Source organism: Schistocerca nitens, chromosome 8 (genome assembly GCF_023898315.1).
Source record: "Schistocerca nitens isolate TAMUIC-IGC-003100 chromosome 8, iqSchNite1.1, whole genome shotgun sequence".
NCBI lineage: Eukaryota > Metazoa > Arthropoda > Insecta > Orthoptera > Acrididae > Schistocerca > Schistocerca nitens.
The window spans coordinates 29,072,949-29,217,127 of record NC_064621.1 but is presented as its reverse complement, the minus strand read 5'-3'; the positions used below and the strand labels follow the sequence as shown (position 1 = coordinate 29,217,127).

Below are 144,179 nucleotides of genomic sequence, written 5' to 3'. Positions count from 1 at the left end.
AGAGAATTCGGCGTGATGCCTGCAGTGTTCAATTGAGACTCAAATTCTGTGATAGATCATCAATGTGAGGGTATGAGTATTAACTGAAACGGATTTATCTGCATCGCAAACATGAAACTGCAGTCTCAAGTGATTTTCCGTAGGGGAGCCGCTGGTACGTTGTCTCGCGGAGAGAATTCGGCATGGAGCCTGTAGTGTTCAATCGAGACGCAATTTCAGTGATGGATCATCAATGTGAGGGTGTGAGGATTAAAGTAAACGGATTTATCTGCATCGCAAACATGAAACTGACGTCCCAAGTGATTTTCCGTAGGGGATCCGCCGTCACGTTAGTCTCTCGGAGAGAATTTGGCGTGGAGCCTGTAGTGTTCAATCGATACGCAAATTCAGTGATGGATCATCAATGTGAGGGTGTGAGGATTGAAGTATACGGATTTATCTGCATTGGAAACATGAAATTGCTCTCCCAGGAGATTTACCAAAGCGGAGCCGCTGGCACGTTAGTCTCTCGGAGTGAATTCGGAGTGGTGCCTGTAGTGTTCAATCGCGACGCAATTTCAGTGATGGATCATCAATGTGAGGGTGTGAAGATTAAAGGAAACTGATTTATCTGCATCGGAAACATATAACTGCAGTCCCAAGTGATTTTCCGTCGGGGAGCCGCTGGCACTTTAGTCTCTCGGAGAGAATTCGGCGTGGAGCCTGTAGTGTTCCGTCGAGACGCAATTTCAGTGACGGATCATCAATGTGAGGGTATGAGGAATCCAATTAAACGGATTTATCTGCATCGCAAACATGAAACTGCAGTCCCAAGTGATTTTCCGTAGGGGAGCCGCTGGCACGTTGTCTCTCGGAGAGAATTCGGCGTAGAGCCTGTAGTATTCAATCGAGACGCAATTTCAGTGATGGATCATCAATGTGAGGGTGTGAGGATTAAAGTAAACGGATTTATCTGCATCGCAAACATGAAACTGACGTCCCAAGTGATTTTCCGTAGGGGATCCGCCGTCACGTTAGTCTCTCGTAGAGAATTTGCCGTGGAGTCTGTAGTGTTCAATCGAGACGCAATTTCAGTGATGGATCATCAATGTGAGGGTGTGAGGATTAAAGTATATGGATTTATCTGCATTGGAAACATGAAATTGCTCTCCCAGGAGATTTTCCACAGCGGAGCCGCTGGCACATTATTCTCTCAGAGGGAATTCGGCGTGGAGCCTGTGGTGTTCAATCGCGAGGTAATTTCTGTTTCGCATCATCAATGTGATGGTTTGAGGATTAAACTAAATTGATTTATCTGCATCGGAAACATGAAACTGCTCTCCCAGGAGATTTTCCACAGCGGAGCCGCTGGCACGTTATTAGTCTGTCGGAGAGGATTCGGCGTGGAGCCTGTAGTGTTCCGTCGAGACGCAATTTCAGTGATGGATCATCAATGTGATTATGTGAGGATTAAAGTAAACGGATTTATATGGATCGGAAACATGAAACTGCACTCCTAGGTGATTTTCCGTAGGGGAGCCGCTGGAACATTGTCCCTCGGAGAGAATTCGGCGTGGAGCCTGTAGTGTTCAATCGGGACACAATTTCAGTGATGGATCACCAATGTGAGGGTGTGAGGATTAAAGTAAACGGATTTATCTGCATCGCAAACATGAAACTGTAGTCGTAGGTGATTTTCCGTAGGGGAGCCGCTGGAACATTGTCCCTCGGAGAGAATTCGGCGTAGAGCCTGTAGTGTTCAATCGAGACGCAATTTCCGTGATGGATCATCAATGTGATGGTGTGAGGATTAAAGTAAACTGATTTACCTGCATCGCAAACACGAAACTGCAGTCCCAAGTGATTTTCCGTAGGGGAGCCGCCGGCACGTTAGTCTCTCAGAGAGAATTCGGTGTGGAGCCTTTAGTGTTCAATCGAGACGCAATTTCAGTGATAAATCATCAATGTGAGGGTGTGAGGATTAAAGTAAATGGATTTATCTGCATCGGAAACATGAAATTGCATTCCCAAGTGATTTTCTTTAGAGTAGCCGCTGGCACGTTAGTCTCTCGGAGAGAATTCGGAGTGGTGCCTGTAGTGTTCAATCGCGACGCAATTTCAGTGATGGATCATCAATGTGAGGGTGTGAGGATTAAAGTAAACGGCTCTATCTGCATTGGAAACATATAACTGCAGTCCCAAGTGATTTTCCGTCGGGGAGCCGCTGGCACGTTAGTCTCTCGGAGAGAATTCAGCGTGGAGCCTGTAGTGTTCCGTCGAGACGCAATTTCAGTGATGGATCATCAATGTGAGTGTATGAGGAATTCAAGTAAACGGATTTATCTGCATCGCAAACATGAAACTGCAGTCCCAAGTGATTTTCTGTAGGGGAGGCACCGGCACCTTTGTCTCTCGGAGTAAATTCGGCGTGGAGCATGTGGTGTTCAATCGCGACGTAATTTCTGTTTCGCTTCATGAATGTGAGGGTGTGAGGATTAAAGTAAACGGATTTATCAGCATCAAAAACTTGAAAGTGCTCTCCCAGGAGATTTTCCATAGCGGAGCCGCTGGCACATTAGTATGTCAGAGAGAATACGGCGTGGTGCCTGTAGTGTTCAATCGGGACGCAATTTCAGTGATGGATCATCATTGTGAGGGCTAAAGTATACGGATTTATCTGCATCTTAATCATGAAACTGCAGTCCCAAGTGATTTTCCGTAGGGGAGCCTCTGGTACGTTGTCTCTCGGAGAGAATTCGGCATGGAGCCTGTAGTGTTCAATCGAGACGCAATTTCAGTGATGGATCATCAATGTGAGGGTGTGAGGATTAAAGTAAACGGATTTATCTGCATCGCAAACACGAAACCTTAGTCCCAAGTGATTTTCCGTAGGGGATCCGCCGTCACGTTAGTCTCTCGGAGAGAATTTGGCGTGGAGCCTGTAGTGTTCAATCGATACGCAAATTCAGTGATGGATCATCAATGTGAGGGTGTGAGGATTAAAGTAAACGGATTTATCTGCATTGGAAACATATAACTGCAGTCCCAAGTGATTTTCCGTCGGGGAGCCGCTGGCATGTTAGCCTCTCGGAGAGAATTCGGCGTGGAGCCTGTAGTGTTCCGTCGAGACGCAATTTCAGTGATGGATCATCAATGTGAGGGTATGAGGAATTCAAGTAAACGGATTTATCTCCATCGCAAACATGAAACTGCAGTCCCAAGTGATTTTCCGTAGGGGAGCCGCTGGCACGTTGTCTCTCGGAGAAAATTCGGCGTGGAGCCTGTAGTGTTCAATCGTGACGCAATTTCAGTGATGGAACATCAATGTGAGGGTGTGAGGATTAAAGTAAACGGATTTACCTGCATCGCAAACATGAAACTGCAGTCCCAAGTGATTTTCCGTAGGGGAGCCGCTGGCACGTTTGTCTCTCGGAGAGAATTCGGCGTGGTGCCTGTAGTGTTCAATCGCGACGCAATATCAGTGGTGGATCATCAATGCGAGGGTGTGAGTATTTAAGTATACGGATTTATCTGCATTGGAAACATGAAACTGCAGTCCCAAGTGATTTTCCGTAGGGGAGCCGCTGGCACGTTAGTCTCTCGGAGAGACTTCGGCGTGGAGCCTGTAGTGTGCAATCGCAACGCAATGTCAATGATGGAGCATCAATGTGAGGGTGTGAGGATTAATGTAAAGGGATTTATCTGCATCGGAAACATGAAATTGCACTCCCAAGTGATTTTCTTTAGAGTAGCCGCTGGCACGTTAGTCTCTCGGAGAGAATTCGGAGTGGTGCCTGTAGTGTTCAATCGCGACGCAATTTCAGTCATGGATCATCAATGTGAGGGTGTGAGGATTAAAGTAAACGGATTTATCTGCATTGGAAACATATAACTGCAGTCGCAAGTGATTTTCCGTCGGGGAGCCGCTGGCATGTTAGTCTCTCGGATAGAATTCGGCGTGGAGCCTGTAGTGTTCCGTCGAGACGCAATTTCAGTGATAGATCACCAATGTGAGGGTATGAGGAATTCAAGTAAACGGATTTATCTCCATCCCAAACATGAAACTGCAGTCCCAAGTGATTTTCCGTAGGGGAGCCGCTGGCACGTTGTCTTTCGGAGAAAATTCGGTGTGGAGCCTGTAGTGTTCAATCGAGACGCAATTTCAGTGATGGAACTTCAAAGTGAGGGTATGAGGATTAACGTAAACGGATTTATATGCATCGGAAACATGAAACTGCACTCCCAGGTGATTTTCCGTAGGGAAGCCGCAGGGACATCGTCCCTCGGAGAGAATTCGGCGTGGAGCATGTAGTGTTCAATCGCGACGCAATATCAGTGGTGGATCTTCAATGTGAGGGTGTGAGGATTAAAGTATACGGATTTATCTGCATCGGGAACATGAAACTGCAGTCCCAAGTGATTTTCCGTAGGGGAGCTGCTGGCACGTTGTCTCTCGGAGAAAATTCGGCGTCGATCCTGTAGTGTTCAATCGAGACCCAATTTCAGTGATGGATCATCAATGTGAGGGTGTGAGGATTAAAGTATACGGATTTATCTGCATCGGAAACTTGAAACTACAGTCCCAAGTGTTTTTGTGTAGGGGAGCCGCTGGCACATTAGTCTCTCGGAGAGAATTCGGCGTGGAGCATGTAGTGTTCAATCGCGACGCAATTTCAGTGGTGGATCATCAATGTGAGGGTGTGAGGATTAAAGTATACGGATTTATCTGCATCGGAAACATGAAACTGCAGTCCCAAGTGATTTTGTGTAGGGGGCCGCTGGCACATTAGTCTCTCGGAAAGAATTCGGCGTGGAGCCTCTGGTGTTCAATCGCGACGTAATTTCTGTTGCGCATCATCAATGTGAATCTGTGAGGATTAAAGTAAACGGATTTATCAGCATCAGAAACATGAACCTGCTCTCACAGGCGATTTTCAATAGCGGAGACGATTGCACGTTGGTCTCTCGGAGATAATTCGTCGTGGAACCTGTTCTGTTCAATCGCAACGTAATTTCTGTTTCGCATCATCAATGTGAGGGTGTGAGGATTAAAGTAAACGATTTTATCCTCTTCGAAAACATAAAACTGTTCTCCCAGGAGATGTTCCATAGGGGATCCGCTGGCAAGTTAGTATCGCGGAGAGAATTCGGCGTAGAGGCTTAAGTGTTCAATAGCGACGCAATTTTAGTGATGGATCATGAAGCTGAGGGTGTGAGGATTAAAGTAAACGGATTTTACTTAATGGGAAACATTAAACTGCACTCCCAAGTGATTTTCTGTAAGGGAGCCTCTGGCACGTTAGTCTCTCGGAGAGTATTCGGCGTGGAGCCTGTAGTGTTCAGTCGCGACGCAATTTCAGTGATGGATCATCAATGTGAGGGTGTGAGGATTAAAGTAAACGGCTCTATCTGCATTGGAAACATATAACTGCAGTCCCAAGTGATTTTCCGTCGGGGAGCCGCTGGCACGTTAGTCTCTCGGAGAGAATTCTGCGTGGAGCCTGTAGTGTTCCGTCGAGACGCAATTTCAGTGATGGATCATCAATGTGAGTGTATGAGGAATTCAAGTAAACGGATTTATCTGCATCGCAAACATGAAACTGCAGTCCCAAGTGATTTTCTGTAGGGGAGGCACCGGCACCTTTGTCTCTCGGAGTAAATTCGGCGTGGAGCATGTGGTGTTCAATCGCGACGTAATTTCTGTTTCGCTTCATGAATGTGAGGGTGTGAGGATTAAAGTAAACGGATTTATCAGCATCAAAAACTTGAAAGTGCTCTCCCAGGAGATTTTCCATAGCGGAGCCGCTGGCACATTAGTATGTCAGAGAGAATACGGCGTGGTGCCTGTAGTGTTCAATCGGGACGCAATTTCAGTGATGGATCATCATTGTGAGGGCTAAAGTATACGGATTTATCTGCATCTTAATCATGAAACTGCAGTCCCAAGTGATTTTCCGTAGGGGAGCCTCTGGTACGTTGTCTTTCGGAGAGAATTCGGCATGGAGCCTGTAGTGTTCAATCGAGACGCAATTTCAGTGATGGATCATCAATGTGAGGGTGTGAGGATTAAAGTAAACGGATTTATCTGCATCGCAAACACGAAACCTTAGTCCCAAGTGATTTTCCGTAGGGGATCCGCCGTCACGTTAGTCTCTCGGAGAGAATTTGGCGTGGAGCCTGTAGTGTTCAATCGATACGCAAATTCAGTGATGGATCATCAATGTGAGGGTGTGAGGATTAAAGTATACGGATTTATCTGCATTGGAAACATGAAATTGCTCTCCCAGGAGATTTACCAAAGCGGAGCCGCTGTCACGTTAGTCTCTCGCAGTGAATTCGGCGTGGAGCCTGTAGTGTTCAATCGCGACGCAATTTCAGTGATGGATCGACAATGTGAGGGTGTGTGGATTAAAGTAAACGGATTTATCTGCATTGGAAACATGAAACTGCAGTCCCAAGTGATTTTCCGTAGGGGAGCCGCTGGCACGTTAGTCTCTCTGAGAGAATTCGACGTGGAGCCTGTAGTGTTCCGTCGAGACGCAATTTCAGTGATGGATCATCAATGTGAGGGTATGAGGAATACAAGTAAACGGATTCATCTGCATCGCAAACAATAAACTGCAGTTCTAGGTGATTTTACGTAAGGGAGCCGATGGAACATTGTCCCTCGGAGAGAATTCGGCGTAGAGCCAGTAGTGTTCAATCGAGACACAATTTCAGTGATGGATCACCAACGTGAGGGTGTGAGGATTAAAGTAAACGGATTTATCTGCATCGCAAATATGAAACTGCAGTCATAGGTGAATTTCCGTAATGGAGCCGCTGGAACATTGTCCCTCGGAGAGAATTTGGCGTGGAGCCTGTAGTGTTCAATCGAGATGCAATGTCAGTGATGGATCATCAATGTTAGGGTGTGATGATTAAAGTAAAGGGATTTATCTGCATCGGAAACATGAAATTGCACTCCCAAGTGATTTTCTTTAGAGTAGCCGCTGGCACGTTAGTCTCTCGGAGAGAATTCGGAGTGGTGCCTTTAGTGTTCAATCGCGACACAATTTCAGTGACGGATCATCAATGTGAGGGTGTGAGGATTAAAGTAAACGGATTTATCTGCATTGGAAACATATAACTGCAGTCCCAAGTGATTTTCCGTCGGGGAGCCGCTGGCATGTTAGCCTCTCGGAGAGAATTCGGCGTGGAGCCTGTAGTGTTCCGTCGAGACGCAATTTCAGTGATGGATCATCAATGTGAGGGTATGAGGAATTCAAGTAAACGGATTTATCTCCATCGCAAACATGAAACTGCAGTCCCAAGTGATTTTCCGTAGGGGAGCCGCTGGCACGTTGTCTCTCGGAGAAAATTCGGCGTGGAGCCTGTAGTGTTCAATCGTGACGCAATTTCAGTGATGGAACATCAATGTGAGGGTGTGAGGATTAAAGTAAACGGATTTACCTGCATCGCAAACATGAAACTGCAGTCCCAAGTGATTTTCCGTAGGGGAGCCGCTGGCACGTTTGTCTCTCGGAGAGAATTCGGCGTGGTGCCTGTAGTGTTCAATCGCGACGCAATATCAGTGGTGGATCATCAATGCGAGGGTGTGAGTATTTAAGTATACGGATTTATCTGCATTGGAAACATGAAACTGCAGTCCCAAGTGATTTTCCGTAGGGGAGCCGCTGGCACGTTAGTCTCTCGGAGAGACTTCGGCGTGGAGCCTGTAGTGTGCAATCGCAACGCAATGTCAATGATGGAGCATCAATGTGAGGGTGTGAGGATTAATGTAAAGGGATTTATCTGCATCGGAAACATGAAATTGCACTCCCAAGTGATTTTCTTTAGAGTAGCCGCTGGCACGTTAGTCTCTCGGAGAGAATTCGGAGTGGTGCCTGTAGTGTTCAATCGCGACGCAATATCAGTGATGGATCATCAATGTGAGGGTGTGAGGATTAAAGTAAACGGATTTATCTGCATTGGAAACATATAACTGCAGTCGCAAGTGATTTTCCGTCGGGGAGCCGCTGGCATGTTAGTCTCTCGGATAGAATTCGGCGTGGAGCCTGTAGTGTTCCGTCGAGACGCAATTTCAGTGATAGATCACCAATGTGAGGGTATGAGGAATTCAAGTAAACGGATTTATCTCCATCCCAAACATGAAACTGCAGTCCCAAGTGATTTTCCGTAGGGGAGCCGCTGGCACGTTGTCTTTCGGAGAAAATTCGGTGTGGAGCCTGTAGTGTTCAATCGAGACGCAATTTCAGTGATGGAACTTCAAAGTGAGGGTATGAGGATTAACGTAAACGGATTTATATGCATCGGAAACATGAAACTGCACTCCCAGGTGATTTTCCGTAGGGGAGCCGCAGGGACATCGTCCCTCGGAGAGAATTCGGCGTGGAGCATGTAGTGTTCAATCGCGACGCAATATCAGTGGTGGATCATCAATGTGAGGGTGTGAGGATTAAAGTATACGGATTTATCTGCATCGGGAACATGAAACTGCAGTCCCAAGTGATTTTCCGTAGGGGAGCTGCTGGCACGTTGTCTCTCGGAGAAAATTCGGCGTCGATCCTGTAGTGTTCAATCGAGACCCAATTTCAGTGATGGATCATCAATGTGAGGGTGTGAGGATTAAAGTATACGGATTTATCTGCATCGGAAACTTGAAACTACAGTCCCAAGTGTTTTTGTGTAGGGGAGCCGCTGGCACATTAGTCTCTCGGAGAGAATTCGGCGTGGAGCATGTAGTGTTCAATCGCGACGCAATTTCAGTGGTGGATCATCAATGTGAGGGTGTGAGGATTAAAGTATACGGATTTATCTGCATCGGAAACATGAAACTGCAGTCCCAAGTGATTTTGTGTAGGGGGCCGCTGGCACATTAGTCTCTCGGAAAGAATTCGGCGTGGAGCCTCTGGTGTTCAATCGCGACGTAATTTCTGTTGCGCATCATCAATGTGAATCTGTGAGGATTAAAGTAAACGGATTTATCAGCATCAGAAACATGAACCTGCTCTCACAGGAGATTTTCAATAGCGGAGCCGCTTGCACGTTGGTCTCTCGGAGATAATTCGTCGTGGAACCTGTTCTGTTCAATCGCAACGTAATTTCTGTTTCGCATCATCAATGTGAGGGTGTGAGGATTAAAGTAAACGATTTTATCCTCTTCGAAAACATAAAACTGTTCTCCCAGGAGATGTTCCATAGGGGATCCGCTGGCAAGTTAGTATCGCGGAGAGAATTCGGCGTAGAGGCTTAAGTGTTCAATAGCGACGCAATTTTAGTGATGGATCATGAAGCTGAGGGTGTGAGGATTAAAGTAAACGGATTTTACTTAATGGGAAACATTAAACTGCACTCCCAAGTGATTTTCTGTAAGGGAGCCTCTGGCACGTTAGTCTCTCGGAGAGTATTCGGCGTGGAGCCTGTAGTGTTCAGTCGCGACGCAATTTCAGTGATGGATCATCAATGTGAGGGTGTGAGGATTAAAGTAAACAGATTTATCTGCATCGCAAACATGAAACTGCAGTCACAAGTGAATTATCGTAGGGGAGATGCTGTCATTTTAGTCTCTCGGAGAGAATTTGGCTTGGAGTCTGTAGTGTTCAATCGCTACGCAATTTCAGTGATGGATCATCAATGTGAGGGTGTGAGGATTAAAGTAAACGGATTTATCTGTATCGCAAACATGAAATTGCAGTCCCAAGTGATTTGTCGTAGGGGAGCCGCTGTCATGTTAGTCTCTCTGAGAGAATTCAGCGTGGAGCCTGTAGTGTTCAATCGAAACGCAATTTCAGTGATGGATCATCAATGTGAGGGTGTGAGGATTAAAGTAAACTGATTTATCTGCATCGCAAACATGAAGCTGCAGTCCCAAGTGATTTTCCGTAGGGGAGCCGCTGGCACGTTGTCTCTCGGGGAGAATTCGGCGTGAAGCCTGTGGTGTTCAATCGCGACGTAATTTCTGTTTAGCATCATCAATGTGAGGGTGTGAGGATTAAAGAAAACGATTTTATCCTCATCGAAAACATAAAACTGCTCTCCCAGGAGATGTTCCATAGGGGATCCGCTGGCAAGTTAGTATCGCGGAGAGAATTCGGCGTAGAGCCTTTAGTGTTCAATAGCGACGCAATTTTAGTGATGGATCATGAAGCTGAGGGTGTGAGAATTAAAGTAAACGGATTTTACTTAATCGGAAACATTAAAATGCACTCCCAAGTGATTTTCTGTAGGGGAGGCTCTGGCACGTTAGTCTCTCGGAGAGAATTCGGCGTAGAGCCTGTAGTGTTCAATTGCGACGCAATTTCAATGATGGATCATCAAGGTGAGGGTGTGACGATTAAAGTAAACGGATATCCTAATCGGAAACATGAAAGTGCACTCGGAAGTGATGTTCTGTAGGGGAGCTGCTGTCACGTTAGTCTCTCAGAGAGAAATCGGCGTGGAGCATGTAGTGTTCAATCGCGACGCAATTTCAATGGTGGATCATCAATGTGAGCGTGTGAGGATTAAAGTATACGGATTTATCTGCATCGGAAACTTGAAACTACAGTCCCAAGTGATTTTGTGTAGGGGAGCCGCTGGCACATTAGTCTCTCGGAGAGAATTCGGCGTGGAGCATGTAGTGTTGTTTCGCGACGCAATTTCAGTGGTGGATCATCAATGTGAGGGTGTGAGGATTAAAGTATACGGATTTATCTGATTCGGAAACATGAAACTGCAGTCCCAAGTGATTTTGTGTAGGGGGGCCGCTGGCACATTAGTCTGTAGGAAAGAATTCGGCGTGGAGCCTGTGGTGTTCAATCGCGACGTAATTCCTGTTTCGAATCATCAATGTGAATGTGTGAGGATTAAAGTAAACGGATTTATCAGCATCAGAAACATGAACCTGCTCTCCCAGGAGATTTTCAATAGCGGAGCCGCTTGCACGTTAGTCTCTCGGAGATAATTCGTCGTAGAACCTGTTCTGTTCAATCGCAACGTAATTTCTGTTTCGCATCATCAATGTGAGGGTGTGAGGATTAAAGTAAACTGATTTATCTGCATTGGAAACATGAAACTGCGTTCCGAAGTGATTCTCCGACGTGGAGCCGCTGGCACGTTGTCTATCGGAGAGAATTTCGCGTGGAGCATGTAGTGTTCAATCGAGACGCAATTTCAGTGATGGATCATCAATGTGAGGGTGTGAGGATTAAAGTAAACAGATTTATCGGCATCGCAAACATGAAACTGCAGTCACAAGTGATTTATCGTAGGGGAGATGCTGTCATTTTAGTCTCTCGGAGAGAATTTGGCTTGGAGTCTGTAGTGTTCAATCGCTACGCAATTTCAGTGATGGATCATCAATGTGAGGGTGTGAGGATTAAAGTAAACGGATTTATCTGTATCGCAAACATGAAATTGCAGTCCCAAGTGATTTGTCGTAGGGGAGCCGCTGTCATGTTAGTCTCTCGGAGAGAATTCAGCGTGGAGCCTGTAGTGTTCAATCGAAACGCAATTTCAGTGATGGATCATCAATGTGAGGGTGTGAGGATTAAAGTAAAATGATTTATCTGCATCGCAAACATGAAGCTGCAGTCCCAAGTGATTTTCCGTAGGGGAGCCGCTGGCACGTTGTCTCTCGGAGAGAATTCGGCGTGAAGCCTGTGGTGTTCAATCGCGAGTTAATTTCTGTTTCGCATCATCAATGTGAGGGTGTGAGGATTAAAGTAAACGGATTTATCAGCATCAGAAACTTCAAACTGCTGTCCCAGGAGATTTTCCATAGCGGAGCCGCTGGCACGTTAGTCTCTCGGAGAGAATTTGGCGTGGATCCTGTAGTGTTCAATCGCGACGCAATTTGAATGATGGATCATCAATGTGAGGGTTTGAGAATTAAATTAAACGGATTTATCAGCATCAGAAACATGAAATTGCACTCCCAAGTGATATTCTTTAGGGTAGCCGCTGGCACGTTAGTCTCTCGGAGAGAATTCGGAGTGGAGCCTGTAGTGTTCAATCGCGAAACAATTTCAGTGATGGATCATTAATGTGAGGGTGTGAGGATTAAAGTAAACGGATTTATCTGCATCAGAATCATGAAACTGCTCTCCCAGTGGATTTTCAATAGCGGAACCGCTGGCACGTTTGTATCGCGGAGAGAATTCTTCGTAGAGCCTGTAGTGATCAATCGCGACGCAATTTCAGTTTCGCATCATCATTGTGAGTGTGTGAGGATTAAAGTAAACGGATTTATCTGGATTGGAAACATGAAACTGCATTCCAAAGTGTTTTTCCGTCGTGGAGCCGCTGTCACGTTGTCTATCGGAGAGATTTCGGCGTGGAGCATGTAGTATTCAAACTAGACGCAATTTCAGTGATGGGTCATCAATGTGAGGAAATGAGGAATAATGTACACGGATTTATCTGCATCGCAAACAAGAAACTGCAGTCGGAAGTGGTTTATCGTAGGGGAGCCGCTGTCATTTTAGTCTCTCGGAGAGAATTCGGCGTGGAGCCTGTAGAGTTCAATCGCGACGCAATTTCAGTGATGGATCATCAATGTGAGGGTGTGAGGATTAAAGTAAACGGATTTATCTGCATCGCAAAGTTGAAATTGCAGTCCCAAGTGATTTATGGTAGGGGAACCGCTGTCATGTTAGTCTCTCGGAGAGATTTCATCGTGGAGCCTGTAGTGTTCAATCGAGACGCAATTTCAGTGATGGATCATCAATGTGAGGGTGTGAGGATTGAAGTAAACTGATTTATCTGCATCACAAACATGAAACTGCAGTCCCAGGAGATTTTCCATAGCGGAGCCGCTGCCACATTAGTCTCTCGGAGAGAATTCGGTGTGGAGCCTGTAGTGTTCAATCGTGACGCAATTTCAGTGATGCGTTATCATTGTGAGGGTGTGAGGATTAAATTAAACGGATTTATCTGCATTGGAAACATAAAACTGCTCTCCCAGGAGATGTTCCATAGCGGATCCGCTGGCACGTTAGTATCGCGGAGAGAATTCGGCGTAGAGCCTGTAGTGATCAATCGCGACGCAATTTCAGTGATGAATCATCATTGTGAGGTTGTGAGGATTAAAGAAAACGGATCTATCTGCATCGGAAACATGATACTGCACTCCCAAGTGATTTTCTGTAGGTTAGCCGCTGGCACATTAGTCTCTCGGAGAGAATTCCTCGTGGAGCCTGTGGTGTTCAATCGGAACGTAATTTCTGCTTCGCATCATCAATGTGAAAGTGTGAGGATTAATGAAAACGGATTTATCTGCATCAGAAACATGAAACTGCTCTCCCAGGGGATTTTCAATAGCGGAGCCGTTGGCACATTAGTCTCTCGCAGAGAATTCGGCGTGGAGCATGTAGTGTTCAATCGCGACCCAATTTCAGTGGTAGATCATCAATGTGAGGGTGTGAGGATGAAAGTAAACGGATTTATCTGCATCAGAAACATGAAACTGCTCTCCCAGGAGATTTCCAATAGCGGAGCCGCTGGCACGTTAGTCTCTCGGAAAGAATTCTGCGTGGAGCCTTTAGTGTTCAATCGAGACGGAATTTCAGTGATGGATCATGAATGTGTGGGTGTGAGGATTAAAGTAAACGGTTTTATCTGCATTGGAAAAATTAAACGGTACTCCCAAGTGATTTTCAGTATTGGAGCCGCTGGCACGTTAGTCTCTCGGAGAGAATTCGGCGTGGAGCCTTTAGTGTTCAATCGAGACGCAATTTCAGTGATGAATCATCAATGTTTGGGTGTGAGGATTAAAGTAAACGGATTTATCTGCATCGGAAACACGAAACAGGAGATTTGCCAGGAGATTTTCCATAGCTGAGCCGCTGGCACGTTAGTCTCTCGGAGAGAATTCGGCGTGGAGCCTTTAGTGTTCAATCGTGGCGCAATTTCAGTGGTGGATCATCAATGTGAGGGGGTGAGGATTAAAGTAAATATATTAATCTGCATCGGAAACATGAAACTGCATCCCAGTGATTTTCAATATGGGAGCCGCTGGCAAGTTAGTCTCCCGGAGAGAATTCGGCGTGGAAACTGTGGTGTTCAATCGACAAGCAATTTCAGTGATGGATCATCAATGTGAAGGTGTGAGGATTAAAGTAAACGGATTTATCTGCATCGGAAACATGAAATTGCTCTCCCAGGAGATTTTTCCATACCGGAGCCGCTGGCAAGTTAGTATCGCGGAGAGAATTCGGCGTGTAGCATGTAGTGTTCAATCGCTACGCAATTTCAGTGATGGATCATCAATGTGGGGTGTGAGGATTAAAGTAAACGGATTTATCTTAATCGAAAACATGAAACTGCAGTCCCAAGTGATCTCTGTAGGGGAGCTGCTGGTACGTTAGTCTCTCGGCGAGCATTCGGGGTGGAGCATGTGGTGTTCTATCGCGACACAATTTCAGTGATGGATCATCAATGTGAGGGTGTGAGGATTAAAGTAAACGGATTTATCTTAATCGGAAACATGAAACTGCTCTCCCAAGTGATTTTCTGTAGGGGAGCCGCTGGCACATAAGGCTCTCGGAAAGAATTCAGCGTGGATCCTGTGGTATACAATCGCGACGTAATCTCTGTTTCGGATCATCAATGTCAATGTGTGAGGATTAAAGTAAACGGATTTATATGCATCAGAAACATGAAACTGCAGTCCCTGGAGATTTTCCATAGCGGATCCGCTGGTATATTAGTCTCTCGGAGGGAATTCAGCGTCGAGCATCTAGTGTTCAATCGCGACGAAATTTCAGTGGTGGATCATACATGTTAGCGTGTGAGGATTAAAGTAAACGGATTTATATGCATCAGACACATGAAACTGTTCTCCCAGGAGATTTTCAATAGCGGAGCCGCTGGCACGTTAGTCTCTCGGAGAGAATTCGTCATGCAGCCTGTAGTGTTAAATCGCGACGCAATTTCAGTGATGGATCATCAATGTGATGGTATGAGGATTAAAGTAAACGGATTTATCTGCATCGGAAACATGAAACTGCAGTCCCAAGTGATTTTCCATAGCGGAGCCGCTGGCACACTAGTCTCTCGGAGAGAAATTGGCATGGAGCCTGTGGTGTTTAATTGCGACGTAATTTCTGTTTCGCATCATCAATATGAATGTGTGAGGATTAAAGTAAACGGATTTATATGCATCAGACACATGAAACTGTTCAACCAGGAGATTTTCAATAGCGGGGCCGCTGGCACGTTAGTCTCTCGGAGAGAATTCGTCATGGAGCCTGTAGTGTTCAATCTCGGCGCAATTTCAGTGGTGGATCATCAATGTGAGGGTGTGAGGATTAAAGTAAATGGATTAATCTGCATCGGAAAGATGAAACTGCATCCCAGTGGTTTTCAATAAGGGAGCCGCCGGCACGTTAGTCTCTCGGAGAGAATTTGGCGTGGAGCTTGTGGTACTCAATCGCGACGAAATTTCTGTTTCGCATCAACATTGTGAGGGTGTGAGGATTAAAGTAAACGGATTTCTATGCCTCGGAAACATGAAACTGCACTCCCAATAGATTTTCCATAGCGGAGCCGTATACACATTAGCCTCTCGGAGAGAATTCGGCGTGGAGCTTGTAGTGTTCAGTTGGGACGCAATTTCAGTGGTGGATCATCAATGTGAGGGTGTGAGGATTAAAGTAAATGGATTAATCTGCATCGGAAACATGAAACTGCGTCCCAGTGGTTTTCATTAAGGGAGCCGCTGGCACGTTAGTCTCTCGGAGAGAATTTGGCGTGGAGCCTGTATTGTTCAATCTACACGCAATTTCAGTGATGGATCATCAATGTTAGGGTGTCAGGATTAAAGTAAACTGATTTATCTGCATCGGAAACATGAAATTGCTCTCCCAGGAGATTTTCCATAGCTGAGCCGCTGGCACGTTAGTCTCTCGGAGAGAATTCGGCGTGGAGCCTGTAGTGTTCAATCGCGACGCAATTTCAGTGGTGGATCATCAATGTGAGGGTGTGAGGATTAAAGTAAATGGATTAATCTGCATCGGAAACATGAAACTGCGTCCCAGTGATTTTCAATAAGGGAGCCGCTGGCACGTTAGTCTCTCGGAGAGAATTTGGCGTGGAGCCTGTATTGTTCAATCGACACGCAATTTCAGTGATGGATCATCAATGTGAGGGTGTGAGGATTAAATTAAACGGATTTATCTGCATCAGAAACATAAAACTGCTCTCCCAGGATGTGTTCCATAGCGGATCCGCTGGCACGTTTGTATCGCGGAGAGAATTCGGCGTGGATCCTGTGGTGTTCAATCGCGACGCAATATCTGTTTCGCATCATCAATGTGAATGTGTGAGGATTAAAGTAAACGGATTTATCCGCATCAGAAACATGAAACTGCCTTCCCAGGGGATTTTCAATAGCGGAGCCGCTGGCACGTTAGTCTCTCGGAGAAAATACGGCGTGGAACCTGTAGTGTTCAATCGATACGCAATTTCAATGATGGATGAGGTTTAAAGTAAACGTATTTATCTGCATCGCAAACGTTAAACTGCAGTCGCAATTGATTTTCCGTCGGGGAGCCGCTGGCACGTTAGTCTCTCGGAGACAATTCCGCGTGGGGCCTGATGTGTTCAATCGCGACGTAATTTCTGTTTCGCATCATCAATGTGAGGGTGTGAGGATGAAAGTAAACGGATTTATCTGCATCGGAAACATAAAACTGCACTCCCAAGTGATTTTCTGCGGGGGAGCCGCTGTCACATTAGTCTCTCGGAGAGAATTCGGCGTGGAGCCTGTAGTGTTATATCGCGACGTAATTTCTGTTTCGCATCATCACTGTGAATGTGTGAGGAATAAAGTAAACGGATTTATCTGCATCAGAAACATGAAACTGCTCTCCCAATAGATTTTCCATAGCGGAGCCGCAGGCACATTAGCCTCTCGGAAAGAATTCGGCGTGGAGCTTGTAGTGTTCAATCGGGACGCAATTTCAGTGGTGAATCATCAATGTGGGGGTGTGAGGATAAAAGTATACGGATTTATCTGCATCAGAAACTTGAATCTGTACTCCCAAGTGATTTTCTGTAGGGGAGCTGCTGGCACATTAGTCTCTCGGAGAGAATTCGGCATGGAGCCTGTGGTGTTCAATCGCGACGTAATTTCTGTTTCGTGTCATCAATGTGAATGTGTGAAGATTAAAGTAAACGGATTTATCTGCATCAGAAACATGAAACTGCCCTCCCCGGTCATTTTCAATAGGGGAGCCGCTGGCACGTTAGTCCCTCGGAGAGAATTCGGCGTGGAGCCTGTAGTGTTCAATCGCGACGCAATTTCAGTGATGGATCATCAATGTGAGGGTGTGAGGATTAAAGTAATCTGCTTTATCTGCATCGGAAACATGAAACTGCAGTCCTAAGTGATTTTCCGGAAGGGAGCCGCTGGCACGTTAGTCTCTCGGAGAGAATTCGGCGTGGAGCTTGTGGTGTTCAATCGCGACGTAATTTCTGTTTCGTGTCATCAATGTGAATGTGTGAAGATTAAAGTAAACGGATTTATCTGCATCAGAAACATGAAACTGCCCTCCCCGGTCATTTTCAATAGGGGAGCCGCTGGCACGTTAGTCTCTCGGAGAGAATTCGGAGTGGTGCCTGTAGTGTTCAATCGCGACGCAATTTCAGTGATGGATCATCAATGTGAGGGTGTGAGGATTAAAGTAATCTGCTTTATCTGCATCGGAAACATGAAACTGCAGTCCTAAGTGATTTTCCGGAAGGGAGCCGCTGGCACGTTAGTCTCTCGGTGAGAATTCGGCGTGGAGCTTGTGGTGTTCAATCGCGACGTAATTTCTGTTTCGCATCATCATTGTGAGGGTGTGAGGATTAAAGTAAATGGATTTCTATGCCTGGGAAACACGAAACTGCAGTCCCAGGAGATTTTCCATAGCGGATCCGCTGGTATATTAGTCTCTCGGAGAGAATTCGGCGTCGAGCATCTAGTGTTCAATCGCGACGAAATTTCAGTGGTGGATCATACATGTTAGCGTGTGAGGATTAAAGTAAACGGATTTATATGCATCAGACACATGAAACTGTTCTCCCAGGAGATTTTCAATAGCGGAGCCGCTGGCACGTTAGTCTCTCGGAGAGAATTCGTCATGGAGCCTGTAGTGTTAAATCGCGACGCAATTTCAGTGATGGATCATCAATGTGATGGTATGAGGATTAAAGTAAACGGATTTATCTGCATCGGAAACATGAAACTGCAGTCCCAAGTGATTTTCCATAGCGGAGCCGCTGGCACACTAGTCTCTCGGAGAGAAATTGGCATGGAGCCTGTGGTGTTTAATTGCGACGTAATTTCTGTTTCGCATCATCAATATGAATGTGTGAGGATTAAAGTAAACGGATTTATCTGCGTCAGACACATGAAACTGCTTTCCCAGGGGATTTTCAATAGCGCAGCCGCTGGCACGTTAGTCTCTCGGAGAGAATTCTGCGTGGAGCCTGTAGTGTTCAATCGCGACGCAATTTCAGTGGTGGATCATCAATGTGAGGGTGTGAGGATTAAAGTAAATGGATTAATCTGCATCGGAAACATGAAACTGCGTCCCAGTGATTTTCAATAAGGGAGCCGCTGGCACGTTAGTCTCTCGGAGAGAATTTGGCGTGGAGCCTGTATTGTTCAATCGACACGCAATTTCAGTGATGGATCATCAATGTGAGGGTGTGAGGATTAAATTAAACGGAATTATCTGCATCAGAAACATAAAACTGCTCTCCCAGGATGTGTTCCATAGCGGATCCGCTGGCACGTTTGTATCGCGGAGAGAATTCGGCGTGGATCCTGTGGTGTTCAATCGCGACGCAATATCTGTTTCGCATCATCAATGTGAATGTGTGAGGATTAAAGTAAACGGATTTATCCGCATCAGAAACATGAAACTGCCTTCCCAGGGGATTTTCAATAGCGGAGCCGCTGGCACGTTAGTCTCTCGGAGAAAATACGGCGTGGAACCTGTAGTGTTCAATCGATACGCAATTTCAATGATGGATGAGGTTTAAAGTAAACGTATTTATCTGCATCGCAAACGTTAAACTGCAGTCGCAATTGATTTTCCGTCGGGGAGCCGCTGGCACGTTAGTCTCTCGGAGACAATTCCGCGTGGGGCCTGATGTGTTCAATCGCGACGTAATTTCTGTTTCGCATCATCAATGTGAGGGTGTGAGGATGAAAGTAAACGGATTTATCTGCATCGGAAACATAAAACTGCACTCCCAAGTGATTTTCTGCAGGGGAGCCGCTGTCACATTAGTCTCTCGGAGAGAATTCGGCGTGGAGCCTGTAGTGTTATATCGCGACGTAATTTCTGTTTCGCATCATCACTGTGAATGTGTGAGGAATAAAGTAAACGGATTTATCTGCATCAGAACCATGAAACTGCTCTCCCAATAAATTTTCCATAGCGGAGCCGCAGGCACATTAGCCTCTCGGAAAGAATTCGGCGTGGAGCTTGTAGTGTTCAATCGGGACGCAATTTCAGTGGTGAATCATCAATGTGGGGGTGTGAGGATAAAAGTATACGGATTTATCTGCATCAGAAACTTGAGTCTGCACTCCCAAGTGATTTTCTGTAGGGGAGCTGCTGGCACATAAGTCTCTCGGAGAGAATTCGGCATGGAGCCTGTGGTGTTCAATCGCGACGTAATTTCTGTTTCGTGTCATCAATGTGAATGTGTGAAGATTAAAGTAAACGGATTTATCTGCATCAGAAACATGAAACTGCCCTCCCCGCTCATTTTCAATAGGGGAGCCGCTGTCACGTTAGTCTCTCGGAGAGAATTCGGCGTGGAGCCTGTAGTGTTATATCGCGACGTAATTTTTGTTTCGCATCATCACTGTGAATGTGTGAGGAATAAAGTAAACGGATTTATCTGCATCAGAAACATGAAACTGCTCTCCCAATAGATTTTCCATAGCGGAGCCGCAGGCACATTAGCCTCTCGGAAAGAATTCGGCGTGGAGCTTGTAGTGTTCAATCGGGACGCAATTTCAGTGGTGAATCATCAATGTGGGGGTGTGAGGATAAAAGTATACGGATTTATCTGCATCAGAAACTTGAATCTGCACTCCCAAGTGATTTTCTGTAGGGGAGCTGCTGGCACATTAGTCTCTCGGAGAGAATTCGGCATGGAGCCTGTGGTGTTCAATCGCGACGTAATTTCTGTTTCGTGTCATCAATGTGAATGTGTGACGATTAAAGTAAACGGATTTATCTGCATCAGAAACATGAAACTGCCCTCCCCGGTCATTTTCAATAGGGGAGCCGCTGGCACGTTAGTCTCTCGGAGAGAATTCGGAGTGGTGCCTGTAGTGTTCAATCGCGACGCAATTTCAGTGATGGATCATCAATGTGAGGGTGTGAGGATTAAAGTAATCTGCTTTATCTGCATCGGAAACATGAAACTGCAGTCCTAAGTGATTTTCCGGAAGGGAGCCGCTGGCACGTTAGTCTCTCGGAGAGAATTCGGCGTGGAGCTTGTGGTGTTCAATCGCGACGTAATTTCTGTTTCGCATCATCATTGTGAGGGTGTGAGGCTTAAAGTAAATGGATTTCTATGCCTGGGAAACACGAAACTGCACTCCCAGGAGGTATTCCATAGCGGAGCCGCTGGCACATTAGCCTCTCGGAGAGAAGTCGGCGTGGAGCTTTTAGTGTTCAATCGCGGCGCAAATTCAGTGATTGATCATCAATGTGAGTTTGTGAAGATTAAAGTAAACGTTTTTATCTGCATTGGAAACATTATACGCCACTCCCAAGAGAAATTCAGTATGGGAGCCTCTGGCAAGTTAGTCTCTCGGAGAGAATTCGGCGTGGAGCTTGTGGTGTTCAATCGCGACGTAATTTCTATTTCGCATCATCATTGTGAGGGTGTGAGGATTAAAGTAAACGGATTTCTATGCCTCGGAAACATGAAACTGCACTCCGAGGAGATTTTCCATAGCGAAGCCGTGGCACATTCGCCTCTCGGAGAGAATTCGGCGTGGAGCTTGTAGTGTTCAATCGCGGCGCAAATTCTGTGATGGATCATCAATGTGAGGGTGTGAGGATTGAAGTAAACGGATATATCTGCATCGCAAACAAGAAACTGCAGTCCCAAGTGATTTTCCGTAAGGGAGCCGCTGGCGCGTTAGTCTCTCGGAGAGAATTCGTCGTGGAGCTTGTGGTGTTCAATCGCGACGTAATTTCTGTTTCGCATCGTCATTGTGAGGGTGTGAGGATTAAAGTAAACGGAGTTCTATGCCTCGGAAACATGAAACTGCACTACGAGAAGATTTTCCATAGCGGAGCCGCTGGCACATTAGCCTCTCGGAGAGAATTCGGCGTGGAGCTTGTAGTGTTAAATCGCGAAGCAAATTCAGTGATGGATCATCAATGTGAGGGTGTGAGGATTAAAGTAAACGGTTTTATCTGCATTGGAAACATTAAACGGCTCTCCCAAGTGATTTTCAGTAGGGGAGCCGATGGCACGTTAGTTTCTCGGAGAGAATTCGGCGTGGAGCTAGTGGTGTTCAATCGCGACGTAATTTCTGTTTCGCATCATCATTGTGAGGGTGTGAGGATTAAAGTATACAGATTTATCTGCGTCGGAAACATGAAACTGCAGTCCCAAGTGATTCTCCGTAGGAGAGCCGCTGGCACATTTGTCTCTCGGAAAGAATTCGGCGTTGAACCTGTGTTATTCAGTCGCAAAATAATTTCTGTTCCGCATCATCAATGTGAATGTGTGAGCATTAAAGTAAACGAATTTATCTGCATCAGAAACATGAAACTGCTCTCCCAGGTGATTTTCAATAGCGGAGCCGCTGGCACGTTTGTCTCTCGGAGAGAATTCGGCGTGGAGCCTGTAGTGTTCAATCGAGACGATATTTCAGTGATGGATCATGAATGTGAGGGTGTGAGGATTAAAGTAAACGAATTTATATGCATCGGAAACATGAAATTGCTCTCCCAGTAAATTTTCCATACCGGAGCCTCTAGCACGATTGTCTCTCGGAGAGAATTCGGCGTGCAGCCTGTAGTGTTCAATCGCGACGCAATTTCTGTTTCGCATCATAATTGTGAGGGTGTGAGGATTAAAGTAATCGGATTTATATGCATCAGAAACATGAAACTGCTCTCCCAGGAGATTTTCAATGGCGGAACCGCTGGCACGTTAGTCTCTCGGAAAAAATTCGTCATGGAGCCTGTAGTGTTGAATCGCGACGCAATTTCAGTGATGGATCATCAATGTGAGGGTGTGAGGATTAAAGTAAACGGATTTATCTGCATCACAAACATGAAACTGCACTCCCAATAGATTTTCCATAGCGGAGCCACTGGCACGTTAGTCTCTCGGAGAGAATTCGGCGTGGAGCCTGTAGTGTTCAATCGACACGCAATTTCAGTGATGGATCATGAATGTGAGGGTGTGAGGATTAAAGTAAACGTAATTATCTGCATTGGAAACATGAAACTGCACACCCAGTAATTTTCAATAGGGGAGCCGCTGGCATGTTAGTCTCTCGGAGAGAATTCGGCGTGGAGCCTGTAGTGTTCAATCGACACGCAATCTCAGTGATGGATCAACAATGTGAGGGTGTGAGCGTTAAAGTAAACGGATTTACCTGCATCGGAATCATGAAATTGCTCTCCCAGGAAATTTTCCATAGCGGAGCCGCTGGCACGTTACTCTCTCGGAGAGACTTCGGCGTGGAGCCTGTAGTGTTCAATCGCGACGCAATTTCAGTGGTGGATCATGAATGTGAGGGTGTGAGGATTAAAGTAAACGTAATTATCTGCATTGGAAACCTGAAACCGCACACCCAGTAATTTTCAATAGGGGAGCCGCTGGCATGTTAGTCTCTCGCAGAGAATTCGGCGTGGAGCCTGTAGTGTTCAATCGACACGCAATTTCAGTGATGGATCATCAATGTGAGGGTGTGAGGGTTAAAGTAAACGGATTTACCTGCATCGGAAAAATGAAATTGCTCTCCCAGGAAATTTTCCATAGCGGAGCCGCTGGCACGTTAGTCTCTCGGAGAGACTTCGGCGTTGAGCCTGTAGTGTTCAATCGCGACGCAATTTCAGTGGTGGATCATGAATGTGAGGGTGTGAGGATTAAAGTAAACGTAATTATCTGCATTGGAAACATGAAACTGCACACCCAGTAATTTTCAATAGGGGAGCCGCTGGCATGTTAGTCTCTCGGAGAGAATTCGGCGTGGAGCCTGTAGTGTTCAATCGTCACGCAGTTTCAGTGATGGGTCATCAATGTGAGGGTGTGAGGGTTAAAGTAAACGGATTTATTTGCATCGGAAACTTGAAATAGCTCTCCCAGGAGATTTGCAATAGCGGAGCCGCTGGCACTTTAGTCTCTCGGAGAGAATTCGGCGTGGATCCTGTAGTGTTCAATTGCGACGCAATTTCAGTGATGGATCATCAATGTGAGGGTGTGAGGATTAAATTAAACGGATTTATCTGCATCACAAACATGAAACTGCAGTCCCAAGTGATTTTAGTACGGGAGCCGCTGGCACGTTAGTGTCACGGAGAGAATCCGGCGTGGATCCTGTAGTGTTCAATCGAGACGCAATTTCAATGATGGATCATCAATGTGAGGGTGTGAGGATTAAAGTAAACGTATTTATCTGCATCGCAAACTGATTCCCAAGTGTTTTTCCGTAGGGGAGCTGCTGGCACATTAGTGTCTCGGAGAGAATTCGGCGTGGAGCCTGTGGTGTTCAATCGCGACGCAATTTCTGTTTCGCATCATCAATGTGTGGGTGTGAGGATTAAAGTAAACGTTTTTATGTGCATCGGAAACATGAATCTGCTCTCCCAGGAGATGTTCTATAGCGGATCCGCTGGCGCGTTAATGTCACGGAGAGAATTCGGCTTGGAGCCAGTAGTGTTCAATCGCGACGCAATTTCAGTTATAGATCATCAATGTGAGGGGGTGAGGATTAAAGTAAACGGATTTATCTTAATCGGAAACATGAAACTGTAGTCCCAAGTGATTTTCCGTAGGGGAGCCGCTGGAACATTGTCCCTCGGAGAGAATTCGGCGTGAAGCATGCAGTGTTCAATCACGACGCAATTTCAGTGGTGGCTCATGAATGTGAGGGTGTGAGGATTAAAGTATACGGATTTATCTGCATCGCAAACATGAAACTGCAGTCCCAAGTGATTATCGTAGGGGAGCCGCTGGCACGTTAGCCTCTCGTAGAGAATTCGGCGTGGAGCATGTAGTGTTCAATCGGGACGCAATTTCAGTGGTGGATCATCAATGTGAGGGTGTGAGGAATAAAGTATACCTATTTATCTGCATCGCAAACATGAAAATGCACTCCCAAGTGATTTTCTGTAGGGGAGCCGCTGGCACGTTGTCTCTCGGACAGAATTCGGCGTGGAGCCTGTAGTGTTCAATCGCGACGTAATTTCTGTTTCGCATCATGATTGTGATGGTGTGAAGAGTAAAGTAAACGGATTTAACTGCATCAGAAACATGAAACTGCTCTCCCAGGAGATTTTACATAGTGGAGCCGCTCGCACGTTAGTCGGTCGGAGAGAATTCGGCGTGGAGCCTGTAGTATTCAATCGCGATGCAATTAAAGTGGTGGATCATCAATGTGAGGGTGTGAGGATTAAAGTATACCTATTTATCTGCATCGGAAACATGAAACTGCACTCCCAAGTGATTTTCCGTAGGAGAGCCACTGGCACGTTGTCTCTCGGAGAGAATTCGGGGTGGAGCGTGTAGTGTTCAATCGAGACGCAATTTCAGTGATGGATCATCAATGTGAGGGTGTGAGGATTAAAGTATACGGATTTATCTGCATCGCAAACATGAAACTGCACTCCCAAGTGATTTTCTGTAGGGGAGCCACTGGCACGTTGTCTCTCGGACAGAATTCGGCGTGGAGCCTGTAGTGTTCGATCGCGACGTAATTTCTGTTTCGCATCATGATTGTGATGGTGTGAAGATTAAAGTAAACGGATTTAACTGCATCAGAAACATGAAACTGCTCTCCCAGGAGATTTTCCATAGCGGAGCCGCTCGCACGTTAGTCGGTCGGAGAGAATTCGGCGTGGAGCCTGTAGTATTCAATCGCGATGCAATTAAAGTGGTGGATCATCAATGTGAGGGTGTGAGGATTAAAGTATACCTATTTATCTGCATCGGAAACATGAAACTGCACTCCCAAGTGATTTTCCGTAGGGGAGCCACTGGCACGTTGTCTCTCGGAGAGAATTCGGGGTGGAGCGTGTAGTGTTCAATCGAGACGCAATTTCAGTGATGGATCATCAATGTGAGGGTGTGAGGATTAAAGTAAACGGATTTATCTGCATTGGAAACATGAACTGCACTCCAAAGTGATTTTCTGTAGGGGAGCCGCTCCCACGTTTGTCTGTCGTAGAGAATTCGGCGTGGAGCCTGTGGTGACCAATCGCGACGTAATTTCTGTTTCGCATCGTCAATGTTAGGCTGTGAGGATTAAAGTAAACAGATTAGTCTGCTTCGGAAACATGAAATTTCACTCCCAAGTGATTTTCTTTAGGGTAGCCGCTGAGACGTTAGTCTCTCGGAGAGAATTCGGCGTGAAGCCTTTGGTGTTCAATCGCGGCGTAATTTCTGCTTCGCATCATCAATGTGAGGGTGTGAGGATTAAAGTAAACGGATTTATCTGCATCAGAAACATGAAACTGAACTCCCAGAAGATTTTCCATAGCGGATCCGCGGCACATTAGTCTCTCGGAGAGAATTCGGCGTGTAGCATGTAGTGTTCAATCGCGACGCAATTACAGTGGTGGATCATCAATGTGAGCGTGTGAGGATTAAAGAAAACGGATTTATCTGCATCAGACACATGAAACTGCAGTCCCAAGTGATTTTCCATAGCGGAGCCGCTGGCACATTAGTCTCTCGGAGAGAATTCGGCGTGGAGCCTGTGGTGCTCAATCGCGACGTAATTTCTGTTTCGCATCATCAATGTGAATGTGTGAGGATTAAAGTAAACGGATTTATGTGCATTGCAAACATGAAACTTCAGTCCCAAGTGATTTTCCGTAGGGGAGCCACTGGCACGGTGTCTCTCGGAGAGAATTCGGCGTGGAGCCTGTATTGTTCCATCGAGACGCAATTTGAGTGATGGATCATCAATGTGAGGGTGTGAGGATTAAAGTAAACTGATTTATCTGCATCGGAAACATGAAGCTGCAGTCCCAAGTGATTTTCCGGAAGGGAGCCGCTGGCACGTTAGTCTCTCGGAGAAAATTCGTCGTGGCGCCTGTAGTGTTCAATCGAGACGCAAATTCAGTGATGGATCATCAATGTGAGGGTGTGAGGATTAAAGTAAACGGTTTTATCTGCATTGGAAACATTAAACGGCACACCCAAGTGATTTTCAGTAGGGGAGCCGCTGGCACGTTAGTCTCTCGGAGAGAATTCGGCATGGAGCGTGTAGTGTTCAATCGCGGCGCAAATTCAGTGATGGATCATCAATGTGAAAGTGTGAGGATTAAAATAAACGGTTTTATCTGCATTGGAAACATTAAACGGCACTCCAAAGTGATTTTCAGTAGGGGAGCCGCTGGCACGTTAGTCTCTCGGAGAGAATTCGGCGTGGAGCCTGTGGTGTTCAATCGCGACGTAATTTCTGTTTCGCATCATCAATGTGAATGTGTGAGGATTAAAGTAAACGGATTTATGTGCATTGCAAACATGAAACTTCAGTCTCAAGTGATTTTCCGTAGGGGAGCCACTGGCACGGTGTCTCTCGGAGAGAATTCGGCGTGGAGCCTGTATTGTTCCATCGAGACGCAATTTCAGTGATGGATCATCAATGTGAGGGTGTGAGGATTAAAGTAAACTGCTTTATCTGCATCGGAAACATGAAACTGCAGTCCCAAGTGATTTTCCGGAAGGGAGCCACTGGCACGTTGTCTCTCGGAGAGAATTCGGGGTGGAGCGTGTAGTGTTCAATCGAGACGCAATTTCAGTGATGGATCATCAATGTGAGGGTGTGAGGATTAAAGTATACGGATTTATCTGCATCGCAAACATGAAACTGCACTCCAAAGTGATTTTCAGTAGGGGAGCCGCTGACACGTTAGTCTCTCGGAGAGAATTCGGCGTGGAGCTTGAGGTGTTCAATCGCGACGTAATTTCTGTTTCGCATCATCATTTTCAGGGTGTGAGGATTAAAGTAAACAGATTTCTATGCCTCGGAAACATGAAACTGCACTCCCAATAGATTTTCCATAGCGGAGCCGCTGGCACATTAGCCTCTCCGAGAGAATTCGGCGTGGAGCTTGTAGTGTTCAATCGGGACGCAATTTCAGTGATGGATCATCAATGTTAGGGTGTGAGGATTAAAGTAAACGAATTTATCTGCATCGCAAACATGAAACAGCTCTGCCAGGAGATTATCCATAGCGGAGCCACTGGCACGGTAGCCTCTCGGAGAAAATTTGGCGTGGAGCCTGTAGTGTTCAATCGACACGCAATTTCAGTGATGGCTCAACAATGTGAGGGTGTGAGGGTTAAAGTAAACGGATTTATCTGCATCGGAAAAATGAAATTGCTCTCCCAGGAAATTTTCCATAGCGGAGCCGCTGTCACGTTAGTCTCTCGGAGAGACATCGGCGTGGAGCCTGTAGTGTTCAAACGCGACGCAATGTCAGTGGTGGATCATGAATGTGAGGGTGTGAGGATTAAAGTAAACGTAATTATCTGCATTGGAAACATGAAACTGCACACCCAGTAATTTTCAATAGGGGAGCCGCTGGCACGTTAGTCTCTCGGAGAGAATTCGGCGTGGAGCCTGTAGTGTTCAATCGACACGCAATTTCAGTGATGGATCATCAATGTGGAGGTGTGATGGTTAAAGTAAACGAATTTATCTGCATCGGAAACATGAAATTGCTTTCTCAGTAGATTTTATATACCGGAGCCGCTGGCACGTTAGTCTCTCGGAGAGAATTCGGCGTGGAGCCTGTAGTGTACAATCGCGACGCAATTTCAGTGATGGATCATCAATGTGAGGGTGTGAGGATTAAAGTAAACAGATTTATCTGCGGCAGACACATGAAACTGCTCTCCCAGGAGATTTTCCATAGCGGGGCCGCTGGCACATTAGTCTCTCGGAGGGAATTCGGCGTGGAGCCTGTGGTGTTCAATCGCGACGTAATTTCTGTTTCGCATCATCATTGTGTGGGTGTGAGGATTAAAGTAAACAGATTTCTATGCCTCGGAAACATGAAACTGCACTCCCAATAAATTTTCCATAGCGGAGCCGCTGGCACATTAGCCTCGCGAAGAGAATTCGGCGTGGAGCTTGTAGTGTTCAATCGGGACGCAATTTCAGTGATGGATCATCGATGTTGGGGTGTGAGGATTAAAGTAAACAGATTTAGCTGCATCGGAAACATGAAACTGCAGTACCAAGTGATTTTCCGTAGGGGAGCCGCTGGCACGTTGTCTCTCGGAGAGAATTCGGCGTGGAGCATGTATTGTTCCATCGAGACGCAATTTCTGTGATGGATCATCAATGTGAGGGTGTGAGGATTAAAGTAAACAGATTTATCTGCATCGGAAACATGAAACTGCACTCCCAAGCGATTTTCCGTAGGGGAGCCGCTGGCACATTAGTCTCTCGGAGAGAATTCGGCGTGGAGCTTGTGGTGTTCAATCGCGACGTTATTTCTGTTTCGCATCATCATTTTGAGGGTGTGAGGATTAAAGTAAACAGATTTCTATGCCTCGGAAACATGAAAATGCACTCCCAATAAATTTTCCATAGCGGAGCCGCTGGCACATTAGCGTCTCGGAGAGAATTCGGCGTGGAGCTTGTGGTGTTCAATCGGGACGCAATTTCAGTGATGGATCATCGATGTTGGGGTGTGAGGATTAAAGTTAATGGATTTATCTGCATCGCAAACATGAAACTGCATTCCCAAGTGATTTTCCGTCGGGGAGCTGCTGGCACATTAATGTCTCGGAGAGAATTCGGCGTGGAGCCTGTGGTGTTCAATCGCGACGCAATTTCTGTTTCGCATCATCATTGTGTGGGTGTGAGGATTAAAGTAAACTTATTTATGTGCATCGGAAACATGAAACTGCTCTCCCAGGAGATGTTCTATAGCGGATCCGCTGGCACGTTAATATCACGGAGAGAATTCGGCTTGGAGCCAGTAGTGTTCGATCGCGACGCAATTTCAGTGATGGATCACCAATGTGAGGGTGTGAGGATTAAAGTAAACGGATTTATCTGCATCGCAAACATGAAACTGCAGTCCCAAGTGATATTCTATCGCGGAGCCGCTGGCACGTTGTCTGTCGGAGAGAATTCGGCGTGGAGCCTGTAGTGTTCAATCGAGACGCAATTTCAGTGATGGATAATGAATGTGAGGGTGTGAGGATTAAAGTAAACGGATTTATCTGCTTCGGAAACATGAAATTGCACTCCCAAGTCATTTTCTGTAGGCGAGCCACTGGCTCGTTTGTCTGTCGGAGAGATTTCGGCGTGGAGCCTGTGGTGATCAATCGCGACGTAATTTCTGTTTCGCATCATCAATGTGAGGGTGTCAGGATTAAACTAAACAGATTTATCTGCATCGGAAACATGAAACTGCTCTCCCAGGAGATTTTGCATAGCGGAGCCTCTGGCACGTTAGTCTCTCGGAGAGAATTCGGCGTGGAGCCTGTGGTGTTTAATCACGACGTAATTTTTGTTTCGCATCATCAATGTGAGGGTGTGGGGATTAAAGTAAACGGATTTATCTGCATCGGAAACATGAAACTGCTCTCCCAGGAGATTTTGCATAGCGGAGCCTCTGGCACGTTAGTCTCTCGGAGAGAATTCGGCGTGGAGCCTGTAGTGTTCAATCGCGAAGCAATTTCAGTGATGGATCATCAATGTGAGGGTTTGAGGATTGAAGTAAACGGATTTATCTGCATCGGAAACATGAAATTGCACTCCCAAGTGCTTTTCTTTAGGGTAGTTGCTGGCACGTTAGTCTCTTCTATAGAATTCGGCGTGGAGCCTGTGGTGTTTAATCGCGACGTAATTTCTGTTTCGCATCATCAGTGTGAGGGTTTGAGGATTAAAGTAAACGGATTTATCTGCATCAGAAACATGAAACTGCACACCCAGGAGATTTTCCATAGCGGAGCCGCGCGCACGTTAGTTCTCAGAGAGTATTTAGCGTGGGGCCTGTGGTGTTCAATCGCATTTCTGTTTCGCACCATGATTGTGAGGGTGTGAAGATTAAAGTAAACGGATTTATCTGCATCAGAAACATGAAACTGCTCTCCCAGGAGATTTTCCATAGCGGAGCCGCTCGCACGTTAGTCTCTCGGAGAGAATTCGGCGTGGAGCCTGTAGTATTCAATCGCGACTCAATTTCAGTGGTGGATCATCAATGTGAGGGTGTGAGGATTAAAGTATCCCTATTTATCTGCATCAGAAACATGAAACTGCACTCACAAGTGATTTTCCGTAGGGGAGTCGCTGGCACGTTAGTCTCTCGGAGAGAATTCGGCGTGGAGCCTGTAGTGTTCAATCGAGACGCAATTTCAGTGATGGATCATCAATGTGAGGGTGTGAGGATTAAAGTAAATGGATTTATCTGCATCGCAAACATGAAACTGCACTCCCAAGTGATTTTCCGTAGGGGAGTCGCTGGCACGTTTGTCTCTCGGAGAGAATTCGGCGTGGAGCCTGTGGTGTTCAATAGCGACGTAATTTCTCTTTCGCATCATGATTGTGATGGTGTGAGGATTAAAGTAAACGAATTTATATGCATCGGAAACATGAAACTGCACTCTGTAACATTATTTGATTGCCTTATCATTTTTAATCATTAATTAATCGAGCAGTCGCTCGGCAACAGCTGCAGTTAGCAAATAATGTTGCGAGAATGTAAAAGGTGAACGACCTGTGACGTAACTTGTTTATTGTCGAAGCGCCGTCAGAAATGCAGTGAGTTATTGACTTTGAAAACCGCGGCGCGATAAACGGACAGAAGAAGAACACTTTTACACATTTTTTTTTGAGGTACGAGATATTCTCGATGAAGAGTTACTCATTCTTCTCTTGTCTCCTGTAACTTGTGTCGGACGCGCATGTCTTGCCGCCGTATTATTATTGTTAAAAATAATATTGTTCTAGTGTAAAGTAAATGTGTAATACTAAAAGTGCCTAGCAGTACATTTATAGTGCGACGTGTATGTGAAAACGTCAAAGGAATTGTTTTTATTACGAGAAGTGCCAGTCAAAACGGCATCCATGTTAAATCCTTCATTGCAGTGTAAGTTCGTCTATTAATTGCCATAAATTCAGAGTTAAATGGAACTGGTGTATGGACTATTCATTTACTGTAGAATCTATGTCTCACTTCTTCATGAAATTATTTAATTTTCTATATGTTTCTGCCAAATAGAGAGTTCACAGTCACGAATTCTTTCGTCGAGTTCGGATGGAAGTTACATGCGGTGAAATATTTTCTCCGCGCCATATTCTACTGGTAAATGCATGACAAACTACGGTCCCTTAGGAAATTCATGTTGGCCTATCCAAAATACTTATATTTTGAATAGGCATTTACTCTCCTCTGCAATGCAACTTCCGACAACAAGAAACAGCCGCACACGGTCGGCGTTCGCAAATATGTTTCCACCGCTGATTATAGCTATAGGTTACAGCACAAACGTAGCATATTGCTATAATTAGCCACTACGAACGGGGACATTTATAACCGTATGTTTATGTATACACATTACGTAAACATATCGTTATAACTCCCGGGAGATTTTTTATAGCGGAGCCGCTGGCACATTAGTCTCTCGGAGAGAATTCGGCGTGGAGCATGTAGTGTTCAATCGCGACGCAATTTCAGGGGTGGATCATCAATGTGAGGGTGTGAGGATAAAAGTAAACGGATTTATCTGCATCGGAAACAAGAAACTGCACTCCCAAGTGGTTTTCTGTAGGGGAGCCGCTGCACGTTAAGTCTCTCGGAGAGAATACGGCGTGGAGCCTGTGGTGTTCAATAGCGACGTAATTTCTCTTTCGCATCATCAATGTGAATGTGTGAGGATTAAAGTAAACGGATTTATCTGCATCAGAAACATGAAACTGCTCTCCCAGTAGATTTTCCATAGCGGAGCCGCTGGCACGTTAGTCTCTCTTAGAGAATTCGGCGTGTTGCCTGTAGTGTTCAATCACGACGCAATTTCAGTGGTGGATCATCAATGTGAGGGTGTGAGTATTACAGTAAACGGATTTATCTGCATCGCACACATGAAACTGCAGTCCCAAGTGATTGTCTGTAAGGGAGCCGATGGCACGTTTGTCTCTCGGAGAGAATTCGGCGTGGAGCCTGTACTGTTCAATCGCGACGCCATTTCAGTGTTGGATCATCAATGTGAGGGTGTGAGGATTAAAGTAAACGGATTTATCTGCATCAGAAGCATGAAACTGCTCTCCCAGGAGATTTTCCATAGCGGAGCCGCTGGCTCGTTAGTCTCTCGGAGAGAATTCCGCATGGTGCCTGTAGTGTTCAATCGGGACGCAATTTCAGTGATGGATCATCAATGTGATTGTGTGAGAATTAAAGTAAATGGATTTATCTGCATTGCAAACATGAAACTGCAGTCTTATGTGATTTTCCGTAGGGGAGCCACCAGCACGTTAGTCTCTCAGAGAGAATTCGGCGTGGAGCCTGTAGTGTTCAATCGAGATGCAATTTCAGTGATGGATCATCAATTTGAGGGTGTGAGGATTAAATTAAACGGATTTATCTGCATCGGAAACATGAAACCTCTCCCAGGAGATTTTCCATAGCGGAGCCGCAAGCACCTTAGTCTCTTGGACTGAATTCGATGTGGATCCTGTAGTGTTCAATCGCGAAGCAATTTCTGTTTTGTAACATCAATGTGAGGGTGTGAGGATTAAAGTAAACGGATTCATCTTCATCGTAAACATGAAACTGCACTCTCAGGAGATTTTCCTAGATGAGCCACAGGCACTTTAATCTCTCGGAGAGAATTCGATGTTGAGCCAGTAGTGTTCAATCGCGACGCAATTTCTATGTTGCAACGTCAATGTGAGGGTCTGAGGATCAAAGTAAAATGATTTATCTGCATCAGAAACATGAAACTGCATTCCCTGGATATTTTCCGTAGGGGAGCCGCAGGCACGTTAATCTCTCGGAGAGAATTCAGCGTGGAGCCTTTAGTGTTCAATCGCGACGCAATATCTGCGTTGCATCGTCATTGTGAGAGCGCGAGAGTTAATGTAAACAGATTTATCTCCATCGGAAAGATGAAACTGAACCCCCAAGACATTTTCCATAGGGGAGTCGGAGGCATGTCAGTCTCAGGAGCCTGTAGTGTTCAATCGCGACGCAATATCTGTGTTGCATCATCAATGTGAGTGCGCGAGAGCCACAGGCACGTTAGTCTCTCAGAGAGAATTCGTCGTGGAGCGTGTAGTGCTGAATCGCGACGCAATTTTTTTGTTGCAACGTCAATGTGAGGGTGTGAGGATTAAAGTAATCGTATTTATCAGCATCGGAAACATGAAACTGCACTTCCTGGACATTTTCCATACGGGGGCCGCAGGCACGTTAGTCTCTTGAAGAGAATACGGCGTGGTGCCTGTAGTGTTCAATCTCGACGCAATTGTGTGTTGCATCGTCAATGTGAGGCCGCGAGAGTTAAAGTAAACGGATTTATGTTCATCGGAAACATGAAACTGCACTCCCAGAGATTTTCCGTAGGGTTACCGCAGGCACGTTATTCTCTAGGAGAGAATTCGACCTGGAGCCTGTAGTGTTCAATGACGACGCTATGTCTGTGTTGCATCATTAATGTGTGGGTGTGAGGATTATCGTAAACGGATTTATCTTTATTGGTAACATGAAACTGCACTCCCTGGAGATTTTCCATACCGGCCACAGGCACGTTAGTTTCTCTGAGAGAATTCGGCGTGGAGACTGTAATATTCAATCGCGACGCAATTTGGATGGTTCCGATGGTTCTCAGCAGTATGGGATTTAACATCTAAGTCATCAGTCCCCTAGAACTTAGAATTACTTAAGCCTAACTAAGCGTGGGGTCAGTCGCTTCACGGCGCGTTGCGGTGCGGGCCCGCCCGTTACCGGCGCGCCGTAAGGCACGGAAGCTCGCACTGGGGCGTATCGCTTTCCAGTCGGGTGTGCAGCGGCAGTCCTCACAGGGGAAGTGATGCGTCTCTTATAGCCTCTCCTTCCCAAGTAGCTCTTTCCGCCTTCCCGTGGTGCCAGACGTTAAGCTTGGCATTCTGCCTTGCGACAAAAGGGAGAGCTGCGACCCAACCCGATGCGAAAGCGAAGGGTGCGTGGCACAGGGGGAGCTGTGTCGAGGGACCGAACACCAGTCCCTTTCTGTTCGCAGGGCACAGACCAGCAGGCGCCCTGCATGCCGGCGACCTCGTTTGTCGGCGTGGGATCACGGCGCGAATCGGCAAGGGTGCTTCGCCGCGCCCCTGGGTAACCGGGGCGTGTTCTGCCAAACCCAGGAGGTGGTGACATCGCCTGGGCTAGGTTAGATGGGCCCAGACCGCTGAACGACTGGGGGACCGACCCACCACCTGAGTAGGAGTGGGTCCTTGGCCTTCTGGTGGAAACTCGGGCAAGTAGGCGGCGAAGGGCGAGGGGTGCATCCGCCTCTCCGGAGTGCGGGGTGCAGTTGCCGAGGAGCGTCGTGTGAAATCGTCGACGACGGGGCCATCGATGGGGACCAGTGCGCTGGTGACGGCGCGCTGAACCCGGCAGCTCTGGAGTGCCCTTGACCTAGGGGCGAGGTCGGTGGGCGAGCTGCAGAAGTCCCCCCCCATGCCAGAGGAGCCGGTCCGGGGCAAGAGACGGGCTCCCAATCCTTTTTCGCTTGTCAACAATATGGCTGAGACTGAGACAAGCGACTCATGCGCGCCTTCGAGGGCTTCTTTGCTTACTGTTCCCTCCCCATCAGGGGGCACGGGGCAGATCGAGGAAAACATTAGTGAGAGGCATGCCAGGATAACACAATACCTGGAAGCCAATGTAAAAAATGGAAAGATAAGCCAGGCTGCGATCTTGACCTTAAAAAATGAACTCGCCTCCTGGGCTATCGCCCATGCGAAGCTCGAGGGGCGAGTTGAAGAATTGCAGAAGGAAAACGAGAGGCTGCGTAAGCAGCCAACAAAATCATGGGCTAACGTAGTCGCTCAAACAGCACCTAAGAGCCAGACCACAAGAGATACCATTGTAAAAGTGTCACAAAGACCGGTCAAGACACTAAAAAAGTTCAAGAAATTTTTACAACGATTAATCCCGTAAAGGACAAAATCAAAATAAACAAAGTTAAAGCTACAAAGAATGTAGTAATAGTCGATGTGGCTACGGAAGATGACAGGAATAAGATACTTAATAATCAGGTCACCTTCTCGGTCATGGAGGCTGTTGACAGGGTACAACTAAAGACAATGAATCTCCCCACCGACTTTGGCGCCCTGCGTGACCTAGTAAAGAAGGTGTTTGAGAGAAGAAACGAAACCTTCAATTTAGATGAAATATATAATCAATCTGTCCTATCCCACGGGAGAATAACCTATGACTGGACGAAAACCTTCCCAGAATCATATGTGCACACATATTTCCCATAATTACTGAAATACAAATAGGGCAGTTAAACGCACATAATAGTAGGCTGGTCATGCAGGAACTTCGAAGAGTGGTGGAGGAGAGGAGCCTTGATGTGCTCTGTTTGCAGGAGCCATACTCTCTTGCGGGGAATATAGCCTTTGCTGCCATGAGCTGGCAAGTGGTAAGCTTCGGAGATGACCCGAAAGCCACCATAATAATAACCAACAAGGCACTGCGGGTAACAGTGCTCTCACATCTTTCAGACGATCACTGTAATGTCATCGAACTTCAGTCACCAGTTGGTGTCATATACTTAATAAACATGTATTTTCAATACGGTACAGACATTGACGAGTACCTTGACCAACTTACACAGGTGACAACGGTGCTGAGGGGTAGAAAGGCAGTTGTAGTGGCGGACGTGAACGCTAAATCCCCCCTATGGCACAGTGGCACTCGAGATGAAAGAGGTGGCAAGCTGGAAGAGACTATTATGTCTCTACAACTCCTCATTGCCAACAGACCAGGAAACCCCCCCACCTACACAGGAGGGGGAGGAGATGGAACTAACATCGACGTCACGATGATGACTGCCAACATCGCTGCCAATATACAAAACTGGACTGTCACTGATGGAGAAACAACCAGCGATCATAACCTGATCACATTCTCAATTTCAGATCAGGAGTGCCACTGGAACATAGGGTGGGAAGTACAATTAAACTACAACAAGACCAATTGGGAGCGCCTAGCAAGAGAGTTTGACCCTCCGACATGGCCAGATGGTGACGAAGATATCGACAAACACGCCGAAGAACTGGTGGGAGCTCTTACCAGGGCAATCAAGGCCGCTGTACCAACCAGGAGGAGAGCCGTTGCGGCTTCTCCATCACCATGGTCTGCGGAACTAGGGCAGATGCGTCAGTCTGTCAGGAGGGCGAGGAGGTATTACCAGCGATGTGTCGTCTGGGAAGAAAAACAAAGATGGCTACGAACATACAGGGAAGCTAAAGAGCAGTTTCAGAAGGAACTACGAACAGTCAGATTGGAAAGCTGGAAGAAATATGTGGACAGCCAATTGGCTATGGATCCCTGGGGCACTCCTTACAAAATAGTTAGAGAAAAGATTAGGTCGCCAATGGTGCTTTCCAGTATCAGGGACGGGAACCGGATGACTGGATCTTGGCAGGAAACTGCTGAGGTCCTCCTCCACTCCCTTCTCCCTGATGACAAAGAGGAAGAGGACACAGAAGAACAATGCCTAATTAGGCAGGCTATGCAGGCAGACTATGAGAATAATACCATGGTGTACCCTTTTTCAGAAGAGGAAGTGGCAGCTCACATAAAATCACTAAAGAAAGGAAAGGCCCCAGGACCAGACGGCATCATCGCGGAGGTGGTGCAATACCTCGCTCCTCAACTAGTTACACCTTTAGCAAGAATCTACAACGAGGCCCTGCGCCTCAGAACATTCCCCAAAATCTGGAAACAGGCCAATGTTGTAATTATTAAAAAAGGGCGGGACAAAGACCCCAAAGAGGCAAAATCCTATAGACCTATTTGTCTGTTGGACCTGTTAGGCAAATTGCTGGAGAGGTTACTGGCTGATAGACTGACAGCACACCGAATGCTGTGCGGGATGAGCGACAGACAATTCGGTTTTCGGCAGGGGCGATCTGCGTGTGACGCAATTGCCCTCGCATCCGAGGTCTGTGGCTCGTCTCCGCACAAGTACATAGTTGGCATCATGGTGGACATCAGTGGCGCCTTTGATAACCTGTGGTGGCCTTCGCTCTTCTCCTGCTTGCGGGAGAAGGAGTGTCCAGGGCCGCTATACGGTTGTCTTAGGAGCTATTGTATGGAAAGGGAGGTCTGGCTATCGTCCCCTAGCGAGCGAATTGGCAAGAAAATCACAAAGGGGTGTCCACAGGGCTCTGTCCTGGGGCCACTCTTCTGGGATATGAATATGGAGCCTCTCCTGGAGAGCTTGGAAAATAGTGTGGATGTGCTAGAGGCGATAGCTTACGCTGACGACCTCCTCCTGCTGGTTGGCGGTCGAAGTCGTGAAGACCTCGAACCTAAAATTAATAGAACACTAGCAATTCTTACACAGTGGTGCCAAAACACGAAAATGACTATTGCGCCTAGCAAGTCAACATACCTATTACTGAAAGGCCAATTGGCCAGAAATCCAACGGTAAGAATCGATGGCTCACCAGTGATTCGGCGTCGAGAGGCCCGGTACCTAGGAGTAACAATTGATGAAAGGTGGAATTTCGCCAAACACATCGAAACAGTCACACAAAGATCACTACAAGCCCTAAACAATCTGATTATGATAGGACACAGTAGATTCCACCTCCCACCAGAACTGATAAAGTTGTACCACAACACTATTCTTGTCTCCATCGTGGGTTACGGATCCGGAGTGTGGGCACACAGGCTCACGAGGGTCGTGCCCGCCATGTCTGTGAGGAGGGTGCAACGTAACATGCTTCTACGCTCTATCGGAGCGTACAGAACGTCTCCTGGAGGGGCACTACTGACACTCATGGGGGTGTGTCCCCTGGACATCAAAATCCGGGAACAGGCAGCCTGGTACTGGGCGAAAAGGGGAGACGTAGAAAAGACCGAGAGCATATTGGGAGTGCGGGTGGGGGACAAGTTTACAATTAAGAGGAGAGGAGAAGAGCTATGGCAAGAACTCTGGGACGCAGAGACGACAGGTCGAAGGACTTACCAGCTGCTCCCAAACATCAAAGAACGCCTCCAACTCTCGCATTTTCAACCAAGTAAGGGACTGGTGCACTTCCTCACAGGGCATGGACCGTATCCGGCATATCTTTGCCGATTCGGGAAAAGGGCTACCCCCTCGTGTGATTGTGGAGCTGAATGGGGCACTCCGGATCACGTGATCTATGAGTGCCCTGTCTTTGATGATGTGGCTGGTGACCTGAGAAACCAGCTGCCTCATAACAACACATACCAGTTAATTAGAAACCCTATTACATTCACCATATTAAATCGCCTTGCCAGCGAGGTGTCAACAAAGGTCCTGCAAGAATACCTTAGGGAAAATATATGAACCACCGGACATGACATAATTGAAGGCGATCCATCCCATTCCGCCGGGGCGTGGACTGGCCAATCGCCGTGACGGTAGGAATCCGCCACTCCCTGGAATGAGGGGGAGGGATCGCCAACAACCGAATTTGACAACCGCGCATCGATTGTGACTTAGTTTTAATTTAACCATTAAGTAGACAGAAGATAGAAGACCCCTAATAGAACCTGCAGCGACTTTCTTTAAGGCCAGCCTAGTGCCAGGGGCATGCTCACTGGGGTTAGCTCAGTGAGCACGGCCACACAGTAGGTTTATAATTAATAACTGGCACGCCTGTAACGCTGCAGGAATCAGCCTTTAGTTAGATAGCAAGTGTAGAAATAGATCCTACCCAATAAGAAACTAACTCTCCATTTCCTGTAGCAAGTAAGATCACTAACACTAGAATAGAAATTAACAATGCTGCAAATTTTTTAATGAAATGGAATGTAGATTTAAGACCCACTAATGTATTAGGTGGTGGGTTACAATGTATGAAATAATTTGAATAAAGAATTTTTTTTTAAAAAAAAAAAAAAAAGCCTAACTAACCTAAGGACATAACACACATCCATGCCCGAGGCAGGATTGGAACCTGTGACCGTAGCGGTTGCGCGGTTCCATGCTGAAGCGCCTAGAACCGCTCGACCACACCAGCAATTTGTGAGTTGCAGCGTCATGTGAGGGTGCGGTTGGCAGTGGTGCATCGAAAACGAGCTATTTGACTCTCAGATGAAGTTCTATACGGTGACCATAGCCTCATTTTTTGCTTTGAGAGAAGTCAGTATGGAGACTGTAGTATTGAATCATTACTCAATTTGTGTGTTGCATTGTCATTGTGATGGTGCAATTATTGCAGTAAACTGGCAGTGGTGCATCGGAAACAAGCTACATGACTCCTAAGAATATTTCCGTAGCTGCCTTATTCGCTTGGAGACAAGTTACATGGAGCCTGTAGTATTCAATGGGGACACAGTTTGTGTGTTGCATCATCAATGTGAGGGTGCGAGGTTTACAGTAAATTGGCAGTTTGCGTGGGGAACAGGCTGGTTGACTCCCAGGTGAAGTTCCATATGGTCGCCGTGAGCGCGTCAGTAACTTGGAGAGATGTCTGCTTGGAGCCTGTAATATTCAATCGCGTCGCAATTTGTGTGTTGCATCGTCAATGTGAGGGTGCAAGAATTACAGTAAACTGGCACTGGTGCATCGGAAACGAGCTAGTTGACTCACAGGAGAAGTTCCATGTGGTGATTGTAGCTGGGTTAGTCGCCTGGAGTGAAGTCCGCATGGAGGCTGTAGTATTCAATTGCGACGTATTTTGTGTGTTGCATCGTTAATGTGTGGGTGCGAGCGGCACCGTAAACTGGCAGTGGTGCATCGGAACCAAGCTAGTTGACTCCCAGGAGAAGTTCCATACTGTGACCGAAGTGAAGTCATCATTGAGTCTGTAGTATACAATCACTACGCAGTTTTTTGGTTGTTTCGTCAATGTGAGGGTGCGAGGGACACAGAAAACTGGCTGTGGTGCATTGGAAACAAGCTACTTGACTCCCAGGAGTAGTTTGTTAGTTTGACCTTAGCCGTGTTATTTGCTTGGAGAGAAGTCGGCATGGAGCCTTTAGTATTGAATCGTGATGAAATTTGTTTTTCATCATCATATGATTGTGTGGTTTGTAGAGTAAACTGGCAGTGGTGGATCGGTAAAGAGCTATTTGACTCCCAGGTGAATTTCCATACGGTGACCGTAGTCTCATTTTTTGCTTCAAGAGAAGTCGGCATGGAGCCTGTAGTATTGAATCACGACGCAGTTTGTGTGTTTCATCGTCAATGTGAGGGTGCGGGTGTTGCAGTAAACTGGCAGTGGTGCATCGGAAACAAGCTATTAGACTGCCAGGAGAAGTACCATACGGTGACTGTAGTCGTATTATTTGCCTGGAGAGAAGTCCTCATGGATCCTGTAGTATTCGATCGCTACGCAATTTGCGTGTTGCATTGTCAATTTAAGGGTGCGAGGGTTACAGTATACTGGCAGTGATGTATCAGAGACAAGGTAGTTTACTCCCAGAAGTTCCATACGTTTACCATAGCCGCATTAGCAGGTTGGAGAGAAATCGGCTTGGAACCTGTAAAATTGAATCGCGACGCAATTTGTGTGTTGCTTCATCAATGTGAGCGTTCAGGGGTTAGAGTAGACTGGCAGTGTTGCATCGGTGACAAGCTGCTTGACTCCCAGGAGAAGTTCTATACGGTGACTATAGCTGTGTTAGTCGCTTGGAGAGAAGTCCGTGTTGATTCTGTAGTATTCAATCGCGAATGTATTTGTGTGTTGCATCGTGAATGTGTGGACACGAGAGTTACATTAAAATGTCAGTTGTTCATTGTAAACAATGTACTTGACTTCCAGGAGAAGTTCCATACTGTTACCGATGCCGCTAGTCGGTCATAAACCACACATACGAAACGTAGTACTGGGGAACACCGAGATGATGAACTAAATATGAATATTTATCTGACTGACAACGTTGTTAAAGTGAATGAGTGACGTCCCACTTCTCAGCGTTAATAGGCGCATGGGTGGTTAGAATTCTGGTGTCATTTCTATCTATATGAACACTATCATACTGTGCAGATAGCCCCATTTGAACCACAAATAGTGAACTGTAATAGCAAGGATTTGAATATTCTCTACCTCAGTCACCACATCAAAGTCACAGTCGAGTGACAGACCCACATTCACCCACTTAGATCCACTTGCAGTCACGTTGTAACTATTGAAAAAAAGCAGTAATCTTGTGGAGCTTTCCCGCAGCTTGAGTAATGTCTGCAACTGCGCTGCAACATAGTTGTATGACACCAGCTCAACAGACTTAAGACCTCTTGTGTACAGTGACTGTTGCTGCTGTGATTAAGGGAGGATCTAATGCGTTCCTCATCTGTAAAAATAGCAACAGAAACCTGAATATAAACGTTACGAATTCATTATGGAACATCTGGAAAATGCATGTGCCTGGAAGCAGTATAACATTGGAATGCTGTGACGTGCACATGCAAAATAACCATATCTTTATAGCAAAAATAACTGACAGATACTTACTGATAGGCTTCTTCTTGCTAGCTGATTACTGCTGTTGCTGTTGGTGGCGCTTTGTATTGTCAGCAGTATAGATGGTAAATGGTAAATGACAGCGCTCATGCAACTGAACTATAAAAATTAAAATTACTTGGATGGTGGAGGGCGAGCTTGCACACTATTGGCTGCCCCACATTTTCACAAAAATCATAATGCTGTCTTCTACAGGGGGAGGGGGGGGAGAGGAGGTAATTCTGGGAATAATGCCATTGCTCGGGCTCTGGAGGCTGGCGTTGGCAGTTCTGGGAAGAGAGCTGATGCTGATGTCAGCAATTCCAGAAATGCTGATGCTGATCTCAGCAGCACTTCTCCCAGAACATACACTGCGCCTCTACTACAACAAACAATACGTGTAAAAAAATATAGCATTGAGGAGACATGAATCCTAATAACCTCCATTGAAATCCAGTGCCTCAGACACTGCAACTGTCACGTAACTGTTCAGTCCCACTCTTTTTTGTTTAATTGAGGAAGACCCATCTCTACTGTAAACAGGCATGGGACTCTACTGCCTGTCGCTGGATTCGATGTTCGTTCTCTGTTGGGTGTGAGGAAAAGGATGGTGGGGGTGAGTCCACGGTTGGCTACTGAAGACAGAATATGAACATTTATTGATCAACTGCAATACATTGGTTGTTTGCCATCTAGGCGAGTTTTGCTTCCTCTCTTAATGCTCTCAGGGGTGACGAATGTGGCTGGTGGACGCTCACACATACAACCACTGCTGCGACTGTAGCTGCGCTGGCATAACTGGAACCTGCTGCCTCAGCAGCAGCGCTATGGCCCTGCCCCTGCTGGGCCATACCGTGGCAGCTGGAACCACATGCCACAGGACTCTGTTGTGATCACTGCTGCTGGTGGTGGTGGGGGGGGGGGGGCGGGGGTGCGGTGGCAGTGGCAGTGGAACAGACGGGTCTGTGCCCTGTCTCACTGACCATCCCGGTGGTGGCCGTCTGGCATCGTTGGATCGTTGGGCCAGGGCTGCCCACCCTGGCCCAGGCCACAGGTTTGTGGAGGCAGCGTCCCAGGACGATGGCGACAATGCGTTACCACAATGCACCCCAGGTGATGACTCCCATTACAGGTGGTGGCAGCATCTACTCTGTAGGAATCAGCATGGGTTTCGAAAAAGACGATCGTGTGAAACCCAGCTCGCGCTATTCGTCCACGAGACTCAGAGGGCCATAGACACGGGTTCACAGGTAGATGGCGTGTTTCTTGACTTCCGCAAAGCGTTCGATACAGTTCCCCACAATCGTTTAATGAACAAAGGAAGAGCATACGGACTATCAGACCAATTGTGTGATTGGATTGAAGAGTTCCTAGATAACAGAACGCAGCATGTCATTCTCAATGGAGAGAAGTCTTCCGAAGTAAGAGTGATTTCAGGTGTGCCGCAGGGGAGTGTCGTAGGACCGTTGTTATTCACAATATACATAAATGACCTTGTGGATGACATCGGAAGTTCACTGAGGCTTTTTGCGGACGATGCTGTGGTATATCGAGAGGTAATAACAATGGAAAATTGTACTGAAATGCAGGAGGATCTGCACCGAATTGACGCATGGTGCAGGGAATGGCAATTGAATGTCAATGTAGACAAGTGTAATGTGCTGCGCATACATAGAAAGAAAGATCCCATATCATTTAGCTACAATATAGCAGGTTAGCAACTGGAAGCAGTTAATTCCATAAATTATCTGGGAGTACGCATTAGGAGTGATTTAAAATGGAATGATCGTATAAAGTTGATTGTCGGTAAAGCAGATGCCAGACTGAGATTCATTGGAAGAATCCTAAGGAAATGCAATCCGAAAACAAAGGAAGTAGGTTACAGTACGCTTGTTTGCCCACTGCTTGAATACTGCTCAGCAGTGTGGGATCCGTACCAGATAGGTTTGATAGAGGAGATAGAGAAGATCCAACGGAGAGCATCGCGCTTCGTTACAGGATCATTTAGTAATCGCGGAAGCGTTACGGAGATGATAGATAAACTCCAGTGGAAGACTCAGCAGGAGAGACGCTCAGTAGCTCGGTACGGGCTTTTGTTGAAGTTTCGAGAACATACCTTCACCGAGGAGTCAAGCAGTATATTGCTCCCTCCTACGTATATCTCGAGAAGAGACCATGAGGATAAAACCAAAGAGATTAGAGCCTACACAGAGGCATACCGACAATCTTTCGTTCCACGAACAATACGAGACTGGAATAGAAGGGAGAACCGATAGAGGTACTCCGGGCAGCCTCCGCCACACACCGTCAGGTGGCTTAAAGAGTACGGATGTAGATGTAGATGTAGATAGTGACACTGATATGACTCCGCTGCAGAGTGAAAATCTCATTCTAGTGACGCTGATGACTACAGTGGCAGCATCATTGTGGCGCCTCCTAGGCATTGAGCCGCATTACGACAGTGACTGTTACGATGGCTGTGAGTACTCTGAACTGGTAGACAAGCTCTGCGTGAGACAAGCTCTGCGTGACTCCAACGCCTCATGACGGTCGATGACGGCGAGCTGGCTGCCGAACCTTAAATATGGCTTTCTGGCACTCATCTTCAACAGTTCTTCCTCTCCAGTAGATCGGTGGAACATCCTGGTGTTCATCGGCTGGCGTCACTGATCCGATTACCACCCTCGATGTTGACACCGTGGCGTGTGACGAACGGCTTCTTGTCACGTCTTTTGTTGGCTGGTAACACAGTGTTCCCTTCGTGTTGCTGAACTCGGCGTTCCGCGACCCACTCACCCTACTGCTGCGCGGCACAACAGAATGTAACACACATACGTCTTCTGGTTCCCAATATTCCTTCACATTTTAACTAACTTCATTATTGTAAAACTTCTATCTTTAACAAACTTAGCAGGCCGGAGTGGCCGAGCGGTTCTAGGCGCTTCAGTCTGGAACCATGTGACCGCTACGGTCGCACGTTCGAATCCTGCCTCGGGCATGGATGTGTGTGTTGTCCCTAGGTTAGTTAGGTTTAAGTAGTTCTAAGTTCTAGGGGACTGATGACCTCAGCAGTTAAGTCCCATAGTGCTCAGAGCCGTTTTTTTAACAAACTTAATCGCCCTAATCATTCGACGCTCTACACAGCCTTTCAGACAGATAAAAGGGATAAAATGTACATGCTGTGTAAAACGATATACGGCGATTCTAAGCAATCACAGGAAATTAAAAAGATGTGTAAGTGAAATCGTTAAAATGAGAAGGGAACATGTACAGTGGTAAAACTGTGCTACATGTGGTGCTGCCGCTGTAGCCAATGTGTGTTGTGTTACAACTGGTGAGCACTGAACGCAACCGAAGGTACATGAGCGTATCAAGAAAAGCGAACTGTTTTGTTTTGTGGACAGTACATTCTCGAGTATCAGTTATGTCAGTATACACATCTACGGGACAATGATCGAAGAGTTATAATGAAAGGGTAGAAATAAAATCTTTGTATTTCTTGTAAACTGGTTCATTTTTGCAGCTTTTATTTAAAAAAAAAATACCTCAGTGTTTCAGTAGTCAAATTTCGCTTACAACTCATTTGAGACTTATACCAGCACATGGAAACTTTCTACCAAAAGTACTGCTCTGGAAGCTGTCTGGTTCCGTAGACTTCTGCTATAAAGGCAGCCGAGTCCTTGGGCGTTCTCGTTCTGTTTGGACTGCTGAAATCCACCTCGTACACTCCGAACTTTACCCTGTGTAAAAATATTACCGTATTACGCCACACGCGTTTGCAATACGCCACACACACACACACACACACACACACACACACACACACACACACACACACACACACACACACACATTATTCAAAAATAAATCACATACACATTAAGCCTGTCAACATACATCAAAATTATCGTAATCAACCGGAAAAGAATGCTTTTTATTACACCATATGTTAATATTTCGCTGTATTCTATTTATGGGTGGAGCACTGGTAGATGATCCTTCATATCATCACTGTCTGTGTCTTAATTTTTATGTCTATTATTACTATCCCCCCATGAACCATGGACCTTGCCGTTGGTGGGGAGGCTTGCGTGCCTCAGCGATACAGATGGCCGTACCGTAGGTGCAACCACAACGGAGGGGTATCTGTTGAGAGGCCAGACAAACATGTGGTTCCTGAAGAGGGGCAGCAGCCTTTTCAGTAGTTGCAGGGGCAACAGTCTGGATGATTGACTGATCTGGCCTTGTAACATTAACCAAAACGGCCTTGCTGTGCTGGTACTGCGAACGGCTGAAAGCAAGGGGAAACTACAGCCGTAATTTTTCCCGAGGATATGCAGCTCTACTGTATGATTAAATGATGATGGCGTCCTCTTGGGTAAAATATTCCGGAGGTAAAATAGTCCCCCATTCGGATCTCCGGGCGGGGACTACTCAAGAGGACGTCGTTATCAGGAGAAAGAAAACCGGCGTTCTACGGATCGGAGCGTGGAATGTCAGATCACTTAATCGGACAGGTAGGTTAGAAAATTTGAAAAGGGAAATGGATAGGTTAAAGTTAGATATAGTGGGAATTAGTGAAGTTCGGTGGCAGGAGGAACAAGACTTTTGGTCAGGTGATTACAGGGTTATAAATACAAAATCAAATAGGGGTAATGCAGGAGTAGGTTTAATAATGAATAAAAAAATAGGAGTGCGGGTTAGCTACTACAAACAGCATAGTGAACGCATTATTGTGGCCAAGATAGACACAAAGCCCATGCCTACTACAGTAGTACAAGTTTATATGCCAACTAGCTCTGCAGATGATGAAGAAATAGATGAAATGTATGACGAGATAAAAGAAATTATTCAGGTAGTGAAGGGAGACGAAAATTTAATAGTCATGGGTGACTGGAATTCGTCAGTAGGAAAAGAAAGAGAAGGAAACGTAGTAAGTGAATATGGATTGGGCTAAGAAATGAAAGAGGAAGCCGCCTGGTAGAATTTTGCACAGAGCATAACTTAATCATAGCTAACACTTGGTTCAAGAATCATGAAAGACGGTTGTATACATGGAAGAACGTTGGAGATACTAGAAGTGTTTCAGATAGATTATATAATGGTAAGACAGAGATTTAGGAACCAGATTTTAAATTGTAAGACATTTCCAGGGGCAGATGTCGACTCTGACCGCAATCTATTGGTTATGAACTGTAGATTAAAAATGAAGAAACGGCAAAAAGATAGGAATTTAAGGAGATGGGACCTGGATAAAATGACTAAACCAAAGGTTATAGAGAGTTTCAGAGAGAGCATAAGGGAACAATTGACAGGAATGGGGAAAAGAAATTCAGTAGAAGAAGAATGGGTAGCTTTGAGGAATGAAATAGTGAAGGCAGCAGAGGATCAAGTAGGTAAAAAGACGAGGGGTAGTATAAATCCTTGGGTAACAGAAGAGATACTGAATTTAATTGATGAAAGGTGAAAATACAAAAATGCAGTAAGTGAAGCAGGCAACAAGGAATACAAACGTCTCAAAAATGAGATCGACAGGAAGTGCAAAATGGCTAAGCAGGGATGGCTAGAGGACAAATGTAAGGATGTAGATGCTTATCTCACGAGGGGTAAGATAGATACTGCCTACAGGAAAATTAAAGAGACCTTTGGAGAAAAGAGAACCACTTGCATGAATATCAAGAGCTCAGATGGAAACCCAGTTCTAAGCAAAGAAGGGAAAGCAGAAAGGTGGAAGGAGTATATAGAGGGTCTATACAGGGGCGATGTTCTTGAGGACAATATTATGGAAATGGAAGAGGATGTAGATGATGACGAAATGGGAGATAAGATACTGCGTGAAGAGTTTGACAGAGCACTGAAAGACCTGAGTCGAAACAAGGCCCCGGGAGTAGACAACATTCCATTAGAACTACTGATGGCCTCGGGAGAGCCATTCATGACAAAACTCTACCATCTGGTGAGCACGATGTATGAGACAGGCGAAATACCCTCAGACTTCAAGAAGAATATAATAATTCCAATCCCAAAGAAAGCAGGTGTTGACAGATGTGAAAATCACCGAACTATCAGTTTAATAAGTCACAGCTGCAAAATACTAACGCGAATTCTTTACAGACGAATGGAAAAACTGGTAGAAGCCGACCTCGGGGAGGATCAGTTTGGATTCCGTAGAAATGTCGGAACACGTGAGGCAATACTGACCTTACGACTTATCTTGGAACAAAGATTAAGAAAAGGCAAACCTACGTTTCTAGCATTTGTAGACTTAGAGAAAGCTTTTGACAATGTTGACTGGAATACGCTCTTTCAAATTCTGAAGGTGGCAGGGGTAAAATACAGGGAGCGAAAGGCTCTTTACAATTTATACAGAAACCAGATGGCAGTTATAAGAGTCGAGGGGCATGAAAGGGAAGCAGTGGTTGGGAAAGGAGTGAGACAGGGTTGTAGCCTCTCCCCGATGTTATTCAATCTGTATATTGAGCAAGCAGTAAAGGAAACAAAAGAAAAATTCGGAGTAGGTATTAAAATTCATGGAGAAGAAGTAAAAACTTTGAGGTTCGCCGATGACATTGTAATTCTGTCAGAGACAGCAAAGGACTTGGAAGAGCAGTTGAACGGAATGGACAGTGTCTTGAAAGGAGGATATAAGATGAACATCAACAAAAGCAAAACGAGGATAATGGAATGTAGTCAACTTAAGTCGGGTGATGCTGAGGAAATTAAATTAGGAAATGAGTCACTGAAAGTAGTAAAGGAGTTTTGCTATTTAGGGAGTAAAATAACCGATGATGGTCGAAGTAGAGAGGATATAAAATGTAGACTGGCAATGGCAAGGAAAGCGTTTCTCAAGAAGAGAAATTTGTTAACATCGAGTATAGATTTAGGTGTCAGTAAGTCGTTTCTGAAAGTATTTGTATGGAGTGTAGCCATGTATGGAAGTGAGACATGGACGATAACTAGTTTGGATAAGAAGAGAATAGAAGCTTTCGAAATGTGGTGCTACAGAAGAATGCTGAAGATAAGGTGGGTAGATCACGTAACTAATGAGGAGGTATTGAATAGGATTGGGGAGAAGAGAAGTTTGTGGCACAACTTGACTAGAAGAAGGGATCGGTTGGTAGGACATGTTTTGAGGCATCAAGGGATCACAAATTTAGCATTGGAGGGCAGCGTGGAGGGTAAAAATCGTAGAGGGAGACCAAGAGATGAATACACTAAGCAGATTCAGAAGGATGTAGGTTGCAGTAGGTACTGGGAGATGAAGAAGCTTGCACAGGATAGAGTAGCATGGAGAGCTGCATCAAACCAGTCTCAGGACTGAAGACCACAACAACAACATTATTACTATTATTTTATCCTCATGAACTTTTCAGGATCAGTATGTGGGGAGTTGATTGATATGTAGATGGCAGTTTTAGAACTGGTTTACATTATTTTCTAAATCCAGATGCAGCAACGTTAACGATTAGTAATATTTTTGGAAAACAGCGATCTTGTAAACTGTATAAAGTTAGTGAAAAAACTGTCTAGATCGGGATGGTGCGTATAGAATCAACAAATGGATTTATATAAAACAATTATCATCCATGTTAATTATGCACTAATTACACTGTGTTCTGAATAACACGAAATTTAGTAGAACATTGGAGCATTCTTCTGCCCTGAACTTCCTATCTACGGACGCCATTGACATGGAACGTCGTAGTAAGATGGTCAACAAGTATCAAAGATGTGTATCCATAACGACTGAGGTCGATCGCAACTGTCAAAGATAAGCAGGTTGGTGTCTTGAAGTGGCCACAGTACAATCTTTACTATGAGTTGCCAGCAAAAAGCTAGTCATACTCGTAATACAGACCTGTTTTACAAGAGAACAATAGTACTTGGAAGCCAATAAACTGTTATTTGTGGTGGAATATGATTAAAAATTGCGTCTGCTCATATAATAAAACTGGAATATTGGTCTTACTGTTTAACACAGTACATTTTGCTAAAGAAAGATATATACTTTGAAACCTATAGCCCGTATTTGTCGAGAAATTACGTCAGCCTATAAAATCTGGCGATTTGTTTATTCTATACACATACCCTACTGATTAAATACCCGCTCCTATGAATATGTTCGTCTAATTAAATGAATTATTTCTACCAGATGGACAGCTGACGTTGACGTCATACAGTACAAAAACGCCCGCCACAGATTTATACAGAGTAATTTTTACCACCGTGTACAAACTATAGGGATTGATCGATGAAAGGATACGGAACAAAAAAGATCTAAAAAACGTATGTCCGGAAATGATTTCCATGCTAGAGACCATTTATTGAATCATTCATTGTTACAGAGACTGCGGTCTAGTATACACTGTACCACGCAGTCACAGTTACAGTGTTTGTTGAAAATGGTTCCTTGTGCCTGAACTGATGCGTGTACGCACCGTAGCATGTTCTGTCTCACACTTTCACATCGTCCAGGTTGCATCCGAATAGTGTCAAAGGCAGATATGGATTGAGCTCTCCGTACAAGATACTTTTGAGACGGTCCCCTATCGAGAAATGGCACGGGTTGAGATCCGGTGAACGAGCAGGCCATGCAACTAGAGCCCCTTCCCCGTCCGATCCGTCCACCAAGGAAGACACGATTGGGATGCGTCCGGGCGTTAGTGGCACTTCTTCCAGCAGGGGAGGCAAAGCCACCCGCAAGAAAAGCCGATATTTCTGACCCGTTAGGCGACGCGGAAGGAGGACTGGTCCCAAACTGCGGTCGCCAATTATCCCGGTCCTCACATTCCGGCTGCACCGATGCTGATGATTCGCTGTCACCATACCGTGGGAGTCCTGCATACTATCCCATAGATGGTTGATATGAAACTTGAAGATACCACTCCGCGTAAAGGTGGGCTTTTCTGTGAATAGGATGGAAGACACAAATCCCGGAATCGTGGTTGCCTGCTGAAAAAAAAAAAAAAAAAAAAAAAAAAACAGTGACAAAACTACTCCCGATGTGGAAGGTCTGTTGCTAATAATCCCAGCCCACGCTATAAGAGATAAGGGTAGTAACAATTGTCATGGAGAATGTTCCACACGGTCGTCTGGCTTACACTGTACTGGCGGGCCAGCTGCCTGGTACTGCCACGGCGGTCGCCTTCCACAGTGTTAATCACATTTTCCTCAAAGTTTGGTGTACGAACATTTCGTGTACGTCTTTCATGATTTCCTGCTTCCTGAAACGACCCTGTCTCAGACAAACGGCGAAACACTATTGCAAAGATTGAATGCTGTGGTTATTGTCGACGGGGCATGTCTTCTGATATAACCTTGCTGCCGGCCGCCCGTTGCCATTTGCCTTTCCGTAAGGAAACACCACGTCGACAAGCTCTCGATTCGAAAACGTAATTATTGTGTACAACGCCGTATCACATCCACTACAAGCTGAGTTATCTAGAGAAGTGAGTCGGACACAATATTGCGAATTACTATGGCAGGAGAGGGCGCTGGGGTATGACGCTTGACGAACAGTACAACCTCCAGGAGGAAACCGTGCATATCGTAACTGTGGCTGCATGGTACGGCCCGTATTAGACCGCAGTATCTCTAATACAGTATGGCTGAATAAATGGTCTCTAGCATGGAAACAATGCATTTTCGGACATGAAGTTTATTAGACCTTTTTTGTTCCGTATCCTCTCATCGATCAATCCCTATAATTTGTACACGGTAGAAAAAATCACTCTGTATAACGCAATCCCAACAGTGGCAGTTTCAGCGACTGAGGTCAACTGACTTCTCCGCAACGTCAACTTCAGCTGGTGGATAGCGGCCCTTCGATTTTAATATGCATAAATTACTTCATTTTAAGTCACTGGCTTCTTTAGGTAATTAGGAGTTCTCTATCTTTCATAGTGCTATCTGAACATGGCCAAAGAATGGGGCGAAACTGGTCAAGTTAATAAAATAACCATCGCGATCTAGACTGTATTTTCACTGATGTTAACGGCTAGACCACGATTTTCAGACAGTATCTAAGAAAATTGAAGCACATAACAAAGCTGCAGAAACGGAGACGTCTCTCATACTGTGACGAAAGTCCTAATATCGTGTCGGATCTCATTATCCCAGTTTAGCGCACCAACTCCACGTGACATGGACTCAAAAGCCTTTGGAAGTCGCCTACAAAAATATTGAGCCATGCTACCACCTCTATAGCTCTCCGTACCAGCGAAAGTATTACCGGTGTAGGTTTTTATGCACTAACTGACTTCTCAATTATGTCCCATAAATGTTCTGTGGGATCTGGGTAACCAAATCATTCACTCGAATAGTCCAGGTTCTTCATACCAGTGACATCGCGCTTTGTCATCCCTAAAAATTCCATCGTTGTTTGGGAAAATGACATCCGTGAATGACTGGCTACTAGTGGTCTCCAAGTTGTTGATGTTCTTGTTGTGGTCTTCAGTCCTGAGACTGGTTTGATGCAGCTCTCCATGCTACTGTATCCTGTGCAAGCTGCTTCATCTCCCAGTGTCTACTGCAGCCTACATCCTTCTGAATCTTCTTAGTGTATTCATCTCTTGGTCTCCCTCTACGATTTTTACCCTCTACGCTGCCCTCCAGTACTAAATTGGTGATCCCTTGATGCCTCAGAACATGTCCTACCAACCGATTCCTTCTTCTAGTCAAGTAGTGCCACAAACTCCTCTTCTCCCCAATTCATTTCAATACCTCATTAGTTATGTGATCTACCCATATAATCTTCAGCATTCTTCTGTAGCACCACATTTCGAAAGCTTCTATTCTCTTCTTGTCTAAACTATTAATCGTCCATGTTTCACTTCCATACATGGCTACACTCCATACAAATACTTTCAGAAGCGACTTCCTGACATTTAAATCAACACTCGATGTTAACAAATTTCTCTTCTTCAGAAACGTTTTCCTTGCCATTGCCAGTCTACATTTTATATCCTCTCTACTTCGACCATCAACAGTTACTTTGCTCCCCAAATAGCAAAACTCCTTTTCTACTTTAAATGTCTCGTTTCCTAATCTAATTCCCTCAGCATCACCCAACTTAATTAGACTACATTCCATTATCCTGGTTTTGCTTTTGCTGATGTTCATCTTATATCCTCCTTTCAAGACACTATCCAATCCGTTCAACTGCTCTTCCAAGTCCTTTGCTGTCTCTGACAGAATTACAATGTCGTCGGCGAACCTCAAAGTTTTTATTTCTTCTCCATGGATTTTAATACCTACTCCGAACTTTTCTTTTGTTTCCTTTACTGCTTGCTGAATATACAGATTGAATAGCATCAGGGAGAGGCTACAACCCTGTCTCACTCCTTTCCCAACCACTGCTTCCCTTTCATGCCCCTCGACTCTTATAACTGCCATCTGGTTTCTGTACAAATTGTAAATAGCCTTTCGCTCCCTCTATTTTACCCCTGCCATCTTCAGAATTTGAAAGAGAGTATTCCAGTCAACATTGTCAAAAGCTTTAAGTCTACAAATGCTAGAAACGTAGGTTTGCCTTTCCTTAATCTATTTTCTAAGATAAGTCGTAGGGTCAGTATGGCCTCACGTGTTCCAACATTTCTTCCCCGAGGTCAACTTCGACCAGTTTTTCCATTTGTCTGTAAAGAATTCGCGTTAGTATTTTGGAGCTGTGACTTATTAAACTTATAGTTCGGTAATTTTCACATCTGTCAACACCTGCTTTCTTTGGGATTGGAATTATTATATTCTTCTTGAAGTATGAGGGAATTTCGCCTGTCTCATACATCTTGCTCACCAGATGGTAAAGTTTTGTCAGGACTGGCTCTCCGAAGGCTGTCAGTAGTTCTAATGGAATGTTGTCTACTCACGGGGCCTTGTTTTGACTTCGGTCTTTCATTGCTCTGCCAAACTCTTCACGCAGTATCATATCTCCCATTTCATCTTCATCTACCTCCTCTTCCATTTCAATAATATTGTCCTCAAGAACATCGCCCCTGTATAGACCCTCTATATACTCCTTCCACCTTTCTGCTTTCCCTTCTTTGCTTAGAACTGGGTTTCCATCTGAGCTCTTGATATTCATGCAAGTGGTTCTCTTTTCTCCAAAGGTCTCTTTAATTTTCCTGTAGGCATTATCTATCTTACCCCTCGTGAGATAAGCCTCTACATCCTTACATTTGTCCTCTAGCCATCCCTGCTTAGCCATTTTGCACTTCCTGTCGATCTCATTTTTGAGACGTTTGTATTCCTTGTTGCCTGCTTCACTTACTGCATTTTTGTATTTTCTCCTTTCATCAATTAAATTCAGTATCTCTTCTGTTACCCAAGGATTTATACTACCCCTCGTCTTTTTACCTACTTGATCCTCTGCTGCCTTCACTATTTCATTCCTCAAAGCTACCCATTCTTCTTCTACTGAATTTCTTTTCCCCATTCCTGTCAATTGTTCCCTTATGCGCTCCCTGAAACTCTCTATAACCTTTGGTTTAGTCATTTTATTCAGGTCCCATCTCCTTAAATTCCTATCTTTTTGCAGTTTCTTCATTTTTAATCTACAGTTCATAACCAATAGATTGCGGCCAGAGTCCACATCTGCCCCTGGAAATGTCTTACAATTTAAAATCTGGTTCCTAAATCTCTGTCTTACCATTATATAATCTATCTGAAACACTTCTAGTATCTCCAGCGTTCTTCCATGTATACAACCTTCTTTCATGATTCTTGAACCAAGTGTTAGCTATGATTAAGTTATGCTCTGTGCAAAATTCTACCAGGCGGCTTCCTCTTTCATTTCTTAGCCCCAATCCATATTCACCTACTACGTTTCCTTCTCTTCCTTTTCCTACTGTCGAATTCCAGTCACCCATGACTATTAAATTTTCGTCTCCCTTCACTACCTGAATAATTTCTTTTATCTCATCATACATTTCATCAATTTCTTCATCATTTGCAGAGCTAGTTGGCATATAAACTTGTACTACTGTAGTAGGCGTGGGCTTCGCGTCTATCTTGGACACAATAATGCGTTCACTATGATGTTTGTAGTAGCTTACCCGCACTCCTATTTCTTTTATTTATTATTAAACCTACTCCTGCATTACCCCTATTTGATTTTGTATTTTGTGTTCACCTGAGCGAAAGTCTTGTTCCTCCTGCCACCGAACTTCACTAATTCCCACTATATCTAACTTTAACCTATCCATTTCCCTTTTTAAATTTTCTAACCTACTTGCTCGATTAAGGGATCTGACATACCACGCTCCGATTCGTAGAACGCCAGTTTTCTTTCTCCTAATAACGACGTCCTCTTGAGTAGTCCCCGCCCGGAGATCCGAATGGGGGACTATTTTACCTCCAGAATATTTTACCCAAGGGGACGCCATCATCATTTAATCATACAGTAAAGCTGCATGCCCTCTGGAAAAATTACGGCTGTAGTTTTCCCTTGCTTTCAGTACCACAACGGCAAGGCCGTTTTGGTTAGTGTTACAGGGCCAGATCAGTCAATCATCCGGACTGTTGCCCCTACAACTACTGAAAAGGCTGCTGCCCCTCTTCAGGAACCACACGTTTGTGTGGCCTCTCAACAGATACCCCTCCGTTGTGGTTGCACCTACGGTACGGCTATCTGTATTGTTGAGACACGCAAGCCTCCCCACCAACGGCAAGGTCCATGGTTCATGGGGGGGGGGGGGGGGGGAGTCTCCAAGTAGCTGAACCTACACGTTTTCAGTTAATGATAGATTCAGTTGGATCGGAGAACGTAGTCCTTTCCACACCATTATGGAGCCATCACCAGCTTGCACAGTGCCTCGCTGACAACTTGCACCTATGGCTTCTTGGGGCTTATGCCGCAGTCCAACCCTACCATCAGCTCTTACCAACTGTAATCTGGACTCATCTGACTAGTCCACGGTTTTCCGGTCGTCCAGGATTCGACCGATATGGTCACGAGGCTAGAAGAAGTCACTACAGGCGATGTCGTGCTGTTAGCAAAGGCACCCGCGTCGGTCGTCTGCTGCCATAGCCAATTAAAACCCCATTTCGTCGCACTGTCCTATCGTATACGTTCGTCGCACGCCCCACATTCATTTCTGCGATTATTTCATGCAGTGTTGCTTGTCTGTTAGCACTGACAACTCCACGCAAACACCGATGCTCTCGGTCGTTATGGGATTGCCGTCGCCCACTGCGTGGTCCGCGGTGAGAGGTAAAACCCGAAACTTAGCATTCTCGGCACACTCTTGTAGCTGTGGATTTAGGGATACTGAATTCCCTTACGAATTCAGAAATGGAATGTCCCATGCATCTAGCTCCAGTCGTGCAGCAAAAATCACGTCGGAAACCTTTTCGCATTAATCACCTGAGTGCAAATCTCCGCCCTTTTATACCTTGTGTATGCGATACTACCGCCATCAGTATATGTGCACATCGTTATCCTATATCTTATCACCTCAGTGTAGAATGAAGGAACGTTTGGTGCAAACGTGTCTACTTCTATCAAATACTGACAACTTTTAGGAAGATGATGTTCACTATTGATTTTCTATATTGTTCTTCTGCGATCTGTCTCCATTTCTGTTAGGCTCTCATGCTAGACAAACAGTTCTGTGGCCGTTCCTATTTCCATTCTTCGCGCACGCTCTGATATGCCTTACCTATGTGAATCTCACTCTCCTGGGTTGTTCATTGGGTTATTCATAATTACCTCAGAGATTTCAGAAGACGACTGGGTAAACAATACAGAAAATGGAAAGATGCCACTGACACGTGCCTAAGCTTTTGACTCACATTACAAGTAGTCAGTATGGGCACTGTTGGTGACGTCAGAAACGGCAGCAAGTGCGTGTAGTCCATTGACGTCACTGACAGGAACCGCCCGGGGACACGAGACAGCTGCATTCATTTAGAATCTATTCATTAGATTGCAGTTACGGGGATTTACAAAAATTCGGAAACATCAGAAACACAACAAATTACCAGTCTGATAGGGTGCAGGAAAACCCTATGGCATTTAGAACAGCTTCCCATCTTCTCGGAATTGGGAAATATAGGTCCTGTAGATTTTCCAAAGAATCTTGTACCTGCGATAGTGATGGAAGCAGAAGACAGGAATTAAAATTTGTGCCACAGCCAGGACTCGAACCCAGGTCTTCTTACTTACTAGGCAGAAATGCTAACAAATGATAATTAATTGAAACCCTCAGCTGCCGACAGGTGTTGTTGATATACCTAGATGGGGACAGCTGCAAATGTATGCCCCAACCGGGACTCGAAACCGGGATCTCGTGCTTTATTAGGAACATTACGTATGTAGATTGTGGACAGTTGGGAATGTGGGTCTCACGGGAAACGTGCAAGGGATAAGTCACTGCAGTCGCGCTGTTCATCTGTGTCCTCGCTGACTCAGATGAACAGAGCGTCTGCTATGTAAGCAGGAGATCCCGGGTTCGAGTCGCTGTCGGGGCCCACATTTCCAGCTGTCACCATCGAGGTGTATTAACACCTGTCGGCAGCTGAGGGTTTCAATTAATTATCATTTGTTCTAGAGAAGCTGAACGGTCGTCAATGGTATCTGTTCTTTCGAGAACAGTTACTATCTTCATATGCTAACCATTACACCACCGCAGCACTACGATCAACAGTGCTGCACGAACAACCCGCGTCGAGGGCCCAGCTTATTTTCCCCTTATTCTTTCTGCAGAATAGTGGAACGATGATGTAGATGGATAGCGGTCGCGCCCTTTCTCTCCACAGTAGACCAGAAAGGCTCAGTAACACAGAGATCTGGTGACTGTGGAGAGCTATGGAGGTGTGAAACTTCATTCTCACAAAACCAGTCCTGGGTGATGCGAGCTGTGGAATGAGGGGCCCCTGTCGTCTTGGAACACATCTGCACTGGAAAACGTTGCACCACAGGTTGGACCCGATCTGCCAAAATGGTCGCATAATTGTCGACAGTAATATGATGTTGCCGCGTGATCGCGGGGCCCAAATTATCACCGATCCCCAGCCATGTTTCACTCATGAGATGTAACCTCGGCCAGAAGTTGTGAAACAAGACTCAACCTACCAAATGACTTTCTTCCATTGCTCCATAGTCCAGCTTTTATGGCTTCGGCACCAAGTTTTCCTATAACTGTCGTCTCCCTCACTCATAAGTGGTTTTGGAATTCCATCTCGCCTTCCAATTCCCTGCGGAGCTCCCTTCGTGTTGTTTTGGTGCTCACAGACTTCTCGCGGTAGCGACATTCATTTCTACAGTGACTTATGCAGCTGTCGTCTTCTTATTTTGTATCAAAATGACCTTTCATTTTGTATCACAATACTCTTCAATGACCGTCTCTCACGATCACTAAACATACATTTTCGTCCGCGTTGTGACTTTTTCCGCTTTCCCTGTATGCGGTATAAACCTACAATACGGTGCGTCTTGAAACACCGAACACTTCGGTTAGTCTGATTACTGAAGCACTCACCATGCGAGCACCAGGAATTTTTCCACGTCCGACATAATGCACTCACAACTACACAGAACATTTGTTTTCTGAAGCGACTGACACTTGCAACGTGTGCAGGACATTCCACAGGGGCCGTTCGCTATAAAATACAACAGTGAAACCTACAGGTCTGCATTTATGTTCAAGCACGCGTTTCTCACAGTGTTCCCATTTTTGTCCGACTCGTGTAATTTGTTTACACGTTCTGACACCCTTCCCCCAAGTGAAACTATGCCATAGCGTGTGCTACGAATCGGAACTTGGAGAGATTCCATACCCACCGATATACGTCTTTTTCTTTATATCTCTAGTTTTGTGAAAACCCGGAGGTACTTATGAATAATGCTATACAGACGCTAGAAGAGTAATTTCTTCCACAGATAAACCTCGGCTTCCAAAGACAACTGCTTGTTTCACCTAAGGCTGCGTCCATGCGATTGCTCTACATTGCATTCCAACTAATTGTTGAGACTCAATCGCTTTGGCAAAGGTCTAATCGTATTTTACATTTCGTAAAGTCCATAACTTAACGTTAAGTATTAGTTGACACTCTTTGCAGCAGGTTCATATTTTGTAGATCTAGATGGACATCATTACAGTTTTTGGTTACCTCTTTCTCATAAGAAACCTTGTCATCTCCAAACCATTAGGGTTTGTAGCTTAAAATTTTACGACGAGAAAGTTATATCTAAACTGTAACGACGCTATTATCATTTCCTGCTACATACTACAAATTATTCCAGTGTCTTTGAACAGCCTCTATAATACGTCTATGCGGTAATAGCAAATCTAGGTACAGATTCCGGAATAACGAATTTTCTGTACCAGATGTCTGTTTGAAATCTGACACTTGTAAACACCTGTCAGTGGTTTTGAAATTAGTGCCAATAACCGCGTACAAAGCTATTTTGTTCCACGTTGCACGTTGTGCATAAACTCATCTGAACTAGGTCTAGATTAGATTTCTGCTAGAATGGAAGTGGTAAAAGAGCCTCCAGTGATCATCTAAAGACCCTAGAAAGTACGTCAAAATAAAGAAAAAACTTTCAGATACATACAGTAGTGAGTTCGGTCCTCACTAGAACAAGCCAACTATCACATCCAGCCTACAACAAAAAATTTTTGCGCATGCCTAAGGGAAATATTCATAACTTGGCGCAGAAGTCGCATGCACCATCTTTTGCTAATATAACAATGACAGAGCGAGGTAGCGCAATGGTTAGCACACTGGACTCGCATTCGGGAGGACGACGGTTCAAACGCGTGTCCGGCCATCCTGATTTAGGTCTTCCACGATTTTCCTAAATCGCTTCAAGCAAATGCCGGGAGGGTTCCTCTGAAAGGACACGGCCGCCTTCCTTCCCCGTCCTTGTCTAATCCGATGGAACCGATGGCCTCGCTGCTTAGTTCCCTCCCCCAAACCAACCAACCAGAGGTCACATTTATATGAGTCGCCTACATTCAATGAATGTAATGTAGAGGGACGATCCTTATGTTGTGAGCACATCCTTAACCGTCGTTTAAAAGACTCTGTAACGCACAAAAGCAACAGCCTTCCACAAGAGTTTAAAGACGTTATCGAAAACGCTCGGCAGGTTGTTTTTTGCCTTTGAATGCTTTAGTACACTCAGTTGTCACAATCTAATTCACGCAAATAAGTACGAGCAGAAAATTTAAATATGGGTGATTATGTCGTGGTAATTTTAACTTACTTCAATGAATCTTAAGTACAAAATAAATGTCTACGTTAGCAAAATACATGCTCGTACATTTGACTGTGTTCTGCACTTTTTGCGGGCAGAAGGATACAAACATGTATACCTGATTATGTTCTCCTTGTTTTATCCCAAAGAGGGCACATGTGTGACTATCTGATTGTCTTATACAGGGTGTTACAAAAAGGTACGGCCAAACTTTCAGGAAACATTCCTCACACACAAAGAAAGAAAATATGTTTGTGGACATGTGTCCGGAAACGCTTAATTTCCATGTTAGAGCTCATTTTATTACTTCTCTTCAAATCACATTAATCATGGAATGGAAACACACAGCAACAGAACGTACCACCGTGACTTCAAACACTTTGTTACAGGAAATGTTCAAAATGTCCTCCGTTAGCGAGGATACATGAATCCACCCTCCGTCGCATGGAATCCCTGATGCGCTGATGCAGCCCTGGAGAATGGCGTATTGTATCACAGCCGTCCACAATACGATCACGAAGAGTCTCTACATTTGGTACCGGGGTTGCGTAGACAAGAGCTTTCAAATGCTCCCATAAATGAAAGTCAAGAGGGTTGGGGTCAGGAGAGCGTGGAGGCTATGGAATTGGTCCGCCTCTACCAATCCATCGCTCACCGAATCTGTTGTTGAGAGGCGTACGAACACTTCGACTGAAATGTGCAGGAGCTCCATCGCGCATGAACCACATGTTGTGTCGTACTTGTAAAGGCACATGTTCTAGTAGCACAGCTAGCGTATCCTGTATGAAATCATGATTACGTGCTCCATTGAGCGTAGGTGGACGAAACTAAAATGAGATCTAACATGGAAATTAAGCGTTTCCGGACACATGTCCACATAACATCTTTTATTTATTTGTGTGTAAGGAATGTTTCCTGAAAGTTTGGCCGTACCTTTTTGTAGCACCCTGTATACCTAAAGGAGAATGCACGAATACCTGAGGATGTTCTACATGCTTTATCCACGAGGATAAAGGCATTTACTTTTTATCTGACCACGATATTATTGCACTTGGCTCTGAGCACTATGGGACTTAACATCCGGACGTGTATTTCGTGAAATTTTATTTTACCTGTTGTAACTGCGTTTCCTACGACGATTTACTCTTGCTGGTACTTACTATATATTGGAATTCTAAATACAGTATCTGAAGATGAACCACGGTCCGGCCGTCTTTCCATCTCAAAAACGAATGAAAATGTTGTGAAAGTTCACGACTTAGCGCACTCTGACAGTAGACTTACAATTAGGGAGATGGCTTATGAACTTAATTTAAGTTTCTATGCAGTTCAGTCAATTTTAACTGAAGATCTGAACATGTGTCGAGTGCCTGCAAAATTCATGCCAAAAGTGTTGTCAAGTGACCAGAGACAATACAGACTTGAAGTGTGCCAAGAATTGATTAATCGGACTAAAAATGACCCAGATTTGTTAAGTAGGGTAAATGCAGGTGACGAATCGTAGGTGTATGATTCTAAAACCATAGTGCAGTCCTCAGCGTGGAAGGCTCTGGGTTCACCACGACCGAAAAAAGCACGGCAAAGTCGATTGAAGGTGAAGACTATGTTGGTGATTTTTTTCGATTCATCCGCTATTGTGGATCATGAATTTACTCCTGGAAGACAGACAATTAACTAGGAATACTACCAATGTGTCTTTGAGCGTTTGCACGAAAAGGTGTGGAAGAAAAGGCCTACATTGTGGAAAGACAGGAGTTGTGTGCTACACCATGACAATGCTCTGGCTCATCGTGCCTTCTCCATCGTTGAATTTTTGACCAAATTGAAAATTCATGTGCATCCACAACCGCCATATTCCACTGATTTGGCCCCTGCGAACTTCTGCCTGTTTCCTAAACTGAGATTTTCACTGAAAGGGAAGCGATTTGACTCGATTGAGGACATCCAGGCAAATACGGAGAGCGTCCTTAACACACTTTAGGAAAAAAAATTCCAGGCATGTTTCCAAAAGTGGAAACACCGTTGGAGTCGGTGTGTTAGACGGGGACTGTTTTGAAGGAGATGCAACACAGTAGCAACAGGCCATGGTAAGTTTACTAGATGAAGTGTATGATGGACAGAGACATTCAGTATGTGTAAGTACAAGCATTACTCACGTGAATCCCAAATTCCATTCCAGGTTGTCCATGAGAGACCACGTTGTGTAGCCGATCACTGGAACTTCGTCCGTGTTCACAGCTTCCAGGAGAGCTCCCAAGAAACCCTGTAAAGTGAAAAAAGCAACTAATATGAGTTTGAGGATGGCAGATCTTAAGTTGGACTACGGATCAGGGCAGTGAGTGTTACATACGATGTAGTAATTGATCCTGTCGGTGTCGTTACGTCCTCCTGAATCCTTCCAACCATTCTCAGTTACAATTATCGGGTACCCAGGGTATTCATTAGCAATCCAGTTCAACAATCTTCGGAATCCAGAGGGCGATGCCTGAAAGAAAAAGAAAATGTTTTATGTATAATTTCCCCATTTTCCTGTCTTTTTAAGGCTTGTGAGTGACTGATGTGAACACTGGAATCATTCATTTTTCTTTCAGCGTAATTCATACGCTCACAATGTGTCCCTAGTTCTCTCTCCATTTTGTGTGTGTGTGTTCTCCTTCCTTAGCATTTGTCCTACATACTGCCGGGGTCCGATGTTTTGCCTCTGTCACCATTTTATCTGATCTTGGGTCTGATCAGGGTGCTATCTTGCATGTAGGGCATCAAGCCATCACTGCCCAAGTCGTCGTACTGGCCTTTTACCACTTACTCTCAAACTAAGACCAGTCTTCGCAATCATCGATGCCTCCGATGTAAGAACATGACTGCTTTTTCTCATCTTGTCTGCTATTGGTGCTATTCCGTGTAACTTAAGAATGTGCTCATTTGTGACATGATCTTGTTGTGGTAATCCAGATCCCTGTCTGAGCATCTCTGTTTCCACGACAGCAAATCTTCTTTTGTTGAAAGCCAGCATTCAGCACCGCCCAGTGCAGCTGGACAAACTACAGATCGATGTGCTTTCGACTTGAGCCTGTCTAGAATCTTCCGACCACAGAGTGCTCCAGTCACAGAAAGCCACTTGAGGCACGTGCTGCACACGCGGGAAGAGATTTCTGCACTGACGTGTCCATCAGCTGCAGCTGTAGAGCCTGGTAGTTGTCGAGAGGCCAGCACCATTGATTCTGATGGTATCCAGCTCACGATCTGCAGTGAGATACATCGTTTTCTTTATGTTGAGTCGTAGACCTACTTCCGCAAGACGATAGTTCCGGGGCTGGACACTGCATGTCAGTGGTACCTTCAGAGGCCAGTAGCACGTCGCTAGCGTATCGTAACGTGCAGGGTGCGGCCGTCTGCATATCCCCGGTGACTGAACCCATCACTGCGGTGAAGAGCAGAGGCGAGAGAGCATATCCCTGATGCACTCGGACAGAAACTGGAAAATCGCCCCATAGACCGGAAACTGTGTCCTGCTCTTCGGGTCATAGTAGAGACGTCTGACCCATTCTACTAATTCTTCAGGTACTCCGTGCTCCCACAAGGCAAGCCGAAGAAATTCGTGTGGCTCTCGGTCAAAGGATTTTTCGAGGTCAAGGGAAGCAAAGTGTAGATGCATTGACTTCGCACGGTGTTCTTCAATAAGCTGGCGAGCAATATGGATAGCGTCTGTCGCCCCACAGTCCTTCACGAATCCACATGGACTGATAATCTGTAGCATCCTTTTACCGATGATGCGTTCAAAGACCTTCATTGTACGTTATGGGCGGTGCATTGGACGACTGTTGCTGCATTCAGCTGGCATACGCTTCTGTCTCCAAACTGGAACTGTAGTAGTTCATGTCCAGTCAGCTGCAATCCTTCCCTCTTCAGTAATTTTGTTGAAGAAACCTGTCAGCCATTCAACTGAATCGCAGTGCTTTAACTTCCACAGGTCTGGAGGTAGATCGTCTGGTCCAGTCACCTTTTTTTTCATTTTATGCAATGCTTCGAACTTTCATTTTAGGTGACTGGTGTTATGGGCCTTGTACAGGTTTTATTAAGACCATTTAGAAACTCCTCATTGGAAATTTTTTCAACCTATTGCACCAATCGTTCTGCTACTAAAATCCTATCGTGAATAAGTGAAAAATAAAATCCGTTCATATATAGACAGAATGCGTGGCACTTTAATATATGGTGTAAACAGACAAAATTTACAAAATTTTAGATTATATAGAGTACTTAAGAACAAAACTCTTTTTTATATGGCAAACATGTCACACGTGCACCGTTTCTCAGCTAGGGATCCTTAAAGGCTTTGGCGTTAGTGAGACAGCATTCAAAGTGCCTTGTGATGAGTATTGCTTCAGAGGTATTACTGAAAACGTCGTCCATTAACGGTACTGCACAGCTGGGGCAGAGAGGTGTTTGCTGTATAAGACTCTGATAACCCCTCCAGAAGAGCTGGTTGCCGATTTGGCTGAAGCTGCAACTGTTATTCGTGAAACAGCTGGTTGTTTTTTGCTTGTTAGACAATCATTAGCAAACAGATGTCAATTACGCATTAGCCCTTTGAGTTACACCTGCCATGTGCCCGCTGTTCGCCGAAAGGGATCGGCGACCCCTCAGTCACTGAAGCGTCACGGGTTTGCATATGTACAAGGCGTTGCCTCCCCGAACTGCGTGGATCACTGCAAGGACGACAGGCAGCAGGACAAGCGCCACAAGAGGTCCTCCGTACCAGGGACCTATTTCCTCAACCGTGTCACGTCAACGGAACTGCATCGGCACGAATTCCTCCGCGCCCCGGCTATATAGAGCAGCGCAAGCCAATACATCGGCATTTCGCTTCACCGGAGCTCTGGGCCGATTTGTGTGACAGCTCTTAGTAGCCCATCAGCACAGAGCCAGGTCGAAACCCATCGCACCGGGACCTACGACTTTCCAGTGATATCACGAGATGTACCTGTTGGCCAACCACGACGAACGTCCAACGTTCGTCTTTAAGGATTATCAGAGGTGTACTCTTCACGTTCCACTACGTTAACTCACAGTGAGTTCCAGCTAGATGTCTTTTAGTGTCTCAGAAGTTTTATTTATTTTTTTTAATTGAGAAGAGTTTTCCTTTGTTTTTAAATCACTCTATCGTCCTCGTAATAAATACTTGTTCCTGTTCAGCTGTGTTTTATTATTTCTTGTCGAGCATCGCATGGGAAATATGGCACCATCAGTATTAAATATGTAATTTTAAAATTTGTCACATAATTATTCTTTATTACCATTGCAAACAGCAAATAGAAGACTGAATTAACTAAAAGTAAACAATCAATTGTCTTGGAAGTGGTAGCAGCCGGAATAAAACATTAGTTTTTTCACTAAACTAATCTTTATGATCATAGTAAGCGAGGCATATAAGATTAAACTGGCAAAAGGTAAACAATCAGTTGTTTTAAGGGGGTGGTTTCGCATTGGAACCTCTGAGACATACAGTTTTCTACCACTCATCATTTCATGTGATATGTTCGAAAGCAAAGTCGCATTTTTCCTAGAAAAACTCCCATATCTCGAAACCTCCATGAACTCGAAAGTCTAGAACAAATTATAGTCCTAAATAAGAAGCAAAAATGGGCCTAAAATTTAATAAATTTTGTATGGAAACTACACACTGTCCCAGTGGCTTCATTTCGATTATACTAATAAAAGGAATAGTACATACTGAAATTTATGTTACGATCTCTGCACCGACCGTTGCTTTGAACGCTGCTGCAATGCAGTTCCTCGGTGTACCACTAGAGGTGTCTGTCATGCAAAAGCATCGGTGGTTTCAGGCGAAAGGAATTGGTACTTAAAAAGTTAATAAACTAGCCGTTTCACGCAGAAAACACTGGGGCTCAAAGAGTTAAAGTAAAAGGATGACGTTTTCGGCAACGCGTCTAAAGCAGTATTCATCACACGGCAGTTTGAACACCGTCTCTGAACATCACTAGCATCAGATTCTTCACAAACCCCTGCGCACTGGTAACATTTACGTCACATATGAAAGTGTTTTTATCTCCAAAAAATGCTCCAAAATTTTTTATACGTCGTTCTTTAAACCCTGTTCATATGCGGTGTCCCATTTATCTTGACCACCACAAATAACTTTTCGTTCAGAAGTAAAATAAAAAAATGCGTGATACAAGTGTTGTTTAGCTACAGGGGGAGAGTACCCTGCATGATTGCCTTTGCCCGTTGCAAAGATATGAATAGCAGTACGTCTTTTTTTAATAGCATCTTATACTTTTTATTCGGTTACACTCTTCCTGTCTTCAAGGTCTTATTCACGTAAACATGACTTTGTTGCAAACCGTAACACAAAACTAGCGTTGAGTGGCGGTACACGGGGTAACGCCATTCCACTTGTTGCAGGTGACAGTGGACAAACGTTAACACAGAGAAAATGCACGCCGATCATTCGGTCAAGCGTATTCAGTTGAAGATTAGTGTGACTGCGGTGTACACCAAGAAAGAGAAGGAGAATGCAAGTTATAAGAACAGAAACTTTTCTTACTTAAAATACAGATACTTGTAGTACAGTACTGTATAATTTTGAACGGTACGTTGCTACAGTAGAAAAAGTTCTTTGTTAAAAACTGGGTCACCATTACTTTCCTTTTCTCGTGCTTGAAGACAGGAGTAATGCTGCTCAGGCAGAGGAACTCTGAGAGCAATAACCTGACAAGAATGAAATTAATTTAGCTGTAACAGAGGAACAAAAAATATTAACTTACTTTTGCCTGTTGAAAACCTACTGCCTCCATGGCTATTACTAACTACGTTGTCATTTAAAAAATGCAGTATTTATTGGTTAAAAACAGTCTTGGTTGCAATTTTAGTGTTTTATTTTTCAACGACACGTTTCGCCTTATTTAGGCATCTTCAGGTTATCTTTTCTAGATGGACACGAGAGGCACCAAGATCTGCATAACACGTTCCCGTTCACAGGAGCGAGTAAAAGAGTATTTTTTCGTGTCCTTATTGCGTTCAAAATATCTTCTTAGGTTTTATATATACATATTTATATCTCGTAATACTGCGCTATGAGTATTGTCAAAAGACAAGTTTAAAAGTGTTAAATTTTACTGTATCTCTGTTAAATTCCGCCACAGAAAAACAGTCACTATAAACAGTTTTAAATTCGAAGTGATGCTAGAATATACGTATAAATAATATTCCTTCCAGTTAAGCGCACTCTCCAACACAACTGGATGAAGTTGTCGGGGGAAAGTTGCTTGACGTTACCGCCGCAGTCGACAGGGAACGTTAGAGGGGGTGCATCCGTCGCTGGTTTACTGTCTTGTCGTCGTTGTCCTCTTTCCTGAGATTTTGCCAGCTTCTACGTGTAGTTGGTGTTCTCTGTGGTAATGGAGGGCGTGGAAGCCACAGTTGGATGCAGTGGGTGCGTCCCCCGCCGCGCACCATGTCCCAGGGGCTTACAGCTGCGTTTTGGGCGGAGCAGCTTCCCCGCATTCGCCCTTTTGTCCCGCTCACACCTCTTCTTGCTTCTGTCTCTTGATCTTCTTGATTTTTGGATACAGTGGGGTTCATTAGGATCAGTCTTTTACGTCCTTCTTCTCTGGGAACTATTCCGTGCTTGACGCACGATGGATTGAGGGATCCATGACCTCGTAATTTGACCCCGTCATCCCCATCAATCCACCCATCCTAAAACGTCTGCTCATTTTTTTCTGGTTGTGTGTTATAACTGACGAAATATTTTGATTTAGTGTTGTCGACTATTATCTCGTTGTTGTCACAGGCTCCGGCTACTGCAGCAGCTCACCTCGTTTCGAGAAGTGACGATGCCGGAGTCGCGGCTTTTAGACGGGGATATGCCACTCACACCTGACGTCACGAACTCCGTGTTGTAGTGGTTCAGCCCGATAAAGTCTGCCGACCCTGCAACATAGTTATTCGTCGGAGATCTTTCAAATACATTCACACAACTTTGTAATGTAACATGAAGAGAGAAAAACAAAGTACAGAATTAGTTCAGAGTAGCAGATATGTAACTAACAGTGATCTAAACTACAATTATTATAGCTAACAATAATATCTAACATATATTACTACTATAATTGATTGTCTGAACAGAATTATAAATGTATCTTACGCCAGCTAATACGGTTGTATGCGGAGATGGACGAGATTGTTAGTTTCGTTGCTATTTTCTTCCACGTGAATCCGATGCACAGCAGTGACAGCTACCCGACAGAAAAATTTAAACACGATAAGGACTTTGCGTTCTAGAAAAGTGAGAATTCTTGAGTAATGAGAGGATATATCCAGAAAGAAAGTATTAATAAATCAAACAACGTGTATGAGAGTTTTTTAATAACAGTGTAGCGTAAGAATAGCGTGTACAGCATAACTGGGATAGAAAAAAGTAAATTGCCATCCGACTGACATAAGTATAGTCGTTTTAATACTGTTACATAGAACAGGGAGAGGCTACTACAAACTTTCATGGCGCTATCGTCCACTTGTCAATGACTTTGGTTGATGTGGTAGAGTATTTTCGGAAAAAAGGAGGATAAAATTGAGTTTCAGTTTAGCGAAGTAGCAGGTTTGTTATTTTGAGGCTTCTACAGAAACCACTTTTGTGTCTTTCTGAGCAGATGTGCAAATTCGTGAAAGGCAATAAGAGAGCCGTTGTTTTAAAATTGCTTTCAATAAAATTCTTTTCTTTCTTTTTTTGTATAACGATTTCTGCCATTTTTCGTTGTATTTAAATTCCTTTTTTATCGTGATTATTATACCTCCAATATACACCTGCAAAACACAGTACGAAGAATTTTAGATGTTCGCTGAACGTTATATACCGTTATCAGTACACAGCAGTACGCGTTCTGTGAGCGATAACAATTCACCGTTATCATGCGCATGGCACCTGAGATCGTACAATGTAATAAGTAATTTTGGAACAAAAAGGTCCTAACAAACGTACAGAAAGGCTGAAAGTAATTTTTAGAACATGTAATTGTCAATAATACTTCCTCATTATTACATACTGAAAAAGTATTATCTACTCGTATTTACAGCAGCATGACCGCTGAATATGATTCTTCTATAAAAGCGAAAATCATTCTGTGGATGAGCTTTTCACTTTGTAATGGTGCTGTTAACACAAAAAGAACGAAAAGTAATAGGAAAAAGGTGGTTGACCAAGTTGAGCATGGGGTGAAATTCACGAGTCAGGCAAGCCAAGATACAGCAGTTGGGAAATATTCTCTGTGTCGACAGCTGACGGAATGAAATTCAAAATTACGCTGATCGACTGCATCGTATTCAGTTGCAAGTACAGTAGTATTTAACGTAGCTGTCTGTCCTTACAATTACAGCTTGGTAATTCTCATATAAATATTTGGTAGTCTAGAGAAGAAGTTAGAATGAAATAATCAATAACAAAATAGGAACAATTTGCATGGAACTGCACAGAATCTCAGCCCAACGCCAACGTGGTGACCCAGATTCCTCTGGGAAACAGTTAGTGGTAAACATCTTATTTGTGTCACCAGATGCTTAACACTATCTTTTGTGGATACTCACTAGCCTGGTCAAGGGAAGATCCCTTTTCTCAAGGATTAGTGATTATTTTAACTTCAGAAAAAGAAAGTAAAGGCAACATAATTACATTGTTACCAGTGATGTAACCGAATAGAAACGCTCGGTATTGTTCTAGCCATGGACGAAGTCCAGGTAATAGCAGAGATGTGACCGTACACTGACTTGCGCTTATTTGAATTAGATGATGCAGTACCCGAAACAGGGGCGGATACAGAATGTTTTCTGCGAGGGGATGAGGAGCACATGGATTACAAGTCCTTAAAGGCGAGTCTAATTTTAACATAAAGACGCACAAACAAACAAACAAACAAAAACACACACACACACACACACACACACACACACACACACACACACACACACACACACAGAGAGAGAGAGAGAGAGAGAGAGAGAGAGATACTCAAGTTAAAAACATGATTTTACCGCAGTCATAATTTTATCACATTATTATTATTACATATGATGCAAATAAAGTTTCCTCTTGTGTTTCCTATAGAAGATACCCTCCTTCAGCTTTCTTCGTTGATGCAATACCTTGATGGAAATGCATCAATGCCAGTCCGTTTCAACGATCTTCTGTCATCTTGCTGAGAAGATATTTCTTTAGAAAGATCTCTCCACAGTGCTGGTTGTTATAGGAAATGTGCAGTACAACTCACTCTAGTTCTAATATTTGGCAGGACCGTTCTACTGGAAACTTTTCCATGTTTTCGTCCATTTGTTGCCAAATTTTGTAGCTCTCCCTTCAATGCTACAGAGTAAGGGAGATTTTCTTTGTTTGGTTCAGCACTTTGCCAAACATGTGCTATATCTTTATCACTGAAGTTCTGTTACAGAAAACTTTGTAGATGTTCGATTGTTTGTAGCTGTGTTGTAGGGAGTTTTAATATTTCATTTAAAAAATGGTTGAGAAAAAGTGTGAACACTGACATATTCTTTTCTACGGACTGTGTCAGAAAATTCGGTCTGTTGGTGTGTTTAAAGCGTAGGTGTACACTGCTACGTAAACAGAGTGCCACGTGAAAGCATTTCCGAAAGTTCTCCATCGATTAGTTAAAGCATCTGTTTACTTATATATTCAGTTAGCTTTTACTCCCGGATACGTTCGCGTAGTAGTAGTATTGTTATGGTGAGGAAATATCGCAGAAGCACGGATCGCAATGTGCCCCGTCCCATCCGTTGCCCCAACGAACTAAGTCAGATGTTATAAGTCTTTATATGTCAATGGCATCAGCACACCGGCACGAATGCGTCGATTTCAATGCAGATGTTTTATTTACTTGAAGCCTAGTTTAATCAAAATAGTCGTGACATCTATTTGATGAAAGTTTGTTCAGCCGTTTGAAGGTAATCTGCTATATGAAGAAAAGTGTTTGCCTACACCAGCACGCTACCACAATCAATTTTTGTGATGTGTTTAGAAATCGCTTGGGCCAAGTGCAATCAAAGGACAAAAATTGTTATGCGTGAGCCGTAAAAGCTAAGCATATGCCCTCACGGACTTGTGTAGATCTTTCTGAGATATACAATTTCATACTTTCCAGTCTGACGTAGCTCTTGTCGCCTGCGCAATGCCTTCATTTACTATTATCGACTCTCATCACCTCTGCCCACCGATTTAATTTTTTTAAGAAGCATATGTTCTTTGTCTGGATTAAAACTACCTACCTCCATACTACATCAAATTCGATTCAGTGGTTCTGACGTTAAAATGTGACAGACCGACAGAGTTACTTTCACATCTATAAAATTGGCGCCTTATGGATTACTCACTGTGTCTTTCAGCAAGAAGTGAAGAGCTATGTCATGACTGAAATACGCTGGCTCCCGATGAAAACGCCAAGAAGGACACAAGGTACTATTCACCAACAAGAAGACTTTGGCTAAATGTCAAGGCACATAGCACAACAAATAAACTGACTGTAAGAAGCCTGAAGATGATGCAAAATTGAAACGTGTAGCTTCAAATGAAGCTGTTTATAGTAGTAACTCGTGGCAGTATTATTTCTTGCTAACTAGGAAAGGAATCCAGAGATCTCAAATATTTACCGGAAATGACTGAATGTGTGAGCCTAAACGCAGCCCTAGAAATTTACAAATTTTTCACAAAGTAAAAGATTTAACTTTGCATGCATAGTGAGTGAAACCTATACAACAGCCCATTTATTTGCTATGCAGTCACGGTAGACGACGTCATCTTTTATTGTAATTCCATCGTAAATTCTGACAAAAAAAAGAAAGAAACAAGAAGGCACAACAGAACAAGCCACACTTACGTTTCGGTACTTCCAGGCTTTCTTCATCTTTTAAACTCAAAATTACATGCTGCTCATAAGTAAAAATTGCAATCAAAGAACCCTCCCCCCTCTCTCTCTATTCGCCCGCCCCCCCCTCTCTCTCTCTCTCTCGAACTGTCTAGGCGGGCAGGGGGAGGGAGCACGTGCCCCTCTCCCCCGTCCTAAACTCACCATTGACCCAAAACACCACTTTCGAACCTGTGCTAAGTGGTACTCGCTCACCTTCGTATCGGAAACTGTCCAGTGACTCATGCGTATGTCTCGTGGTGCCAAGACCCAACCGAATGCAGTGTTTGTGGGGTCACGCTCACAGGGCATCTTGTTTTAACGTGCTGATCTGTGGGGAAGCTTTTGGTCTGCCGTGGAGATGCCGAGACATTGGCAAGAAAACTTGATATTTTTTGTGTCGTTTGGACTCCTATTGAGTTTAATTGGACGAAGATTTTGTTGTGTTTGTGGATGGCTGGTTCATCCTGTTAGTTCCGCGACCAGGCAGCCATATTTATGCTATCCGCTGTTTTATCGATACTACTTAATTACGACGACAGCGTAAAGAGATGAACTGGAGATTACATATAAAATTTTTATTGCTGTGGGTGCAGTTATATGGACTTTGCTTTTCGTTTTAAAAAGAGTGACTAGTTGTACAGTTGTACCACTATCTTGAGGAACGGCACTGAGAACCACGCTGTTTAGCTCCCGACAACTTTAAATCCATCCACCCATCCATTGAACCTGTACTGTTGAATTCAAATGTCCCACGAACGTAAAATAGAGTACTTCATGTTTGCCAGTTACTGGGGACACTTGTGTGAAACATTACGGATTAAACGAAGTGGAGGCACTGTAGAAAGCCGGATCCGTCAGCAACCCAAGAATATCTGCACTTGAAGCCACCCACTCCCTTCCTACACCCCGATATCGGTGTCTTAGTGTCAATGACAATTATGTATAGTTGTACCGTTCCACATGAACTGTAACTATAATATTGTTATAAAAATTTCTTTACACGTAACTGTAGTCTCCCTTTAATTTGGACACACTGTATATTTTGTGCATCCCGTGACATTGCTCAGCACGTCTATAGTCGCTGGTGACGTCTATCGCTAATCCACTCACCCCTGATGTAGTCGACCTCCTCCTGTGTGAAGGACGGCAGCCTGGACCGCGGTCTCCCCTCTGCTGCGCTGTTGGCGTCCACCCTCTGTCTCACCACAGCCGGGTAGTCCCCTTCTGCACTGAAGATGGGGTGAGCGAAGATGCCCACCTGCGATGAACACACCAGTATCTTTCTCTGTCAAGCACTGTGTACTGGGAGTAAAGGGTGCAAGTGCAGGTATTTTTGATGGGGACTGAGGACGGTGTACTGAACATCATCAGATCAGAATTTACTTCATTTTCAGACTAATGATTATTACAAGTCGTATGCTTTAGGGTGGGTAGTACTCATGGCAAAAGCTAGCCATTAAAGTTTATTTTGGCCGCGCGGAGTAGCTGCGCTGTCTAGGGGCCTTGCCACGGTTCGCGCGGCTCCCCCCGTCGGAGGTTCGAGTCCTCCCTCGGGCATGGGTGTGTGTGTGTTATCCTTAGCGTAAGTCAGTTTAAGTTAGATTAAGTAGTGTGTAAGCCTAGGGACCGATGACCTCAGTAGTTTGGTCCCATAGGAACTTACCACAAATTTTTTTCCAAAAGTTTATTTTATCCTGGGCGGCGGTCAGGTACGGAAGTGTGAATGCTTGGAGGGGCAAAAGGATAGTCCATACTGACAGACGTTGTTCACTTCGCAGTGCCGTTACGGCCGTGCAGCATACTTCAGGTCGTAAAGTTTTATGTGGGAAGACTGCCAAGGGAAACAACTAACACACTGTTGTGCGTACGTATAAAAATATCTGCACTTACATCCGTTACACTCTATGTAAGCGCCGAACCACTAAACTCTTAAGGAATCCAGATTTGTTTGCGGGCCATCCTCCGCAGCAAGCATAGAAATACTTGTTTTGTAAATAAAACCACCTTTTTCTGCTGCTATTTAATTTATTCACCCCAGACGCGTTTCGCCTTTTTCTTATTCTAAGGCGTAATCAGTGGGATCTACAACGATGCAGTTTTGTTAGTTTTAGATTATTAAACAGTTCACGGGGTGATTTTTATGTAAAAAACTAATTACTTACGATTTGCAGACCTGTGTTTCTTCTTATCTAGTCTGGAGGTCGCACTACCACTTTATTACTGACACACAAGCACAACTTTAAGTTCTGACCTTCTTCACACTGTTGACCATGTTTCTCCTTTTTTTGTGGTTACTATTGTTCTTTGGCCACTCGATACAACTATTTCCTCGAACAATGCTTTTCACGACGTAAATATTGCAACTACATTATGTGTTTCCTCCTCTTTGGCATATTTACCTACTTGTTTCCAATCTAATGAAGCATATGTTCAAGACTAATTTTTTTTTTTTTTTTGGGGAGGGGGAGGTTGGTGTTTTGGATTGTATGGTGTTGTACTAGTTGTTAACGAGTGGTTGAAAACTTTGGTGACAGCTGATTTGACTTTTCGTTTCAGTATTCTGTGGAGTGGTTCATGGATACGTTGTTAGGCGGTATTATTATTATATTGGATAGTGTTCTCATATTAATCCTCTTTGGGAGCGTTATTCTATTATTTTATCTATTAGTGTCAATAATGAATTGATTGGCATGTGTACTTGATCATTGAACAGCGTTTTCCTTTCTGCTTTGGTTTTCTGTATGTGGTCATTTTCTTGCAGGGTTAGGAAGTGTTTTTTTATTGTTGATTCTAATTATTTTCATGTCGTCTTAGAATCAACAATAAAAACACCTCCTAACCCCGCAAGAAAATTACCACATACAGAAAACCAAAGCAGAAAGGAAAATGATGTTGAGTGGTCAAGTACACACGCCAAGCAATTAATTATTTACACTAATAGATAAAATAATAGAATAACGCTCGCAAAGAGGATTAATATAATAACACTATCCTATGTAATAATAATACCGCCCAACAACTTATCGATAAACCATACAATTCAAAACACCAACCTCCCCCCCCCCCCCCTCAAAAAAAAAATTAGTCTTGAACATATGCTTCATTAGGTTGGCAACAAGTACGTAAAAATGCCAAAGAGGAGGAAACACATAATGGAGTTGCAATATTTACGTCGTGAAAACCATTGTCCGACAAAATAGTTATATCGAGTGGCCAAAGAACAATAGTAACCATAAAAAAGAAGGAGAAACATGGTCAACAGTGTGAAGAAGGTCAGAACTTAAAGTTGTGCTTGTGTGTCAGTAATAAAGTGGTAGTGCGACCTCCAGACCAGATGAGAAGAATCGCAGATCAGCAAATCGTAAGTAAGTACTTTTTTACACAAAAATCACCCCGTGAACTGTTTAATAATCTACAACTAACAAAACTGTATCGTTATAGATCCCACTGATTATGCCTTAGAGTAAGAAAAAGGTGAAACGCGTATGGGATAAGTAAATTAAGTGACAACAGGACAAGACGGTTTTATTTACAAGTCTTTCTACAGTCAACTTTCAAACTGTATAGTGCTATGATCAAACTACAACAATTTCTTAGAATTGAACAAGTCAAGACCAACATGGATAAATTTCTTTGTGGCAGTAGACGTAATTACAACTTCAGCAGCGGGGTGAACAGGCTAACTAGCCCATCTCAGAGCTGCAGTACTCACCTGGAACTGGCGGCCTCTTTCACTAGCTTCTGCATCCTCTGTCGAATTAGAAGCTGGCTCAGGACCTCCCATATTAAGGGTGATTCCTACACTACCTGTAAACCGTTCGTAAACAGATGTCTTATTTGCTGTTTAGATAATGTCACATACAGTTATTGAAACGTAAGACGTCTAACAAAGTGAGGTAACAGAGGTGCTGAGTGAAGAGCGACAACATTCTGAATTCAACTCGAAAAGCATGTTATAAAAAATATACTGCACAATGCACTTATCCCGAAGCATATTGTAGGTTACTAAATTTGAAACGTCTAGCACGAAAACTAAGTAGTGTTATATCACCCGACAAAGTGAACTCATTACTGTTCACACACTTCAAGCTGGCACTCGACGCTGTGATTGATGGAAGCTATCACAAATGGGAAATGTCTTAACGGTCGCTACCATCAGCCATCGCGTCTATTGTCAACTTGGGCTGTGCGAAGAAAACGTGGCCGAGGTGGCACCACACCGGCGAAACAGCGATGGCAAGCGTTAATAGCACACACTGCACTCATCTTGCTGTCACACGTTACACGTCTGTATCACCCACTGAATGAAGTGTCCATTTAGATTAACAAAAACAGGACTGGCAGTTGAAGTGTTAGAAATTTTACAATATATTATTAAATTGCACGTGAGTGTGGCATTTGCATATTAAATCAAAAAGATCACAGCTGAAATCTCCTGGCAGATTAAAACTGTGTGCCAGACCGAGACTCGAACTCGGGACCTTTATCTAGCGGGCAAGAAGTCGACCGACTGAGCTACCCAAGCACGACTCACGCCCCGTCCTCACAGCATCAATTCCGCCAGTACCTCGTCTCCTACCTTCCAAACTTCACAGAAGCTCTCCTCTCATTCTGAGACCACAATTTCTTAAGCTAAGTGCGACACTGCAAATTACATGAAAGGTTAGCAGCCCCAGTTGCAAGCGCGTAAAGAGATTAATCAGGAACATTAATTTTTATCATAAAGTGCCTATGGACCGCGGTTATTCAAATGCAATTCAAAAATTACTTTTACTTCTGAGAAAGAAAATACACTGCTTAGCAGATTTAAAGGATTACTTTTTCAAAACAACTTAATTGTCTCCCATTGCGACGCATAAGTTTGGAATTTGGCTGAAGGGTGCCTACAAACGTCCTCTGTAGTAGTGAAAAAATATGGATCCCTGCGGTATAACACTCGAGCTCAGTGAAGCTTCAAACAGCATGGTGTAGACACATGCGGAAAAAAGGTCACAGCTCGGAAGTTCATGTGAGTTGTAAGATGGCATACTGATGTTACACTGGTACCAAATTTCACCAAAATTCTGCTTAATGCTATCGTGAAAGTGTCACACGATTGGACGGTCGCCACAGCCCCTTAGCCACGTTTCACCCCCCGCCCCTTTTTTTTTATGTCTCTGTGATGCAGGTCAGAACCACGACACCCAGCATTGAAACCACGCTGCTTTCTAATGAATAACAGAGGAAAGCATTTCGGAAGCACCGTCACACAGAATCGACACGAATGGGTCTCAGGGAATGGCATAAAGGCCGTCAGTGAAACCACCTCTTTCCCTGGGGCTTTGATTCTCACACATTCCGTGGTTGAAAACGAGAGCTCGCAGTGCGATGAGCAACGTTTGACGCTGCCGACAGCCCAGGACGTTTCAACCCATCGCTAAGGACGTTTTGGATCTCCATCCTCTTTGAAAGCTATTGCAACGCGACCGCTATTTACAGCTTGGAACTATTGGGACCTTTCAAAAAGACTCAACGAAATTTGAGGATGTTCTGGGGCAGGAAAGCGTACTTTTGCTTTTTCAGCCCTCCCATGGCGTGATCACGTGGGAGTGCAACATTAACACGTGCGTGAATAAAACAGCAAAGGGTAACTCAAAGATCCTGCAGTTCGGCGATATCCTCGGTGCCACAGACGCACATTAGTTGAACACGTTAGAAATCTACCTCCAGAAATTTCGACACGAAATCAACCTAGCGTCTACTCTAGCGTCTGAGGATTAGGCAACCGCTTCGACACTCCTTGGGTGTGGCTGCCTTCTTTCAGGCGCTAGAGCAGGAGACATTGATGTCGAAATTTCTGAAGGTACATTTCTGTCGCGCTCCACAAAGGGGCGTGGGTAGCACCGAGAAATGTCGGGGTCTTGGAGGGACCCTTTGCCAATTTGTCCACGCATATTTCAATGTTACACTCCCGGTCGATCACGCTACAGGAGAGAGGAAAACAGGAGGGCTGAAAAAGCGCAAGTACCCTTTCCTGCTTCGCATCGCGTTCGGATTTCACTGAATGGTATTGAACGGTCTCTAGTCGTTCCAACCTGAACAAGAGAGCAAAAACAGCGATGTGTCTGAAATGTTTCTCTCGGCCATCCATGAGAACACTGCGTGATTTCAACGCCGGGTGTCGCGGTTGTGACCTCTATCGCATAGACGTCAAAAGAAAGGCTGAAATGTGGGTAAGAGGGATTGTGACGACCTTCTCATCGTGTGATGCGTCGACGGTGGCGTTGGACAGAATTGCGGTGATGTATGGTACCTGTGTGACATCATTAACCCATCTTACAGCTCACATAATCTTTGGAGCTGAGGCCTTTTTTTCGCAATTTAACCGCAAAACACAGAACAGGTATCAGGTAATTTGTATGAATCTATGTCACATTCTACGCTCACATTGTAATCTTATTGATACCTGCTCTATATTTAGTAGCTGTTGTAGCTAACATTCAACATGAAATCTCTATACTTTCTTATATTATGTTTCTTTCTGTGCAGTAGATAAATTTTAAAAATACTATGCCTGCATGGTTTCTCCGTGATTTTCAAATCGATGTTCGTTGCGCTACCTTTTGTTGCTTACTTTTTTTGGTAATCATTTGTGTACCGTATTAATTACCTACGCCATCTGATTATGACAGTTGCTTTCCTCGCCACTATCTGTCTATATGGACATTTTGGCACCGTCGTACACATAAGGGCTGTTTTCAGTATCTTACGTTCCCACTACGGTGTGGCCGTATGGGTCGTTGTTGTATTTCTTTGTAAGTGTTACGTGTATACTGTCCTGTGCCATTTCATGTTGTAACTATTCGTTTTCTTTTTGACACAGATGTGCTCTGGTGACGTCAATAAACTGAACTTCGCCCAAGACTTTACATAATGATCTCAAATGGAATGATAAGATTACACAAGTAACGGGCAACGCGAACTCTAGATTGCGGTTTGTTGGTAGAATTCCGAAGCGATGCTGTCCTTCAAAAAAGGAAATTGCTTACAATACGTTAGTTCGTCCAGTATTAGAGTACTTTTCGTCTGTATGGTACCCTTACCAGTTGGGTCTGATTCAAGAGATTGAGAACGTCCAAAGAAGAGCGCCAAGATTCGTGACTGGTACATTTAGCCATCGCGAGAGCGTTAAAAATCTCATAGAAAGTTTGAAGTGGGACTGATTCGAAGATAGACGACGCGCTAGACGGAAGGGGCTGCTCACTTAATTCCGAAATCCGATCTTCGCCGAAGATGTAGAGCATATATTATTACCACCAACTTTCAAATCACGCAACGATCGCCATTCAAAGATAAGGGAAATTAGAGCTCGTGCTGAGGCGTTCAGACAGTCGTTTTTCTCTCGCGCGATCCGCGAGTGGGAAAAAGGAGGGGATGACTTTGGTGCAAATTGTGCCCTCCGCCACACACCGCTTGGTGGCTAGCGGAGTATATATGTAGATGTAGAATTCATTAAGGACCAATTTTGCATGGTCGCCTAACTCACAGATGGAAGCATATATGTATCAAGTGAGCATAAGAGAAATAAAAAGTATAATAACCGTTTTATATCGTACTGTGAACGCGGGGAGATCGCAGAAGTAATTAGTACTTCAAGCGAGCACATGTAACATTTGTTAAGCGCATATTTTACATTATTTGTACTGAATTTTGTTGAAAATACATTTTAAAATTTTCCCTCTCTTCCACGGTTGCTCGCGATGAAGCATTACATCTCATTTGTAAACTGTCGTGAAGTTTTTGATATATTTCGGTAAACATCGTGGAAAAATGCAACCTCAGCCTCTTTTATTGATTCAAGATCATAGATGGCGTGTTATAAAGTCATAGCTGTCGCAATGTGTACTGTGTTTTCCACACTTGTTTCGATAGATTTATGCAAACTTCTAATTTTTGAAGTTATATGGGATTAATCCGTTATGATGTTACAAGCTTTCAGGGATGATGGAGGAGGACAAATGTATGAATTTGACAGATTATCCAATACACTGCCGAGAAATATTCAAGCTGCAATGTTAATTTTCTTTATTACTTTGAGACTAGTTTCGAGCCTAAACTTATTATCAAATCACCCCCAAAAAATCAAATCATCCCAAAAAACAGAAGCCGTATAGTGAGTACTTTGCACACTGCGAAACAGTGCCACAGCACAAAGATAACTGATGACAATTGGTACCGCTAAGCTATGTAATAACATCCATTACGACAGCACATGACTGCTCACATTCCGGTTGAACGCGTCTTGTGAATTAGTGCAGGGCTGAACTGGATCCACCCGAGTAAGACGTCGCAGTGAGGAAGGTATCAGGAAGACCATGCTAGCGGCCGCTTATCGGAACTGCACCATCTAGCAGCAACTTTATTTTACGTATTTTCTTTCTTCTCTCTCTTTTTTCCAGTTTTTTTTATGAACAGCCCATGCGGTAACAAGCATTACAAAATACGTATTTTAAATACAAGCAGATATCTTTACAAGAAGATATTTAAGTTACAATTTGTAACGGTAGCAGTAAACCTGTACGTCATCATGCGAGCGCCATTGTCGGCGCACCGGTGGAACAAATTTTCAATTCCTCAGCAACGCCAGTAATGCTAAAACAAGTTTCCAAAACACCAACAAACACATCCAGAGGCAAACTTTTACGTACGACGTAGTACGACATAGCAAGGTAAGAAACACCAACAATATTAAAACCACACATGCAGGTAGAAAACGATTACACAATGTCAGAAATAAAATAGTTGTAAAAACCACATCGTCAAGTATATACCATTACATACAGTCGAAAATAAAAGACAACTCAGTATAATATCGTAAGGTAAGAAAGTTCAGCTTGAATATAATCAGACCGTCAAGTACAAAACAGTTACATGAACCCAGACAAAGTAGTGGTAAAATCACACACTCAGGTATAACACGATGTATTAGAAGTAACGAGTAGATGTTAAAGGTATATCTAACTTTGAACTCACGGCAACAAAGCCATATAATCACAACTAAGGGCATATATTCACACATGTTGTAAGATACCTTACATAAATTTACAGTTTTTTCCCATTGTGCAAGTCCATTCTTTTACCTCTATAAATGTCTGTAAATCAGATATCAGAAAAAAAAGAGAATAACGTAACAGCATATTTTTGACCGAAATTTAAAATCGTTCTTCTCTCTCATAGAATAGCATCATCACTATAAAAATAAGACGTCAAATGTTATAAAACTAAGTTCCTATAAGATATTGATCATAAACCCAAACTACACCACTCTCATATTAGCTACCCAGCTTCAGAAAAAAGACTGAATTTTCTCCTTGTCTAGCGTTATATATGGGCAGGTAAACTAATACTACCAACGAATTTTGTGGACCACATGGATGGATACGTATTGTATTGAGGAACTCATTGACAGTTATTACTGTAAAGTGTTTGCCCGGCCTAGTGCAGCAACTCGGCGTGGCATGGACTTAACAAGTTGTTGAAAGTTTCATGCAGCCATGTTGCCTCTATACTGTCCGTAATTGCCAAAATGTTGCCGGTGCAGAATTTTATGCACGAACTGACCTCTAGATTATGCACCGTAAATGATCTTTGGGATTCGTGTCGGACGACTTGGGTGGCCAAATCATTCCCTCGAATTGTTCAGAACGTTCTTCAAGCCATTTGTGAACAATTCTGGCCCGATGACAAGCTGCACTGTCATCCATGAAAATTGGCTGCAAACGGTCTCCATGTAGCTGACCATAACAATTTGCAGTCAATGATCGGTGCAGTTGGATCAGAGGATCCACTCCAGTTCATGTAAACACGGCCGACACAATGATTGAACTATAGCCAGCTTACAGAGTGCCTTGTTGACGACCTGGGCCCGTGGCTTCGTGGGGTCTGCGACACATACGAACCGCACCATCAGCTCTTACCAAATGAAATCGGGACTTGTCTGACCACGCCACGGTTTTCCAGTCGTCTACGATCCAACCGATAAGATCACGAGCCGAGGAGAGGCACTGCAAGCGATGTCGTGCTGTCAGTAAAGGCATTCGCGTCGGCCGTCTGCTGCCACAGCCCATTACCGCCAAATTTCACCGCACTGTCCCACATTGATTCCTGTGGTTATTTCACACCGTTCTGCTTGTCTGTTATCAATGACAACTTTACGCAAACGCCGCTGCTCTCGGTCGTTAAGTGAAGGCCGTCGGCCACTGCGTTGTCCGTGGTGAGAGGTAATGCCTGGATATGCTATTCTCGTCACAGTCCTGATACAGTGGATCTCGGAATACTGAATTCTCTAATGATTTCCGAAATGGAATGTCTCATGCGTCCAGTTGCAACTACTATTCCGCACTGAGAGTCTGTTAACTCCCGTCGCGCGGCCATAATCAGGTCGGAAACCGTTTCGCGTGAATCACATGAGTACAAATGGCAGCGTCGCCAATGCAATGCCCTTTTATACCTTGTGCACGCGATACCACCGCCATCTGTAATGTGCATATCGCTGTCCCATGACTTTTGTCACCTCAGTGTGCTTCAGCTTCTATTTTCTCCATACTGTAGTGAGATATGGCTTTCGTTCCAGCTTTAAAAACAATTTTGATTATACACTCCTGGAAATTGAAATAAGAACACCGTGAATTCATTGTCCCAGGAAGGGGAAACTTTACTGACACATTCCTGGGGTCAGATACATCACATGGTCACACTGACAGAACCACAGGCACATAGACACAGGCAACAGAGAATGCACAATGTCGGCACTAGTACAGTGTATATCCACCTTTCGCAGCAATGCAGGCTGCTATTCTCCCATGGAGACGATCGTAGAGATGCTAGATGTAGTCCTGTGGAACGGCTTGCCATGCCATTTCCACCTGGCGCCTCAGTTGGACCAGCGTTCGTGCCGGACGTGCAGACCGCGTGAGACGACGCTTCATCCAGTCCCAAACATGCTCAATGGGGGACAGATCCGGAGATCTTGCTGGCCAGGGTAGTTCTTACACCTTCTAGAGCACGTTGGGTGGCACGGGATACATGCGGACATGCATTGTCCTGTTGGAACAGCAGGTTCCCTTGCCGGTCTAGGAATGGTAGAACGATGGGTTCGATGACGGTTTGGATGTACCGTGCACTATTCAGTGTCCCCTCGACGATCACCAGTGGTGTACGGCCAGTGTAGGAGATCGCTCCCCACACCATGATGCCGGGTGTTGGCCCTGTGTGCCTCGGTCGTATGCAGTCCTGATTGTGGCGCTCAGCTGCACGGCGCCAAACACGCATACGACCATCATTGGCACCAAGGCAGAAGCGACTCTCATCGCTGAAGACGACACGTCTCCATTCGTCCCTCCATTCACGCCTGTCGCGACACCACTGGAGGCGGGCTGCACGATGTTGGGGCGTGAGCGGAAGACGGCCTAACGGTGTGCGGGACCGTAGCCCAGCTTCATGGAGACGGTTGCGAATGGTCCTCGCCGATACCCCAGGAGCAACAGTGTCCCTAATTTGCTGGGAAGTGGCGGTGCGGTCCCCTACGGCACTGCGTAGGATCCTACGGTCTTGGCGTGCATCCGTGCGTCGCTGCGGTCCGGTCCCAGGTCGACGGGCACGTGCACCTTCCGCCGACCACTGGCGACAACATCGATGTACTGTGGAGACCTCACGCCCCACGTGTTGAGCAATTCGGCGGTACGTCCACCCGGCCTCCCGCATGCCCACTATACTCCCTCGCTCAAAGTCCGTCAACTGCACATACGGTTCACGTCCACGCTGTCGCGGCATGCTACCAGTGTTAAAGACTGCGATGGAGCTCCGTATGCCACGGCAAACTGGCTGACACTGACGGCGGCGGTGCACAAATGCTGCGCAGCTAGCGCCATTCGACGGCCAACACCGCGGTTCCTGGTGTGTCCGCTGTGCCGTGCGTGTGATCATTGCTTGTACAGCCCTCTCGCAGTGTCCGGAGCAAGTATGGTGGGTCTGACACACCGGTGTCAATGTGTTCTTTTTTCCATTTTCAGGAGTGTAGCTTCATTTAATACGCGACAGTGTATGACCTAAAATGAACCAGACGTAAAGTAGCCAGCGACTACATTCTTCAATGCATACAACTGAAATTTCATGGGATAACCTGCTTAGAAATTATCACGATAACTATGACCAGTATCGAAAAAAAATAGACACTTTATCATCAAGCTCTGTTGCGAAACTGTAAGATACGACAAAAATCAGTTTTGTGTGCCAGTTACTTTTCTCAGAGTCGAATGAGAAGTTTTATACAGCGAAGAAAACGAGCAGAATCGACATGAGTGGTTTTTAGTTTTTTAAAAGAACAGAAAAATGTCTACAGAAAAAGTAATACCAGCAGTTGATGTAGCATTGCTTCATTAACAGTAAGAAAACCGGAAACTTTATTATTCTCACGCATCTTGTCAGCACACCTAGGACAGGGCAGCCGCACTCCACCGCTTCGCGCCGGATCACTGGGCTACGCACGCGGTCCAGCGGCGCCCCACGTTCGCAACAGACCGTCCGCCCGCGCAAGACGTTCTGTGACGTATCATTCAAATGCATGTGTGAGACAAGGGTTCAGAGGAAGAAGCACGCATTTCGGACTTTAATCGTGGGGCAAGGCGGTGTATTTCCTCCTGAACGGGACCTGATGAGATGGCCGTGCTGTGTGGACGTGGCACCGGCTATTAGCGGACAGCATCTGGCAGAATTTACGAGGCTAAGTCAAAAAGGACCTGCACAACATTTTTCTGATAACAGCGACAGTACTAAATTTACTGTGACGTCATTTTCAACATCATCGCCTGCTTTTCAGTGTGCTTGCTCCATCGTCGTACGAGATTTCCGGCACCATCTTTAAGTGGATCAAACAAACGGAAATACGACGGGGCGTCATCAGGGATTGCTGTCCCCCAGAATGCATAGCGTACACAGTTTGAATTGAATTGTGCGGTTGGTGAAAAAAAACACGCCATTTGACAATAGATTTTGGTGTTTGTTTCGAATTGCAGACTTCAGTTCATTCCAAAGCTCACCAACGTAATATCGATTGTTTACTGTTGATCACTTTTAAAGGTAATGTTCCAAAAAAAGCGTCACTGACCCTTGAGGGTTTTTTTAAAATGAAGATGCCGGGTGTTTTGATTCCATTCTATGGCGTTCGTTTCTGATTCTCGAAGCGATTAATCTCTGTTTCATCTCCAGTAATGATTCACTTCAAAAACATTTCAGCTTCATTAGTGTGATAGTCCTGTAACTGCTGACAGATTCTCGTACGATTGTGTTTGCGCTCTTCACCTTATGGTTTTGGAACACTACTTGCGCAGGCTTTACGAAAGTTTGAAAAGTTTCGGCTGCCGTCGACATTTCGTTGGACTGACTCAAGTCAGTTTGGGCAAGTGTTATACCAAAATAAAATATCTGACAAGTTCCATATTACTAATTGGCTCGAACTAGGACGTGTCGTCGCATCAATATACTTTGTGTCGTACTAGCGACCAGTATTTTGTTGCACTTTGTGTCCCGTGTCCATTATAGGAAACACGTGGTGACGTTACTTTAATCAAGTACAGTGATGAGGAAGAAAACACATCGTGTTATGAATGATGTCAAGACGTGCTCATACTACCAACGTGTTTTAGCGTGTCCTCGAAAAATATCACAATGAGTTTACGATAATCCGACCGAAGCTCCCTCACTCCCGGGTGGTCGCAGCCATACCTTGCGGCTCGTCGTCTGTAAACAATTAATGCGTAGATCTTAAATACAATCCAAACTCCATTCGAAGAGGTTCACAGGTATCACCAAGACACTAAACTGCAATGTGCAGGCGACCGTGCCTCTTCGGCTCATACAACCGACCAGCTGCAACTTTCTGTAAATTGTTTCAGTACTGCATACGAATACTATGGCCTGACCGTCAACAGCCCAAAAATAGAGGTACTCTCCTAGCCAGCTGCTGAACTGCCTTTTTTTATCTTCTGGGACCAAACTGCTTAGGTCATCGGCCCATAAGCTTACACACTGTGGTGTCGCCGCCAGACACCACACTCGCTAGGTGGTAGCCTTTAAATCGGCCGCGGTCCGTTGGTATACGTCGGACCCGCGTGTCGCCTCTATCAGTGATTGCAGACCGAGCGCCGCCACACGGCAGGTCTAGTCAAGCGAGACACCCTAGCACTCGCCACAGTTGTACAGCCGACTTTGCTAGCGATGGTTCTCTGTCTACACACGTTCTCATTTGCAGAGACGACAGTTTAGCATAGCCTTCAGCTACGTCATTTGCTACGACCTAGCAAGGCGCCATATTCAGTTACAATTCTGAACAAGATAATATTGTGAATCATGTACCGTCAAGAGCGACGTTCATCATTAATGGATTAAAGTTAAGTATCAGACTAATTACGTCCGCTTTCTGAATTCTAATTCCTTGTCATGTTCCAGACCTCACGTCAGTATAGTTCTTCCCTCCTCACGCCAGCCTGCGTGAGCTAAAACGCGTGCATTTCGGCCCCACTAGTAACACGGTGTTGGCCCTTCTGCCAACACAACACACAATACTTAATCTAACGTAAAGTAACTAACGCTATGAACAACACACACACCTATGCCCGGAGGAGGACTCGAACCTCCGACGGGGGGAGCCGCGCGGACCGTGGCAAGGCGCCTCAGACCACGCGGGGTACTGCCTTTAAAGACAGCAATATGTCTGTTCGCAACACACCTTTGGAACAAGTAGATTACTTCCTCTATCTGGGAAGTGTATTATCGATTCGCCATTCACCGAAAGAAAGGACGTGAAGGAAAGGATACGAGCTGCGATGTTGCTTTTGAACGTCTCATACATCGGGTCTTCCCGAATAAAGATCTGACACTACGCACAAAACTGGTAGTGTATCGGGCAGTTGTTTTTTCTATCCTGTTCTATGGTTGTGAACCCTGGACGGTACACAGCTTTGATCTTTCGAAACTGGAACGCTTCAACCAACAGAAGGTTACATATAGCGATGGACGTCACTTCGTATCAAACAACTATTCTTGAGAAGGCAAAGACGTATAGCATACAAGCCGCCGTCATTCTCACCCGCTGGAGACGCCCAATCCGTCTGAGTTGGTAGCCAAACGACAGACTTCCTCGACAGCTTCAAACGTCGGATTACTTTACAAATGAATTAATGTGTTAAATAATTAACGTAAAGGATGCAAAGCCATTATGATTATAGACCCACAATCCTAATTAAGTTGTTTGTATGAATTTCGGATTATTCATTCATAGACTAATGAAAATTTTGCAGATGTATTCAGTTGTATAAGTGGATACTATGAGAAAAATGGTTAATGAATAGAGTAAGTAGTAAAGAAATAATAATCTAAAACGTCTTGCTGAATGCCGAAGTTGTTCTACATGCACAAGGTACAATTGCTAAGCGATAAACTGTTTTCATTTCATTATTTAATGGCGACAAAAGATTTACCAAAAGTTTGGAATTGTGTTCAAAATTTGTTGGAAGTCGCTAAGTTTTCTGGTTATCGAACGCTGCATGAGTTCGGTCACTGAGGTACGAAAGAAACTAGCCTTTCTTAAAACGTAAATTACAATGCTTATGACGTTACATCTCCTGAACTATGTGTCCTACAATGATATACCACTAATTTTCCTGCAAAATTATATGTGGTTACTGTCTGCAGTATGTGTTGCGTATATAGTTAGCGACAAATAAATAATAAAATAAAACATCATGGCCATATGCTGACGTTTCACTCAATAAGAAAGACAATGTGAAGAACTTTTTTTCCTTTCATTATTTTGTGAGGGGTGTCAGTGAGAGAAACTTCCAACAAACTTTACACACAAAACGTTTTCGAAAGTCGCCAAGTGATGTCATTCTCAAATGCTGGATCAGTATACATAATCTAGGTAATATTTAAAACATGAGAAATGCACAGTTTCTAACTTTAAGACTTGACTTATTGTGTTAAACCTTTAGCGTAAGATGATATCTCTTAACTGTATGAACTATTGAAAGTCAAATTATTGTTGCCCCTGGAAGTAGAAGTTGGGAAACGTACCCTTTCAGCCGGTTAGTATTATATGTTGTCCAATATAATTATCCGGGCTGTTATGCTCGCTACTGCGAGCCAGTGGGTGTGTTGGACCCCCTACGGACCCCCTTGAAGATGTCTCCCGCAGTCGGAGACGAAACGTTGGGAACTGACACAGAATTCATCAACCGACCACGGCATAACAGCCCGGATAATTATAATGGACAACATATAATACTAACCGGCCGTGAAATTCTACATTTTAGTATATTATATTTACACGAGAGGTCGACGGAAAACTTTAGCCGAATACGCCCAAACAAAATAACTAAATATGTGTCTTTTACGATTATAAGAGGTCTCATACAACAGTACTGAAAGCAACGCTTTATGAACGTTTGTGGTACAGACTCTTTTCCGGCGCAGGCCGAGCCTAGGTAGCCTGCAGTATGAATGAGGCCCTGCGTAGACAGACCAAAATAGAAGACATGCGGAAAACTACAGGTACGGTAGTGTGCCGACTGGAAAGGCAGGTAGATGAGCGGAGCTGCGACGGCGCGCTGGCCACTCACCGTTCTGTGTCGCTCTGTACTGCTCGTGGTACAGGTGCCAGACGCGCGCGTGCGCCTTGATCACCGTGTGGGTGGACAGGTAGTCGCCGATGCCCGAGGCGTTCTGCGACGGCGCGAAGCCGACACTCGCGTACCCATTCGCAAAGACGGCCGGTTCGTTGAACGTGATCCACCACTTCACCTGCGCAGACAGACGCTGCGAATAGTCTGAAAATTACCTTCTCACCGAGGAGGCTGAGTGGAACCGAGACTCACCCTGTCTCCGAAGTTTTCAAACAGAACCCTGGCGTACTCCACAAAGTAGTCGGCCATCAGCTCGTTGGGCCAGCCTCCGAGGTACTGCAGCGCTTGAGGCAGGTCGAAGTGGTACATCGTCACCTGCACAAGGCGACACACCACGGCTTTAACTCTGCAACGCGGTAGCAGTTTAGGAGATTTAAGATGCACTGATGTCCACATATGACACTCTTTGTCAATGGAATAGTGTTTACTCCAAACTAAATGTTCACTTTAAACAGAATACCGATACTGATTTTACAAAAAGTCTTACTATGCAGAAACGGTGATGGGAAACTTAAAAGAAGAAATCATCAGCCAGTATGTGAATGATGTGGTAGCTACAAGTTGTGCTCCAGATTAATAAGACCTATCATTTAAAACTTCAAATTTCAGTGCAATGCATACTACCACGTTTCACTGCAAAGTCTGAAAGATTAGACTTCTCATTTACGAATAATGTGGAACGAAAATTGTTAAATTCTAATGTAAGGGCATACAAATATTTTTTTGCCATTACAATATACATCGCATACATCATCCGTCAAAAGAATAACAGACGAACATTACCGCATACAATTTTAGTTCGTAAATAACGAATATTTTATTAAATGTTCTGTATCTACATATATAAACTGGAGTCCTCTGCTCGCGTCTCTTTTTGTATGTCCACGATAGTCTGAGGAACTAGTGTAGAGATACTGATACGGTATTGGAATTCTCGGGAACGGTATCCTGCTGCCAGTATCTGTCTCGAAAACAGGCAAAAATCCATTGTTTTCCAGTGTTTCGTCCGCGACTGTTTTACTTTCGTAAAATGAAGAACAAACCGTTTGTTCTTCATTTTACGAATATATATATGGTGTCCCTTTTATATTGACCACCCTAAATAACTGTTTTTCCAGATGCAAATTACAAAATGTTTCAAGCAAATGTTCCTTAACCGTCAGGGGGACATCAGTCAGCATGAGTGACTTCGTTGTAGCTTTGTTTTTTACAAAGTTATGAACAGCGGTATGGCTTTTTTAAATGGCACCCTGTATTTTTTATTCGGTGATTCATTTCCTCTCCTAAAGACCTACTCAAAAATGTATCACAGTGTACCATTCACTGAAACAACGTTATTAATTACGTAACACAACATTGACTTTGAGCACGGGATCACACACTCGCCCACTTGCTGGAGATGACAGAAAACAAATGAAAACCAAGTAAAAACATAACAAAAAATTGACTGACTCTCTTGTACCATTTCCCAGGAGTAGAGCATTCAAAGGTGCTCAAAGTGGTGGCCCTGAGCACCGATACACTGGTGCACTCTTTGAATGAAATAATTGTTCACTGCTTCCAGTATTGTCTGCTGAAGAGAGTTACAAGCAAGCACGATACGTTCCTGCATGCCCTCTAGAGTTGTTGGAATATCGCGAAAGACAACGTCCTTAATGCATCACCAACGAAAAAAGTCCAGAGGATTTAAATCAGGAGACCTAGAAGGCCAAGTAACTGTTCCTCCTCGACCAGTCCATCTGTCAGGATACCTTCGGTTCAGAACACGACGTGCTGGACATGCTGGACATCCATCGTGTTGAAACCACACAAGCATTCTGGTTCTTAGCGGCACTTCATCCAGAAGAGGAAGAAGAATTCGTCTGAGATAGTTGGAATACGCTGTGCCATTTAGACTACCATTGGTCAAATAAAGGCGAACAATTGTAGTACCAAGCATCCCACAACAGACGTTAACGCACCATTGACGCTTATGTTCCACCTGTCTAAGCCATCGTGTGTTGTCGCTGGACCAGTAATGCATGTTCCTTGTATATTTACCTGTCCTTTGTTTCAGAAGGAACATTCATCGGCAAATAGAACATTGGAGAAATTCGAGTTGGCGAGGATTTGCTACTGTGCCCACTGACAGAACTGTACACGATTCAGGAAATCATTCCCATGCAATTCCTGATGTAGGTGTACACGGTAAGAATGGATCCGGTGACATGTAAGAATACGATGTACACTGGTTTTAGGAATGCCAATCTTGTGGTCAAGCTGTCGTGTGCTCACATGTGGATTCATAGCAACGAAAGCGAGAGCAGTAACTTCAGCAGTTCCGTCTGTGCGAGTGCTACGACGATTGCTTTGTCGTGGGCTGAAACTTCCCGTTACCTGAAGCGTCGCAACAAGACGAGGAAACACCCGTCTGGAACATGGGTTCTTGTCAGGATATCGCTCTCTGTACAGTTCCGCTGCCTGTGTAGCATTTCGCCTACCTTCAACAACAGGCAGCCGGAGTGGCCGAGCGGTTCTAGGCGCTACAGTCTGGAACCTCGCGACCGCCACGGTCGCAGGTTCGAATCCTGCCTCGGGCATGGTTGTGTGTGATGTCCTTAGGTTAGTTAGGTTAAAGTAGTTCTGAGTTCCCGGGGACTGATACCCTCAGAAGTTAAGTCCCATACTGCTCAGAGCCATTTGAACCATTTCAACAACAACAATAAAAGAAACGCTATGTCGATGCGGTTTGTAGGACGGACAGCCTTTACTGTATGTCTGCTCTGCACAACAGTACTTAACAGGGCTAAACTACTGTACTAAATGTACCCGTACATAAGAACACAGTATTGCAAGTACCGTTCTGCTAACTTACATTCCCCATAGCTGAGTAGCATTTCTACCTTCTCTTCGTTGGTGTACATTCTACTCACACCAACTGACGATGGAAGACGAAATGACGGGTGTGCATTATAATTATGTTTACATTTGTCCTCTGTCAACGTCAGCACGTGGATGGGTTCCATTACCCCGAGCACCTGCACTAAGCGCTGGAACGTCAACGTCAATGTTGTGGTTCAAATGGCTCTGAGCACTATGGGACTTAACTTCTGAAGTCATCAGTCCCCTAGAACTTAGAACTACTTAAACCTAACTAACCTGCGGACATCACATACATCCATGCCCCAGGCAGGATTCGCTGGTTCCAGACCTTAGCGCCTAGAAACGCTCGGCCAGCACGGCCGGCGTCAATGTTGTGTTATGTAATTAATAACGTTGTGTTTCAGTGTTGGTACACTGTGATACATTTTTGAATAGGTCTTCAGGAGAGGAAATGTATTACCGAATAAAAAGTACAGGATACCATTGTAAAGAAGTCATACCGCTGTTCATATCTTTGTAAAAAACAAAGCTATAACTAAGGAAATCGTACTAATTGTTGTCGCCCTGACGGCTAAAGAACATTTGCTTGAAACATTTTGTAATTTGCATCTGGACTTACAGCTTTTAGGATGGTCAAGATAAGTAGAACACCCTATATATAATAAAAAAAATTATATTGAAACAAATAAGCCCTCGGTCACAAATATTAAGTCAAAATTGATCTGGTTTCGACGCTGCTATGAGCATCGTCTTCAGAATTAGACTATCTGTACTAAAACATTAGGTATATAGCACATTAATAAAATTAAAGTTTATGCTGACTCGAAAAGTTGCAGTACTTACAAGTCACATATTAAAAAAGATCTCAGCCGGAAAGGCGACGGCATGAAGAGTTGTGAGATGGCGAGCCGCTAAGGGCTGCTCGTACTGTGGACAAGGGTTGCAACAAGACTGAGGTGCCCTCTTTAGAACGTGTGGGCAAGTAAACATGGTGTTGCTACGAGCGCCATCTAGTAGCCGCAGAAACAACTAGGCTACTGTACATTCAAAATTAGACACATGAAATTGTGATGCAGCTGATTCAGGCATAACGTAAACATTAATAATAACAGAATGAAGTTACATATTTATCTGCTTTAAATAGAGATACATTTTGTAACGTAAAAACATTAGTTACGACATACAAGAAAACAGCAAAGATGTGACAGGAAAACAACATTTCGGTAAACTGCATGAGGAAATCTGAATCAAAGATCAAGCAATGGCTTTATACAATCAAAAAAGTTTTTATTTCGCAGCTGCAGCTGTTCGTTGAGAATGAGGCCATCATGACGAGTGAGATGTTTGAAAATCTCCAATTCCTCTAAGACATCTAACCTACGCCCCTTCTTTTCGGTATGCAGAATGTTGTTATCGCCTATGGCTTTAGGCACGTGTCCAGTAATTAAGAGATGATCGGCAAAGGATGAATTTAGGGGACTGGTGCCGTTCTTTCTCAAAAGATGTTCTTTATATCTGACGGTGAAAGCACGTCCGGTTTGCCCTATATAATAGGAGGAGCAGGTATCGCAGATGATCTTATAAACGCCAGAACTTTCTGTAGGGGAGCGAATGGATTTCAAATTATGAATGAAATATCTCTTCAGATTATTATTAGTAGAGAAGGCAACATTGCAGTTGTATTTGTTGCGAAGCATGCGCTGAATCTGATAGGAAAGGGCTTGTTTGTTACAATATAATTCTGACACGGTCACTGAACCTTAGCAGCTATGTTCAAATTTTTACGTTTCTTACCTGCCCAGGTATCTAAGGCTGCTTCTAAATATAAAGAATTAAAAAAGAAAATTCTAAATACAAGTACGGCTATCTATTTTAACAAGCAGTGTGAAAAAAGGGGACTTGTCCCGACTTATACAAAAGCCTACATCAATTTTTCTGTATGTAAGAAAAATCCAAAGTCCTTTAGACCTATCATTAAGAATATTATTTGTAATAGGATAAAAGAGCTGTACGCTAAAAAAGACCGTCTTAACGAAGAAGCATACCATTTGTACTCAAATATCACAAACACTTATCGTGTTAACTATAATTTCAATATTGACGACATGTGGACGCAAATTAACGAACATCTAGAGATTTGTAAAATAGTTATAATGCAGAAACCTGAGAAGAAGCTCAGTAATCTTTTTTGTCTGCTTTCTAATCGAAAAATCCCCTCAGAATACATTTCAAAAAAGCAGTCACGTCTTTCATGAAAGAATTTTAAATAAAACCAAAACCGTCTTTACTGAGAATGAAAAAGTCCTGTTAGGAAAAGGACTAAAATACAATGTCAGGCCTAACCTGTCAGACACAAATGTGAGAGAAAATATGCTTGTTGATTTAAAAATCGGTCTCGATTATAATAAGATAAATAATGCTTCTCAAGCCAGAATTGCGTATGATGTAACCCGCATGCCAGAAAAACATGCAGCTACTTTGTCTACTGCGACGCATAACGACAGAATTTTAGTAACTTCCATTAATAATAAACTTAAAACAGCAAATGCTTTAATAACTAAATCCGATAAAGGTTGTTGTCTAGTCATTGCTTATATTTCTATTTCTAAAACTGAAAAATTCTTCAGTGAAAACAATATATCGGAGCTGCATGATGATCCGACTCCTAAATTACAGAAAGAAGTAAAGTCAGCCATTAACAATACAAAATTGCTTATAAAACCTTTCCAAAAGAAACTACTCATCAATATGAACCCTCAGCCCCCTAAACTTCGGTCCCAGTTCAAAATTCATTAACCTAATCATCCAATACGTCCAATCTCCAATAGCATGAATAGCGCATATCACGATTTGCCAGATTTCTACAAGAAACTTTGAAAAAATCATTCGGTTTCGAAAATAATTATTCCGTTCCTAACAGCCACGTTTTGGTCCAAAATATTAAAAACTTAGTATGCAGTTCAGACACCAAGCTTTTTTCCTTAGATATTAAAAATCTTTATACCAATGTCCCGGTACATGAGACGCTCATCATTGTGGAAGAAAGCTTACGTCAACTTAAAAAGATCTATCAGATGAACAGATTACTGATTTTATGAATCTCATTAATGTCGTTGTCAAGTACAACTACTTTGAATTCAACGGACAACTGTACCAGCAGTCTGATGGGCTCGCTATGGGCAACCCTTTAGCCGGCATCCTCGCCGACATCTTTATCAATTCTTTGGAAAAAAAGCTGTTTAACCGTGTCTCAGCCGCTTCACTAGGTATCCTTCCTTACACAAGATACGTTGATGATATTCTAGTCATCTATAACGGACCCGCCGATAGAATTGATCATATATTTAAACTTTTTAACGACCTCCATGAAAAAATTTCTTTCACTATTGAACTCGAAAACGATAACCGCCAATTAAATTATTTAGACTTGACGCTCACAATAGAAGACAATAACATCACTTTCAATATTTTTCGAAAAGAAACGTATACTGACCAAATCGTGTCTGCTTCCTCTTTTCATCCACAGTCTCAAAAAATGGCCTTTTTTCACTCTGCCGTCCACCGAGCCACCTCCATACCACTTTCAACAGAAAAGTTTAATGAGGAGATTAATTTACTTAAACCCATAGCAGTCAATAATGAATATATGCCAAACATAGTGGACGATATCGTAAAAAATAAAACTGCAAGAACTACCACGCTCAACACCGCATGCACTGAAATTAACCCAAAAAAAAACGTTTTTCTATTCCTTTCATAGGGCCCATTTCCTATCAGATTCAGCGCATGCTTCGCAACAAATACAACTGCAATGTTGCCTTCTCTACTAATAATAATCTAAAGAGAAATTTCATTCATAATTTGAAATCCATTCGCTCCCCTACAGAAAGTTCTGGCGTTTATAAGATAATCTGTGATACCTGCTCCTCCTATTATATAGGGCAAACCGGACGTGCCTTCACCGTCAGATATAAAGAACATCTTTTGAGAAAGAACGGCACCAGTCCCCTAAATTCATCCTTTGCCGATCATCTCTTAATTACTGGACACGTGCCTAAAGCCATAGGCGATAACAACATTCTGCATACCGAAAAGAAGGGGCGTAGGTTAGATGTCTTAGAGGAATTGGAGATTTTCAAACATCTCACTCGTCATGATGACCTCATTCTCAACGAACAGCTGCAGCTGCGAAATAAAAACTTTTTTGACTGTATAAAGCCATTGCTTGATCTTTGATTCAGATTTCCTCATGCAGTTTACCGAAATGTTGTTTTCCTGTCACATCTTTGTTGTTTTCTTATATGGCATAACTAATGTTTTTACGTTACAAAATGCATCTCTATTTAAAGCAGATAAATATGTAACTTCATCCTGTTATTATTAATGCTTACGTTATGCCTGAATCAGCTGCATCACAATTTCATGTGTCTAATTTTGAATGTACAGTAGCCTAGTTGTTTCTGCGGCTACTAGATGGCGCTCGTAGCAACACCATGTTTACTTGCCCACACGTTCTAAAGTGGGCACCTCAGTCTTGTTGCAACCCTTGTCCACAGTACGAGCAGCCCTTAGCGGCTCGCCATCTCACAACTCTTCATGACGTCGCCTTTCCGGCTGAGATCTTTTTTAATATGTGACTTGTAAGTACTGCAACTTTTCGAGTCAGCATAAACTTTAATTTTATTAATGTGCTATATACCTAATGTTTTAGTACAGATAGTCTAATTCTGAAGACGATGCTCATAGCAGCGTCGAAACCAGGTCAATTTTGACTTAATATTTGTGACCGAGGGCTTATTTTTTATAATATAATTCTGACACTGTCACTGAACCTTAGTAGCTATGTTCAAAGATATACTAAAAAATGTTTTTCATCTCCACGGTTTCGATAGTTCAGGAACCTGTACTGTAAATTGGAATAGAAATCAACATAAACATCATTTCCGCCCTTTTTATTGCTCATGAAAATCACATATCGCATGTTGTACAACCATACAACAAGACCTTCAGAGATGGTGGTCCAGATTGCTGTACACACCAGTACCTCTAATACCCAGTAGCACGTCCTCTTGCATTGATGCATGCCTGTATTCGTCGTGGCATACTATCCACAACTTCATCAAGGCGCTCCTCAATGAGGATTTGATGTAGATCTGTCAGAGTGGTTGGTCGGTCACGTCGTCCACAAACAGTCCTTTGCACTCTATCCCAGGCATGTTCCATAGGGTTCATGTCTGGAGAACACGCTGGCCACTCTAGTCGAGCGATGACATTACCCTGAAGGAATCAATTCACAAGATGTGCACGATGGGGACGCGAATCGTCGTCCATGAAGACGAATGCCTCTCTAATATGCTGCCGATTTATGGTTGCACTATAGGACGGAGGATGGCATTCACGTATCTTACAGCCATCACGGTGCCTCCCATGACCACCAGCGGCGTACGTCGGTCCCACGTAATGCCACCCCAAAACAGCAGGGAACCTCCACCTTGCTGCACTCGCTGGACACTGTGTCTAAGGCGTTCAGCCTAACCGGGTTGCCTCCAAACACGTCTCCGACGATTGTCTGGTTGAAGTCATATGCGACACTCATCGGTGAAGAGAACGTGATGACAATCCTGAGCGGTCCATTCGGCATGTTGTTGGGCCCATCTGTACCGCGCTGCGTGCTGTCGTGGTTGCAAAGATGGACCTCGCCATGGACGTCGGGAGTGAATTTGCGAATCATGCAGCCTATTGCGCACAGTTTGAGTTGTAACACGACGTCCTGTGGCTGCACGAAAAGCATTATTCTACATGGTGGCGTTGCTGTCAGGGTTCCTCCGAGCCATAATCTGTAGGTAGCGGTCATCCAGTGCAGTAGTAGCCCTTGGGCGGCCTGAGCGAGGCATGTCATTGACTGTTCCTGTCTTTCTGTATCTCCTCCATGTCCGAACAAAATCGCTTTGGTTCACTCCTGGACACTTCCCTTGTTGAGAGTCTTTCCTGGCACAAAGTCAAAATGTGGACGCGATCGAACCGCGGTGTTGACCGTCTAGGCATGGTTGAACTACAGACACCACGAGCCGTGTACTTCCTTCCTGGTGGAATGACTGGAACTGATCGGCTGTCTGACCCCCTCCGTCTAACCGGCGCTGCTCATGCATGGTTGTTTACGTCTTTGTAATGGTTTAGTGACATCTCTGAACAGTCAAAGGGACTGTGTCTGTGATACAATATCGACAGTCAACGTCTATCTTCAGGAGTTCTGGGAACCGGGGTGATATATAATATGTATATGCGCTGATGCTTCTGTACAAACTTACGTACTTAATTATATATTTATATAATATATTTATGTAAGCGTCAGTGCCTGAGGCCTGGTCGCACTTAGCTTTCTTTTTATTTTCATATTTTGTTCAGAAGGAATTAAGTATATTTAAATATCGATCGGTATTCTATTATTATTAAGAGTCTATATATCAAGAAAAGACGTGCCAATTGAGAATTTAAAGTTCAATGTTTGAATTTCTTACATATTCAAAGAGTATTAGAGGATATTTGTGTGGTGCTCTCCATTGATACTGGAACCTGGAAGCTTCGCCTTTTTCGGGTAAGTGGTCCGCCAACAGAGATATCTTTTCCCTCCCCACTACTTTCTCTCGATCTGTTTCTTCGTAGTTATGTCGTCAATCGTTCTCTGCTGATGTAGCATGACAACTTTCCAATTCTCTCGATGAGAACTCTACTCAGTTTTGTGTAACAGAGGGTGGCGAGTCCCCGACCAAACACGGCGACATATCGTGCCGGCGTTTTCCAAGCACGACTCACTGCCCGTTCTCATAGCAGCACTTACGAAAGTACCTAAACTCCTGCCTCGGGAACTCATATCCTTTCTTCCACGAGTACTATCCCCACCCCCGCAAGGAATGCAGCAGAACCGCTGTGAAGCTTGGAAGATGCGAGATGAGGCACTGCCGGAAGTAAAGCTATGACGGCGGCTCGGCAATCGCGCTTGGACTGCTTAGTCGGTAGAGCGCTTGCCCGCAGAAGGCAGACGTCCCATGGTCGAATCCCGGCCTGGCCCACAGTGTTAGTCTGTCAGGAAGCTTCAATAAATTGTTCGTTTTTAGCAAAACGATGCCTCACGCTGGGCAGTTTGGTACCGCATTTGTCCATTGCCCACTCATCATTTGGCTATGAAAATTCATACAAAAATGATTTCTGTAATTTACAGGGAATCTTTGTTTTCACTCAACTCAATCATTTGAACAAAAATTGTAGCACTAACACTGGCTTGATACTTTTTCTAAGTGCTGAGCGTGTCGCAGTTACAACAGTTCAAAGTAATGCACTGTCGGATCGTGTTTCAGTCGCTTCTGATGCTCTACATAAGCGAAAAGACAGATTATGTACTGTTACAAACTCCTGCCGAAAATGTGATCCGTTTTAAGTTTCTGTCTCGCCATGGACTCTCTTTTCACGTCCCAACTTAGCCTCGGCAGAAATTTAGGATTTCATTTTGTACCTGACACAGTGGTCAAGAAAATACACGGCCAACTGAACAGGAGATGGGCCACATTCGTGCCACCAGGGGCTCCGAAATGTCCACCTGTTGCTAGTGTATTTGGAAGGCAGTGAAGCAGCGCCTCTGCGTGGCTTCGATTGAGCAAGTCCGTGGTATGTTTCCGGTGGTATGTAGCACAACATGTCGACCCACAGATCACATAGTTCCCTTAAATTACAGGTAGGTTGTCTTTAAACTCCAGTACCTTGGGGCTTGGTGACTAGGGGAATATCTCCGGCGCGACATACTCACAAGGGTTAGGCCTTGGCAGGTCGCTTGTGTAAAACCTAAAATCTAGGACTCCGTGATATTTTGGTTCAACACCCAACCGTTTCTGAGAAAAACTGGTCTAAAGTTCATGACGCGCCATCGATATATAACTGAAAATTTAGCATACACTCCTGGAAATGGAAAAATGAACACATTGACACCGGTGTGTCAGACCCACCATACTTGCTCCGGACACTGCGAGAGGGCTGTACAAGCAATGATCACACGCACGGCACAGCGGACACACCAGGAACCGCGGTGTTGGCCGTCGAATGGCGCTAGCTGCGCAGCATTTGTGCACCGCCGCCGTCAGTGTCAGCCAGTTTGCCGAGGTATACGGAGCTCCATCGCAGTCTTTAACACTGGTAGCATGCCGCGACAGCGTGGACGTGAACCGTATGTGCAGTTGACGGACTTTGAGCGAGGGCGTATAGTGGGCATGCGGGAGGCCGGGTGGACGTACCGCCGAATTGCTCAACACGTGGGCGCGTGAGGTCTCCACAGTACATCGATGTTGTCGCCAGTGGTCGGCGGAAGGTGCACGTGCCCGTCGACCTGGGACCGGACCGCAGCGACGCACGGATGCACGCCAAGACCGTAGGATCCTACGCAGTGCCGTAGGGGACCGCACCGCCACTTCCCAGCAAATTAGGGACACTGTTGCTCCTGGGGTATCGGCGAGGACCATTCGCAACCGTCTCCATGAAGCTGGGCTACGGTCCCGCACACCGTTAGGCCGTCTTCCGCTCACGCCCCAACATCGTGCAGCCCGCCTCGAGTGGTGTCGCGACAGGCGTGAATGGAGGGACGAATGGAGACGTGTCGTCTTCAGCGATGAGAGTCGCTTCTGCCTTGGTGCCAATGATGGTCGTATGCGTGTTTGGCGCCGTGCAGGTGAGCGCCACAATCAGGACTGCATACGACCGAGGCAGACAGGGCCAACACCCGGCATCATGGTGTGGGGAGCGATCTCCTACACTGGCCGTACACCACTGGTGATCGTCGAGGGGACACTGAATAGTGCACGGTACATCCAAACCGTCATCGAACCCATCGTTCTACCATTTCTAGACCGGCAAGGGAACTTGCTGTTCCAACAGGACAATGCACGTCCGCATGTATCCCGTGCCACCCAACGTGCTCTAGAAGGTGTAAGTCAACTACCCTGGCCAGCAAGATCACCGGATCTGTCCCCCATTGAGCATGTTTGGGACTGGATGAAGCGTCGTCTCACGCGGTCTGCACGTCCAGCACGAACGCTGGTCCAACTGAGGCGCCAGTTGGAAATGGCATGGCAAGCCGTTCCACAGGACTACATCCAGCATCTCTACGATCGTCTCCATGGGAGAATAGCAGCCTGCATTGCTGCGAAAGGTGGATATACACTGTACTAGTGCCGACATTGTGCATGCTCTGTTGCCTGTGTCTATGTGCCTGTGGTTCTGTCAGTGTGATCATGTGATGTATCTGACCCCAGGAATGTGTCAATAAAGTTTCCCCTTCCTGGGACAATGAATTCACGGTGTTCTTATTTCAATTTCCAGGAGTGTATTTCATCATCATATATGACGTCCGCAAACGAATATTTTCTTATAAATCGAGGAAAGAAACTTCGTTGACTGCCTCTTTGTACGAAAACAACTCTGAGTAATAGTGCTGCTAGTACGCCCATTAATCTCACGGTGTCGCATGACGTAGAAAAACGAACCCTTGCCGCTGTTGATGGTTTACACATTGTAACACATTCGCACATGAAACGTGTGGAATATTGTTACCTAAGGTTTCCCTGTGATTAAAAGCAACTAATGGTTAATTTGTTTCTCGGGGTATACAAGAAGTCAATCGTTTAATTAACTCAGTAAGAAATGCTTACGTCAATGGCTCTAGTTCCCCTAAATCGACAAATTAAATTTACAAAACATATCTTGATAACATTTTGAAACCATAAAAAGTTTTTTTCTGAGACAACAAGTTTTGTCTGACACAGGCTTACTGAGGTGGACAAACTAAGAGTGTTATGTATAATAGCATGCTTATAAATGAGGACAATCAACCGACTTGTACGGTACACGGAATACCGCCGAACTGCGCAGCTGTGGGCTAACCATATTACGTTTATTTTTATCGCCAAGTTAAAAGCTTCATTACCAGTTTTCAAAACTCCAATCTGCTTTTGTGAAATCTTGCGGAATTTGCACAACATGATACGGAATTTGGGGTGGACATCACTGAAACGAAGGCGTTTCTCGTTGCTGCGGGATCTTCTCACCAAATTTCAATCACCTACTTTCTCGTCCGAATGCGAAAATATTGACCTACAAAGGTGAAACGATCGTCATAAAAAAATAAAGGAAGTCAGAGCTCGCACGGAAAGACATAAGTGTTTGCCTTTTTTGCCCGTGCTGTTCCAGAGTGGAATAACAGATAATTAATGCAAAGCTGGTTCGATGAAACCTCTGCCAGGTTCTTAAGTGTGATTTGCAGAGTTTCTATGTAGATGTAGATGTAGATGTGAACCGTGCAGATGCAATAACAATTCGCAGCATAATTCAGGTTCAACTTTCAGCATCTATTTTTCAGGCACTGGTACCGTGTCCATTGCAAGAGTCAAAAATTAATTCCCAAAAAAGAAAGATTTTTAAATATAAATCAAGTCTATTTCCTGACGATTCATCGAAAGGAACGATGTAATTGCGCGAATATTGCATTTATTACATGTCCTTGATGCGGCGAGTGTATTTGTTTCGAATGTTTTAACGGCAATCTAATAGCTCGAAAGAAATGAAGGATATTTAACAAAGTGAGTGAAAGAATAACTGTAAAGCTACCAGGATTAGATTTTTAGTTCTTTTCTAATCCAAATGGTTTAGGAAATTTATTTGCCTACTTTGTCATTATTGCTTATTGATTTACTTACCTACTTAACACTCCTATCCCTACCAATTTCGAAATGAAAAAAATATAGAAAGAAAATGAACACACTAGGGAATCGAACAGAGGTTCTCTGCTCCCCAGCCAAATACCTTGGTCAGTATGTTAACGGCGCCTTCGTTGCACAGCGTGTACCTTATGACTACATGAGTAACAGTTAAAAAAGTTTCCTTCCTTAATTTCTAGGAAAATATAAATTTGCGGACCACACACATAATGATGAAAGATGTTCAATTTTCAGTTATCCACCGATCTCGACAATTTTGAATGGATTGTGCTTCATGAACTTTAAGGGTGGGGCACGGGGTGGGGAGGTGTTGAACTAAATATCCTAGACTCTTTAATTTTAGGTTGTGCACAAGCGACCTGCCAATATGAGACGAATCGGTTGGCCATATCTGAGGCCTTCCTTTTAGTGGCTCCTCCCACGATGCAAGCCAACACCAAGTGAGTTGCAGAGTTGACTGTCTACTAGATATTCTCTAAGACTTTACACCACACAAATAAACGAAGTGTTCGGTAAGTTCACTTACGGTTCTTGACTTCGTGCAACTGGTAAAATAACTAGTTCTTTTATTGATGTACCTGTTTTGAATCTGACGAAAGGCATTGTTGTCAGCATTTTTTCCAGCATTACGTTGTTTCATTTGCCTAGTCATTGCTGACGCGAGCGGACACAGTCGCAGTCTTGAGGAGCGATCTGTGGCGTGCGTGTGGGCGCACGAACGTCCACAGACGGGGCAAAAAATGACAGAGGTAGTGAGTGCGTTTACAGATTGCATTTTACAAGGGCCCACCTCGTGCAGCAGCCCTGCATGATTAGGAGGAACATTGTTTTCCGTTAGGCAGTCTCAAGGACTGGCTGCGTAGTGGACGTAAGAAAACGCAAAAGAGCATCTGGACCAAGTAGCTCAGTCAACGAGGCGTGACGGCTCTATAAAAGATTTGAAAACGTATGGATTTAGATTTTTATTTGTGAATGAATTATCTGACAAGGACATGGAGTGGTGAGCTGTATTCTGCTGTGCCTTCTTGGCACTCTTTCTAAATTCTGCTTCTAGCTGAAGAGTGTTATTTTCTGGTGGATGTCCAGTACATCGCAGTTCACATGGAGGAACGTGGTTGTCTAGTGAAGGAAAATTCCTCATTAGATGTAAGAGCTGATGTTACAATGTGCGTCGGGATGTCGTCACGATACCATTATATGGAGTTTTTTTTTTAAGCATACGTGAATGGAAATTCTTATTTGTACACGTTGCAAAAGTGATGAATACCTGAGCTCGAAGACATAGAATCATGGATCATGTATGGTTGCAGCAGGGCGGAGCTCCAACATATTTTGCTATTCAGTTGCGTGCATTCCTTGATGATCAATTTCGAAGCCTATCGACTGCGAGTGTTTCAGCAACGTCTCCAGCCCCATTGAAACGGCCACCACGCATTCCAGATCTTACCACGTCTGACAAGCCAGTATCGTCCATAATCAAATTCCATGTGGCTCAACATATATGAGACTAATGATTAATTTCTCAAAAGTGTTGAGGAGGCATTCCGAAACATAGCTCCTTGTACGTCAACGAGAACACAGACACGCTTAGATCCCTGTCAAAGGCACGATGGTGCACATACACAGTTTTTATGTGTAATTACTTCACTTGAAAGTTCCTTTTATAATTGTCAACTACCAATTTTTTATGTTTTATGCCGTTGCTAACTTGTGAGCAGTTTTGCTACGATCCATGCCCACTAGCGATGCAGTCAATTATCGCTCCTCTGCAGTGATCTGTCTTAACGACGCTCTTTGGTGAGCAGTAATGTTCGGCCAGTACGATAGAAATGCAGACATGGTTTGTATTTGAATCGGGAACAAAAGGCTGCGTTCTACTGTGTTCTGTGGTGTGTGTGGTTGCTCTGAGATACATCGTAGAGAGAGAGAGAAATTGGTTTGTGGTTACAAAATGGGTCTGTATACAGGGTGGTGCATTGATCGTGACAGGGCCAAATATCTCACGAGATAAGCGTCAAACAAAACAACTTCAAAGAACGAAACTTGTCTAGCTTGAAGGGGGAAACCAGACGGCGCTATGGTTGGCCCGCTAGATGGCGCTGCCATAGGTCAAACGGATATCAACTCCGTTTTTTAAAATAGGAGTCCAAATTTTTATTACATATTCGTGTACTACGTAGAGAAATATGAATGTTTTAGTTGGACCACTTTCTTCGCTTTGTGATAGATGGCGTTACGATAGAAATGCAGACATGGTTTGTATTTGAATCGGGAACAAAAGGCTGCGTTCTACTGTGTTCTGTGGTGTGTGTGGTTGCTCTGAGATACATCGTAGAGAGAGAGAGAAATTGGTTTGTGGTTACAAAATGGGTCTGTATACAGGGTGGTGCATTGATCGTGACAGGGCCAAATATCTCACGAGATAAGCGTCAAACAAAAAAACTTCAAAGAACGAAACTTGTCTAGCTTGAAGGGGGAAACCAGACGGCGCTATGGTTGGCCCGCTAGATGGCGCTGCCATAGGTCAAACGGATATCAACTCCGTTTTTTAAAATAGGAGTCCAAATTTTTATTACATATTCGTGTACTACGTAGAGAAATATGAATGTTTTAGTTGGACCACTTTCTTCGCTTTGTGATAGATGGCGTTGTAATAGTCACAAACATACAAGTACGTGCTATCACGTAGCATTCCGCCAGTGCGGACGGTATTTGCTTCGTGATACAGTACCCGTGTTAAAATGGACCGTTTGCCAATTGCGGAAAAGGTCGATATCGTGTTGATGTATGGCTATTGTGATCAAAATGCCCAACGGGCGTGTGCTATGCACGCTGCTCGGTATCCTGGACGACATCATCCAAGTGTCCGGACCGTTCGCCGGATAGTTACGTTATTTAAGGAAACAGGAAGTGTTCAGCCACATGTGAAACGTCAACCACAACCTGCAACAAATGATGAAGCTCAATTAGGTGTTTTAGCTGCTTTCGCAGCTATTCCTCACATCGGTAACAGACAAATTAGCGTAGTTTTCGCGTCTCGTATTTCAGTGAGTGTTTCTTGATTATCAGAGTAGCTCATCAGAAGATTATCTTGGGAATTTGTCACCGTATCGAGTAGGGTAAACATAGTCATGTGTAGGGACTGTGGTTGTTGTGAGCGGACGCAAGGAGAATTGGCCACTCTTCGGGGGCAGGTGGAGGCTTTGTCTGTTAGGCTCATCGAGCTCGAGGCGCAGGCGTCGGCTCGTAGTGGCGTTGGGGCAACTGTGGTGAGACCTATGCCTACTTCGGTGGCCTTGGAATCACATGGAACCCCTGATGTCGCTGCGTCTTCCGGCAGTGAGCATCTTACCGGTCAGCCATCACTCCAGGGTGAATGGCGGACAGTGGTGGGCTCGCGTGTGCCTGGCCGAAAGGCGAAGGTGGGATCTGGCCGCGTGGCAGCTGCCTTACCCCTTTCCAACAGGTACGGGGTGCTTCCTAGTGGTGATGACATCGTTTCCGAGCCACCACAGGATGCCTCGCCTGTTGGGCCAGTGGCCGATTCTCCGGCAAGGTCCCGACAGTCACAGAGGGCGGGCCTATTAGTTATAGGGAGCTCCAACGTTAGGCGGGTTATGGAGCCCCTCAGGAAAATAGCGGGTAGGTCGGGGAAGAATGCCAGTGTGCACTCGGTGTGCTTGCCGGGGGGTCTCGTCCGTAATGTGGAGGAGGCCCTTCCGGCAGCTATTGAACGCACTGGGTGTGACCGGCTGCAGATAGTAGCACATGTCGGAACGAATGACGCCTGCCGCTTGGGTTCTGAGGCCATCCTTGGTTCCTTCCGGCGGCTGGCTGATTTGGTGAAGACAACCAGCATCGCACGCGGAGTGCAAGCTGAGCTTAATATCTGCAGCATAGTGCCCAGAGTCGATCGCGGTCCTCTGGTTTGGAGCCGTGTGGAGGGTCTAAACCAGAGGCTCAGACGACTCTGCGACTATAATGGTTGCAAATTCATCGACCTCCGTTATTGGGTGGAGAACTGTAGGGCCCCCCTAGACAGGTCAGGCGTGCACTACACACCGGAAGCAGCTACTAGGGTAGCAGAGTACGTGTGGCGTGCACACGGGGTTTTTTTAGGTTAGAGGGACCCCCCCTTGCGCGAAACGATAAAATACCTGACGGCTTACCAGAGAGAACATCAGCATCGTTGATAAAGAACGTCCGTCCTCAGAGACCAAAAACAGGAAAAGTTAACGTAATATTGGTAAACTGCAGGAGTATCCAGGGCAAGGTTCCTGAATTAGTATCGCTTATTGAAGGAAATAGTGCGCATATAGTATTAGGAACGGAAAGTTGGTTAAAACCGGAAGTGAACAGTAACGAAATCCTAGACACAGAATGGAATATATACCGCAAGGATAGGATAAACGCCAATGGTGGAGGAGTATTTATAGCAGTAAAGAATTCAATAATTTCCAGTGAAGTTATTAGCGAATGCGAATGTGAAATAATCTGGGTTAAGTTAAGTATCAAAGGTGGGTCAGATATGATAGTCGGATGCTTCTACAGACCACCTGCATCAGCAACCGTAGTAGCTGAGCGCCTCAGAGAGAACCTGCAGAACGTCGTGAAGAAGTTTCGTGATCATACTATTGTAATAGGGGGAGACTTCAATCTACCAGGTATAGAATGGGATAGTCACACAATCAGAACTGGAGCCAGGGACAGAGACTCTTGTGACATTATCCTGACTGCCTTGTCCGAGAATTACTTCGAGCAGATAGTTAGAGAACCAACTCGTGAAGCTAACGTTTTAGACCTCATAGCAACAAATAGACCGGAACTTTTCGACTCCGTGAATGTAGAAGAGGGTATCAGTGATCATAAGTCAGTGGTTGCATCAATGACTACAAGTGTAATAAGAAATGCCAAGAAAGGAAGGAAAATATATTTGCTTAACAAGAGTGATAGGGCACAAATCGCAGAATATCTGAGTGACCACCATCAAACGTTCATTTCTGAGGAAGAGGATGTGGAACAAAAATGGAAAAAATTCAGAAACATCGTCCAGTACGCCTTAGATAAGTTCGTACCGACTAAGGTCCAAAGCGAGAGGAAAGATCTACCGTGGTATAACAATCATGTACGAAAGGTACTACGGAAACAAAGAAAGCTTCATCATAGGTTTAAGAGTAGTCGAATCATAGCTGATAAGGAAAAGCTGAACGAAGCGAAAAAGAGCGTAAAGAGAGCAATGAGAGAAGCATTCAACGAATTCGAACATAAAACATTGGCAAACAATCTAAACAAGAACCCTAAAAAGTTTTGGTCATATGTAAAATCGGTAAGCGGATCTAAATCCCCTATTCAGTCACTCGTTGACCACGATGGCACCGAAACAGAGGACGACCGAAGAAAGGCAGAAATACTGAATTCAGTGTTCCGAAACTGTTTCACTGCGGAAAATCGTAACACGGTCCCTGACTTCAGCCGTCGCACGGACGCCAAAATGGAAAATATTGAAATAAACGATATCGGAATTGAAAAACAACTGCTATCACTTAGTAGCGGAAAAGCATCCGGACCAGACGAGATACCCGTAAGATTCTACTGTGATTATGCTAAAGAACTTGCCCCCTTTCTATCAGCAATTTATCGTAGATCTCTGGAAGAACGTAAAGTACCTAGCGACTGGAAGAAAGCGCAGGTCGTTCCCATTTTCAAGAAGGGTCATAAATCAGATGCGAATAATTATAGGCCTATTTCGCTTACGTCAATCTGTTGTAGAATAATGGAACATGTTTTATGTTCTCGTATTATGACGTTCTTAGATAATACAAATCTCCTTCATCATAACCAACATGGATTCCGCAAACAGAGATCATGTGAAACTCAGCTCGCCCTATTTGTCCAAGAAATTCACAGTGCCGTAGACACTGGCGAGCAGATTGATGCCGTATTCCTAGACTTCAGGAAGGCATTTGATACGGTTCCGCACTTACGTTTAGTGAAAAAAATACGAGCTTACGGAATATCGGACCAGGTTTGTGATTGGATTCAGGATTTCCTAGAAGAAAGAACACAACATGTCATTCTTAACGGTTCAAAATCTGCAGATGTAGAGGTAATTTCGGGAGTACCGCAAGGAAGCGTGATAGGACCTTTATTGTTTACAATATACATAAATGACTTAGTTGACAACATCGGTAGCTCCGTGAGGCTATTTGCAGATGACACGGTTGTCTACAAGAAAGTAGCAACATCAGAAGACTCGTACGTACTCCAGGAAGACCTGCAGAGGATTAATGAATGGTGCGACAGCTGGCAGCTTTCCCTAAACGTAGATAAATGTAATATAATGCGCATACATAGGGGCAGAAATCCATTCCAGTACGATTATGCCATAGGTGGTAAATCATTGGAAGCGGTAACGACCGTAAAATACTTAGGAGTTACTATCCGGAGCGATCTGAAGTGGAATGATCACATAAAACAAATAGTGGGAAAAGCAGGCGCCAGGTTGAGATTCATAGGAAGAATTCTAAGAAAATGTGACTCATCGACGAAAGAAGTAGCTTACAAAACGCTTGTTCGTCCGATTCTTGAGTATTGCTCATCAGTATGGGACCCTTACCAGGTTGGATTAATAGAAGAGATAGACATGATCCAGCGAAAAGCAGCGCGATTCGTCATGGGGACATTTAGTCAGCGCGAGAGCGTTACGGAGATGCTGAACAAGCTCCAGTGGCGAACACTTCAAGAAAGGCGTTACGCAACACGGAGAGGTTTATTATCGAAATTACGAGAGAGCACATTCCGGGAAGAGATGGGCAACATATTACTACGGCCCACATATATCTCGCGTAATGATCACAACGAAAAGATCCGAGAAATTAGAGCAAATACGGAGACTTACAAGCAGTCGTTCTTCCCACGCACAATTCGTGAATGGAACAGGGAAGGGGGGATCAGATAGTGGTACAATAAGTACCCTCCGCCACACACCGTAAGGTGGCTCGCGGAGTATAGATGTAGATGATGTAGATGTAGAAATTGCGCGAGAATCGGGAATCTCAAAAACGTCGGTGTTGAGAATGCTACATTAACATCTATTGCACCCGTACCAGATTTCTATGCACCAGGAATTGCATGGCGCCGACTTTGAACGTCGTGTACAGTTCTGCCACTGGGCACAAGAGAAATTACTGGACGATGACAGATTTTTGCACGCGTTCTATTTAGCGACGAAGCGTCATTCACCAACAGCGGTAACGTAAAGCGGCATAATATGCACTATTGGGCAACGGAAAATCCACGATTGCTGCGACAAGTGGAACATAAGCGACTTGGCGGGTTAATGTATGGGGCAGCATTATGGCAGGAAGGATAATTGGCCCCCATTTTATCGATGGAAGTGTAAATGGTTAATGTATGCTGATTTCCTACGTAATGTTCTACCGATGTTACTGAAAGATGTTTCACTGCGTGACAGAATGGCGATGTACTTCCAATATGATGGATGTCCGGCATATAGCTCGCGTGCGGTTGAAGCGGTATTGAATAGCATATTTCATGACAGGTGGATTGGTCGTCGAAGCACGATACCATGGACCGCACGTTCACCGGATCTGACGTCCCCGGATTTCTTTCTGTGGGGAAAGTTGAAGGATATTTGGTATCGTGATCCGACAACGCCTGACAACAAGCGTCATCTCATTGTCAATGCATGTGCGAACATTACGGAAGGCGAAATACTCGCTGTTGAGGGGAATGTCGTTACACGTGTTGCCAAATGCATTGAGGTTGACGGACATCATTTTGAGAGTTTATTGCATTAATGTGGTATTTACAGGTATTCACGCTGTAACAGCATGCGTTCTCAGAAATGATAAGTTCACAAAGGTACATGTATCACATTGGAACAACCGAAATAAAATGTTCAAACGTACCTACGTTCTGTATTTTAATTTCAAAAACCTACCTGTTACCAACTGTTCGCCTAAAATTGTGAGCCATATGTTTGTGACTATTACAGCGCCATCTATCACAAAGCGAAAAAAGTGGTCCAACTAAAACATTATTTACGTACTACACGAATATGTGATAAAAAATGGGGGTTCCTATTTTTAAAAACGCAGTTGATATCCGTTGGACCTATGGCAGCGCCATCTAACGGGTCAGCCATAGCGCCATCTAGTTTCCCCCTTCTAGCTAGACGAGTTTCATTCTTTGTAGTTTTTTCGTTTGATGCTTATTTCGTGAGATACACTCCTGGAAATGGAAAAAAGAACACATTGACACCGGTGTGTCAGACCCACCATACTTGCTCCAGACACTGCGAGAGGGCTGTACAAGCAATGATCACACGCACGGCACAGCGGACACACCAGGAACCGCGGTGTTGGCCGTCGAATGGCGCTAGCTGCGCAGCATTTGTACACCGCCGCCGTCAGTGTCAGCCAGTTTGCCGTGGCATACGGAGCTCCATCGCAGTCTTTAACACTGGTAGCATGCCGCGACAGCGTGGACGTGAACCGTATGTGCAGTTGACGGACTTTGAGCGAGGGCGTATAGTGGGCATGCGGGAGGCCGGGTGGACGTACCGCCGAATTGCTCAACACGTGGGCGCGTGAGGTCTCCACAGTACATCGATGTTGTCGCCAGTGGTCGGCGGAAGGTGCACGTGCCCGTCGACCTGGGACCGGACCGCAGCGACGCACGGATGCACGCCAAGACCGTAGGATCCTACGCAGTGCCGTAGGGGACCGCACCGCCACTTCCCAGCAAATTAGGGACACTTGCTCCTGGGGTATCGGCGAGGACCATTCGCAACCGTCTCCATGAAGCTGGGCTACGGTCCCGCACACCGTTAGGCCGTCTTCCGCTCACGCCCCAACATCGTGCAGCCCGCCTCGAGTGGTGTCGCGACAGGCGTGAATGGAGGGACGAATGGAGACGTGTCGTCTTCAGCGATGAGAGTCGCTTCTGCCTTGGTGCCAATGATGGTCGTATGCGTGTTTGGCGCCGTGCAGGTGAGCGCCACAATCAGGACTGCATACGACCGAGGCACACAGGGCCAACACCCGGCATCATGGTGTGGGGAGCGATCTCCTACACTGGCCGTACACCACTGGTGATCGTCGAAGGGACACTGAATAGTTCACGGTACATCCAAACCGTCATCGAACCCATCGTTCTACCATTCCTAGACCGGCAAGGGAACTTGCTGTTCCAACAGGACAATGCACGTCATCATGTATCCCGTGCCACCCAACGTGCTCTAGAAGGTGTAAGTCAACTACCGTGGCCAGCAAGATCTCCGGATCTGTCCCCCATTGAGCATGTTTGGGACTGGATGAAGCGTCGTCTCACGCGGTCTGCACGTCCAGCACGAACGCTGGTCCAACTGAGGCGCCAGGTGGAAATGGCATGGCAAGCCGTTCCACAGGACTACATCCAGCATCTCTACGATCGTATCCATGGGAGAATAGCAGCCTGCATTGCTGCGAAAGGTGGATATACACTGTACTAGTGCCGACATTGTGCATGCTCTGTTGCCTGTGTCTATGTGCCTGTGGTTCTGTCAGTGTGATCATGTGATGTATCTGACCCCAGGAATGTGTCAATAAAGTTTCCCCTTCCTGGGACAATGAATTCACGGTGTTCTTATTTCAATTTCCAGGAGTGTATTTGGCCCGGTCACTATCAACGGACCACCCTGTGTAAAATCTTATAGTGAGAGTTGGGATCTGTATTTTGTTGCTACAAGCGACGAGTAATAAGGCAACAGCTGCTGCAATGCGCTGCTTGGCGTGCCGTACTCATGCAAGGTATTCACGTCTGGACTGACTGTGAGTCATTATGAGTGATATTTCGATTAATGTGACCCATAATTCGATTTCTCCATGCTAAGTATTTGATTCGTAGGTGAGCCATATGAAGGGTGCTGTAAATTCCCTCACAAACTTCTAATACTTGCAAAGGGGACCGAGTAGACAATATTTTGAACTGGAACCCGTGTCCGGAAACGCGCTACAGCCGTTACAAAACGTGTTTGCTAGGTAGGTATGCAACAAGTTAGTCGCCGTGAGGGTGCTTACGTCGGATCGGCGAATGTCACTTGGCGTCTGTCCTACCTCTCTATAGCTGGTTCGAGTCTCATCCACGTGTCTGTGAGTGTCAGAGCAACATAGTTGAGTACACGTTTGCGAAGTGCACGCAAATCGAAGAGCTGCTCGTCGTCTTTATCAAGACCATTCTTCCAACGTCCGACTCCGCCGCAACGGCTTCGAGAAAGGGTACCCTGACAGTCAGTAGGTGTGACTGTGATTCTCCATGGAGGCGCACACCCGAATAGGCCGTACTGCATCACACTGAAGAGAACCGATAAAGAGCACACGAGCAATTGTGCGTGCAGTGGATGCCACATCGAAGATTCCTTGTAGGGGATACGAATACTAACCCTCCTTCGAAAGGGACAAAAACAGTTAACTGTAAACAACAGTGTTTGCGAAAACTGGTTAAGTTTCATTTTTTTTCTTTGGTTATTAATGGGTGGAATTATAAAACAAATGATATACTGGGTCACGCCTAAAAAATTACTTGTAAAAGTGGTTGTGTTACCAACATGTTTTCAAATGACTGTACGTTTGTGGAAATAAGTTCCAATTCAAAATATTATCTACTCAATTTCCTCCACAAGTCATATGTCTGTAATGAGAATTTTAGTGTACCCTGTAGATCTGTTCTTCAGTCATACGATTTGTACTATTTTTGTCGGTTACATCGACCACATGACATCTGTACGACAGCAAGACAAACATTCCACCCCTACACTCTTCATGTAAAATGACTATGCGTTGAGTTGTACTAATCAAATATTGATATATGATCTTTCGCATTTTACTCATGCACCTTCCTGTCACATAATCGAGAGCATTAGCGTAAAGTTCCTTATCAAAAACCCATGTCGTCATGGACTTAAAAATTATTCTGTAATGGGGATCATATTGCGTTCATTTGCATTCATCAAGAGTGTTTATTCCGTGAGAAATGATTTCCGTGTTTTTCACGCAGTTAATCAGCATAAGATTGCTAGCAATATTTTTGTACGATTCGTGCAGGTTCCAGAAGGTGAGCTTAAGTCGAGATCTTCGATCAAATGATGTATAAATTCGATTACAGCATTTTTAAATTATTCAATATTTTCATTTCCTTTGCAGAAAAGTGTTTAAATTATAATTACAGGCCAAGGATGTTCACTGTAGATGTTTTGCCTGTAAATTGGAGCACATGAAACATTTCGTAAGTTAAGTACGAAGTTGATTGTCGGAAACTCCATCATTACAGTTAAATTTAACAGTCTTTAAGCCCAAATTAACAGTTGCGCGAAGTAAGTGGTAGCTGTGCTAATTTATTCTTGAAGTGTAGTCAAATCACGTACAATAGCACTTTCATGGGCCAATAGTCACAGATAAAAAGGGGTATTTTAATAAGGGCAATTTTCTGTAGTTACTCTATATGCACTCAGATCTGTAACCAAGCACAGGACACATTTCACGCTGTACAGTATACCGTTTTGACCTAGTGGTGCTGGAACTTCTCTCACGCACTGTGTTCTCGTATCCATAGACTTTCCTCTTCTTTCTTGTGCTCAGGGCGAGTGGTTGGATGCTGACCAGCCACTGCTGCAGACAAATTGTGGTGGACTAGGAACCATTCCAGATCAGAACATTTTACCATAGAAGACTTATGGTATTTCAGAGAGTTTTTGGGTAATTGGAGCAGAAGCTGTCAGAGACATGCTGCACTGACAACATGCTCATCGTCACAAATTCTCGGTATACAGGAGTTAAAGCGCAGTCACAGTTCAACTCCTCTACAGAAACTCATAACGTGCGGTGATGATTCTGTACCTGAAGATGGTCTGAAAGACCTAAACGGGTTGTTAAACAAAATCTGTTCACACTACAACTGTTCGTGTGTCCACACGTTAAGAGTTTCACACAGAACTTGTCAGCTATGCACGCGCGATTGGTGCAAATATTTCGTAATGGTATAAGCAGTCGGAGGTCCTAACCGGTCCTAACCATCAGCACATAATGGGAAGGTCAAATGTCTTTCAGAGCGCTAATTTAGATTTTACATTGTTGGTTGATACTGTTTTTGGAGGAAGTACATGTATGACAGTAGCAATACTAGCTGGTCTTCGTGCAGACTGAAGGTCTAGAAGCCATTCCAGGATATAACGTTCTGGCACGCCTTACATGCACTATTCCAGATAGTACTATTCTACTGAACAAAACAGTATGTGGTTTAATATCAGTACATATACCAGTTACACCGACAAGTGAAGCGTACACACAAGGCGTTTGTTAAGCATTTTCGAGTAACGGACTACCAGTTTCTCCGTACTCCATTCGGGTTACGTCATTTTCTTTGTCTGTTTTCTTTCCGGTCTCCAACGGAACACTTGTTTTTTATTATTATTACATTTAAGTAGGTACTGTAACCGTGCCAAAGGGAAGCCCTCTCGAGAACTGCTGCGCGCACGATGCCTTTGTGAGATCAAAGCCAGAAGATTAAAACCAATGAAGGTGAATATAAACTATATATTTTTCTGGTGCAAAGTTGTAGAGAATGTCTGCTGCAGTATTTACGCCGAGATGAACAGAAAGGCTCATGAAAGATAGAGAGCTAAATTTCTCGTAAAATTAAAGCTGAAATAGCACAAGAAACTAGATGGAAGTGATGTGCGATGAGCGAACAATTTTCAGACGAGTGACCTTCAAGATTATCCTGTTTCAAGTGATAGCTGTTTAACTCACCAGAGGCTGGATTCCGTTGGCGAGCAGCTCGTTGATGAGGTTGTTGTAGTAGTCGATACCAGCCTGGTTGATGACGTCCACGTCCCCAGTTGGCAGGACGCGCGACCAGGATATCGAGAAGCGGTACGCGTTCGCCTGTTCGTTGCATCGCAATGCGTGAATAACGAGTGAGAGCAACATCGTAAAATGTTGCGGGTGGTTATAATTAAAATGCAGCTACTCGCGGAGCTCCTGCGTGCGCTGTAATTATCGTATGGCTGCGAAATTTGATAAATCTCCTAAAGCGTTAATGCTGAACTGAATTTTGCTGGAAAAAATTTGTTCCAGTTTTTGCAACCAGGTGCAAATCTGACGCTGTGCACTACTTGTATGACGGTATGACATCCACCCTGTCATTTAACAAGCCATACCGTGAGTGAACAGTATGTCGTCTAGAAGAGAGACCGTGCACTGTTAGTGAAACTGTTTTTTTGTGAATGGCAGCAATTACTGTCCTGCATTGAGACAGTCTCGCCGAGAGAAAGGTCTGAGGAGAGCCCAAATGTCGTTAAACAATTCAAATTCTAAAACACGGCTGAGGTTGGCGTGGCACCTGGCAGAGGAAGCCGTCCTATCCTGGCGGCAGTTATTGACGAGGTTGCTGTTGCTGTTGCTGTTGCTGTTGCTGTAACTGACCACGCAGCACGTGCCCCGAGTTGTGCCAGTGGTCGTCAAATGTCACGAGAATTGTCTACCCCATGGTCAACAGTACCGGAAGTATTACAGTCTGTATTAACGCTGGTGCCTGTACAAGATCCAGATGGTACAGCACTTGAAACCTCATGAACTGCAGCAGATTCTGAATTTCCTCTTCGGTTTCTGTCACGTATAGAAGTTGATGACATGTTGCCGGGTAATATTCTATAGAGTGACGAGAAACATTTGAACTACAGGATATAGTGAATACACAGAACTGCCGAATTTCGAGTTCTGTCAAACCGAGTTTAAAGCACGAAGAGTCATTGCTCTCACCGTATGTGACTGTATGGTGTAGATTTACAAGCACCGTCATTTTGGGTCCGTTGTTCTTCGAAGAGGATACACCCAGAGCGCCTGCCAGGAGTATTGTGACGTCTGCACGTTTCTAGAACTCCTTGTGCAGCATGTGACCCCTGCTTTGCAAGAGCGCAGCCGTGTGGAAATCACTGATTTCACGCAAGATGGGGCAACACCTCCTGTAGTTCGCCCAGTGAAAGATCTGCTTGATGCAACCTTCCACAAACGCGTTATCTCGAGAGGTTTTCCAGATGCCTGGTCTGCAAGATCACCTGGTTTGAATTCATGTCACTCTTGGCTCTAGGGATACGTAAAAGAACACGTTTACCAGGGACACATTCGGTCTTTACCTGATCTGAAAGCCAGTATACAGGAATACGTAGCTCAGATTCCACCGGAACTGCTGAGAGCAACTATTGATCACATCGTTTTAAGGATGCAACATTTCGTCGACGTCTTCCGTACTCATACTGAACGCATTATGTAAGTGGCGGTTAATAATAAAATCAACATTATCCATTTCCACTTGTCTGATCTTTTCTGCCCACATCGCATTCCAAACCCATTGCATACGGAAAACTTTCTATACGTCTTTTTTGAGTTCACTTCTCCAGATTTGCACCTAGCGGCCAAAATTGGTACTAATCTTTTTCCAGCGTAAATCGGTTCTGCATTAAAGCATTAGCATGCCTACCAAGTTTCGCTGCCATACGATAATTACAGCCCACAATCGACCTCTGTGAACAGCTGCACTTTACTTATAACCACCTAGTCATTTGTTGATTTCATTGAAGTTCCTACGACTTAATCAGTTATAGATCTAACTTGCTACTCATTATTATAAATCCAAGAAAAATTGACACTACCTAAGCACATCATTCAGAATGTTTTTTTATTGTTTCTCGTAACCTAATTAGCATACTTATCGGCAGGTTGAAAGGAAAATTGGAAAATTCAGTTGATACAGATTTCAGAATCATTATTATTGTCGTATGGCACAACGGATCATACACAGGCAGAAACATAACCTATTTACAGATTATTGTTTAATTCTCAAAATCAGGCCGCAGCACTCATTCTCACTATCAGACCACCTTCAGTAGTATGGAGTAGGCAGTTTTCCACAAAATGTCCTATAGCCTGTTCCTCTACATCACAACCTTCGTCGTTGGGTTTTGAATTGTGAGAGCGTTCATGTTGGATGTTCTCTTCTCAGTGACATCGAAAACTTGTGTGACCCAAAGATCAAACGAAGCTGGCTTTCTTGACTTCGGGCGTGTAGTTGGTGGATTCTGGAAGGCGCTACTTGTAACTGAGTTCTTATGGAACTCCAAGAAATTGCTTCCTAACAACTGAGATAAAAAGGAGCTTTATTAGATAGAACAGGCAACCACTGAATTGGACTAGATCTGACATTTACATAGTCAGATGGCAGTGTGGTCACCAATGTCTAACAATGAGAGGAGAGCTTCTGTAAAGTTTGGAAGGTAGGAGACGAGATACTGGCAGAAGTAAAGCTGTGAGTACCGGGCGTGAGTCGTGCTTTGGTGGCTCAGATAGTAGAGCACTTGCCCGCGAAAGGCAAAGGTCCCGAGTTCGAGTCTCGGTCGGGCACATAGTTTTAATCTGCCAGAAAGTTTCATATCAGCGCACACTCCGCTGCAGAGTGAAAATCTCATTCTGGAATGAAGATCTGAGGCAAAATTCGCTCACAAATACCGGTTGTGGGCCTACAACATAGACCAGTCATCATCCGGTAAGATACAAAATTCCATTTGCCACCTCACTCCGGCTACTTCGATGGAAATTTCAACGCGCAGACTGAGACCTATTAAAGGAGATAGTGGTGACACCGTACAATGGCTCTCGTAAATCCCTGCCAATAAATGTGTGGATATTCTTAAATCTAACTCCAGAAAGTTCGTGCCATATGGATATCGACTTCTGTACAAAGCTGTATGGACGCAAGAATGCAACGAATTTTACACGCACTATCAACAATGACACAGTGACAATAGCTATGGATGTAATGAAGGCTGTCGTTTTAAACAGAAAACACAAGTTGAAAGGGTACAGTACCGCCCGACATTGAAAATAGGTACGAAATACTTCATTATTTTTGTCAGAACAACACATTTTTTAATAAAATAACTCAATTTCAATTAATACAGCGAAGCCGGATACCAGTGTGGGAAAGAATGACAATTTATTTATTTAATTGATCACATGTGCACTCCCACAAAATAAATCCCTACATCCAGTTTGGTGAGATCTGTGAAATGAATGAATGTATGGTCGTCTGCTAACCGCAGATAGTGAATGTGGATATATGATCATCTTTGAGTCGATCCTTTGGCCACCTTTGGTGGGACCAAAGAGATGAAATTTACCAGAGCTTTGAGCGCCTGAAATGTGGCTGACCAATGCGGTAGCACGGTCTTCCCCCCACCTCGACAGAGGTGTGAGAGAACCTAAAGAACGGCCATGTTTCAGCACTCTGCCGCTGGATCTTGTGCTGTTAAGACCTGTTTTAGTTTTGCTCAGTAATGACGAAAGAGTGGAGACATGGTATGCATGTGGAATATTTAAGAGTAGTTTGAAATAATAATTTCTCTATCTCAGGAACTTTTGTGGGGAGAATTAAATGTCAGGCAGGTAATATTAAGAGGATTTTAGTAATCTTCGGAAGTGACCAACGGTCACAATGAAACCACGTGTAGCTATAAGTTGAAATACTTCCGTGTGGTTAAGTTAAGCTGAATTACTAGCGTGTGTACAATAAGTTGAAATATTTAAGAAATAGCGTGTGTACCATAAGCTGAAATATTTAAGAAACGGCGTGTGCAGGACTTGAAATTAGAGACGAGTACTTCCACGTGGTGAGTACTGTGTGAGTCTCAATCTGTGTATGAGACAAAAGATAAAGAGAAGTACTCGTCCGTGGTATCAGTTGAGGACTCGCGTGTTTGATGATTATGTTCTTAATGTTAAACTGCGTGATATGATTCCGTGTGACGCTAGATTTAAACTCTGAGAGAGAATCAAGGTGAGTCGGCCGTCTATCCAGCAACGCCACTTGGCTTGCATTGCACAGGAAGACGTGCATATATCTCCAGAGTTCACAGTAGGAAAGTAGAATTACAAAGTGGGGCAGTGTCGTGTGAAACTGGTATAAATATTAATTGAAGTGGGAAAGCTGAAAGTGATAATGTTGTAACCATTCTCTGTGTAGTGTTTCTTATTGCAGTGTGATGTGTGTCATGTAATTTGGGTATGTGTGGTTTGCATTGGAGAGTAGCAAGGTAGTTTCAAAAGATTTGTGGGTTATGCTTGTTCCTTCTGTATCGCTCGATCTGGAGGAAAGTTTCGTGATGATGATTGTGAGAGTCGAAGTGTGAGGTATAATAAAAGATCCACCATCCTATCCAGAAAGTGCACTGTAGCGGTAAATAAATTACGAGACCATAATATAGAGATTCACCAATGTAAAGCCATGCCCACTGGGCGGAATTTCTCATGTGTTATTGTAGTAGGTTATAGAATTTGTGTGCTTAGGTTATAGAATTTATCGGAATAAATAAGATAGTGAAAAGAAAAAGATTGGTAGACTTTTCCTTCGAATTGTATGTTGTCATAATGTCCCGAATTTATAATGTGTGCGCCATTCATATTCAGTGCGGTGGCCACGTGTTGATAAAAGCCGCTAAATAATAGACAAAAAGAAAATGTGGTATTGCCAGTGCGTAGTGTACAGTCAGAGTTCTGTAATTCACTGATAGTCAGATATGCGTTTCCGTTGCGTATTATTCATACAGGAGGATAATTTGTAGCTTAAGTGTGGGTACGAGAGTTCATGTTACTCGATAAATTAAGAAAGAATCCACTCGCTTGGCAGACCACTCATCTTGCAGGCCTGACTGCTTGATGCCACAGTATGAGCAAGGCATGTGGGTGCCTCTCAAAGTACCAAAAGACCACAGATGGAGTGAATTATACGAATTGCAGCCGTAATGCCTTGTAAGCCTTAAAAGGAAAGTTGATATAGATTCACGTATACCAAGAAGAAACGTACACCTAAATTCTAATGCAGTTGCTGCCGTTTCAGAAGCTAAACTGGATGAGGAACATAAAGAAACTGACTCCAGAAGCAATAGAACTACTGAGGGCTGTATGTACGTCCTCAGTTGTTGCTGAAGGTATCACACGATATGATTTTCTTTAGGTTGTCTCAGTACGTATTTTGAAGTCCCATGTGAAATGATATTCCATATCTATAGCGGGTACGTCCTTCAGAATAGATGTTTCTACGCTTCAGTCTCGTTGTCCACTTTTCTTTTAGTTTTTCATTGCTACTTCGATATAAAGGTTGAACAATAGAACAACAGAGGAGGAAGACCATATCGTTATCTTTAATCCGAGCAGTCCTCTCTTAGTCTTCCATTCTTATCATTCCCTCATGTTTACCATCAACAATAGTGGAGAAAGGCCATATCGCTACCTTTAATCTGAGAAGTCCTCTCTTAGCCTTCCATTCTTATTATTCCCTCATTTTTCCCATATATGCTGTGTTTGAGCCGTGTATCCCAACAATGTACATCTATTTCTCTGAAAATGTCAAACATATAGCCCTTTCACCTTGTTTGGACACAGGTAGTTCTTTACAACTCTGAATCTAAAACTGAAACCCCATGTCCTCGAAGTCGACACGCATTTCTTCTGCTGTCACATCATTGGGCGTCGACTCACTCTTCCGTGTTCAACAGTGGAATTCCGTTTGCACTCTTTTTGATGCATTTGCATTTACTTTTTGCGAAAGCTAGTTTGACTTTTCTATGTGCTGAATCACTCCTTCGAGCGTTTCCTATTACATTTCTTCAAATTTATACTGCGCCCGCTCCGCTTTAAGTACCTTTCACTGCCTATTGATTTCATTACTGAGTACTTTGCAGGCCGGTGTGGCTGCGCGGTTCTAGGCGCTAAGGTCGCAGGTTCGAATCCTGCCTCGGGCATGGATGTGTGTGATGTCGTTAGGTTTAAGTAGTTCTAAGTTCTAGGGGACTGATGACCTCAGAAGTTAAGTCCCATAGTGCTCAGAGGCAATTGAACTGAATACTTTATATTGCCGTATGCCTTCCTTTTCCTAAAGACTTTCATATTTCCTCTCTTCGTCTATCAGACGAAATACTTCTTTTTTTTTTTTTTACCCTCAGTTTTTTCGCAGTTACCTCTTATGCCGTATTTGATGTCCAGCTTCCGTGATTACCCATTTTGAGTTGCCCATTCGGCCTCCAGTGAACTACCAGCTATAACACTGATTACTGCCCTATTTATAACGTCAAAGAATTTCAGAATGTAAATCATCATTTCTCAATACTTCAGCGTTCCGTTATTTTACTCCTCGATTCTTCGTGACAAGTTACTTAAATTCACTATTCTCTTTGCTAAATTTGCTCGGAGTCTATGACAGCGGCTGGATTCGTTTTGCAGCCTAGTATCTGATTTCGAAATCTCTGTCTTACTAGTTGGTATCTTGCCGTGACTCCTGGCCTTTCTCAGGTACATCATCACCCTTTGGAAAGTTTAATAGTGTATTTGCTATTACCAGCTGAAATTCTTTGTAGATCTGAATTGTCTTTCTCCTCTTTCATTGCTAATGCCGAGTCCGTATTCTCCTGTATCTATGTCATCCATTTCTTCCGCTTCTATAGCGTTCCAAACTACCGCGGTTTTAGATTTTATTTCCGTTTGGATAACGAATTCCCCATTCAGTTCCCTCATGTACTCTCTTTGCTTCTTTATGGTCTGCTTTCTGCTTGTGACAACGCCATGTGTACCGGAATTGTCTTTCCGAGGGAGTTAATCGCATCTTATATGTAGCTGATCAAGATTTCAGTCTTCTGTAATGGTAAAATAATATAAATGTTTATGGCATCCCTGCACTCTTTTTACCAAATCGCAGTTGTCTTTTGCAGAAAGTGACTGAACAATTAAATTGAATGCCCTCACTCCTGTTTTAATACCTAAATACTCAGACATTTCGCCACTGAGGCACCTTAGTAGATGCCTACTGTTTGTGAATCTTTACTGTAGTTAATAGTACAGAAAAGATTCAAAAAGAAGAAGATATACGTGGATGATTTTGTAGTAACTGCTAACAGAAATACATAAAGAGGATAGCAATAAAAGAAATAAGACATTCCCACATTAAAATGGGATGAACTGATTTCTAATTTCAGAGAACTGTGACTACTTTAATGAATAATACTGAAGAGAAATTAGTGAAAAAAAAACGTTTTGAAGTCACAGGAATAAATTACACTTTTAACAAAGGTGAAGAGAATGCTACTAGGAGAAAATAAAGTAATCCTTCGCCAAATGGAAATTTAGGAGTGTGTTGGATGCGGGAATAAACTTGCACTGCAAGTTATTGAAAAATCAAACTGAGTGGAATTCCGAAGAAACAGATTAACAGAGACGATAACAAAGAAATAAAAGTACGAAGAATAGTGTCTCATAAAGCAGTATAATGCATTGCCGGAACAGCGAAAAGTAGGGATGATTAAATAAGAACCTTGCTAGCCAAGATAGGGTTTGGCAAACAAGAAGACAAGTAGCAGAAACTCTCGCCATGTGTGGGAGGCTTGCCATGAAGGGCAACAAAACGGGGCGTAGAATATCGTCAACGTATCGTTGCGCTGTAAGGGTGTCGTGGATGACACCCAAAGGGAAAGAAATGGCACCCCCGTACATCACTCCCGGTTGTGGGGCCGTATGACGGGTGACCTGCCCGAGGCGCTCAAAAATGGCTCTGAGCATTATAGGACTTAACATCTGAGGTCATTCAGTGATGAGCCCCGACAACCAGGAGTGTTGGAGTGGGGTGCCATTTCTTTTCATAGCGGAATCTCTCTGATTGTCATCCTCTGCACCCTCACAGCACAGCGCACGTCGACGATATTCTACGGTCCGTTTTGTGGCCTTCCATGGGACGGCATCCTGCCCTAAATTTCAGCAAGATATCGCAAGCCCGTACAAGGCTAGAGTTTCTACTGCTTGCCATGGGGCTTGCCAAGGTCACCGAATCTCTTCCCAGTTGAGATCATTTGTTTTTCGTCATTTTTTTTCTATTTTCTGTCTTTCCCTTAGTTGCTTTAAATTCGTGGAGGTATTTACCGTCTATGCAACTAATTGAACAAACTGCCTTCCTTTGTGTTTCTTTACATGTAACTCACCTCTATCAATTTCCGTCCCATTCGGATACATCCTTCGTGGTGCGTCTGTTTTTGGCCTAAAGTGTATAAAGGGATACATGTGCATCGGAGGACTACAGTCGAACAAATCGTTCCCAAATACACCAGATCGAGTTCTCTATCAGTATGTTCGGAACACAGCACTCTGTAGAAGTGAAAGAGTAACAGTGTGGAAGCTCGATATTGGAATGTGGTACTGCTGAAAGTAAAGATGGACGGATAGTAAAGGAAGGCAGGCGACGTAAGGAATCTGCTTTATGCTCGTAATATAAAGTGAAACTTAGTTCAGCGGGTTGCTTCTGCTGAAGATGCTCCTAAGGAATCACAAAAACTGTGTGATAATAATAATAATAAAAGTCGTGGGATACCTTCTGAGCTACGGAATTAAATCCGACAACGCAGTTAGCATAACAGGATGAACTCAGTGTATACGTTTCCTAGTGTCAGATACAATATATTTGTGAAAACGAGCAATTTGGGCAGGATAGTAATAAATTGACGAGCACGTTAAACTACTTTAAGGCCTCTAGAGAACTAACCTCTGTTTTCTATCAGTTTGTACACGATATTCATTTAGTAGTTCAGTTAACAAGTACAACGCGCTTGACTAACGTAATCTGCTGATGCGAAGGTGTGCGTATTTTTTATGTTTAGTCTAACAGCTGTGAAGCTTTTGTTGCAGAAACTACGTTACATTTGCCCGAAACTATCATTTTCATTTATTTCCGAGCATTACGTAGTTAGTCTTACGATGTACATAAAATTTGTCTGGGGTGTGAAAAACTGCTCAATACGAAACCCAACGTAAGTCCATGCGAAATCTCAGTCTTCCTCGGTGAACGAAATCTACCAGTTTTAACATTATATTTCGCAAATCACTATTCAGTCCCAAAAACGCACAAGTGAACACATACATAATACGATGGTTAGTCAGATCTTTGGAGCCCTTCGATAAAAATGTTTGTTAATTTATTTGATATTTTCTTTTTACATTATGTACAAAACTGTCGATGTTCTCTATGTAAGTGATTTGTTAATTACGAACTGAAATCAATGTTAACGTATTTGCAAAAGAAGGAAACTGTATGCTAAAGAGCCATTTCAGTTTACGATCTCGAATGTTAGCAGAACTCACGAACTGCATGTCACGTTTTGGGAAATATACTCACGTTTATGTTCTTCAGCATCTGCACGTCCTCCTTGTACTTGTGGTACGAGTCACAGGCGACATCCCCCGTCATCCCCAGTGTGTATTCCGGGTAGTTGTGGAACAAGTAGTCCTGGATGTTTTCACCCTTACCTAGAGAGACATACAAATCACACTTCTGAAACCTGCAGAAGGCAGCCAGGTCGTTATCACAAATAATGGACTGAACAGTGATGGTGGTGTAAACATTGTGTCTTAGGCCTCTTATTTGAACTCAGGGATTGCTTGTGTTGTTTGCTACTGCTGCAGGACGCATCTCACTCACCATCTTCGTCCCAGCCTCCTTCTATTTGATAGGCAGCCGAGGCTGCACCCAATAAGAATCCGTCTGGGAATCTGTTAGTGGCGCTCTGTGCTGAACCGGTGGCCAACACCGCCGACACAGCGATCGCGAGAGCCAACATTGCTCCTTGCTAGTGACCGTATGCGAGTTGCTGACAAGTATATATTCCTTGCCCGTAATTTATTCTTATAAGCACTTTTGGCAGAAAAACCCTCTACCCACTGTTATCTGTTGTCGTCGGAATATTCGAAAGAGATTAATCAGACGATTTCCAAGTACCTAGACATTGGAGTAGTAGCGACGGACAGGAAGACGTTATCAATATAGACGCTATGACGATGCGTACTTGGAGGAGTAGCCATTCCTGTGTAGTGGCCATTTCCTGCTTACTTTCTCAAAGTCATTTTGATAAGCCCACAACTAATGTTCATTTAAGGTCATGTTCTAAGAGACAAGAAGCTGTTATCAGCGTAGATGGAGTTTATTTGCAGAATGTTGTTCCTCTGGAGTAGCCATTTCCTGTTTATATGACAATAGTATCTGTTCCCGAAAGAACAGTTACCGTGGATGACCATGCAGCTTTGCTAGAAATGAAATGATAATTAAATGGACACCCTAGCTGCAAACAGGCGTTGATGTACTTCATTGGGGACATGTTGAAAATGTGTGCCCCAACCGGGACTCGAACCCGGGATATCCTGCTTACATGGCAGACGCTCTATCCATATTTTTTTTCGCTCTATCCATCTTTTTTTTTAAGACACTACCCCTAGACCACTATTTTATTGTATTTTATTTTTTTTTTGAAGGAAAGTAAACATTTGCTCCAATTTGTAATGAGAATAGAATGAACAAAGTATATATCATTTTTAGGCTGCCGTTGCGCAATATAAGAAATCAAATGTCTTCTTGAGATTTTTTTATTTTTTATTTTTTATTTTTTTGCGCCAAGTAGTAAACAGAAATTTTTATGGTGCACAAAAGACTATCACTTCATAGTTGAAGGAAAGTTGCTCCGCTGCTCTGCGAGAGAAGGGAAATGTGAAAAAACGAAAATGGGAAAGAAAAAAATGCCTTCTGCATTGGTGAGCATCTGAATAGTATCGTAAAATTCCGACAAGAACTAAAGTCCCAGGAGGCAAATAGGATTCATACATACAGATCACTGGCAAACTCTGCTATCCGAAATATTGTATTTGAAGCATTTAACCGTTAATTATGATTTTCAGCATATTTCCAAATATCCTCCTGCAGTCACAATGTTGTCTCATTTTAAAGTGTTCAATTTCTATGTAAGAATAATAGTCGAGGAAAGTAGCATGCCTATTCTGCATAATAAACGATGCTGTGTGGCCCATGATCCACGTTGCAGCGTTGTTTTTTGCTCGTTTGTGGCTGAATGATGTCTAAAAGGTCTACACCACAGGGCGTCGTACGGTCTATCACCGACAATCGTTGACGAAGAAATGTAGTAATTTCTTCTGCAAGTCCGCACGTGAACCTATGAAGAAGCGTATCGACTCTTCCGCATGCGTCACAGTTGGGCGTTGGATGAAGGCCAATTTTATGTAGCTTTTCATTCGTTGCTACTTTATCGTTGACTGTTAGATACCAGTCGGCTATGACGCGTGACGGTAACACGTCGCTGTGCACATTCCGCCATACTATACTCCAATGTGTATGTGGATGTTTTTCTTCGAGACAATTCCTGTCGTTTGTTGTCATGAGAAGGCCATAAAGCTTCCTGTTCGTCAGGCTTCCGTTATCGACGATGTTGTGTCGAATGTAGCTCATTTCCATGTAGTACAGTCGCACATGTCGGTAAGAAAGTGGAATGCCGGCGATATTAACGGGTGGGTCAAGGCTATGAGGCTTCCACCGCTGAATGAGGTTTGCGATGATACTGGTCCTCCGGGTACATCTGAGCCACCGCGGGCACAGAGGATAGTGCGTCTGCAGGGACTCATCCCTTGCACGCTCCCCGTGAGATCCACATTCCCAACATGTCCACACCACTACATTTGTAGTGCGCCTAATAGATGTTTGCCCATCATACTCATTACTCGTGGCAGATTAATCTACCAAGTCCCGTACGAGTCCGGGCATAGCGTGTGCGTTCGCACGAGAAGATCAATGGCCGGGAAGCCATATTTTAACTATATATATGACGATTTAATTATCATTTCATTTCTAGCAAAGCTGCATGGTCATCTACGGTAACTGTTCTTTCGGGAACAGATACTATCGTCGTATATATAGTTAAAATATGACTTTCCGGCCATTGATCTTCTTGTGCGAAACGCACACGCTATGCCCGAACTCGTACGGGACTTGGTAGATTAATCTGCCACGAGCAATGAGTATGATGGGCAAACATCTATTAGGCGCACTACGAAAGTAGTGGTGTGGACATGTTGGGAATGTGGATCTCACGGGGAGCGTGCAAGGGATAAGTCCCTGCAGACGCACTATCCTCTGTGCCCGCGGTGACTCAGATGGATAGAGCGTCTGCCATGTAAGCAGGAGATCCCGGGTTCGAGTCCCAGTCGGGGCACACTTTTTCAACATGTCCCCAATGAAGTACATCAACGCCTGTTTGCAGCTAGGGTGTCCATTTAATTATCATTTCATTTCCTGTTTGCTTTCTGAAGGTCAGTTTTCATAACCTCACAGACAATGTTTGAGGTATCAGTCTTCTGAATGGTTCGATGCGGCCCTGCGCCAACCTTCATCTTAGCATAGCACTTGCACCCTACGAACGCAATTATTTGCTCGAAGTATTCCAATCTCTCTCCCCCTATAGTTTTTACCCTCTCCGCTCCCTCTAGTACCATACGAGTTATTTCCCGATGACTTGTCACAGGTTCCAAAATCTTGTCCCTTGTTTTTGTTATTTTTTCCATGTTCATTTTTTCGTTGGCTCTGCGTAGAACCTCCTCGCTCCTTACCTTATCAGTCCACCAAATTTTCAACATTCTTCTGTAGTACCACATCTTCAAATACTTCGATTCTCTTCTGCGCCGATTTTCCAATTGTCCATTATTCACTATCATACATTGCTATGCTCCAAATGAAAATTCTCAGACATTTCTTCCTCTATAGTTTCTCTTAGCCAGGAATGCCCTCTTTGTCTGTGGTATCGTTTTTCATGTCCCCTCTCGCTTCTTCCGTCGTATTATATTTCACTTCCATGGTAACTGAATTCCTAAACATCAATTTTGATGTTAAGATTCTCGCTATTCCCACTACTGCTACTTCTCATTACTTCTGCCTTTTTCCAGTTTACGATCATTATTCTGTGCCTATTAGACTGTTCATTCCACTCAAGAAATACTTTAATCTTTCTTCACTTTCATTGAGGATAGCAATGTCAACAGTGAATATTCTCATTGGCATCCTTTCACCTTGAATTTCTTTTATATGTGCTTTAAGACCATACTACTTCGCAGATGCTAGTAACTATTGGCAGTTTGATTCACGCCGCACAAGAAAACATTGATACTCAGTACGAAGTGTTATCCTGTCGCGATTACAGCCAAAGTCCCACGTCCAGTCCCTAGACGAGCCGACTGGGATCGACCGACCACCGTTCCATGCACTGCCAGTGACGTCACCAGATGCGATTTGGAGGGGCACGTGTTCAGCCCACCGCTCTTCCTGTCGTTGTCGGGTTTCCTACGTCGGAACCGCCCCTGCTCGGCTGAGTCGCTGCACAGCTGGCCTCAAGAGGCTGAGTGCACCCTGTAGAAACAGTCATCGCCAAAGTATTTTGTCTTGCGTGTCTGTGAACTGAAGAGCCTCTGAGTGGCTACAAAACCGCAGGAACGTGGACGAAACAATACGAATACAGCCGCATGAACATCTCCTTTCTGTTGATCATTGAATACATTATTAGTAAGTATCAGTCGTTATTGTGCACGACAGAACTTTTGGAATTTTTTTGATCTGTACGACAGTGATCGTTCAGACGTGTAACCATCCCGTAATATCTAAATAACGAGGACTGCTTGCTGGCTCGCGATTACTTCGCATATTCGAGACAGGAATGTGCCTCTCAGGTGACACCAGGGGAAGCGAATGATCTACATCTACATACAAATTCCGCAAGCCACCATACGTTGCATGGCGGATGGCTCCTCGTAGTAAATAGAGCGAGGGAAACGCGTCTATATGCTTCCGTACGACACCTAATTTCTCTTGTTTGCGCAGAACTTACGCGGAATGCACCTTGAAGGTAGTAGAATGTCTCTGAAATCAGCCGCAAATGCCTGTTTTCGAATTTTTTCAACATTTTTTCGCCAAAAAAACGTCGTCTTCTGCCCAGGGATTCTCATCTGAGTGCAAGAAGCTTTTTGATCGAAACTGCCGATAGCAAATCTAGCAGCACACCACTGAACCACTTCAGTGTCTTTCCTTAATCGGACCTGGTGAGCATCCCAGACACTCGAGCAGTGCTCAAGAATGGGTCGCAATAGTGTTCTACACGCAGTGTCCTTAACAGACGAGCTACACTTTCCTAAGATTGTCTCATTCAACCAAAGTAGACATCCACTGTGTAGCAGCTTAAATTCCTTAATAAAGACAAGTCCTCTGGTCCAGGCTGTGTACCAGTTAGATTCCTTTCAGAGTACGCTCATGTAATAGCTCCATAATAACAATCAATTACAACCGCTCGCACACCGAAAGATCGGTAGCTAAAGACTGGAAAGTTGCTCAGGTCACACCAATACCCAAGAAAGGTTCAAAAATTCTTCAAATGGCTCTGAGCACTAAGGGACTTAACATCTGACGTCATCAGTCCCCTACAACTTAGAACTACTTAAACCTCACTAACCTAAGGACATTACACACATCCATGCCAAAGGTAAGATACGAACCTGCGACCGTAGCAGTCGCGCGGTTCTGGATTGAAGCGCCTAGAACCGCTCGGCCACCGAGGCTGGCTCTCAAGAAAGGAAATAGGAGTAATCCTACTGAGTTGCAGACCCATATCACTGAAATTTATTTGCAGTAGGATTATGGAGCACATAATGTGTTCGAAAATTATGAATTACCTCGAACAAAATGGTTTATTGACACATTCGGCACGGATAATATCGTTGTTCTGAAATACAACTAGCTGTTTATTCGCATGAAGTAATGAATACTGTCGACAGGCGTCCTCAATTTGATTCCATATTTCTAGATTTACAGTAGGCGTTTGATGCCGTTCCTCACAAGAGACTTTTAATCAAATTGGATGTCTGTGGCATATTGATTCAGTTATACAATGGGATTCGTGATTTCCTGTCAGAAGGCTTATAGCATGCAGCAATCGACGGAAAATGATAGCGTAAAATAGCAGTGACATCTAATATTCACCAAGAAAGTGTTATAGGCCTTCTGCTGTTTCTAAGCTGTATAAATGATTTAGGAGACAATCTGAGGAGCCGTTGATGTCATTTACCATCTAGTTGTAAGGTGGCAAATTAAATGAATGTCAGTTTTGCACATTACATGAGAGATTTTATGCATCATAGCAGGAAGGTGTCTGTCACCTGACATACTTCTGCGAAAATGAGCAGATTTTCCTATTAAAATGTACAGTATGCAATGCAAAGAGATGACAGTCGACGGTGTTAACACAGAGAACCTAAATCCTGCATGTCAATGAACAAGAAAGGGAAAAGCTGCTGGAGAAAACGTCTTAGTTTGGGAGCAGATGCGAGATGCGACGTCAGGGCCCAAGTACAATGGGATACTCTTAAAGTGACCCTTGGTGAGGGACAACGAACGCATTGGGTGACTCATCGACGAAGGCAGGTAGCCCAGCCAGCAGCGTGGTATTGAGAGAATCTTAAGAAAACTGCGTTGGGGAATTTCCAGATCTATACAAAGAGACCAGAGACGCAGTCGATTATATGAACTGTGCGTGGTACGCTCACGATGTACGCGTGCAACTTTTAGGCGTTTGGAGTGGGCACAAAATATCCGATTGGGTGACATGAACTAGGAAGGAGTAAATTGCCGAAATTTCGACGCAGTTTGATGGTAGGCGCTTTGCGATTGGCAGAGATAGTTTCCACAAGATGAAAGGAACGCTTCTATTGGTTGGAAAAAGCCGTGATGTGGAGCACAAAAGGGATGACAGTTTTGCTACAAGAGACACAAGACCGAAAATGTAATACACTCTCCTCTGACCCAGCGTAAAGTGAAGAAAAGGGTGCATATCGCTCTGTGCGACGCAAGGGAGGAATTTTCTGTGAACACTGCGTTCACTTCGGCTGACATTGAGCTAGATATTAGCTGTAGCATTGTTGAGCTCCAACAGCGGACAAACAAAACAGCCACATAGTTAATTTTTCTTGCGAGAACTGAGAGGGCATTGTAATATGCATGCTGATCCATCCATGTACGTGCATATCGCCATATTTCAAGTCTAGGGATGAGTGCATGTTTTCTCTCCTAACGAGAAACATAGGAAAGTTTCTGCTGAAAAAAATCAGCAAAGATGTTGATTAGCTTTTACAGGACTTTCAGAGGACGAGAGCAGCCATGCAGCCAACAGCTCATCGCAGGTAAGGTAAATACCGCCCGCAGAGGCGTAAACTTGTTGGTTCCACTGTGAAGTCGAGCAACCATGTGTAATCTTTTGCTCAGCTTGTCACAAAAACTAACCATCCTTGTAGACTTGATTGTCATCCTAAATAGTACCAAACCTAGAACCGGAATCGGATGATTTGTCGTAATATTGGCCAACTTCACGATGTAGTAGTAAGAATAATTTTGTAGAGAACCTTCTGGTCAAAATTTAATATTGTTGTGTTCAGAGTTATTTCGATTAAACAGGACGAAGTGCGTTATCTTGACATCTGTCCTAACATTGTCATGTTACGACCTACGCAAATTTGTGTATTTCTTTGGCAATAATCCTGAATTAAAAACAATTTGTGTACAGCTAAACACCGTTGCGGTCTGTCATAGAATAAGGGTCCGCTCCTCACCCCAATCATTTATTTTATAGACTCTAACGGACGCACTGGGTGTTTTTGCTGGTGTCTGACGATAGAGAAAAGGAGTGTCAGATAGTAAAGCCATCAGAGGGTGAAACCCAATTGCAAAATTATTTAGATAGATATATTTATGGCTTGAAAAGTGGCAATTGATTCTAAATAATGAAAAGTGTGAGGTCGTCCACAAAAAGGAATCCATTAAATTTTGTTTACCGCATAAGTCACAAAAATCTAACGGCTGCCATTTAGCTAAATACCTAAAAATTACAGTTACGAACAACCTAAAGTGGAACGATGAGATAGGTAATGTAGTGACGTAGGCAAAACAAAGAGTACGTTTTATTGGCGGGACACTTAGTAGATAATGCGACAGGTCTGCTAAAGAGGCTGTCCACGCTACGCTTGTCTCTGCGGTATGGGATCATTACCAAATAGGACTTGACAGAGGACATCGAAATAGTCCAAAGATGGGCAGCTCTCTTTATATCATTGTGAAATAGAGGAGAGAGTGTCATGAGTATGATACGCGAGTTGGGTGGCAATCATAAAAATAAAGGTGTTTTCCGTTCCTGCGAGATTTATCCACGAAGTTTCAATCTGTAATGTTGTCCTCAGTAAACGAAAATATTTTTTGACACCAACTTAGACGGGGAGAAATGATCCTCATAATAAAATTAGAGAAGTCGGAGCTCTCACATTTTTCCCGTGCGCTGTTCGAGAGTGAGACGATAAATAAAGTGGCTCTATAAACCCTGTGTGTGAAATGTAGAGTAGTGATGTATATGTACATGTAGAAGTCGAACACTTGGCTTCCCTACTACCAACCTTACGTGCTTGTTCCAGTTTGTATTGCTTTGCAATATTACGCCCTGGTATTTAATCTTTGTTACTATCTTTAGCAGGAAGGAGTCATATGCGAAGAAAAAGGCCAGAGCTTAGTTCGTGTGAGGTGCAATGTGGGTTTATAAGTCACATTGGCATCAAATTTCACCAAAATACTGCCCAAAGCGCCCGTGGACGCGCCAAACCATGGGTGAGTCGTCATACCCCGCTCCCTCTCCCTTATCCACATCTCACCCACTCCCTTGACGCCTCTGCGATGGAGGTCAGAACCGCAACGCCCAGCGTTGAAATCCTGCGGTTTTCTTACAGGTGGCGGAGGAAAACATTTCAGCCTTCCTCATGGGCGTACATTTACACACATTTCGCGGTCGAATACGGGAGTTAGACATTCACGTCCATATAAACATTCTGGTCGTTGCACTGTGGTATAGCACTTTTGTTTTGTTTTTCTAGGTATGCATTTCTTGTTGTAAATATTCCGTGGAAAACCATATGCTCTCTCCATTTTGTTAATTCTTACGTCCACTGCAAATTTTACTAGTACATTCTGTTGTATAGTTTCTCCAAGTTATTTGAATTTACTTACTCGCTCTATTTTACCTATTTGTGTTACTATGAGTATTGGTGCAGTTTTTATGTTTATCATGAATTTTCTTTTTTCAGCTCAAATTTTGAGACCAGTTCCATTTGCTATTTCTTACAAAAGATTTATTTGGGTAACTTTTTCCGAAAGTATTGCAAAATCGTGACAGTTTACCTTAATTCCATTTATTTGCCTTCTTAGAATATTGTTTCAGTTTTTGTGATTCTTAAGCTCCAGATTCCAGATTCTTACAAGTTTTTCTAGAACGCAGTTAAGCAGTAAAGGTGATAAACCATCCCTGTCTGTAACACTAGTTTTTATTTCAACTGGCTGAGATAATTCTCCCATAGTTTTAACTTTAGATACCGTCTTTAGAGTTACATGAATATTATTTTGTATACTCGACTGCTCTTACAGGCATGATTACAAAAAACATTTAGTGCTTTCTGGGCATTTTTAGAGGCAGCTGCTTCAAAAGAAGCAATTATTCAGTACTTACTTGTCTAAGGCATACTTTCGAAATTGATACCAGACGCAAATTTAAAAACATTGGTAAAGACGTTACAGGACAAGGAAAATTGTGTTCAAATACTTCATTTACACATCTGTGTCTAGTTACGACACACTGAAAACACTACGCTGACGGAAAATTCCAAGTCGAAAGAGAGAAAATGGTAACGTCTCTCGTTAAATCTTATGGTCGTTCTTGCTAGATAACTTGTTCCTTATGTTAGACGTAACTTCATTCAAGCGGAATACGAGACAAATATCTTAAAAATGTTCTTTTCTCATTACAATAAAATCAGATTCTATTTCTCTGTGTGATTTAATCTAAAAAATGCGAAGAAAAGAGAAATGTGCATGAAGCATGGAATACATATAGATACAGCAGTTTTATTGTCATTAGACATTCTGTGGTGTCACCGCCAGACACCACACTTGCTAGGTGGTAGCCTTTAAATCGTCCGCGGTCCGTTAGTATACGTCGGACCCGCTTGTCGCCACTATCAGTGATTGCAGACCGAGCGCCGCCACACGGCAGGTATAGTCTAGAGAGACTCCCGAGGACTCGCCCCAGTTGTACAGCCGACTTTGCTAGCGATGGTTCACTGACCACATACGCTCTCATTTGCAGAGACGACAGTTTAGCATAGCCTTCAGCCACGTCATTTGCTACGACCTAGCAAGGCGCCATATTTAGTTACTAGAATGTATTCTGAACAGATAATATTGTGAATCATGTACCGTCAAAAGCGACGTTCATCATTAATGGATTAAAGTTAAGTATCAAACTAATTACGTCCGCTTTCTGAATTCTAATTCCTTGTCATGTTCCAGACCTCACGTCAGTATAGTTCTTCCCTCCTCACACCAGCCTGCGTGAGCTAAAACGCGTGCATTTCGGCCTCCTCTAGTAACACGGTGTTGGCTCTTCTGCCAACACAACACATTCAACTACAGCTAGATCTACATAGATACTCCGTAAGAGCCAGTACGGTGCGTGGCGGAGCGTACCCTTACCACTACTAGTCATTTCCTTTCCTGTTTCACTTGCAAACAGAGCGAGGGAAAAACAACTGTCTGTATGTCTCTGTACGAACCATAATTTCTGGAATCTTACTTTCGTGGTCCTTTATGTGTCCTTATGAGGCCTAATTTCTCAAGTCCTACATCCGTGGTCTTTATGCGCAATGTATGTTGGCGGCAGTAGAATCGTTCGGCAGTCAGCCTCAAATGCTGGTTCTCTAAATTTTCTCAATAGTGTTTCTCGAGAAGAACATCGCCTTCCCTCCAGGGATTGCCATTTGAGTTCCAAAAGCATGTCCGTAACACTTGTTGTTGGTAGCTACCAGTAAAAAAATTAGCAGCCCGCCTCTGAATTGCTTCGATGTCTTTCTTCTATCCCACCTGGTACCGATCACATACACTCGAGCGGTACACAAGAATAAGTCGCACCACCGTCCTACATATGCGGTTTCCTTTACAGGTTAACAACTATTTCCTAAAATTATTCGAATAAACCAAAGCCGACCATTCGCCTTCTGTACCAGTGTTCTCACACGGTCGTTCCGTTTCGTATCACTTTGCAGTATTACGCTCAGATATTCAAACGACTTGACTGTGTCAAGCAGGACACTAGTAGTACTGCAACCGAACATTACAGGTTTGTTCTTCCTACTTATCCACACATGAACTTATATTTTTCTCCATTTAGAGCTAGCTGCCGTTCATCACATCAACTAGAAATTCAATGGTAACAAGATGTTCAAATCTAATGACCATGGGTTTGGCTTCAAATCTAGTGACTGTGCATTTGATTTCAGTGTCCCCCCACCCCATATTGAGTAGAATACATAGCAGCTTTACTAATCAGCACTGGTCACTTCTTATGAAGTCCAGACGATGGAACCCGACCAACTGATTGCAAGTCACTACTGTATAGCTTCATGTCTAGTGGAGTCATGTCCCATTTATACAATAATAATTAGAACATTTACAGATATATTGTGAGGGATATGGGGTGACAGTTATTGAACTATATGAAATAAAATCGTTATAACTTCTCAAAGGTTGGCGTTAGGACGTTCAAGCTTCACGGTTGGCCGCGGAGCATGACGGGAATTAGGATCCGCAAACACGATTTGGTTTTACGACGAAGCCCACTTTCATTTGGATGGGTTCGGCAATAAGTAAAACAGGTGTATTTGGGGGCTCAGAATCCATATTTCGCGATCGAAAAGTCTCTTCACCCTCAACGGATGACTGTGTGGTGTGCATTGTCTAGTCACGGAATAATCGGTGCGATATTCCTTGATGGCACCGTGAATACCGAACGGTACGTGAAGGTTTTGGCAGATGACTTCATCCCCATTATCAAAAGTGACCCTGATTTCGACAAGATGTGGTTCACGCAAAACGAAGCTCGACCCCATCGAAGCGGGAGGGTGTCTGATGTCCTGGAGGAGCGCTTTGGGGACCACATTCTGGCTCTGGGGTACCCACAGGCCACTGGCGTGGGCCTCGATTGGCCGCCACATTCTGCGGATCTGAACGGGCTATATTAAAGAAAAGATGTACAGCAACAACCCCAAAACATTGCTGAGCTGAAAACAGCCATTCAGGGGGTGACTGACAGCGTCGATGTTCCGACACTTCAGCGAGTCATGCAGAATTTCGCTATTCGTCTGCGCCATATCATTGCCAATGATGGCAGGCATATCGAACATGACATAACCTAAATCCGAATATCTGTAGTGACGTTAACATGTTGAATAAAGTGTGTCCACGCCGTAGTTTGTAACTAATTTACGTTCTTTTTCACATACAGTAGTTCAATTGGCACCCTGTACATACTACTTAAACACTCTTAATAAAATAACAGTCAGAATTGTGTATTGTGTATTGAACCGAGGAGCTAGAAATAACGGAGAGGCTTCGTCCCCGCCGTAGCCCTCAGTGGTTCACAACCCCACAAGAGGCTACAGTAGTCCATTCACTGCCGCCCCACAACGAACCCAGGGTTATTGTGTGGTTCGGCCCCCAGTGGACCCCCAAACCCCCCAGGAACTTCTCATACCAGATGAGTGGAACCCCAAATATTTGTGTGGAAGAGTAATTATGGTGCACGCGTATGTGGAGACAGAATATGGACGCGCCTTGTCCTGCAACAAAAGAACGCCTTTCGACAATCGACTTCTGCGTCTGTTGCGAATTGCAAGCTCTAACGTGGTTAACAGCGTATCACTGTAACGTCCATTTTTTACTGCTGACCCCTTTTCCGGGTAATGTACCAGAATTGGCTCTTGTCGGTCACAAAAATTTATGAGCATCTCATTCCCTGCAGAAGGCCGACTCTTGAATTTCTTTCTGACTGGAGATTCGGGGTGCATCCACTCCATGCTTTGGGTTTTGCTCTCTGCTTTTAAGTGATGAATCCATGTTTCATCTCCATAGATGGTTAGTTGCCGGAAATTTCACCTACGTCAGCAAGATAGTCCACTAGGTGCTGACAGTTTCTCGGGTTTAAACTTGTTCTCTTCATCCAGTTGTTTTCGAATCCACGGACTATGTGAAAGTTGAATCTGTGAAGCGTGATTTCATGTATAGAATCCTGACTAATCTGCATATACCGGGTGGTTATAATTAAACTTTCCCTATTTAACACGTTATAACAAGGCAATTAATTACGCACGAGTACTAAACTCGGTATCATTAATGTCAAGGACATGGGGAAGAGAAATAATGCAGACTCAATGTAACTGAAACACTTTTAATGCGCTGTGCTACGGTACATTATACCATTGCATACCGGTTCCATTACTGCTACAAAAAGGCCTCCATATGGCTCCCATGAATGTTCAGAAGAGCCTGAAAGAGCGAGATTTCATTCTGCACAAAAGAACGGAGCATGTTCGTAGGTATGCTGGCTACCTCTCTTGATATGCGGCGCTTCAGATCAGCACATATGTGCTGGTAAACCCTGTCCTTCACGTAGCCTCACAACCAGAAATCACAGGGATCAAGTGTGTTTCGGAGAGCAGGTAAACTTGACGACCGATGTGCAGTGGGGCCTCATCTTGCATGAAATCTATTGAGTTCGATGCGTCTCTATCCTGCAGGGTGGGTATGACATGCTGGCGAAGCATATCGTAGTAACGCTGGCCAGTCACACTGCAGGTCTTTGCTCCTGGAGCGCCAACCTGTTCAAAAAAGAATGGGCCACTGATGAACGCAGTCGTGAAGCCACACCACATGATGACACGTTCACCACACACAGAAACTTAATGCACAGTGACTGGATGTGAAGATCCCCACACTCGGTAATTTTGTGAGTACACCTCACCCGTCAGAGAAAAATTAGCTTCGTCTCTCCTTCGGATGGTCCAGAGCCAATCCCCGTCAACTTCAATCCTTGCGAGAATGTGGGGAGGGAAGTCAACACGTCGTAGTGCGTCCTTTTTGTGCAAGCTGCTGTACGATGTGGATCTTGTACAGATGCCATCTGAGAACGGTTCTAAGCACCCTCCATACAGTGGACCACGGGATGTTCAACTGTCGTGACACAGCACGCGCACTGCCTGACGATCGGGAATTGCGCGATGTTGTCTGCCATAGCAACAGCGATTTCATCCACTACCTGTGGTGCAACCGGTCGTCGACCTCTTCCCGGAGCGACGCCCAGTTCTCCAGTTGATTCGAACTTTTTCATAAAGCTCCGCACAGCAAGTGGAGAAAGAGGACCCATCCGTAATCCTTTCAGACGGCCATATTCTCGAAGTGCAGATGCAGCATTATTGTTGTTTTGATAATAGAGCTTCAGCAATAATGCCACGCCCCATTTGTCCGAGTTCGTGTTGACACGTCAACAAGCGCACAGCGACTGGTCAGGTGTGTCAGACTATGAACCACGATGACTGATCACGGTACCTGGTTGCCGTAGTTGGAACTGGACAGTGGCGCTCTGACGCTTGGAAATCATGCACCTCATACTCTGGACATTAATGCTGGCAAGTTTGGTACTCGTACCGTAATTAGTTTCCTTGTTATAACGTGTTAAAGAGGGAAAGTTTAATTATAACCACTCAGTAGTTCGCACATCATCAAGAGTCTCTCGTCTGTTATTCAGAACCAAAGCACGGACTCGGGTTTTGTGTGTGAGTGACGTGTTAGTGTGTGTATATGTTCCGTACGTCAGTTTGTAAAATCGGAATCCTTATAGGATCGGTTTGCTGTCCGCCGATTTGTCTGCCCATCTGACTGTCTGTCTGTCTGCCTCACTGTTAGGAGCCCCTTTTCTCGCGAACCGGTAGCCGTATCATGATGAAACTTACGTCATGTACTAAGACTTATGGTCCGTCGACGCTCTAGAAAAAGATAGTAAGCCATTACAATCAAAAGATATGGCTATTAATGTCACAAAGTCACTCATCAAAACCAGTAGGGTACTTCCCGTTGACCTAGAATCACGAAATTCGGCTAGAAGGGATGTTTAACAATATGAAAAAAATATTTTTTGTCAATTTTTTATCTGTCTGTCAGTCTGTTAAGACACTTTTCTCTCAGTAACGGATAGTCGTATAAAGTTCAAATTAATGTCACACACTAGATTTACGGTATCTTGGTGGTGGAAAATATTTATGGGATCAAAAGATACGACAATTTGTGGGACGTACTTTGTAACTCGGTTCTATAGGGTACTTCTCTTTCACCTAGAATCATGAAATACGAAGAAACAAGATTTCACACCACAAATAAAAGAAAGCACGCAGAAATTGTTAATTTATAATTATATCCCACTGATTTTTTTTTACGTTTTTTACTGTGTTCGTCTATTGAGACCCCTGTTTCTCAGGAACCGTTCGACTTATCAAGTTGAAATGTATGTCACACACAAAGGTCTATGGTCCCTTGGCAGTATAACAAATTTAAGGGTCTCAGACAATGTAATTAAAGGATATGGGCATTTATGTCCCATGTTTTGATACTCGCAAACTCATTCATTATGCGATATGCCCCGTGACCTAGAACATGTAATTTGGCAAGAAGGAAAGTTTCACAGTTGTACTCATCATCTGTCAAAATCATAATAGGATAATATTACTACATGCAGGCATAGAATATAAGTTGTAGTGTTGTCTCAGTAAGCGGAGAAAAACTATTTTAGCAAATCTTCTGTCTACATATACGAACTGTAGTTCTCTGCTCGCTTCTTTTTGTTATACATTAAAGGTATTCCCAATTGCGAATAATGACAACCGCCAGCTGTAGAATGGAATGACGACAATGACAATATGTGCCGCAGCGGGACTCGAACCCGGATTTCCCGCTGATCGCGAGAGTCGCCTTACCTTTTGGCTATCTGTGCACGACCGATATCTTGCCAGTATCGATATCGATTACAGGCAAAAATCGTCGAGATTCTCGATTTCCAGGATGGGTGAACATTCTATATACATAATTAAATTTATACGGAACCCTGAGTGCGCGAGTCCTACTCGCACTTCGGATTTTTTTTTTTTTTAAATCGGCTTTTGGGATGTACCCATACAGCCGGCCAGTGTGGCCGAGCGGTTCTAGGAGCTTCAGTCTGGAACCGCGCGACCGCTACCGTCGCAGGTTCGAATCCTGTCTCGGGCATGGATGTGTGCGATGTCCTTAGGTTAGTTAGGTTTAAGTAGTTCTAAGTTGTAGCTCAGAGCCATTTGAACCATTTTTTTGGACCCATGCAGCCATCTCAACCGTGGAACATACGGCAGTGTGTTTCGACAGTTTAGGACATTTATTAGATCGAAGTAGTACCCGGTACGAAGTTGAATAGGATTACACTTGTCATGTGATTTATGTGATTTATAACGGTCAAATATAAGGACAATACAACACCCTGTTTCTAGCCGGAGAAATCTCCGATCTAGCCGGGAATAGAACGCAGACCCCTTTGATTAGCAATCTGCCTTGCTGACGTCGCAGCTACTTTTTCTCTCTTATTTTTAAAGAAGTGAGCGAGTATCTCTTCAGCGGATCACTAGTGTATTTGCAATAATTCGTAAGAAAATTACGAAAAACTTTCCTTCGGCGGGAAATCGACCCGGGCTGCCCGCGTGGAAGGTGAGCATTCTACCACTTTTTTCCGTTCCTCACTTCCTTATTATTAATGAACCTACACAAAAAGTCTATTTGCCACCCCCAATTTTATCATAAAAAATACTCTCTCTGCCACTACAGGCGTTGGCCTCTAACTACGCCTATCCCAACAGTTCTATCTCATCCATGAAAGGGGGAGAGAGTATCAAAGAGATCCAGGGGAGAAGAATCTTTTTTTTTTTCACCATGCACTTAAGTCCGTGAATCTTCTCGTAGCCATGCAGAAATCCGGGCACGTCTTCTCGAAAATAAAGGAGAATATCCATTGGCGATCGTAGCATCAAAAATCCAAAAATAGTGCATCAGGTCAGATAAGCTTCTCATTGCAGGAACATTCCAGCTACGTGGAGGGTCGTAGAAAGATATCCAAATGAAGTAGGAAGTATATTGGCTGTTATTTTGGATTACAGACAATTGCGCAATGTTTTTCGTCCAAAAATCGGGAATTTGCAAAAAGATATCGTACTGCAAGGCCACGGAACCAGTTCACAGATTGAGTCTTCGTGTGCGGGTAGTACACGTCATCCGGGAGAATCATCCTGTGCGGTGTAATTCGGTCAAGAATAACACGTGGAGCAAGGCTATAACTCGCTGGAGCAAGTGCCAGTCATCTACAGGTGAGCCACAAAAGAAGCGATTCGTCAGTTCCGGCAACCCGCACGCAACGCGAGGTGAACATTGTGGAGATGAGAACGACTGGATTGTTTGCCGTTGACGGTGACACCTGAACCACGCGAAGCGTCAGTTGTGTCAAGAAAAGGGGCGTCGGCCGCCCGCCGTGTGTTGCACCACCTGTGGTGCAGGTACTTCTGTTTTGTCACATTGGGGGCGCGGGCCAGTTGCGTCTCAGTGTAGACCACCCTCGTCGACAACAAGCGCACAAAGTGGTGAAGAGTCCGATGTGATAGAAGGGCTCCGGGGTATTCGACAACGTCACCAGAGAGGCCACTACTGAGGCGGACCACGGACTTGGTAAATACTAGTTAGTACCACTTGTGGCTGCAGCTGAACACCCCGCTCTTTCCTCAAACTTCATGTTCGTTCGACTGCTTTTGAACTGTTCAGTCCACTGGCAAACACTGTGTTGTGACAAAACATTGTCCTCGTGTTGTACTGAAAGTGTTCTACGAATGTTAGCTCCTGGTACACCTTCAAACAGCAAGAATCGGATTAGAGAAGGCTGTTCTTCCATGGTGCAAAATGAGAGAGTCGCGGTCGTCTTTATAACAGTGCAAAGCGAGCAGAAGCAGCCTACCACAGGCGAAGAAAATGGTGCCGTCTAGCGGCTGGTGAGCACTCACAGCGTAGAGCCAATCTAAAGTCAATTAGGGCAAAACTGCAGCTACTTATTGACTTACCCTCGTAGAAGCGGTGTTGACAGGGTTAGCGCCTCATGTCTTCCAGCTCTGCATATGCCTGACATTTAGTGGCTCTGTCCCAGCTGTCATGGAGGATCATCACTTTTAATGTGGATTCGGGGCTTTGGTACTATCTATCATTCCTCGCTTGAAAACTGGCAGAGTAAATGAGTGCTTGTTGTGAATGATAAAATATTTGCATTCTGTTACATCATTTTTAATTAAAAGTTGTTATAGCTAAGGAAGCCATGATAATGATAATTATGATGACGACAGTAATAAAGAACGAGCACAGTCATAACCAAGCAGGATTTAAGTGAGTGTAAAAATCTGATAATCCGGTCTACATAAACACAACAGTAAGAGCACAGCTTAATGTTTCTTCACTGAACTTCGTTATGACCGTTACACGTGGAATCAAGGAGAAGGAAAACGTTTAGGAGTAAGGTTTCATTTAAACAGGTTGTCTATTCAGGTTTGAACTGACAACAGTGACAACCTCTGCTTCTGTATGCAACTACGCCAACACCGAGTTAAATTTTCACTCCTCTCTCACTACCACAGTAATGGCTAAGGAGATAATTCATAACTTGAAAAAATTAGATTAGTTGTAGATTTTGCATGGAATGCTCTTTCTGGATTCAGAAACTGAAATTTACTAACTCGGTGTGACACTTAAGACAGAATAATTCAGAATTAGTCGCGGGTATAACAAAAAAATATCAAACGAATTTACTAGGATATTTGAGCATCGCCCCATCAACAAAGCCAACGATGAGAGAATTGCCAAATATTTTCCACTATGTTTGTAAAGCAGCAAGAATAACAGATTTATGCAAATTATTTGTTTCTTGGGCATCTCGCACTTGATGATCACTGGCAGCTACTGAGTTGACAGAGGGCTACAATACCAAAATAATGAACCAGTGAATTTTATTTGCATTTATCTAACTAGTGTATGGGGCCAAAGCGAAATTACGAACAACATTAAGATGCATTAGCTCAGCATGAAAGAGGCCGAAGTTGTGCCAAAATATACTTTGTCATCAGTATTCGTTGCTTACACAAAAAATTTTCTTTTGTTTTATTAAGTAGTACTCGCCTGAGGTCAGAACACAATTATTTATTATTTTGTTTGAACATGAGACGTTGAAAATGTTGTTGCCAGACTGGGATTTGAAATTGCAACTTCTCCATCGTTGGAGTAGTCCCCAGTGGAACTGTTAGTTATCTCATTTCCGTAGTTTTACTAAACTTCCGAACGTATCGATGATTCCTCAGCGTAACTAATTGTTTACCCACATGGTCCACGAATACACTACTGGCCATTGAAATTGCTACACCACGAAGATGACGTGCTACACACGCGAAATTTAGCCGACAGGAAGAATATGCTGTGATATGCAAATTATTACCTTTTCAGAGCATTCACACAAGGTTGGCGCCGGTAGCGACACCTACAACGTGCTGAGATGAGGAAAGTTTCCAACCCATTTCTCATACACAAATAGCAGTTGACCGGCGTTGCCTGGTGAAACGTTGTTGTGATGCCTCGTGTAAGGAGGAGAAATGCGTACCATCACGTTTCCGACTTCGATAAAGGTCGGATTGTAGCCTATCGCGATTGCGGTTTATCGTATCGCGACATTGCTGCTCGCGTTGGTCGAGATCCAATGACTGTTAGCAGAATATGGAAACGGTGGGTTCAGGAGGGTAATACGGAACACCATGCTGAATCCCAACGGTCTGGTATCACTAGCAGTCGAGATGACAGGCATCTTATCCGCATGGCTGTAACGGATGGTGCAGCCACGTATCGATCCCTGAGTCGACAGATGGGGACGTTTCCAAGACAACAACCATCTGCACGAACAGTTCGACGACG

The 144,179-nt window shown here is 44.2% G+C and overlaps 1 protein-coding gene across 1 annotated transcript; it reads right to left on the bottom strand.

Annotated features, from left to right (window-relative positions):
• Positions 1 to 45,437: 45,437 nt before the first annotated feature.
• Positions 45,438 to 124,998, bottom strand: LOC126199107 (myrosinase 1-like). Its single transcript, XM_049935860.1, has 11 exons — positions 124,860 to 124,998; positions 124,557 to 124,687; positions 115,103 to 115,237; positions 88,867 to 88,989; positions 88,612 to 88,792; positions 75,669 to 75,763; positions 73,067 to 73,214; positions 67,864 to 67,979; positions 62,374 to 62,508; positions 62,180 to 62,286; positions 45,438 to 45,564 (listed from the first exon to the last, which is right to left on the bottom strand). The coding sequence occupies exons 1-11, from the start codon at positions 124,996 to 124,998 to the stop codon at positions 45,438 to 45,440; spliced, it is 1,437 nt and encodes a 478-aa protein (XP_049791817.1).
• Between the last annotated feature and the right edge of the window lie 19,181 nt (positions 124,999 to 144,179).

Bases quoted from the DNA above. Each gene is read 5' to 3' on its own strand.
- LOC126199107 (XM_049935860.1), bottom strand. From the start codon at position 124,998: ATGTTGGCTCTCGCGATCGCTGTGTCGGCGGTGTTGGCCACCGGTTCA. The intron at 124,688-124,859 runs GTGAGTGAGATG...ATGTCTCTCTAG, and splicing joins AGGAGGCTGGGACGAAGATG to GTAAGGGTGAAAACATCCAG. The intron at 88,793-88,866 runs GTGAGTCTCGGT...CTGTCTGCGCAG, and splicing joins TTGAAAACTTCGGAGACAGG to GTGAAGTGGTGGATCACGTT.